Raw genomic sequence first — 121,394 nt, forward strand, 5'->3', positions numbered from 1 at the left:
GCACAAGCTGGGAATAGCAGAGAGAGAGAGAGGCAGGCTTCCTGCAGGGAAGCCTATCATGGGGCTTGATCCCAGGATACTGGGATCAGGACCTGAGCCAAAGGCAGAGGCTTAACCACTGAGCCAGCCAGGCACTCCTCTGGTTTCTTTCCTACAAATATACAATCTCTAGGGCTGCATACAGTTAAATATGTCAAGCCAGAAATTCTTAAAATCACAGTGCATAACGATCATGTAAGCTTCTTGTTCAAAAATAGTACTTCTTAGAACCCCATCTCTTGAGATTCTGATTCAGGAAGTCTAAAAGGATGAAGGGCTGGAATTTGTATTTATGGCAAACACCCCAGGAAATTATGACATGGGCAGACTACAGTTTGAGAAAGTCTGGCGAGGTGATTTTTCTAATGGTGAAACATAGTTTGATTATTGCATATTAGATCATATAATATAAAAATCTTTTTTACTCACAAGCACTCCTTACAGCTGCACATAGGTAAAACCACTGGCATTTGGGAAATATGAATATGAGTTTCAACTGTGAAATAAGTTCTATGCTGGGCGTGATAAGCCACAGTTAAGCAAACAATTTAACGTCTGTCTCTCTTTTCTTAAGCTGTTAGTGGGGAGGAAAGTGGTCCAGTATGCGTTCAGCTCTCTGCCGGTGCCTAGCCCCCCGCAAGTCAGAGCACGCCTTTCCTCCTCACCACTTTTGATTGGCTCAGGAATTTGTAAGTGACCTGAACCCAGCCAATCGGAGTCAGCTCCAGAACTCCTGCTGAAACTTCTGGGGAAAAGACCCGTCTTTTCTGAAGTAGCTAAACCTCCGACTAAACATGATCTAGGGTCATGTTTGCCATCGCCAAAGAAAGCCTGGACAATGCCAATGCAAAACAAAACAACACAACACCGAGTTTAAATAAGAAGGACTTTGACGTTGTCTATTGCCCCACACCTGGACTTTCCAGCGTAAGAGCTTCCCTTTCACTCTCCCCTACCTAGGCAATTATCATGCAGTTGGAGGTTTCCAATAAATGTTGACTAATTTGTTTCCTAATGAAATAAAACTCCTTAGTCACAGACGACAAGGCAAAGAGGTTGTTCAAATTCACTGTTGCAATGCTTTGGCAATCTATTCAAAAATACGTAACGTATGCATGCATATGACTTTTAAAAATTTAATCAACAGAGCAACCAAAAACATCTGTATAGCTACCAGACATGAAAATTAGGCACTCTCCATAAATTATCATTTTTCTTTGTACAGTTTGCCAAACAATTCCCTTACTTGTAACCAAAAACCATTCAGCTTGAAGGATGAGTCACATCCTGATTGTCTGGTTCTAACTTAAAATCTCAGTACTCAGAGCTCTCTGTTTTCTTGCTCCTTGTTGTTTTTGAGATCTGGAAACCACTTCTTACCCTCAGCTCCTGCCTCTGTAAGAATCAGTGAGAATAAGGGGTTCACTAAGTTGGTAGATTTGAAGTTCTCCTTGTTCACACAGAGTTTTAAAGATGAAAAGGCTGGCCTCAAGTGGACAATCTTTATTCTTTTAACATGCTGCCATCATGTGGCTGCTCTGCTCATTCACATTCAAAAGTTTCAAAGATGACAGTGTTTATAGTGACCCCTTACTCAGCAAGGTGCGAAGGAGGAAGGCCCGAAGAAACTGAAAGTGAGTACTCTTGACCTCAGGGTTGTGAGTTTGAGCCCCACGGCAGCTGTAGAGATTACTTAAATAAATGAGTAAATTTTGAAAAAAAAAGAAAGAATTCCTCCAAATTTTTCTTTTTAATTATTTTAAGATTTAAAACCTTCTGTCCTGATTTTTGATCGTTACCTCGCCCTTATTTTACATAATTTTAAAAGCCTGTGTCAAATTTATCTTTAAGACACCTAAATAGCAGCATTAGCGAATGGTAGTAACAGATACCTAACAAAAGTGGAAAGACAAATAGCCCTTAAACACAAGAAAAGATGTTCAACCTCACTTCCAATAAAAAAAAAAAATGCAATTTAAAACAACAGTGAGATACTGTATTTCACCTGTCAAATTGGAAAACCCAAAAAGTTTGATCATACAGTGTGTTGGAATAAGTGTTGAGAACAGGCCTTTCATATTGCTTGTGGGAATATAAGTGGGGACAAGCACTTTTTTGGAGGGAAATTCAGAAGTATCCATCAAGATCACACATCTGCCTTTGAACCCAATAATTCCATCTCTAGGAATTGTCCCTGCAGGTGGATACAGACATAAGCAAAGCTACGAAAGTAAAGGGATATTAACTGCAACTTCAATAGAGAACGAATTGGGTCTATTCGGATACATCCAAACAATGGAATACTACGAAGCTGTTAAAGAAACCAGGCAGGTTTCCAAATGCCACTGTGGCAATCAGGGCCAAACTTACCCGTAAGTGGGAGAAATGCTCTATGACATTAACCCCAAATTTCAGCATAGGCCAGGAGGATTTGACAAAGCAGAAATGGGCTTGTCCAAATGAGGAGAACAAAGACAAAGAAGGCTTCTGCGTATCCAGGGAAGAGAAAAGAGAGGCATACAGGTTAGAGAGGGGAGGAAAGGGTCTTGAATCCACAAACCACGGTTACACACCTGTGATAGTCTTGGCTGTCGCCAGGACTTTGGAAGAAATATCTTCCAGACACAGCAAGCAAAGCAAGGCTGAAGAGGACGGCCACAGGAGACGCCCCAGAGGCACACTGAGGCTGACATCTGAAGCTGAAAGGGACTTAGATATGACACGTAAGCCACCTAACTCTTTAATTTTTACATATAAAGAAAACGGAAGCCTTGGAGGGTTGTGATCAGGCAAAAGTCCCACAAACTGAACGTAGCAGAATTAAGGTAATAATCAATGTCTCCTAACTCCAAGTCCAGTGTTTTTATATATACACATTCATTGCCTTTCTCCCCATAAATGATCCTTTTGCACAGTTGTTTCACCATTTTCAGTACGAGAAAGATACAGTATGGAGGACTATTTTCTTTTTGTTCAGACAGTTGTGTAGTCAAGGCTGCTAGAATTCTTGGTCTTTAGTTTGGGACGACTTCCTAAGCCGGCCTCCAGTCCTACACGCTAAGGGTGAGTAAAGTGAGCCCTAGTTGGGTTAATGCTGTGTTGTGGTCGACGCTGTTTTTTGAGTGCAAAGATCAGAAACCCATTCAAATTAGTTCAAGTACAAGGAGAACCAATACTGGGGTACAGGAGCACTGTTGTTGGATTTTACATAGTGCGAGGACAGGAAAGAAGTTGGGGGGGGGTTCATATGAAATAGAAAGTTTAGAAACAAAAATGTTTTCTACATTCTTTCATTTTTACATCTGACAGGACAAAATTTACAAAACACAATTTTGCAGCTGATTTTTTTTTTTTTAAGAGAACACGCATGAGCAGGAGGAGACACAGAGGGAAAGATTGAAAATCTTTTTTTTTTAAGATTTTGCTTATCTATTTTTTTTTAGCCTTCAGATCTTATTTCTTTTTTTTATTTATTTTAATGTTTTTTTATTATATTATGTTAGTCACCATACAGTACATCCCTGGTTTCTGATGTAAAGTTCAATGATTCATTAGTTGCGTATAACACCCAGTGCACCTTGCAATACGTGCCCTCCTTACTACCCATCACCAGCCTCTCCCATTCCCCCATGCCCCTCCCCTCTGAGGCCCTCTGTTTGTTTCTCAGAGTCCATAGTCTCTCATGCTTCATTCCCCCTTCTGATTACCCCCCCTTTCTTTATCCCTTTCTTCGCCTACCGATCTTCCTACTTCTTATGTTCCATAGATGAGAGAAATCATATGATAATTGTCTTTCTCTGCCTGACTTATTTCACTTTGCTTATCTATTTATTTGAGAAAGAGAGAGAGAGCAAGGGGAGGGGCAGAGAGGGAGGCAGAGAGAGTGAGAGGGAGAGAGAAAATCCCAAGCAGACTCCAGGCTGAGTGTGGGGCTTGATCTCATCACCCTAAGTTCATGACCTGAGCTAAACACCAAGAGTCAGCCGCTTAACCAACTGAGCCACCTAGGCAACCCCAGCTGAATTTTTAAAAGCCACTATCGGAAAATAAAATGGGTAAAATATGGCTCAACCAGCAGCTACTGTAAAAACAGACAAAAAATGAGTCAAGACTTGAGCTAAAACTTTAATATGAACTTAGGACATATTACTAGAAGTACGGGGCCTAGATTAGGAAAAGTCATTTTTTTCTGTATGATTCATACAGTATCTGGACTACTGTGCTCCATTCTAGACACCATAAGAGAAAAAGAAAAACAAAAAATGTCCAATGAGCCATAGTCAGACTGGTAAAAATTCTGAAAACCTAGTCTAGAGGAAAGATCACAGCAAAAGGAATTGGTTGCTCTCAAAATGTTTGAGGAGCATTATCTGAAACTAATATAACCCTGTATGTTAACAATACTGGAATTACAATTAAAAATAAAAATAAATAAAAATTAATTATAATTAATTAATTAAAAATAAATGTTTGAAGATCATTTAGTTAGGGGTATTCTGTGTGGCTGCGGGGAGCTAGGATGGGTTAGTGGGAGTTGTGGAAATGGAATGGTCTGTGGTGGGTGGCATTCGTTGAGACAGAAGGGTCAGGTGCAAGCGAGCTGGGATGGATACTTGTATGTTTGGTTGAGGCCTTTTAGCACATGGCCCAATTCAGGGGAAAAAAAAATTTGTAGAACACATTTTTTCCTTCAGTTTCAAGTGACTTTCTTGAATTCCATTCAGGAAAAGTTTTACAACTTAGGTTATATTCTTTAACAAACAGCAGAATGTGGGGACATTTGGCACTGCTTTGTAGACATGTTTGGAAATATGGACATGTTTGCAAATACCAGCTTTCTAAACTCCTTCTATTTGTACAATGCTTGAGTTCACAAAATGCTTTTACACGAATCCTCTCGTTTCATCTTTGAAACACCTCTACAAAATAAGTATTAGTATCCCCAGGAAACAAGTGCGGAGAGGCAAAACGACTTGTCCAAGATCCTGGCAGATGAGGGTAACGCTGAAGCAATTCTTAGTTTTTCCATTCAACGCAAACTGTAATGATCAAGACGGTTTCCCTGGAGACTTTTTTTTTTAATCACTGCTTAGTATAAAACTGAAAAAGAACCGACCACTCTATTTCAAGCTAGATGTGCCTGTCTTTCCCTTCCCCAGAGAATTTTCAAATGAGAGTATATTTATTGAAATAAATGAAACATATTTTACACAACCAAAGAAGAAGGCTCTGCTTTTTAAAAGTGCACACTCACTTAACATGTTAAACAAAATCTCCGTAGTATTGTGATTATTTTCAATATTTCATGAGAAAATATTTCCTGTATATTTCACCTTTCGCCCCCAAATACATTAATATTGGCACTATGCATTTGGACTGCTGGATAGCAATGTCGTCACCAACTGTTGATTAGTTTTTTACTAACCTGGGTTCCAAGAATATGGGACCTACACGTCCAAAAAATAAAGAGGCATAACGATGGGCTTTAAGATGACTAGGTGCACCCAGCACCGAGCGCAATGCCTAGCAGGTATTAATCACTTTATAAATATCCATTTAGTAAAGAGGCTCCTTCTAAGAAAAAAATCAGACTTGCGCGGGTTCTGTACACCAATATTCAGAGCAGCGTTATTCAAAACAGCCAAAAGGTAGAAATGTCCATCAACAAATGAATGGATAAACAAAATGGAATATACATACAATGAAATATTATTCAACCTTAAAAAATGGAACTCTGACACATATTACGACCTGAATGAACCCTGAAGACATTATGCTAAGTGAAATAAGCTAAACACCAAAGGACAAGTATTCCACTTATATGAGGTCCTACAGTAGTCAAATTCATAGAGAAAGCAGAATAGTGATTGGGAGGGACCGGTGGCAAAGAGGCATGGAGAGCTATTGTTTAACAAGTACAGAGTTTCAGTTTGGGAAGATGAGGAAAGTTCCAGAGATGGATGGCAGTGATGGCCGCACAGCAAAGTGCATATACTTAATGCGTCTAAACTGTACACTAAAAAATGATTAAAATAGTAAATTTTATGCTATATGTACTCTACCACAATTTTTAAAGTTAAAAAACATCAATTATTTATTTAGTATCATCTACTTATAAGTCATACTCCAACTCTATGCTGATATCTTTGAGATTCACTGTAACTTAGACTTTTAAATCATATTTTCTTTAAAAAAAATCATTTGGGCTTAGGTTCCCAGTTCAGCATGTGTGAAACTTAGAAGTCATCACTACGTCCTAACAGGTGCAAAGCTGAACAAACTGGAAAAATCAACAACTCTTCTTAGATCTATTAAAAAACAAATGAGATCACAGCACAAACCTCTGTCCCCAGAACCAGAGAGGTACATTCATGCAAATATAGAGAATCACAACTTACCACAGCAGAAACCTTTGTGGGAACCAGTGCTGGGGTAGGAAAATCTGCACCGTAATTGACTAATTGCTGGAGGTTCAGTGTGGACAATTCTGAGAGTTAAAAACTCCAGGGGGACCCAGTGATAGGGACCCCCCACCCATACACTTTCTGTAAGTTTTCCCTCCAGGAACTTGATCTAGTTCTCACAGTGACTATCAGAGAAAAATCCCCTTGAGTTCCTGTTAGGAGGAAGAGGAAAAAAACCATTTTGAAATATGCCAGAGCACTTTGTTCTTCTTAATATAATCTGCCTTCGGGAGAAACTATTTAACCCTGAGCCTTACCTGTTGGGGTTTTATCAGAGACTAATTGAACTGAGGGAAGGGAAGTACCCAACTCCAGCACACTTTATTCATCCTATCTCACCTAAAAAGGGAGAGAAAAAACCTGAAAATCACTTAAGTTTATGGTACAGACACAGGCTCACTAAAAAGACTAAGATTTAATCACAGGACAACAAAACACTTCCAGAGATGTGTTTCCTATTTATGGCATTTCCTTTTACCCTGTACATTATGTTCAGTGATAAAGAGAAAATTACAAGGCATACTAACTGGCAAAAACATAATTTGAAGAGACAGAGCAAACATCAGAACCAGACAAAGATATGGCAAAGATGTTGGAATTTTCAGATGGGGAGTTAAAAATAACTACAATTAATATGCTGAGGTGCTAATGGAGAAAGTGGACAGCATGCAAAACAGATGGGCAATGTAAGCAAATGAATGGGAATTCAAAGAAAGACCGAAAAAGAAATACTAGAAAGCAAAAACACAAACAGAAATGATGAATGCTTCAAATGGGCAAACTAGTAGACTGGACAAGGCTGAAAAAATATCTGAGCTTGCAGATATCTCAATAGAAAACTCCAAGACTGATGGGGCGTCTGGGTGGCGCAGTCAGTTAAGCATCCGACTCTTGGTTTCCGCTCAGGTCTGATCTCAGGGTCATGAGTTTCTCTCTTCCTCCCCCTCCGCCCTTCCCCTCTGTGTTCGCTCTCTCTCTCCCTCTCTCGCTGAAATAAATAAATAAATCTTTAAAAAAAGAAAGAAAACTCCAAAACTGAAAAGCAAAAAGAAAAAAGACTAGAAAATAAAAGAACAGAATATCCAAGAACTGTGAAACAACTACAAAATGTGTAACATATATGTAATAGGAATACCAGAAAGAGGAGAAAAAGAGAAAGGAATGGAAGAAATGTTTGAAACAACAAGGACTGAAAATTTTCTTAAATTAATGTTCTATGTGAAACCACAGATCCAGGAATCTCAGAGAACACCAAACAGAATAAATGTCCTCCCAAAAATAGCATTTAGGCATATTATCTTCAAACTACAGAAAATGAAAGACAAAGAGAAAATCCTAAAAGAAGTCAGAAAATACAAAAACCACTTACTTATAGAGGAGCAAAGATAGGAATTACATCTGACTTCTCCTCGGAAACCAGGCAAGCAAGAAGAGAGTGGAATGAACTATTTGAAGTACAGAGAAAAAAATTCCACCAACTTAAAATTCTGTACCCTGCAAAATTATTTTTCAAAGTGAAGGAGAAATACTTCCACAGACAAACAAAAATTGAGGGAACTTGTTGCCAATAAACCTGCTTTGCAAGAAATGTTAAAAGAAATTATTTAGAGGGGCACCTGGGTGACTCAGTTGGTTAAGCATCTGTATTCAGCTTAGGTCATGATCCCAGGGTCCTAGGATGGAGCCCCGCATTGAGCTCCCTGCTCAACGAGAAGCCTGCTTCTCCCTTTGCCTCTGCCTGCCACTCCCCCTGCTTGTGCTCCCTCTCTCTGTCAAATAAATAAATAAAATCTTTAAAAAATTATTTAGGGAGAAAGAAAATGATACAAGTCAGGAGCTCTCATCCACAGTAAGAAAGGAAGAGCATCAGAGAAGGAATAAGAGAAGACAAAATAAAAACCTTTATTTTTCTTATTCTTACATGGCCTAACAGATAACAGTTCAAAATAATAACAACATATTTAATTATGTAGACTTGTGTGTGTATATAAGTGACATAACTGACAGTAATGATACAAGAGATGGGAGGGAGGAATTAGAATTATTTTCTATTATAAGCAGTATAGTGGTATTCAAAAGTGAACTTGGATTGGTTGTAAATGTATACTGCAAATTTGAAGATAACCATTTAAAAAAGTTCTAAAAAGTTTAGAAAAGAAGTACAACTTCTTTGCTAAGAAAGGAAAGTGGAATCATTTAAAATACTCAATTCAAACTGCAAAAGACAGAAAAAAAGTAGACATTTTAGACACAACACCAAAGACGTAACCCATTAAAGAAAGAACTGAGAAGGTGGACTTCACTAAAATTAACTTTTTCTGCTTTGTGAAAGAAACTGTCAAGAGAATGAAAAGGCAAGGCACAGACTGGGAGAAATAATTTGCAAAAGACGTATTTGATAAAGGCCTATTATCCAAACATACAAAGAACTCTTAAAACTCAACAATAAGAAAACAACCGATTAGAAACAGGCCAAAGATCTTAACAGACAACTCACCAAAAAAGATATACAGAACCTCAAAAAATATAAGAAAAGATGTTCCACATCATACGTCATCAGGGGAATATAAATTAAAACAAAAATGGGGGTGCCTGGCTGGCTCAGTCCGTAGAGCTTGCAACTTGATCTCAGGGTCATGAGTTCAAGCCCCACATTGGGGGTAGAATTTCATTTAAAAATAAATAAATAAATAAATAAATAAATAAATAAATAAATAAATAGTTTTAAAACAAACAAATAATGAGATACTGTTACATGTGTATTAGAATGGCCAAAACCTAGAACCCTGACAATGCCTAAATGCTGACAAGGATGTGGAGAAACAAGAACTTTCATTCATCCCTGGTAGGAACGCAAAATAGAACAGCCGTGTTGGAAGACAGTTGTCAGTTTCTTACAAAACTTAACAAACTCACCATGTGACTCAGCAATTGCACTTCTTGATATTTACCCAAAGGTTGAAACTTTATATCCACGCAAAAAGCTGCACGCAGAGGTTCATAGCAGCTTTATTCATAATTACCAAAACTTGGAAGCAACCAAGATGTCCTTCAGTAGGTAAATGGATAAATTAACTGTGGTCTATTCAGACAATATTATATTATTCAGTACTAAAAAGAAATGAGCTATCAAGCCATGGAAAGACATGGAGGAAACTCCGATGTACATTACTAAGTGAAAGAAGCCAATCTGAAAAGACTGCATGCAGAATGAGTAGAAGGGAGGGAGGGATGAAAGGTGGAGCCCAGAGGATTTTTAGAGCAGTGAAACTACTCTGCATGACGCTGTATTTCTGGATATATTATATGCATCTCCATGCCCATAATACGCACGATGTCAAGAATGAACCCTAGTGTCAAGTATGGTCTCTGGGCGATCATGATGTGTCCGTGTAGGGTCAGCAGCTCGAACAAATGTGACGTTGTGGTCGGGGGTGTTTATAATGGCAGAGGCTCTGCATCTGTGTGGGCGGAGGGGTATACGGGAAATCTCTGCGCCCTCCTCTCAACTTTGCTGTGAACCGATAATTCTCAAAAAAAAAAAAAAAAGTCTACTTTACAAAGTCCATTGAATTTGAAATAACTTATTACTAAGATAAGAGGTAGAAAGATCTGGCTAGCAAGCATAAAGGAAAGGAGTATCTTTTTCCATAGCTAAAATCAAATTCCCAGTAAGAATAAATGCTTAATTCATTTAACATCTTTATAATTATGAAAGGTTACGTTTTAACATATATAAAGAGATATATTTTAGAAGGTTTTATTTAGCTATTTGAGAAAGAGAGAGAGAGAGATGGAGAGAACGAGTGGGAGGAGCGGCAGAGGGAGAAGCAGATTCAGCGCTGAGCAGGGAGCCCGTGGTGGGACTCGATCCTAGGACCCGCGGATCGCGACCTGAGCCAAAGGCAGACGCTTAACCGACCGAGCCACCCAGGCACCCATATTTTAATATATATTTATGGATGAGAAAGTAAAAGCTATTTACCAGAACTTATGAAGAGATTCGGAAAGCACACTTCACTTTGACAAATTGTTATTTAGTTAACATTTGAAGAATTCTATCTAATAGACATGGCCTATATTTGGTTCAGGGGAAATCATCTGTCCTTCTGACTCCTGAAGAAGAGGAAAGACCTATTTAGAAAGGCAGGACGAATTGTTGGGGGTAGCTTTCACACACGCTAAGGTAACACTGTACTTAATAACCATGTGGATGGTAGAAATATGGGGCATTGTTCGTAGCCTTAAATGGGCTGGTGTAGTTGGGGAAATATGACCAGCAGAAGAAAATTAAGTAGAACAGTGCAGAGACCAGTGCTTCCCAATCGATGCCACCCAAACGCATGCACAGGTGCTCTCCACACAATACGGTGCTTTGCTAACAATTAATCACTAACTGCTCCTCTTAACATTCACGTTCACCGCAAATGACATGTGCGTTTTCTACAGACTCTGCCGGACAACCACCTATTCTCCACCCACGACCTTGCAGTTGGCACTGCAGTTAACAATGGACAGACACTAGGCTGTTGCCATGATCCTTAGCTTTCTTTGTCCAGAAGGTATCTTTGATGTGTCCCTCCCAGCCTAAGCTTGCTGCTAAGGATTATCTTTTGCTAACTACCTTTCCCCCTATTACCTTAGCCACCTGTTGCCATGATATCTCATAGTGTGTCTGTAATATTCTTTGGCTTTGGTGCTCTACCATTGCCATAACACTAAAATATATTTGTTACTTTCATCTTATAATGGAATTTCTAAATTGTGCTTTACTGATATAACAATAAAATATGCACTCAGCATACTATTGTAATTTCAATGCCCTTAAAACTTACTATAAATAATAAATAATTTCAGGGAGAAAAAAGGGGCTGTTCCCATCATGCCAGATCCAGGTTTTTCAATGGGTGAATGAAATGTGCTACAGACCAAGGGTTGGCAAATGTTTTCTATAAAGAGCCAGATAGTACCGTTTAGTACTAGCATGAGAGTAAACAGGTAGTATAGACAGAAAGTAAATATTTAAGGCCTTATGTGCCATATGGTCTCTTATAACTTCTCAGCTCTGCCTTTGTAGCCTGTCATAGGCTGAGTTACAAAAAACTTCATTTACCAAAACAGATTATGGGTCATAATTTGCCAACCCTGCTGTAGCCAGTAAGAACTAGTATCAATTGGAGAACAAAACCCACACACATAGACTATACCTGAAAGGAGAGACAACAGATAAAAGTGTATCCTAAGCAGGAGAAACTGAATGTGGGACAAGACACAGCCATAGAACTGACCATTAGGAGAACCCCCAAACAGACGGACATGGAGGAAGAATTCATTTAGGCCTGGGGACAGCGAAGTTGAAGGCTGATTGCATGAATGTTATTAAGTCATGGTGAGCCAATTATCAATGGCCCTGAATGTCTATTTGAAGAATCTGGATATTATAGGTTATAAAATTCTCACTTATGCCTTTATTTCATCTTAAGCATTAGCAAAGGCTATGGCATCGATTTGAAATGTCTCACTGGACAACCTTTAAATCATAACCAAAATCTGAAGAATTTCAACAGCTTCAGAGATGGGAAGTAGTAGACGGAAGTGGAAGCATGTGATCGTGACAGTACAGCTTTCACATACATTCTCATTTGGTTTGTACAGACTTTTCTAAGAATTAACTGTATAAAATAGTACATCAGTGCCCCTTTATAAACTATGCAGCATAATAACAAAGATACCTAGTTCTGTAGTATTAAAGTAACCCTATTAAATAAGGGAAGGCCGTGTTGTAACTCCACTTTACAGAACTGGAAGCTGAGATTCAGAGAGACTGTGTTTTCTAAGGTCGCGAGGCCAGTGCAGAGCCAGGACAGGCAGGACAGTGTAGCAGGAAAGGTGTTTACCTGAATGTGATAAGTCAAGAGTCAAGTCAAGAGTGAGGTTCAAAAACAACTAACCATGTGATCTTCGGAAAATAAGTCACTTATCCTTCCGAGTAGTATTCTTTTAATTTACAAATTGCAGTTGGTAGTCATGATATGACACTACCCCGGTAGCTGGGAACGTAAATTAAGATAATTTAAGTGTCTTAGCTCTTCCAGGCTCATTTTCTTTCTCCTCTCTTCTTAACCTTTTCAACTTATTTGTACCCCCATAATGGGAGCAGGAATGTGGTCAGTCACTTTCTAGTGTTATCTCTTGGGATCTCCTGGTGTAGTCTTTCGTTTTCAATTTCCACTTATATTTAAATCAGCTTTATATTTTATATTTTATATTTTATATTTTATAATTCAACATCCCAAGTGATGAAATACTGTTGCTCTAAGTCAGGGGAAAATACACCCAAAGACCTCAGAGCTGTGTCCTTGAGCAACCAGACTGAGGAAATGAACTCTAAGAAAACAAGGGGGAGGGGCACCTGGGTGATGCAGGCGGTTGGTTTCCACTCACGGGTGATCTGGAGGGTGGAAGGTGGAGCCCTGAGTGGGGCTTCACGCTCAGTGTGGAGACTGCTAGGGACTTTTTCTCCCTCTCCCACTGCCCCTCCTTCTCTCCAAAATTAAATAAGTTAATTAATTTTTTTAAAAAGAAAGAAAACAAGGGGGAAATTGTGGTCAGAGGTACAGGTTTTCCCTGCTTTCTGAAAGTAGAGCGTTCCTATGAGATCTTTCACACGCCAAGATGGTGTAAAGTGAAGAAGGAATTACCATTAGTTTATTTGGAAAATTTTTTGAGTATTCCCAGACCCCAAAAATAACCTCTCTTGGGCTTTTCTGATATCTTAGGACACGTCTTGCCAACAGATGCACAAGATAAATTGAGATAAAGCACAGATGTTCGCAAACACAGCTCAAAGTTGGGGTGGCTTGGTGCTGAAATGCTGAGGGTACTTCCCAGAGAAGGAGCTTGGCCAGAACGCTCTCACTGCTCAGGGCGTTCACTCTCACTCCACTCTAATGTCTGCAAAACAACACTGCAAAGCAGACAGACACTGAATGCTATTTTCGTGTTTTGCCTTTTTCTTAAAAGAGAAAATCCTTGGGACGCTTGGGTGACTCAGTCGGTTAAGCGTCTGTCTTCGGCTCAGGTCCTGATCTCAGGGTCCTGGGATCAAGCCCCGCGTGGGGCTCTCTGTTCAGTGGGGAGTCTGCTTCTCCCTCTCCCTCTGTGCTCGTGCACTCTATCTCTCTCTCAAATAAATAAATAAAATCTTTCAAAAAGAGAGAAGGAGAAACTCCTCTTCAGTTATCTTTTGGTTAATGAAAACAGGGACAAATGTAGGTCTTGTGCCAAAAGCAAAGTGGGGTAAAGCAGGCTTTCAAAAAGCAGAGGGTACCTATACTTCTAGTGGGAGCACTATACAAATGAAGTACTTTGTTATTGGTCTGATTCTATAGTCTAGGGTGCCTTCTAATGGTCCACACATTGAGAAAATTAGTTGTAGTGGGAAATTACCTTCTGGGAAACTCCAACAGCTGATTTCTAATGTAAATCTCAAATGGTAAATTAGTTACTTATGGACTTCATACTCCATTATTCAAATTTTCTACCAGTTGAGAGAAAACCACACCTTATTCTTAGACTTGTGTGGGTGTCCAGCGAATGAATATTTCATTTCTAATCAGTCACTTTTGCTCCATTGGGCAATTCCCAATATAAAATATTTTGTTCTTTAATGCCTTACATAAACTTGAAGTTCTTTTTAGGAGATAAAAACACCCTATCTTAATCTGCCGTAAGATATAGAATGTTAGAGTTGACCATCATCTTTGAGTAAATTTAGACCAACTCCCTTATGTCATAGATGAGGAAATGGAAGGTCTTAGGATCTACAGTGACCACCCCAAAGTCTAACAGCTGGCTGGAGGCAATGACAGTGTAAGACCTTGAGTTTGAATTGGCTCTGATACAAGCAGTAGCGCTTAACTTTCCAATAATAAATGAAATGGAGTTCTTCCACATGTAAATTTTCCAGATAACTAAAATTTAAGCACTAAATAATTGTCAGCCATTTTTTGGAAATGTCCTAATGTGTCCTAATTTGAAATGTCCTAATGTACTTTTCTGCCTTTAAAAACAAAGTAAATGGACCTTCACTTCACCTTTTATAGATGACTCATTCAGCTTTATTAACATTAATTGCTGTGTTATTACATAAGGAAATCCTACGAGACTGTTGAAATACGAAAACATTGATCAATAGTGATTCTCTATGTCTTAGTAGAAACTCCATAAATATTTGTGACTGGATTGCTTCTATACTGCTGTCTCATATTCTTTACTTGTTAGTAAACATGACTTTTCAGGGATTCAGCTTTACCTCAGACTCCCTCACACCCCTATTTCATTAGACATGTAGTCTAAGGCTTCCTAAGTCACCAACTTAATTTTACATGAAAAATGTTAGTCCTGTGGCCTTAGGGCAACTTCAATCCTCCTCGTTAGAGCAGAAGATTGGGGTTTATAGAACCTATTTTCCTCAGAGACTTAAAAACAAAAGTTGAAGTCTGGTTCAAGTTGAAGGCTAATTCCAGATTGGCATGTGCTATGTTCTGAATGTTTGTGTCCCTCCCAAATTCATATGTCGAAATCCTAATCCCTAAGATAAATGCTGTTAGGAAGTGCAGACTTTGGGAGATGATTAGGTCATGAAGGCAGAGCCCTGGTAAGTGGGATCAGTGTCCTTATAAAAGAGGCTGCAGAGAGATCCTTCATTCCTTTCTACCACGTGAGGAGAAAGAAGTAAGAAATTGGCAATCCATAGCCCTCAAGAGGGCCTGACCACGTGGGTACCCTGATCTCAGACTTCCAGCCCCCAGCACTGGGAGAAAGAAATGTTTCTTTTTTACAAACCATCTAGTCTGTGGTATTTTGTTGTAACAAGTGAACTAAGACAGCGTGGAGCCATAATGTACATGTATTATTTTCTCTTTATTAAAAAAATGATTACTCAACTTTCTTTTCCCCATCCTCTTCTCTTCACTTGTTCTTTCCCTTCAATTCCCCTTCGTCTTTCTGAACAACTCAGTCTTAAAGACATTAGGTGAACAGACCAAGGCAGAAATCCACACAAACGGGCTGAATTGCATGAAGAGTCAGAGCCCATGAGGAATGAGAAGGGAGGAGATTGTCCAGTTCATGGTGTCAGCGTGTAAGAAGGGTGAGGAGGGCACCAATTCAGCAGAAAGGGCCTGGAGGGAGATGTTAGCTCCCAAGTAGAGTAAGGAAGGCCTCCATACAGGGATGGGACCAAAAGAGTAAGGATGAAATGCTTGAGTGAGAGCAACATGGCAGCAGGTGTCAGAGCCCGAGCTGGATAAGGGGGGCTTTCAAATGGGGTGGGATGGAGGGAGGATATTAGAGCCTGAGAAGGGTAAAGAAGGTGTTACACAGAGGACATGTGTGCGGTGGAGTATCAGAGCCTGAGCAGAGTGAGGAAGACATCAAGGAAGGCAGCCCACGCAGGGAATCAGAGCCTGAGGAGGGTGTCCATCCATGGGGACATCTTGGAATGGGGATTCAGAGGTGGAGTAGATTAAGAGAGCCCACATGGGAGAAAGCCCAGCTTGAGGCGTCAAGCAGAACAAAGAAGTCATCATGCAAGGAAAGGCCCAATGCAGGGTGTTAGAGCCCAAGGTGGGGGGGTGGGGGAGATCACGTATGCAAGCAGGGTGACCTGGATGGTACATAAGAGCCTGAGGGAGGAAGGTGCACACGCAGTAGTCCGGTTCAAGGAATCAAAGCCTGAGCAGGCAGGTGGGATGTGGAAGCTTCCACGCTGGGGAGGGGCTGCAGCAGATTGATCAAACGAACAGAGAAAGGGAGAAAACTATTAATTCACCAAATGTACCCTGTGTATAATGTGTCTTTCAAGTAACATCTTCATTCATTAAGGTTTGTAAACTTATGTGTAGAAGCATGTGGGGAAAAACATAACTCATTGAAAAAAGCTTAACTCATTGAAAAAAAAAGAAGAGACAAAGCTAGAATGAATTCTGTGTTGTTTGGTTGGAATCGAAGGTATTGATTAAACTCATCATTTTCAATACTTCTAGATGGATGTGGAAACGAGTGCAGTTGTAAATATATGTATGTGTGTGCGTGCATATGTGCATACAGTTATGTATTCCTTACCTCTTACCACTAATAAGGCCTTGGAGCAGTAACCACCCCCATCTCCGTCTGTGCCCCCAGTGGCATTGAGCTCATCAAACACCTCGATCACAGCTTATACATTAGTCTCCACTAAAAAGAACAAAGGATCCTTGAAGAAGTGACTGATTTCAGGGGAAGGATCGACGAAACACAAGATGAGCATAGGTTCCAGTTATGAAATTAGTAAATCATGGGAATAAAGGGCACAGCATAAGGAATAGAGTCAGTAATAATAGAATAGCATTGCATCTGACAGATGATAACTACACTCGTGGTGAGCATAGCATAACATATTGAGAAGTTTAATCACTATGTTGTACCCCTGAAACTAATGCAACATTGTGTGTTAACTATACTCAAATTAAAAAAAAAAATTTTAAATGAGGCTGGGTATCTTGTGCCCCAAAACAAGAGAATGTTCCAGAATGAAAGGACATGTCAAAAACACACCAGCTTCAGCTTGAAACGGGTCCTACCAGCCACATCTGGGACCATTGAGAACGGCAGTAAATAATGGTAGTAAAAATTACAATGCACTGATTAAATAGGAAATCACGGATTCAATGATTAGATAGATAGATAGATAAACAAATATAGACAGGCAGACAAATAAATGAATAAATAGAAAGTTTAATGAGAAATAGGATGAGAAATGTTTTGAAGTACCTCTCCACAAAATACGTATTAATTACAAAAAGAAAAGGAATAACTTCACGGAGGAAAACCCGGGCAGATTATACCTTAATCAAGTTATTCAAGTTAATAGCATCAATAATGGGACAAATTAAAATCATGAGCCACTAGATAGAATGTAATGAGAAGGAAAGAGCATTATTTCTATGATATTCTTACCAGAGATGCAAAATCTGAATGTACTCATGAGGAAAGCTCAGACAAATTCAAACTGAGAGGCATTTTATAAAGTAAGTGGTCTATAATATTGAAAACTGTCAGGGTCATAAAATTTCAAAAAAGGTTGGTGGCTTATTCTGGACCCAGGATGAAAAAGACAAGGCAACTCAATGCAACCCATGATTCTGATCTGGATCCTTTTACAATAAAGAACATAATTGGGACAAATGGAGAAGCTTGAATGGGGTCTATGTACTTGATGTGGATTCGATGGTAATAACGTTAAGAATGGTGATTTCTTGATTTTGATGGTTATATAGTGATTATGCAGGAAAATTTCCTTGTTCATAAAGAATATGTCCCAAAGTATTTGGAGGTAATGGGTATCAGGTCAGCTACTTACTGTCCAGTGGTTTAGGGGGAAAAAAAAAGAATTCTTTGTATTGTACTTTTAACTTTTTCGTAAGTTTGAGATTATACTTTTTAAATTGTGTGTGTGTGTTTTAATGCCTCTTTAATGACCTAACCGTCATCTTCTCAGTGAGGCCTTCTTCCATGACAATTCTTTTGAAACTGCAACCTCCAACTAGCACAACTTACTCCCCATTCCGATTTTTCTTCACTGTACGTATTCCTTAAACATCGATAAAATTTATTCGGTTGTTCTCCATTTATGTCCCCAACCCCACTCCATCCCATTAGTAGAACATGAGTTCCCCAAAGGCAGGACTCTGTTTTTGTTCACTGTTGCAAGCCAGTGTCTAGAACAGTGACTTTTATGTTGGGTATTAGATAAATATTCATTAAGTTACTGCATGTGGTTGGTTGTTCAGAGCCAGGTTCTAATTTTACTCTGTACATTGATGGCTCTTTGGTCATCAAAACCCCCAAAGGCATTTTGTTCCATTAAGTTTAGGTCTAGCTATGTTAAATAAGGTAAGTGGTTAAGGATCCTTAGAACTCAATTAATTCCCTCATCCCAACTTCTAATTTAAAAAGAAACTCCGAAAGTAAACATGAAGACGTATCAATAAAGCAATAAAATAGATCTCGTAAGTGTGTAATAAAATATCTCACATATTAACTTGTGGTTCATTTAAAATCATCCATATCTTGCACATGGATGAACAAATGCATAAAGAAAATGTGGTATATGCATACAATAGAATGTTACCCAAGTTGCCTTAAAGAAAGCAAGCCTACTCTTTACAACGACGGGGATGCACCTGGGGATCATTATGGTAAGTGAAACAGGCCGGTCACAGAAGGACAAACACTGCACAATTCCACCTATATGAAGTATCTGAAGTAGTCAAATTCCTAGAAGCAGAAGAGCAGTGATGGCCAGGGGAAGAGGGAAGGAGGAAATGAAGAGTTATTAATCAACAGGTATAAAGCTTCAGATAAGCAAGACGAACCAAGGTCTAGAGAGCTGGTGTACAACATTGTGCTTATTGTTTTGTACTCTTAAAATCAGCTAAGAGGGTAGATCTTATGTTGAGCTCTTACCACAACAAAATAAAACTTAAAAAGTTAAAAAAAAATACATCTTGCTTATATTCATAATTTGCCACATAGTTGTCCACATATATTAATTCCTGGATATTAATTGTTTCTTAATATTCCACAGACCACGCTTCATTAAATCAATATTTTGTCTAATATTTATGACTTTCACTTTTATTGAAAATAGCTGTTGAATATATTATTGAGTCATAGAGATTTGGCACCACTATACGTATTTAAGCCTATCTGCAGTAAAGTTGTTCCAAAAAAATGTCACTTAATTACAAATTAATATCAATAATTTATGGCAACTTAAAACCTTATTGGCGAAGAGATATGTATTTTTAATTCACTGTCTCGAATATCTGTGACATTTTGAAACATCCACATTTCTCCCCTATCATATAACTTAAACTAAAGCTTTGGCTTTGTTTCTTATGCCCCAGAAATATACATCTTTGTTCAGAAATAGAGCTACTTGTAGACAGCATCGCATATCTACAAAGAAATTCTGAAACCAGGCCAATGCAATAATAGTTTCTTGAATAACAAAATATTGTTTCCTGGGAAAGCTTAGTGTCCGCTTTTTTTTTGCTTTTGTGTCTGTGTCCCAGTTGTGGTTCCAGAAATACTCATAAACTAGCATGATAATCACAATTGCACATGGTAGCTGAGAAACTTTTTTCAACATTATATAATGCATACTACAATTGAATGTCAGTCTAAATATAGCACAAGTATGCTAGCAATTCTTCATGTCACTACACAGATTTAGATATTGCTTTAAGAAACAGTATAAATTGCAATATAGGTGATGGCAATGAAATCTTACATATTTTGTAAAATCTTACAGGGTAACAATTATTAACCACTTGTGAATCCATTATAGTGCTTGAAGATGATATGTAAAGTTCACAATTCATTACCAAATCTGAGTATTGCTTTAAAAATTGTATTAAAAATCCAGATGTTTTTGCCTCAGCTGAGTGAAGCTTTGTCCAGTTCAAATTAATTCTAAAAACTATTGAAAAGGGTAGAGGACTTAAGATGGCGGAGGAGTAGGGGACCCCTTTTTCAGCCGGTCCCCTGAGTTGAGTTGTATAGGTACCAGACCAGCCTAAACAACCAGGGAACCAGCCTGAGACACAGGAAGATACATCTGGATCTCTACAAATGAACATCTCCAGCGCTGAGTATTGAGGTACAAAGCGGGGAGCCGTGAAACCGCGCACAGATATCGGAAGATAAACGGAAGGGAGAGGGAGCCGCCGAGTTCAGGTGCCGGGAAGCGGTAGCCACCTGCACGGGGGAGCGGGCGGGGCTCGAGGACGGCACCCGCAAGAGAGCTGACTGAGACCGGTGAGCCGGGAGCGCGCCACCAGGCATCTCACGGAACTCCGGACCCGGTGCGCTCACAGGATCCAGACTGAGACCGGGAGATCTGGGAGCGGTCGCGGGGCGGCTGGCGGCTGGCGGCGTTAGAAACACAAAGGACAGAGACGCGCCGGCCCTGGAAGTGAGGGCTGGGACGCCGGGTGTGGGGCGCACATCCCGGCACGCTGCAGGGTTGAGCAGCACCAACAGTAACAGAGTTAAAGTGGCCAGAACATTAGTAGAGAACGGGCCGCAATCCCTCTGTTCTGTGACAGAGGCTGAAACTCGGCCGCTGCTGCTCTGACTCTCAGAAGAGGCACAGCAAACCGCCAGGGAAAGCCGCCAGAGAACAAAAGCCTGGAAATACCGGCTCAGGGAGTGCCCATCCCCATCCCCCCTCGCAGGGAACACGGAGACTCTACCCAAACATGGCTGCCTGAGTATCGGCGCGGCGGGCCCCTCCCCCAGAACACAGAAGGCAGGCTGAAAAATCAAGAAGCCCACAAGCCGGGCGCCTGGGTGGCGCAGTCATTGAGCGCCTGTCTTCGGCTTAGGGCGTGATCCCAGCGTTCCGGAAAGGAGTCCCTCATCGGGCTCCTCCGCTGGGAGCCTGCTTCTTCCTCTCCCACTCCCCTGCTTCTGTTCCCGTTCTTGCTGACTGTCTCTCTCTGATAAATAAATAAATAAGATCTTTAAAGAAGAAGCCCAAATCCGTAAGATTCCTATAAAACAAGGGGCACGGCCTGGGACCCAGTGCATAATTTGGGCTCTGGACAACCCCGCAACCTCTCCTCATCAGAATGACAAGAAGGAGAAGCCCCCCCCCCAGCAAAGAAAAGACAGTGAGTCTGTGGCCTCTGCCACAGAAATAATGGATATGGTTGTAACCAAATTATCAGAAATGGAATTCAGAGTAACGATGGTCAAAATGATGAGTAGAATTGAAAAAACTATTAACGAAAAGGTTACTGAGAATATAGAATTCCTAAGGACAGAAGTGAGAGCGAATCTGACAGAAATTAAAAATTCTATGAGCCAAATGCAGGCAAAACTAGAGGCTCTGACGGCCAGGGTCGCAGAAGCAGAGGAATGGGTTAGTGAATTGGAGGATGGATTAATAGAGGAAAAAATGAAAATAGAAGATGGTCTTAAAAAAATCCACGCCCACGAATGTAGGTTACGGGCTTATGGTAAGTGAAACAATCCAATGTTAGAATCATCAGCATCCCCAAGGGGGTGGAGAAAAACAAAGGTCTAGAAGAGATATTTGAACAAATTGTAGCTGAAAACTTCCCTAATCTAGCGAGGGAAACAAACATTCATGTCCAAGAGGCAGAGAGGACCCCTCCCAAGCTCAACCATGACAGACCTACACCACGTCACGTCATAGTGCAATTCGCAAATATTAGATCCAAGGATACAGTATTGAAAGCGGCCAGGGCAAAGAAATTTCTCACGTACCAAGGCAAAGGCATCAGAATTACGTCAGACCTGTCTACACAGACCTGGAATGAGAGAAAGGGTTGGGGGAGCATATTTAAAGCTTTTTCAGAGAAAAACATGCAGCCAAGGATCCTTTATCCAGCAAGGCTGTCATTCAGAATTGATGGAGAAATAACGACATTTCAGAATCGCCAGTCACTAACCAATTTCGTAACCATGAAACCAGCCCTACAGGAGATAGTACGGGGGGTTCTATAAAAGTAAAAAGGCCCCAAGAGTGATACAGAACAGAAAGTCACAGCCAATACAAACAAAGACTTTACTGGCAACATGGCATCATTAAAATCATATCTCTCAGTACTCAGTCTTAATGTTAATGGCTTAAATTCTCCCATAAAACGCCACAGGGTTGCAGATTGGATAAAAAGAAATGACCCATCCATTTGCTGTCTACAAGAGACTCATTTCGAACCCAAAGATGCATTCAGACTGAGAGTAAGGGGATGGAGTACCATCTTTCACGCAAATGGACCTCAAAAGAAAGCTGGGGTAGCAATTCTCATATCAGATAAATTGGATTTTAAACTACAGACTATAGTTAGAGATGCAGAAGGGCACTATATTATTCTTAAAGGAAGTATTCAACAGGCGGATACGACAATTATAAATATATGTGCCCCCAACAGGGGAGCAGCAAGATACACAAGCCAACTCTTAACCAGAATAAAGAGACATATAGACAAAAATACATTAATAGTAGGGGACCTCAACACTCCACTATCAGAAATAGACAGAACACCCTGGCAAAAACTAAGCAAAGAATCAAAGGCTTTGAATGCCATACTCGACAATTTGGACCTCATAGATATATATAGAACACTACACCCCAGAACCAAAGAATACTCATTCTATTCTAATGCCCATGAAACATTCTCAAGAATAGACCATGTTCTGGGACACAAAACAGGTCTCAACTGATACCAAAAGATTGAAATTATCCCCTGCATATTCTCAGACCACAATGCTCTGAAATTGGAACTCAACCACAAGGAAAAATTTGGAAGAAACTCAAACACTTGGAGACTAAGAACCATCCTGCTCAGGAATGACTCGATAAACCAGGAAATCAAAAATCAAATTAAACAATTTATGGAGACCAATGAGAATGAAAATACAACAGTCCAAAACCTATGGGATACTGCAAAGGCAGTCCTAAGGGGGAAATACATAGCCATCCAAGCCTCACTCAAAAGAACAGAAAAATATAAAATGCAGTTTTTATATTCTCACCTCAAAAAGCTGGAACAGCAACAGAGTGACAGGCCTAATCCACGCACGAGGAAGCAGTTGACCAAAATTAGAGCTGAAATCAATCAAGCAGAAACCAGAAGTACAGTAGAGCAGATCAACAGGACTAGAAGCTGGTTCTTTGAGAGAATCAATAAAATTGACAGACCATTGGCAACACTTATTCAAAAGAAAAGAGAAAGGACCCAGATCATTAAAATTATGAATGAAAAAGTAGAGGTCACGACAAACACCATTGAAATCGGAAGGATTATTAGAAATTTTTATCAACAGCTATATGCCAATAAACTAAGCAATCTGGAAGAGATGGAATCCTTCCTGGAAACCTATAAACTACCACGATTGAAACAGGAAGAAATTGGGGCGCCTGGGTGGCACAGCGGTTAAGCGTCTGCCTTCGGCTCAGGGCGTGATCCCGGCGTTATGGGATCGAGCCCCACATCGGGCTCCTCCGCTGGGAGCCTGCTTCTTCCTCTCCCACTCCCCTGCTGTGTTCCCTCTCTCGCTGGCTGTCTCTATCTCTGTCAAATAAATAAATAAAATCTTTAAAAAAAAAAAAAAAAAGAAACAGGAAGAAATTGATTTCTTAAACAGGCCAATTAATTATGAAGAAATTGAGTCAGTGATAAACAACCTTCCAAATAACAAAACTCCAGGCCCGGATGGTTTTCCTGGGGAATTCTACCATACATTCAAGGAAGAAATAATACCTATTCTTCTAAAGCTATTTCAAAAAATAGAAACAGAAGGAAAGCTACCAAACTCATTCTATGAGGCCAATATTACCTTGATCCCCAAACCAGGCAAAGACCCCCTCAAAAAGGAGAATTACAGACCGATTTCCCTAATGAATATGGACGCCAAAATCCTCAACAAGATACTTGCTAATAGAATCCAACAGTTCATTAAAAGGATTATCCACCACGATCAAGTGGGATTCATACCTGGGATGCAAGCGTGGTTCAATATTCGCAAATCAATCAGCGTGATACATCATATCAACAAGAAAAGACTCAGGAACCATATGATCCTCTCAATCGATGCCGAAAAAGCATTTGACAAAATACAGCATCCTTTCCTGATTAAAACCCTTCAGAGTGTAGGAATAGAAGGTACATTTCTCAATCTCATAAAAGCCATCTATGAAAAGCCTACTGCAAATATTATTCTCAATGGGGAAAAGCTGGAAGTCTTTCCCTTAAGATCAAGAACTCGACAAGGATGCCCACTCTCGCCACTATTATTCAACATAGTACTAGAAGTCCTTGCAACAGCAATCAGACGACAAAAAGGGATCAAAGGTATTCAAATCAGCAAAGAAGAAGTCAAAATGTCTCTCTTCGCAGATGACATGATACTCTATATGGAAAACCCAAAAGAAGCCACTCCCAAACTATTAGAAGTTATAGAGCAATTCAGTAACGTGGCGGGATACAAAATCAATGCTCAGAAATCAGTTGCATTTCTGTACACGAATAACGAGACCGAAGAAAGAGAAATTAGGAAATCCATCCCATTTACAATAGCACCAAAAACCATATGTTACCTTGGAATTAACTTAACCAGAGACATAAAGGACCTATATTCTAGAAACTATAAATCACTCTTGAAAGACATTGAGGAAGACATAAAAAGATGGAAAGATATTCCATGCTCATGGATCAGAAGAATTAACATAGTTAAAATGTCCATGCTACCCAGAGCAATCTACACTTTCAATGCTCTCCCGATCAAAATACCGATGACATTTTTCAAAGAACTGGAACAAATAGTCCTTAAATTTGTATGGAAACAGAAAAGACCCCGAATCTCCAAGGAACTGTTGAAAAGGAAAAACAAAGCTGGGGGCATCACAATGCCGGATTTCGAGCCGTACTACAAAGTTGTGATCACAAAGACAGCATGGTACTAGCACAAAAACAGACACATAGACCAATGGAACAGAATAGAGAGCCCAGAAATGGACCCTCGGCTCTTTGGGCAACTAATCTTTGATAAAGCAGGAAAAAACATCCAGTGGGAAAAAGACAGTCTCTTCAATAAATGGTGCTGGGAAAATTGGACAGCTACATGGAAAAGAATGAAACTTGACCACTCTCTCACACCATATACAAAAATAAACTCCAAATGGATGAAAGACCTCGATGTGAGACAGGAATCCATCAAAATTCTAGAGGAGAACATAGGCAGCAACCTCTACGACATCGGCCAAAGCAACCTTTTTCATGACACATCCCCAAAGGCAAGAGAAACAAAAGATAAAATGAATTTATGGGACTTCATCAAGATTAAAAGTTTCTGCACAGCCAAGGAAACAGTCAGAAAAACTAAGAGGCAGCCCACGGAATGGGAGAATATATTTGCAAATGACACTACAGATAAAGGACTGGTATCCAAGATCTACAAAGAACTTCTCAAACTCAATACACGAGAAACAAATAAACAAATCAAAAAATGGGCAGAAGATATGAACAGACACTTTTCCAATGAAGACATACAAATGACTAATAGACACATGAAAAAATGTTCAAAATCATTAGCCATCAAGGAAATTCAAATCAAAACCACACTGAGATACCACCTTACGCCAGTTAGAATGGCAAAAATAGACAAGGCAAGAAACAACAATTGTTGGAGAGGATGTGGAGAAAGGGGATCCCTCCTACATTGTTGGTGGGAATGCAAGTTGGTATAGCCACTCTGGAAAACAGTGTGGAGGTCCCTTAAAAAGTTAAAAATTGAGCTACCCTATGATCCAGCCATTGCACTACTGGGTGTTTACCCCAAAGATACAGACGTAGTGAAGAGAAGGGCCATATGCACCCCAATGTTTATAGCAGCAATGTCCACAATAGCTAAATCGTGGAAGGAGCCGAGATGCCCTTCAACAGATGACTGGATTAAGAAGTTGTGGCCCATATATACAATGGAATATTACTCAGCCATCAGAAAGAATGAGTTCTCAACATTTGCTACAACATGGACGGCACTGGAGGAGATAATGCTAAGTGAAATAAGTCAAGCAGAGAAAGACAACTATCATATGATTTCTCTCATCTATGAAGCATAAGAACTAGGATGATCGGTAGAGGAAGAAAGGGATAAAGAAAGGGGCGGTAATCAGAAGGGGGAATGAAACATGAGAGACTATGGACTATGAGAAACAAACTGAGGGCCTCAGAGGGGAGGGGGGTGGGGGAATGGGATAGGCCGGTGATGGGTAGTAAGGAGGGCACGTATTGCATGGTGCACTGGGTGTTATACACAACTAATGAATCATCGAGCCTTACATCGGAAACCGGGGATGTACTGTATGGTGACTAACATAATATAATAAAAAATCATTATAAAAAAAAAAAGGAGAAAAAAAAACTATTGAAAAGTTTTAATGAATCAAAAAATGTCTAATTTAGCATAATGTCAACACCTAGTAAATGAGAATCTTTATCATAACCTAATGATTTTTCTAAAATGAAAGCAAGAAAAACAATTCTTTCAGAATAAGTATACAATAATTTCTTAATTCCATTTACCTTTACTTTATACTATCCAAACATCCCTGGGCCATCAACAGGCCAGACATGACAACTAGAATTAAAATCAGTCATCCTTTACATTTGCTAACTTGACGTTACATAAAAATAACATAACTCTTCACATTTAAAAATTTTTGTCACTATAAATGTAATTTTGTCATGTAGGCGGATAAAACATTTTATTTAACAATGCTAGCTTAATTTTTGACATGTAAATATTCGGGAATGTAGCATATGAGCCTCCACAAATGCTAGGGCTGATGTATTGAAAAATCATTATATTTAAATGAATAAAGAAACAGTGTATTTGTTGGAGCTTTATTGTAATCTGATAAATATAACCAATAGATACTAATAGAATTATTAAATATGTCAGACCTTTATTATGATTTTAAAAATTTTTAAAAACTATTAGAAAATAGATTTGTTATATCAGCACTACTCAATTAAAATCTTAGAGATGCAGATTTAATAATTAGAGTTATATATTGACAATGCTTCATCCCATTAAATAAATAAGTTAGTGATAAACATGAAAGCTTTGATCCCGGCACAGGTACTTTTGTTCCTAAAGTATAGCAACGTTCCGAAATGTGAATTACTACTTAGGTAGTAAAAACAGATGTGAGACAGCCTTTATGCCTTTATTCAATAATCTCTTTCTTCCCAGAATGTCTCTTCCATATCAAGCAAATTTTCCATGGCTTCCTTGTAATGTACACATGCTCTATTTTGAAGACTTCCCTTTTAGGTGAACCCTAACTTTTCATAAAAGAAGCAGGTTCGATTCCCCAGTATACGGAAGCTCAGCAAGATGTGTTTCTGCTGAAGACGAGAGGGGAGGGGAGAAAGGAGACCGGGAGCTAGAGTATATGCTTAGGGAAAAGGCTTTAAAGGAAAGGGGAGACCTAGCAGTGGATGGAGGATTTTGGAGAGAGCAAAGGCAGCTGTAACCTGGAGAAGACACTCAGGGAAAGAAAGAAGAGATGTATAAAGAACGTTTTATGAAGTTGACCATATAATTTGCTATTTAAACTCATCCTCCTTCAGTTTATAGTGTTAAAGTGAGTTTGATTTGTAAGTGTAGTCTTTTCTAATAGCACTAAAAAGAAATACTTATCTGTTAAGTATTTACTATCTGAAATCATCTCTAGGCACAAGTAGTACATGGAAGTGTGTGGAGACAACAGAGGGCTTAGGATCAAGCGCTGGGAAACTGCCATCCTGAAGTCAGGTAGAGAAGAGGCAATAGAAGGAAAGCAACCATGTGGCATCCTGCAAATCAAGAAAAGACAAGTATTTCCAACAAAGGGATCCTGCTGCTAAGAAGTGAGAAGGCCAAAAACTGACCCTTGGGTTTGGCAACATGACACGTAAGACCAACAAGACCACTTTGCACGCCTGGTGGGAATGAAAGACAGATATAAGTGAGTTGAAGAGTGACTTGGAGTTAAAAAAAAAACAAATGACAACCATATGCACAGCAAACCCTTATGAGAAGATTTTCAGTGAAGGAGAACAAAGAAAATATGGCTGCTGGAAGGAAGCTTGTGGGAGGAAGAGGAACTCCTTCTTACACCCAACAGAAGCAAAGCAGAAATGGATATGAATGCAAGAAGGGGGCACATTTGACCTTGGTAGCAAAGGCACGTTTTCATGAGATGTGGTCATAGTCTGAGATCGAGGGCATGGAGGTGGGCTAGGTTACTGATTCTTAAATTTAGCCGCAAGTTGGAGTTATCTGGTCAGTTTTAAATAGTGCTTATGCTTAGATCCCACCCCCAGAGATTCTTACTTCATTGGTATAGGGTGAAGCCAGGACATTAAGAGTTTCCAAACCTCTCCAGGTGATTCTTATAGCAACAAATTTTAAGAATTACCCGGTAAGGTTTTTGAAGATAGAGAGGGTATTTGGCATCAACTATTTGCAAGAGTCCAGACTACCTGCCATATGGAAAACAAAAGAAACAGGAGTCATTTCTTGCTTTTAAGGAAACTACAAATCTGTTAGCTGTTCAGAAATCCTGAATCTGGAGCAACTGGGTGGCTCAGTCGGTTAAGTGGTTGCCTTCAGCTCAGGTCATAATCTCCAGGTAATGTGATCAAGCCCAGAATCCGGCTTCCTGCTTAGCAGGGAGTCTGCTTTTCTCTCTCTCTCTCTCTCTCTCTCTCTCTCTTTCTCTCTCTCTCTCCCCCCTCCCCTCTAGCTCCTCCCCACTGTCCATTCTCTCTTTCTCTCAAAGAAAGAAAGAAATCTCAAATCTGCTCAGGAAATATGAAAATAATTTAGGAACATTATTAATTTTAAGCATTTAAAAAAATTTTTAAGCTTATTTTTTTAAAAATTAGGGTAAAAGCTATATTCAATTGTGCAGAATCAGAAAAATAAGGGATCAGTTTTAGAGGTGATGGTTCAGGGAAAGCTCCTTAAAGGAAAGTATTGAACTACATTTTGAAGAAATGAAGAACAAAAATTGAAAGATATTTGAAGGACATTTCAGATAGGGGAAGTAATGTGAATAAAAGCAGGTGATCAAGGAAATTTGGAGAACATATTTCTGGACAACTGAGGGACGGGGCGGGAGAGAGAATTTTCATTACATAACTTATTTTTGTTATCTTTCAAATGTTGAAACATGTAAAAGTTTAACTTTTTCAAAAATAAGTAAAGAAATATTTTAGTGGAAAAACAATTAATCTGGGTTGAAAGACAGTTAAGACTAGGGAAAAGCAGGGGCGCCTGGGTGGCGCAGTCGTTAAGCATCTGCCTTCGGCTCAGGGCGTGATCCCGGCGTTCTGGGATCGAGCCCCACATCGGGCTCCTCTGCTGGGAGCCTGCTTCTTCCTCTCCCACTCCCCCTGCTTGCGTTCTCTCTCGCTGGCTGTCTCTCTCTCTGTCAAATAAATAAAATCTTTAAAAAAAAAAAAAAAAGACCAGGGAAACGTGAGGGTGAGGAAATGTGGAAAAGCGAGTTGATTACAGTTCTGCAAGTGCTAACAGTATCCACAGGAATATGTGTTTTCTCTATCATTTCACCCACAGAGGTGGAATAACAGCTTAACCGAAGAAGCTCTAACGTCACTATAATGAAATGAGGCTTCGCAGGAAAAAAGGAAAAAGCCAATGTGGAACTCCGTGTGTGTTAGGCTGACCTAATCCCTCTACTGAGAGGAACCCGTAGAGTTGAATGAAATGTGTTTCTTATTGCTGTGTATTAGGAAAAAGATCACTTTTGTTATTCATTTTTAAGTACTTTGAAGCCCTTAAGCCATTAATTATTTAAAGAGATATTCATGTTCTTTCACGTGGCCTCTTTTTCTGAAGAGAGGATAGGGGAAAAGCACATTTTCTCCAGCTCTCTTTTCAGGACCCAAAATTACGTCATATGATTTCATTAATGCAGGATGTTTACGTGCCTTGAACAGTTTAGAGAAAAGCTGTGTTCTAGGGCTTAGCAACACTGAGTATTGACTGCAAATTGAAATTATAAATTACTGAAAACAATCTAAGTTGCCCTTAATGCCGTCTGTTGCTCCTCTGTCTGGTACTAAATTTACCTTTAAGTTTTTTAAGAGTTACAACTGTCTTAGGTGCTGAAATAAAACAAACACACACAAAAAACTCAATCTATTAAAGATAAGGCCTGAAACAGTAAAATTGAGGTGATGATCTGCATTGTGAAATTAGTTTCTTTACCCTGGTATTTTTAATGGAAATTTTCAGTTTGTTTATTTGTTTTTAAAAATCGATATGATTATTTTGGGGTGCCTCAGTGGAACAGTCAGTTCGGCCTCCGACTTTTGGTTTCGGCTCAGGTCATGGTCTCAGGTGGTGAGATCCAGTCTGGTTGGGCTCCATGCTCAGTGTGGAGTCTGCTTGAGGTTCTCTCTCCCTCTCCCTCTGCCCCTCCCGCTGGTCCTCTCTCTCTCACTCACTGTTTCTCTCTCTAAAATAAATAAATAAATCCTTAATTTTTTTTTAATCCATATAATATTTCTGTTTTGTAAAGTGACAGTGGTCATATGAAATACTGCCGGGATTCATTCTCCGTGCTGGTAATGTTTTATCTTGGCAGGACGCTCTGGAGTTGAAAAAGTACCTCACATACAGGGCACCTGGGTGGCTCAGTTGTTAAACGTCTGCACAGGTCATGATCCCAGGGTCCTGGGATTGAGCCCCTCATGGGGCTCCCTGCTCAGCAGTGACCCTGTTTCTCTCTCTCCTCCTAGCTTGTGCTCTGTCGCTATCTCTGTCTCTCTGAAACAAATAAATAAAATCTTTTTTAAAAAAGTACCTTTACAATTGCCCTGTTACCATTCTCATTTTGCCCAACAGAAGTGGGAATACTCAGAGCGGGATTTGACAAAAAAGTCTCTTAGCCGGGAGGTATCAGTGTCAAATCCATGTTGTCTGAATTCAATTTTCCTCTTTTTTTCCCCCACTACTGCCTCGTTGCTTCTTCCTTTGTTTGGCCCACACTGGTACCCTGTGAACTCTTGCACAAGGTGCCTGCGTGTTATTTTAGCAGAGCCAGGGCAAAACAAAATTAGCAACAAAAATATTCATGGAGATGAGCTTATCTGTTCCATACAGCTAAGTGCAACCTCAAACAAGAAAATACCCTTTCCATGGTAAAACCAGAGTGAATGAGAAGCCAGCCTGGTTTGTTGAAATCAGATATTGGGGTTGCCCTTTATTAAAAAAAAATTTTTAAAGGGCAAAGCTATGACGCAAAACATAGTTGGGGCCCGAAGCAAGGAGCAAACTGTGTGGATACAAAGCGAGGCTTCCCTTGCTGTTTTCGTCTTCTACACAAAGATACCCTTTGTAGCAGTTTCATCACCTTTTAAAGAAATTTTTCGAACTTCTCCTGAAATTTTCAAAATGTACTCAGTTTTAACAATCACCCATATTTTGCTGTATTGTTTCTCTCTTCTACGCTTTAAATAATCATTTTTTGGTTGGAACATTTGAAAGTAAATTCCGGAAATCGTTTCATCTGTCTCTTCAGCATTCGTGTGCATCCTTTAAAATAATAACATAGGGGGCATTTTCTTACATAACCAAATGCCATTATTTTATCTAATGACATAATAGTAATTCCTAAATATTACTTAATGTTAAATGCATATTCAAATTTCCCCCACTAGCTAAAAGCTTAAAAAAAAAAAGTTAAAAGACATCAGCTTCCAAACAAGTTTCCACACATTTTATTGGTTTATTCTGTCTCTTAATTCTTTTCAAAAGAATTTAAAAATTCTTATGCTTTTTAAGATTGTATTTATTTATTTGTCACAGAGAGAGAGAGCCCAAGCAGGGAGGCAGCAGGCAGAAGGAGAAGCAGACTCCCTGATGAGCGAGGAGCTGAATTCAGGACTCCATCCCAGGACCCTGGCATCATGACCTGAGCCAAAAGCAGATGCTTAACTGACTGAGCCCCCCAGGCATCCCTAAAAGTTCTTTTTAAAGAATTTAAAATCTCTTAGTCTAAAACAGCTTTCTTCTCTCTCTCAACCTCTCTCTTCTCCTCCCTCTGAGATCAATGCTATTTTCTTATCAAGGAAACCAGGTCAATTTCCCACATCCTACATGTGGCTAATGCTCCCTTTCATTGTCTGTCTGCTGTCCTTTGATTTCCAATGGCCTAAACACTTGAATAGATATGAAGTGAATTACACGGTCCCATCTATAAAGTATTCTTTTAAAAGAATATTCCAGGTAAACTTTGAAATAGTATGACTCTCAATCTTCAGTGGAATATACTATAAAGGCAAGATGGTTTTACCATAGATTGATGATCTTTGAAGAATTGATGCAAAGGTTGCAAACGGGATTTTATTTCTGATTCTATTATTTCTTCTGTGTTTATTGGCTTGAATTCTTCTATTTAGAAGAATTTTGTCCCCAGGGGCCCCTGGGTGGCTCAGTTGGTTAAGTGTCTGCCTTTGGCTCAGGTCAGGATCCCGGAGTCCCAGACTGAGTCCCACGTCAGGCTCCCTGCTCAGCTGGGACTCTGCTTCTCCCTCCGCCCCTCACCTCACTTGTGCTCGCTCTCTCTCTCTCTCAAATAAATAAATAAAGTCCTTAAAAAAAAAAAGAATTTTGTCCTCATCAACTAGTTCTGTATAAAGTGAAATATAATATAGCAGAGCAAAAGATAAATGCTCTCTTCTTCACCTTTAATTATCAAATTAGAGTAATGAGTTGGTGCTGTGGACACTTCCAGCGGCATCAAGTGAATTTTCTTTTCTCTTTCTCTCTCCTTCCCTCCTCCTACCCTTCCTTTCTTTTTCACCTTCTCCTCTCTCTGTCCTCTCTCCTCCCTCTTTTCTTTTGTCTTTAATTTGAACTCATTTCTTTTTCTAAATTTAATGTGTTTGACTTAAATTTATGGTCATTATTCTTTTGATGTTCAGATTACTCCATTTCGGCCAATGGGAGATTTTTCTAACTTTTTCCAGTGTTCTTTTTGCAGGGATCTACAGTCTTTGATGGTGCCCTTACTTTCTGGGACAATATAATGTCACAAGTTCATCATGTACATTTTCTGTCCCAGCTATGGAGTCAGCCATTTCTCCAAAGATTCCTTTAAGCGGAAAATGGTATTTAGAAACCAGGATCTTGGCACTAGAGATACTTACTGCAATTGGCTTGTCATTCCTTCTAAGGCTTTTTCTTGAACAGAGCTAAGATACCTTTTTTAAGAGGAGAGGAAAAATCATATGTTCTCACTGATATTCCTATTCGAATATAAGATTACAGGGTCTTAATTTTATTGGTTCTATATCTCTTTTTTTCCTTATGCTAAATTATTGATTCTTAAGAAAATTAACATACCTAATAATTTGCTTTATCCTGTAATATACATATAATTTTTTTTAAAACAACAATACTAATATTATTTCCAATATTAACTACCAAATAAAGTATAAGACTTCTTGGTAGTTCTTTGGTCCTGATTGTATATCCCACTAAAGATTAAGAGTAATATTATTTCTAAATTTACTTAGACTAATTCTTTTCTGTTAGAATACGGAATCAACTTGGAGCACCTAGGTAGCTCAATCGGTTAAGTGGCCAACTCTTGGTTTCGGTTCAAGTCATAATCTCGGGGTCCTGGGATTGAGACCCTCATCGGGCTCCGCACTCAGCCTGGAGTCGGCTTGTCCCTCTCCCTCTGCTCCTCCTTTCTCTCTCTCTCTCCCTCATAAATAAAGAAAATTAAAAAAAAAAAGAATATGGTATCAACTTAATATCCCATTAGGTTTATTTAATTCAGTTTGTTTCAATATTTACAGATTGCTTATTAGAGTTTTTTTAAATTATATAAAAATATTTTTAACATCTCAAAGTAAAAATTGTGAGACCAGCTTTGCTTCCATCCCCATCTTTTCTTCCCTCCTTCTCATATAATAATTTTTATTAATTTGTAGTCTATTCATCCACTATTGTTTCTTTTTTGCACATATGAGCAAATATGCAAACTTTTACACAAAACATAACATACAAGATAACGTATTCTGCCCTTTATTTCTTTCCCTTAATCATATATTTGGAAGATCACTATATCTCAGTGTATAGAGATTTTCCTCTTTCTTTTTACAGCTCCATCTTACTTCATTATGCCGAGGTATCAGTTTACTGATATGGTCTCTGTTAATGATAGCCTGGGTTATTTCCAGTCTCTTGCTATGACAAACACTGCCACAATAAAGGACCTGTGCATATGTTATTTTGTATTTTTCAATGCACAATCTTTTTTAAAAGTAGGGAGTAATGGAAAAAAGAATTCTTTAGTAGGGAATGTTTGCCAAAACTCTTTCTGTTGTATAGTTTTAAGAAATGAGAGGCTCATTCTAATAACAATGGACCACACAGGTATAGGTCTCTCAAAAACACGTTGTTTACAATGGATTGTTTCGTGGCTGTAAACTAGGTGTATTAGGTAAAGAAGGCTAACTGCTGTATAAACAACAAAACTGTGGGGGCAACACAATAAAAGTGTTGGTCTGGTGTTTCTAGTTGGCAGGTCGTCTTTCGTATGATCAATCTTGAGAATCTAAAATCCCCTCATTCTTTGGAGTCTCCTGCTTTGCGTACAATCCTCAAATACAGAAAAGGAGAGGGGAGAAGGCACACTCACTTTTTAAAAGACTTGATGTAGAAATGACACATTCCATTTCCACACACCTTGACAAGAATCCGTCACATGACCACCCCCTCCTGGCAAGGGAGCAGGAGTTCTAGTGGAATGCTCAGGAGGAAGAAATGGGTTTGGTGACCAATGAGCCAGTCTCTGCCATTCTGGGCTCTGATTACTTACTTCATATTCTTCAGTGTATTTACTCAAATGTCTATATACAAATCTAAAACTCATATAAAGATCATGTCAGTGAAAAGGCGCTGTGTCCTTTCAAGACAGCCTTTTGAAGTGCATGCAGCAAATGGAACGAGGGAGCTTATGACAGGTCCAATCTTACAAATGTCTATATTTTTACACGAGGTATCATTCAAGGGAAGATTTCGGTACCTAGAGGTGACATGGAGAGATTTGGCCACCTCCAAAATATGCAGTCTGAATAAAAATGTGTTGCTTTGTAGAAGCCGTTTCAAGTTATGTACCCCAGTCTTTGAGGCCAATCAGATTACCACTGGCAAACAACCAAGAGTAGAGCCTCAATATTTTAGATCCTGTTCGTCTGAAATTTTCGGTATATCATTGGAAATTGAATTATAGTTTGACTATCCATAAAGAATGTTCATAAACCAACATAATAGAGAACATAAGATACAGAAATTTTCAAATACATATCTTAAAAGTTCTTGAACTTTGATACATTTACAAATAATTAATGTTATTATAGAAATCTTTTTTCAAAAGCAAATCTACTGGTATTTTTCCTAGGCAATATGTTTAGCAACCACCTGGAGTGTTATGTATTTTCATATGTGAAAGTATTATTAATTTGTTATATGTTTATATTTACCCATATCATGTAAGTACTAAATTTCAAGATATTGTGTTTATCTTCAAGTGCTGTGTAATTCATAATATTCTTTAGTTGGAACAAACTACAGATTAAAAGTTTTACTACATTACAAAATCAGTGATGTGACACAAGTACTTCTACGTTATGATAATATATAATAACACTGATTTGCCAGACTTTTCCCTCTCCTTACATATTTTGTAAAATTCCTGAATTGTCAGCTTATTTTGCAGAAAAAGTGACTTGTTTCATTTTTGAGAATTAAGATGAGTACACTGTTTTAATTTTAAAACAGGAAATAAAAATCTAAACAAAGAGCCAGCATGTAAATTTCCATATCCTGTGGTGAAATATGATACATGACCTGGACAGCTCTCGCCTAGAGTTGTTGGATTGATCTATTAATGGAGGAAGAGATTGTCTCAGACTGTTTCCTGCTGAGATTCTGAGCAGTAGAGAAGGCTTATTGAAGAAATAAATGACTATTTCACGGAACATCAGGACACTAGAAAACAATGAAAACAGTATTCATCCAGAAAGAAAAACGCTGATGTCTTAAACACTGTTGTTTAGTTAAAGAGTTTACATATTTCATTTAAGACAGAGAAAGTCACAAGTATGTGTGGTCAAAGGCACTGATTAAATTCTCTCCTGAGATGTTGTTCATTCAGAAATCTCCTTAAAGCAATTGCACTAGCTAACAAGATGATTCTCAGATAGTTAGCTGTATTCATTAGCTTTCCCTAGGTCGTTCTGTGCTAATAAACAGTTTCAAACTGTTCCAATAACCCCCCCCCCCAACACCACACAAAACAAAGCTGGGAAAATCTGAGGGTCTGGAAAAGCCTTTAGATGTTTCTCTTGAACCATTTCCATCCAACTTAGAAGACCATGGGCTCACACTTATCTCTACAAAGTTTTAACAATAGATGTGATGGCCACCCCTTTTCTTATGGTTTTTGCCCTGGGGTTGAGTCTGTGAAGGGGTATGAAGTATAAATTTCTTGGTTTTAGGCTCTTATCTTTTTGGTTTTTTTGCAGTGTTTCCCTTTCCTCCTCAGGATGAAGAGGCACTTGGGTTCCCTCTCATATTAAGATAACTATGTGGAATTTCAAACTTAGAGAATTCAGCCAATGGGTTTTTCTTAGTAATCGGTGCCTTGTTACACGGGGCATAAGAAATTTACATAACAACCAAGATAAAACCAGATTTAGTCTCAGAATTTCTGGCAACATCATCATCTTTGGTAATCAGAATAGTAAGGCTCAAACACTGATCAACATTCATTTCCCAGAGCTAGCAATACACTTGTGGAAATGTTTTGAACATCATCTTGTTAGATATTGTAACTACGGGGAATTTTCTAGTTTAGTATGGAATCATTATGCCCAGTGAGACACCACACATACTTCACTACTTTGGGTCTTTTCCTTTGGCTGCTCTTTAGCTCTCAATTGTATTCACGGTTTTCCATGGTGTTGTCATCTGGGGGGTTCAATTAACTAAACAAGGAGGCCATTACACTGAGGTGGCTCTAATGTCAGGGCAGCCTAAAATCTGAGCCTGTAAATGCCTCCAGGTTATGAAATAGAAACTTAAGACAACCAATGACAAATAGTCAACTAAGCTTTAAGCTATAGCCAATCAAATAACTTCCTTTCCTTGCTTCCACACCTTCTCTATGTAAGTCTTGTTCCCCAGCTCCTGTCAGTGGAGGGCCCCTAACTATTTCTGGTTTGGCGTTGCCCAATTCCAGTCAAATTTTGCTCCAATAAACTCTTACACTTTTTAATATGCCTCAGTTTATCTTTTAACGGTTCTGACATCACTATCGACCTTTTTTTTAGGTATACTCCTTGGGATATATTTCCTTTTCAAAAGCTCCTGGCTTTATTTCCAAGAAACCCACTTGAAAATTCCACTTGAATTCCCCTAATGTCAACTTAAATATTTTATAACTTACCTAACTTAGTTCTTCTCCCCTCTGTCCATTCACACCTACATTCTTGGCTTCCCCATTTCTTTATTTTTTTTAATTGTATTTTTAAAATTTTTTATTTTAAGTAGGCTCCACACCCAATGGCGGGACTCAAATCCATGGCCCCAAGACCAAGAGTTGCCGGCTCCAGTGACTGAGCCAGCCAGATTCCCCTACCCATTTCTTTAGATGCTACTTTATATTCCAGACCACCAATCTAAAAATCTAGGTGTCTTCTGTTATGCCCTTTCATTTATTTGTGTTCACTTCCCACACCTTCCTAAATGTCATACCCAGTCAGTTACTAAATCTTATTGATTCTTCTTTCAAGATGTTTTACATCCTTCTCTTGGTTACAGTGTTAGACTGGTTTTGGGCTTTATACCTAAGTGACATACGTCATCTTCACTAGGCTTCTAATAAAAATGTTCCCTGTTAGGATTCGCCTTATGCCTCATGCTAGGTTAGTATCCTAAAATCGATGAACACTGTCTTTTCCCTTCTCAGAAGTATTAATTGGTTTCTCAGCTCCTCAGGGCAAAGTCTGCTTCTTTCTCCAAGATTTAGGATGTTGACTTACTGTAATGGTTAAGGTCAGGTTCACCTGCAAGGGACAGACAATCCAAAACAAAAGTGACTCAAGCAAAATAGCTGGTAGAGTTCAGAGAGATCCAGGGCAAGTTTGATACTCCATAGTATCACTTGCTTTTTCGATCTCGTTATTCCATCATGTGTGACCTATACTCCCAAGCTCATTTCATGGTCCACAATGGCTTTCCAACTCTGTTTTCATTCCAGTCTGCAAGAAGAACAAAAGGGCTTGTCTTTTTTAAGGAAATTTCCTGGATGTTGTGCCTACTGCTGCTTACACCCTTTGGGGGAAATTTATTTTTCTGGACAAATATACTTATATTCTGATGAGCAAGTGTCCCACTAAAAATTGAAAGTGCTATTCCTCAAGAAGTTGGGAAAATAGATATAAGGATATGACCAGGAGTCTCTCTCTTTTTTTTAAAAGATTTTATTTATTTATTCGACAGAGATAGCCAGAGAGAGAGAGGGAACACAAGCAGGGGGAGTGGGAGAGAAAGAAGCAGGCTCATAGCAGAAGAGCCTGATGTGGGGCTCGATCCCATAACGCCAGGATCACGCCCTGAGCTGAAGGCAGACGCTTAACTGCTGTGCCACCCAGGCACCCTGACCAGGAGTCTCTTCGACACCTACCTTCTAGCTGCTCTTCCTTACACCAGCCTGCCAGTCTAGTTAAACTCTCGCTGGGTCCATTTAAACATAAACTCTTCAAAACACTCCAGCCCGCAGTTGTCTCTGTCCTTTAGAGAAACTGTTGATTTGGCAGCCAATCAGGAACTTATTTTTGTAACAGCCTTATTAATAGGGTCTTAATGATTAGAGCATTGTTTAAATTTTCCTCCTTGTCTAACCCTTTCAGCTAGATCGAGGAAGAACCTAAGCTCTACATATCCTGTCTCCCAACTGCGATCGCTTGGCATGTTGCCTGGCACGTAGTACAACTTACTGACTGTGCTCCAGTTTACCTAACAGGCTGGCAGTACCAGCCTGGCATATATCACATCTAGTCCTTTATTAGGGAGGGATTACGCATCATGCGTTATCATGCACAGTATTTACAGTTTAGCTGGTTGTATAAGTTATAAACTACTAATATAGGTGAAATCTTATTTGGGAAAACAAGATGAACACATTGACTCCCTTCCTCTACTCGGTAAATCTTAAAGACCAACAACAGATAATGAAAGGATATGAGGGGAAAAAAAGACCCTCGATTTTGTATTTTAAAAAAGCAAATTTCCAAACATTCTGAGGACTGTTAGGTATAGAAAAAATAAGTTTAGAACTGTATTAAAAGATATATTGGGCCCCATGAGCTTTGAATTGTTTTTCCTGAAATGGCCGTGGACTGGGGTAGAGTACATTCAAGCTGATCTTCTTTGTAAACTACGCCCTGTATTTATGAATAAAGTGTATGAAATCTGTGGTCATGGGAAGTACATACTGGGCAATTGGGAATTTAAATCTATGGCTTGGTTTCATCAACACTGTAAACACAAAGGTTTTTATTACTGTAATCATCCTTATATGATGAATTCGGGGAGAACTACAGCCTTTGCCCCACAAATATTAACGCATTATTCCATATATTCCTTTTTAAGATGTATTTATTTGAGAGAGAGAGAGAGAGAGAGAGAGAGAGAGAGAGAGAACACTCAAGCAAGGAGAGGGGCAGAAGGAGAGGGAGATAGAGAATCCACAAGCAGACTCCGCAGCTGAGGGCAGAGCCTGACGCAGGGCCAGATCCCAGGACCCGGAGATTACTACCTGAGCTGAAACCAAGAGTTGGCCACTCAACCAACTGAGCCTCTCAGGTGCTCAGGTGCTTTATACTTCATGAAATCCTTTCACAATTCTATGAGAGGTTGGTTTATCTGATGCTATGAATCCCTATACGAAGAAACTGTGGCTTAGAGTTTAAGTGACTTCAGGCTGTACAACAAGTGAGTGTTACCCAAACACATATTATTCTTCCTGTTTTTGTTTTTGTTTAATTCTAGGTCAGTATGTCGCATTATATCACACAGGAACTCAGAGTCCTTGAAGGCACATTCTTTCCTGGATGCACTAGGCAGTGAGAACTAGGATTAAATGTGGATTTCCTGAAAAGAAGAATTCTGCTATTATCTATCTAGGCTGATGCCTTTTGAAATAACTTGTTTGTATTTGCTTAAAAACAGGTGTTTAAACCAAGATGTTTTTCAGAAATTTGAGATTCCCAAATGTGACAGTCTCAAATTCTCACCAGAAAAAGTTAAAAACGACAGTAGCTAACATACAGGCTAGTGTTTGAGAGGTGATAATAACTGGTCATAGAAAGTTTGGTTCAGTTAGGATACGGCCATTAAAGAGAGAATCAATAATAGTGGGGTCATCTACTTCATATTTAGATTTTTACGGCAAAAGAGGACTTAAATAGCTATCGGATATGGCATTGAATACAATAATTATACAGCTTTGGCTGTATATATTATCTACGTGTATTTGTATACACACAAGTACAGGAGAGATAATCCAAGAATATTAACATATTTGTACCACGCATTTTCCAGAGAAGCAAAAAGAGTAGGCAATCACAAAACTGCTGTGAAAGTGAGGAAACTGATGTCCTCTTGTTATCCAAAGGAAGAGGAAAACCATGGAATGTATTAAACCAATTTAGGATTTTAGTTTGGAGGATGGATGCCTTGGTTGTGCATACTTGGGCAGGTTTCAGGCTTGCTACTTTCATGTCAAAGGAAGACAATGTTCTAGACAGGAAAAAAAAATGTTTAGGAATCAAAGATACTTTATTTCACCCTTCCCCAGCCTCAAGGGTAGAAGATAATCATAGTTATGACTGAGTGCTTACTGTGTGACAAACGCATGCTAGAGGGTACATCGCATACCCTCTCCTTTACTGTTTCAACAACCACGTGAAAATAGGTGATACTATACCCTTTTCATAGAAGAACTGGAAGTTCCAAAAAGTTAGTGAGAAAGAAGAGCAGAATCTATTTCTACCTGTTCCTGAGCTCATTTTATTAAACTCTATTCAGTGAGGCAACAATGAATTCCTTTAGTTGGGCCTCATAACAAAGAACACATAGTCTCTAAACTGGAAAAAGTATTAATGTTGGCTTGTGAGTTGTTTATCAGAAAGGTCCAGTGGAGCCTAGGTTAACTATTACACCAGGCTTCACAGCTTTTTACTGTCATTGTATCAATTCGGTGGGGGAACTGATTAATTCTTCTATTGATGACATCATGAACAATTCCTCAGTTCCAAGGGGAGGAAATAAAAAACCTTAGTATCAAAATTATTGGGGATCTCTTCTCTAGAATTTACCTCCCAGAAATAGGAAAGTCCTCTAATTTGATAAAATCTTTCAAACTGAAACCCAATCTAAAGTACTTAATACGTATTTCAAAATTACTTCATGTCAGAAATACTGTTAAAGTGTAATGACTATAATTATGAAAGATTTACATCACCACAAGCATCTGGAGATGCACACAGGTGTTATTAATCTATTAGTTGGAAGTAGCTGGCATTATGACAGTACTCTGTGTACAGGACTATTTTTTAAGCCCACCATTTGCAATTGATTACATGGACCATCTGTAACTGTCTGTGAATCATGTTAGGAGTTACCCCACTGACATTTATCGAACATTTGTCATGTAGCAAAATGTTTTGTATAGAAAAGTTGACACATAATGGCTTTCAGGTTTCACGAGTAAATCAAGTTTAGATACCAGGCTTTAAGTACAACCCATTGATACGTAGTCTCCAGAAAAATACGGCTTATGATTTGGTTCAAGAATACGGCGTCACCCCAAGCCCTCCGTGCATAGACCAAAAGGTCTTTTGTGACCAGCGAGGTGACTGCTCCACCGTTTGTTCCCGTGGAACTCTCTCTCGGGTAGCTTCAAAAGTGGTGAGGAAAGAAAATGTGGGAGATACAGCTAAAGATGACGTGGGAGCAGCGGATCGCGATCAGTCCAAGGCTGGGGATTTGCCTTCGGGGAAGAAACGCGAAATCTCTGTTAAGCTTGTGGTTAACTGAGGAGTGGGGGCTATTCTCTCTCGACGCGTACGCGCCACCTGTCAGACCAGAGGAGACGCTGGGGATGGAGAGGGGGGCGGGTAAGAGGGTGCTCCGGGTCCCGGAAAAAAAAAAAAGGCTGTGGGCCAACGGATCTTGGCCTTCGAAGCGCTTTGGTCGGGGTGATAGGGTGGTGGGGTGGGGGGAAGGAGGGCTAGCTAGATCCGGAGGCCACAAAACGTAGCCTCCGGGATTAGGCTGGGAGACCGGGGGCACCACCGTGTGCCCCTCCCCTGAGCCAGCCTCTCAGCTCCTCCTCCCAGACACGTGACCACAGCCGGCGGGTCTCCTCGCTCCCGCAGCGTAGCTCGCTCTGTTTCTTCCCTCCCGCCGCCGTGCCCTTCTTCTCCTCGGTTCCCATCCCTCCGCCCTCCCCCCACCTTCTTCCCCACGCCCCAATAGAGGCTCGAGCTGCGGAGTGCCCGCCCCTCCGCCCTATTCTTCGTTTGTTCATTGGCTGAGGCCTCAAGGACGCGTCCCGAGGGCGGGTGGCAGCCATTGGTGGGATGAGCAATCCGAGTTCCCGGATGAGGGAACATTCAGCAGTATAAAGGGAGCGGGGAAGGCGGGAGACAGCGCAGTTTGAATCGCGGTGCGACGAAGGAGTAGGCGGTGGGATCTCGCTGGCTGTCTGACTAGTCCTTTTTCTGCCTTGCTTGTTTGAGCTTCAGCAGAATTCGAAATGGTAAACTTCGCGGAGGCGCTCGAAGACTCCGCGGGTTTTTGCCGATGGGAGAAAAACCCGTTACACACAGGAGATGGGGGTGAAGTGGCGACGGTTGGAAACGCGCGGAGACAGGATTTGGAAGAGCGGGGGGAGGTGTTTTGTCGGCGGCGAGCGGAGCAGCCTCCGATCTCGCGGCGGGCGGCGACGGTTGGGTGGCGCGCGCAGCGCCGCTGGGGGCCGGCGGGCGGACGGAGGCGCGCGGCCGCGGCGGGCGCGCAGCGGGGGGCGGGCGGGCGGGGTCGCCCTTGCGGCGCGCGGCTGGCCGGAGACCCCGGCTGGGCACGGGGCCGCGCTCGCGCCTGGGCCGCGCCGCGGTGGGGGAGGGGCACGCCGCCCTGGTAATCCTATATTCCCCGTTCCTCCTTCGCTCGCGGGCGTGTGCGCGCCGCAGGCTGGCGGTAAGGCTGGGAAGGACTCCGGAAAGGCCAAGACAAAGGCGGTTTCCCGCTCACAGAGAGCCGGCTTGCAGGTCAGTGGTTGTTCGTGCAGTCTGGGAATTGTGGCGTTTTTCTTTCCACCTCTTTTCTTGTTTATCATCGCTCTAGATGGGCGTTTCGTCTTTGCGTGGGTGATGCGGTGTCGCGACTTGGTTTGCCGATACGATAAATACCGAAGGGGGGGCGATCACGTGTGTCGATGCTGGGGCGCGTTGCTGCACCAGCGTCCGTGCCCCTTGATTTGGCGCGCGTGTAATATTACCATCTTTGACTCTAACATCTTTGTGCATTTATGTTTGTGTGCTTAAAATTAAGTTCCCGGTGGGCCGTATTCATCGACACCTGAAATCTAGGACGACCAGTCATGGACGTGTGGGCGCGACTGCCGCTGTGTACAGCGCAGCCATCCTGGAGTACCTCACCGCAGAGGTAAATGGGTGTACGCCTATAATCTGGAAAAGGTTTGGGGGGGTTGGGGGGAGGCGGTGAGAGGGAAGGAGGAAAGTGATGCAAGAAAAACTCCCAGGCCCTAAACGCGGCTAGAAGCTTCTGAGAACGCTAGAGGGGGCTGGTTTTCATTAAGGAATCCTACTGAGCTTGGTTGAGTTTGCTGCTCTTGGAAATAAAATTGCGTGCCCCCTTTTGCATGTGTTGCCATTCAGGTAGTAGGGGAAGACGTCATTTGGTAGATTTACCTTCATGAAGATTGATTCTACTGCCTGGGCTTTGGTTTTAAGGAAAGTTGGAAGGAGATTGATTAGAATCTGCCTTGTAGGTACTTGAATTGGCAGGAAATGCATCAAAAGACTTGAAGGTAAAGCGTATTACCCCTCGTCACTTGCAACTTGCTATTCGTGGAGATGAAGAATTGGACTCTCTCATCAAGGCTACAATTGCTGGTGGTGGTACGTAAATACTAAAATTTTATTCCTTTGTAGAAAAAATCCTCCTGTAGCTCTTGTTATTAATTTTCAGTACAGAAGAAAACCTGTTTTCGTTGCAGTGTGGTTGCATTATGAAATTTTATTTATGTTATAACTTAATGAATTTTTACATATTTGAGCTTTGCATTTAAAGACATTTTCCAAGTTGACATTAAACTGTCTTGGTTTTAAGTGTTGTGTGATTTTTAAAATATGTATATTAAAAAGTAGAATTAATCCCTGTTCCTCTCCTAGGTGTCATTCCACACATCCACAAATCTCTGATTGGGAAGAAAGGACAACAGAAGACTGTTTAAAGGATGCCTGGATTCCTTATTATCTCAGGACTCTAAATACTCTTAACAGCTGTCCAGTGTTGGTGATTCCAGTGGACTGTATCTCTGTGAAAAACACAATTTTGCCTTTTTGTAATTCTATTTGAGCAAGTTGGAAGTTTAATTAGCTTTCCAACCAACCAAATTTCTGCATTCGAGTCTTAACCATATTTAAGTGTTACTGTGGCTTCAAAGAAGCTATTGATTCTGAAGTAGTGGGTTTTGATTGAGTTGACTGTTTTTAAAAAACTGTTTGGATTTTAATTGTGATGCAGAAGTTATAGTAACAAACATTTGGTTTTGTACAGAATTATTTCCACTCCAGTGGATAAGCTCAATAAAGGTCATATCCCAAACTCGTTGTGTTTTAAATTTGCTTGATTGTAATGGGAATTCCTTTCTTTTGAGTAGGTATGTCATACAGCAGTAACATAAGCATATTTCTTTTCTTGAAATTGAACTTGGTAGGTCAAGTAAGCAGACCCAAGTGTAATCTTTTTTTAATGTTCTGTAATGAGCTATTAAAAATTTTAAAATGTTGACTGGAGCTGCAATGGGGCAAGTTGCTGTTTCTTAGGGTAAGCTTGACCATCTCAGTTTGTTGGCTGTTCCTGCTCTCTGTGATGGCATCACGCTGGTGGGCTATTGCTGTGGTGGATTTGGGGAGGGAGAGGGCATTATAGCTACCTCCACAGAGGGAACTTTCAGTTCAGACTTTGGAGATAGTGGTTTATCATGTGCTATAGTGTTTTGAAGTCTACTTGAATTAAATTTTTCAGTAGTTATTAACGTCTTGGGGGGGAGGGCATGCTTTTCCCATTTTCCAGAAGAGTGTCAGCATTTCTTTGCAAGTCCTGAGTTACATATTTGCATGCTAACAGCTTGATTTGAACGTTGTGAAAAAATGAGTATTTTTTGGTTGGGTTGAGCGAACCATTTTGACACTTGTTTTGTGGGAAGTTCCTCTCATTTTAAAAATTTGGATGACATTACCAAGCAGTAAGTGGTCCCTTCCCCACCAAGGAGACCCAACATGACATAGTTCAGCATTTCCCGAGGAAATGCCATGAAAATGGGAGAAGGAAGAAAATCCAACAAGTTGTCATTTCTGTGATAGTAATGCATTAGGAAAAGGTGGTTCCTTCCTTCATTTGCATAAAGGATTAGGGCTTTTCACCAGAATAATTTGCAAACTGCAAATAAAGTGTTCATACCTTCTGGATGTACCAAGAGACAATTTAATGGAATATGGGTCAGGAAAATGGTGTGCAACTGAAATAAAAAGGAAATAAAACAGCGCCGTAGTTAGGGTACAAAACAATACCGTGGTTAAGGTCAAACGACGCTCTAATGTGCTTCTGAACACCTGTGCCGGAAGCGCTTCATAGGGACTGACAGCGCGATATTTCACCTGACTGAAACCTCCCAAGGCTGAGGGGGCCCAGAGGCGGGCCCTTCGATCCCTGGGATTGCTCCTGTAAAGAAGCGTCCCCAGCCCCACCCGTCGCCCAGGCGGCCCGGAAGGCGGGCTCCTGCCTGCGTTGGCCGCGCTGGGAGGTCAGGGGGGCACGGCGCAGCTAAGGCGGGAGGCCGGGTCCCCACCTCGGCGGAATCCCCCGGCGGGCAGCCGGGCTGGTATCGCCCGCCTACCCCCCCCCCCCCCCACCAACGTTGGTCGGCTCCGAGCGTGTCGGCGCCGCGCACGGACAGCCGAGTAGTCTCCGACTTCCAGGCCCGGGAGCTCGGTCCGGGGGCCCGGAGGGATGCGGCTCGCGCCGTAGGGGCCCGCGGGGGGCGGGGAGGCCGCCGTGAGGAGGCGGAGCTGTGAGCCCGCCAGTCCGCCCGGGCCGCCGCCGCCGCCACGATCCCCTGCTCTCCTCCCCGCTCGCCACCGCACGCCCCCACCCCGGGCCGGCTAGCCTCCGCCGCGGCCGCGGCGTCCGTCCCCCCGTAGCTGCGCTACTGGAGGAAGCGGAAGAAAGCGCAAGCCATGGAGGGGAACCGGGATGAGGCGGAGAAATGTGTCGAGATCGCCCGGGAGGCCCTGAACGCCGGCAACCGTGAGAAGGCCCAGCGCTTCCTGCAGAAGGCGGAGAAGCTCTACCCACTACCCTCGGCCCGCGGTGAGGCCCTCCGTGTCCCTTCCTTCCCTACTTGCCGGGTCCCCAAGACCGCGGCGTAGCCCGCCCCCGCCCCCACCATCGCCCCTCCGGGAACCGGCGGGGGCCCCGGCCTGCCAGATGCAGCCGCAGGGCCCCGGGAGGAGCGTCCCGACACACCCCCGCCCCGGCCCCCACTGTCCCAGGCCGGGCCTGGGATGGGCTGCCCGAGATTCCCTCTGCACTAGCCTGCCTTCGAGATGCCGGCGCTCAGCTGACAGACGAGTGTTGCCGCTTCCCCGGTCCGTTTTGTAGAGGTCTAGCTGTCATTCTCCTAGATTTGTCTGGCCCCGTCTTACCTGAGTGGGGCTTTATATATGGCTGTTTGGTTGTGTGGCCCCCTCGCACCGCATCTTCACCCTCAAATAAGGCCTAGGCCCCTAATGAAGTGAGAGGAATGGGGAACTCTAGTGGCTACTGTACAGGTCTCCGTTCCACCGCCTCTGGGTAGAACACTGTTCCCAAAGCAAACATTTCGAATACCTGAGATGACATTGCTTTTCCCTGGGAGAGGTTTTTTTGGAAGAGAGGAGCACAAATTTGGCAAGAATGATATAGTCAGCAATGATTTCCTAAACAGTATCTGATTTGATAACATCATAATTATCAATAAATTAGGCACATCACTAAGGAATAGCGTACGGGACTGACTTAAGTTGAATTCGCCCTGTTCAGGTCCTGCTTTGTAGGCTTTAAAGTAATAATAATAGCCAACATTTACTGAGCACTTAAAGTGCCAGGCCTTGTGCCTAGTGTTTTATACGTTTTATTTCATTTACTCCTCAGAATAGCCCTATGTAGAGATGGAATTCGTTTAACTGGGTTTACCCATGTGTTAACAGACCTTTTTGATGAATGAATGAATGAATGAATGAATGAATGAATGAATGAAAGAAAATATTTTACCGAAGGTCACAGAGTAGTTAGTAGCAAAGTCAGAATAGTAATTGAGCTTTCCAGCTCCAAAAAGCCTTTAACCACTGTGCTCTAGTGTCTTGCTAATAAATACTGATTCACTCGAGGTTCAGGGTATCTCTAGGTTAAGAAAATTAAAGATAAGTTAATATGAATGTGAGGCTGTTTATTGTTCTCTCAAAATTTTTTTTATATTGTTGAAGCCCTTGTATTCTTTGCTTTTCTCTATCATTTTCATTACACTGCTGTTGAATACTCTACCAGAGAGGACAGGAAAAGGAAGTGAAAGAAAAGAAAGGAGTTAATATTTTCTAACATTTTTTAACATTTTTTTAAAATGTCACATAAATACGTAGCAAAGTTTACGTATTCATTTTTAAGCATATGGTTCAGTAGTAGTAACCATTTTCATACCGTTATGTAATAGATCTCTGGAATTTTTTCATCTTACAGAACTGAAATTCTGTACCAATGAAACAATTTCCCATTTTCCCTGCCTGCCAGCCCTTGGCAACACCGTTCTTTATTTTAAAAATTCTAGTACTTTAAATACCTTATGTAAGTGAAATCATACAGTATCTGTGTTTTTCGACTGGCTTATTTCACTTAGCATAATGTCCTTTAAGTACATGATTGATATGATTTTCTTTTTTAAGGCTGTATAATATTTCATTTACACCCCCCCACACACCCATATTTCCGGTTTTCATTCATCTGCCACTAGACATTTAGGTTGTTTTTATATCTCGGCTATTGTAAATAATGTTGCTATGAACGTGGGTGTGCAAGTATCACATTGTAAGTTTCTCCTGCTTTCAGTTCTTTCAGATACAAACCCAGAAACAGGATTGCTGGATCACATTGGCAGTTTTGTTTTTAATTTTTTGAGAAACTACTGTACTGTTTTCCATAGCAGTTGCACCATTTCACATTCCCACCAACAGTGTGTAAGAGTTACAGTTTTTCCACATCCTCACCAAAACTTTTTTTCTGTTTGTTTTTGATAGTAGCCGTCTTAAAAAGTATGAGGTGATACCCCGTTGTGGTTTTGATTTGCATTTCTTTAATGATTAGAGTGATGTTGAGCATGTTTTTATATGCTTGTTGGCTTGTTTATATCATCTTTGGGGAAATGTCTATTCAGGTCCTTTGCCCATTTTTTAAAAATAATTATTATTAAGGTGTTGAGAGTAGAACTCAGGTGATTGACAGAAAGTAGGTTTTTTTTTTTAAGATTTTCTTTACTTATGGGGGGCATGTGCATGCAAGTGGGGGGAAGGGCAGAGGGAGAGAGAGAGAGAGTGGGAGAATCTCCAGCAGACTCTATGCTGAACGCAGAGCCTGAGCGGGGCTCTATCCCATGGCCCTTAGATCATGACCTGAGCTGAAGTTAAGAGTTGGATGCTTAACAGACTGAGCCACCCAGGCACCCTTGCCCATTTTTTAATTGGATTATTTGTTTTGTGGTTGAGTTGTCAGAGTCCTTTATATGTTTTGGATCTAAACCCCTTATTACATACATGATTTGCACATTTTTTTCGCCAATTTCATTCTTTTGATTGTGTCCTTTGATGTACAGAAGTTAAGCTTCATGTAGTCTCATTTGTCTGTTATTGCTTTTATCGCCTGTGCTTTTGGTGTCATATTCAAGAAATTGTTGCCCAGAGTTAAAATTTGCATACTCTAAAAAAAAAAGAAAGAAAGAAAAAAATTTGCACACTGTATGAATGCATGATTTTATTTTAGCCATTATCTAGTACTAGAGGGACAGTTTTAACATTAAGCAAGTAACCACTCAAGACAGAATACCTTGGCTTTTGAAGCCTATCTTCTCCACTTAAGAGCTGTAACCTTAATCTTGGGCAAGTAGCATAACCTCTCTAGCCTTTGGCTCTTTCATCTGCAAAATGGGACAATAATGTACCAATTTCATGGGGCTGTTGTGAGGATTAAAGGAATTAATACATGGCATTTAACAGTAAGCACTCAATATTTTGGGTATCATTTCTATTTAACAAGTGTGAGCCTCTGAGAGGCTTTAAACTTGTGGCTTATCATTCTTATATAAACACTTTGTTGTTCTGGTTGTTTGTTTAATGCTTCCTTGAGAAACTTTCTTCTTTCAGTGTTTTTTTCCCTTAACTAAGCTCTATGCCCAACATAGCTTGAACTCACAACCCTGAGATCAGGAGTCATGTGCTTTACAGACTGTATCAGCTAGGCACCCCTATCATATAAGCAATTTGAATCAGTCTGCTAAAGGATACTGTAAGATATCAAAGCACAACACAGTTGTTGCTCTTAAAGACATGAACATAGAAAAAATTAAGAAAAATAGCAGTGAATATTAATAGTACAATGTCTTGTAAAGGCAGTCTGTGTTTACCAAGTAAAGTGATAGTTACAGTTGTGGAGTGGTCAAAAAATCTTGGTTCAGATGCAGACTTTGCCTCTGACAGTTTTGTAACCAGGAAGAAGTTACTTAGCATCTCTGTCTTCTTTAGTTATGTGCCAAACGAAGATTTCATCACAGGGCTGAGGTGAGCATTAGCTGAAATAAAGTTATGATCAAATACTTAGCAAAGTGTGTTTTACATAGAATCTTCTCAGAAGATGTTTAATGGAATAATTTAAGAACTTAGGGGAGGGAAAGGTCTAGAACATTTGTGTAAGTCCTGAGAAAATATTTAGTATAGAAAGAAATCGAAGCTACCGGTTAAAATGAAATTTTATCCCTGCATTTCTCCTATTCTAGATTACTACCAAATTCTTATAACTCTGAAGTTTCCTCTGGATGTGTTTTCATACTAAGAGGGGCAAAAGAAAACATTGCATATTGACTTTCATTATTCTTATACAGTGAATGGGAAAATGTGAGAGTAAATTCTAACTAAACTCGAGAATTTTTATCCTCTTCACATTTTATTTTTGCCAGGTGAGCAGTTTGATTGATAAAACACTTAAAAAAGTTGGCAAGAGTTTTCCTTGAAGAAAAGCTTGATTTTCAAATGGATCTAGGACATTATTGCTTTCTATGTTTTTAGTTGAGAATATTATTTTATGGATCATTTATTGCAGTGGACTTCTAAGTGAATTGAATTTTACAAATATTCAAATATTTTCATACAACGAGTTTGGTTTATGTTCAAAAGGTTTGATATATATGACTAGCTACTACATATTCTGGAAAAATAATGTCAGCAGGAAGAAAAGTAAATTACTTTTTAGTTTCTTAAACTGTATATTTATTGAATTATTGATATGTTTTGTACTTTCACAGAGGGATACAATCTCACTGTTTTAATGCTTTACATTGCTATTTACTTAGTATCAACTTTAGTGTTTCATACTAATTTGGGGCAGTTAGTATAGATTTGGGTTGTTTTTTTTTTTTCCGAAGAAAAGCATTTTGATTGTTTTCAGAATTTCTCAGTAACTTGAACCAGATTGTGGCCTACAACTTCAAAAAAGGCCATCCTGTGTCTGCTTTAATGAATGGTTAACTCATGTGTAATTTGCAGCATCTTTCTGTGCGATAGCGATTAAAATAGTCCTCTATTTTTTCCCTCATGTGAGAGATATATGTATGGCATTTTCCTTTTTTTCTTACTACATTATTTTAAAATTTAAATCTAATTAAAAATTCAAAGTTCTGTCCCTCTTTTGCCTCACTTAAAATAGTAAAATAAAGCTTTTCAAACTGTCGTTACACATCTGGATTAGTAGCCAACCTATTCCTTTTAAGGCAGTTCCATTTTCTTTCTCTTTCTGACTTAATTAAAATTTAGTGATGAGTACAGATTATACATTTGGAACAGTTATTTTGATAACATCGAGTTAAGTGTTATAAAATGATCTCCAAATTTCAGCCAATAGCCAAAGTGTTTCAGACATTATAGTTAAAGAAAGAATACTGAATTTGGTTTTGAACCTTAATTTAATAGTTGTATGACCTTGCATATGTGACTGTTTTTTGGAGCCTCAATTTTCTCATCTCTAAAATGGGGATACATTTATTCAACACACATTTATTGAATCCACACTTCTTTGTGGCTGGGGAGTCAGTGAACAATAAGATAAAGTCCTTGTCCTCTTAGAGCTTACATTCTACAGGAATGGAGTATAATGTATCTGCTGGACATAATAATGGCTCGATTCCTGTCATTCTTCTTTCCTTCTTGAAACTTAGTTATCTCATCTGTAATTTTCACAGGATTATTATAAGGATATTTTATTAAGTGCTTTAAGAATGTCATGTATTATTACTAAGCTGGAAGTATTTGGATACTGCCTTGGAGTCAACAGTATAATATTTGTCTCTTTCTTTTCTGTCATTTGTAGTTACCTGTTTGAACGCAAAACAATTGCTTTTAGTTAGGATTGCTCTCCATTTAGATTCAACTACTCATTCCATGCTTCGTTAACATGTGGTTCCCCCTATTTGGCTGCATTCATTCCTTGTGCTATGCTGTCTGTGTATATAGCCATCCCTCCCCTAGATTAAAAAGTTCTTTGCCATCAAGAACCATTTTAATCTTAATTATTCTTTTTACTTCCCTGGTACTTGACAGTATTTGCTTTGATACGTATAAGCCTGTATTGTTTGGAACAATACCTGTTTATATAACATTATTCCCTTCAATAAAGATGATTTGCTAAATAATTAAATGAAAATCTTATAGCTATCTGGCTTAATATGCTAATATATTCATAAATGAAGCTTTTCAGTAATCAGATAAGTATGCAAAAATGTATATATAAAAATTGTCACTAGCAAAATTTGGAAAGTATAAATGTTCATTAGTGGGAATCGATTAAATAAATTACATTGCATTCAGATACTATGCACCTATTAAAAATAATAACGTGCCTCAATAATTTTCCATCCGCTGATCCCTTCACCCTGCTCATTGGCTGTAAATCCCCAGCTGTCTGTGCCGAATTTAGAGTTAAGCTTGATTACTCCCCTATTGCAGTAGTCCTGAATAAGATAGATAGATAGATAGATAGATAGATAGATAGATAGATAGATAGATAGATAAAGTGGACGGATATTTATTGATATAAAATGAAATACACGATGTATAATGAATTGAAGGTAATCTGTCAACATATGTAGATTATTCTTTTTTTTTTTTAAATTTATTTGACAGATAGCGAGAGAGGGAACACAAACCGAGGGAGTGGGAGAGGAAGAAGCAGGCTCCCAGTGGAGCAGGGAGCCCGATGCGGGCTCGATCCCAGGACCCTGGGATCACGCCCTGGGCCGAAGGCAAATGCTTAAGGACTGAGCCACTCAGGCGCCCCTATATGTAAATTATTCTCATTTTGTTTAAGCATACATAAAAAAACTTGACAGCTAACTAGAGTAACTAGAGTCAAATATACCAAAATGGTTGGGTGATTTTCTTTTGTGAGATTTATAAGTGATTTTTAGTTTGTTATGGCTCTTTTAATGAGCTAAGAAACATTACTTTTACAATCACACAAATAAAAGCTGTTTCTGGTTTGTGAAGAGGAGGAAAACATCCATTTGTATTTCAGATTATGTATTCTTACTTTAGATTTAGCTAATAGTGGACATTCTATATAACAAGTGTGCAGTAGAAGCTTATGAAATAAAAACATCTTGGTTCTTCACTTTTGGATGATTCACATAAACATTTTTAATACCATATTTACTCTTTCACTAGTCTTTAACATGGAGTATTCTTAAATTAAATGCAGATTCTGTCAAAACCCCAAAAGCAAAGCAATAGGTGTGGAAAGCGAAGGCATAAAATGATGTTGTATAATTGTGAAAACCAAAAGTAAATGCGGTCTGGTTTATAAGTACTGTTTTTGCCCAACTAATGTTTGTAATAATGCACATTATTGCAAATGAGATCTCATGTGATAACTAAGACAGAAAAATCCAATGTGTTCTGAATTCTGGCAGTGTTTGAACCATACCAGTGTTGAATCATACTACCTTCTCGGGCATTAGTTCCAGAAATTGTTAATATGGAAAGCCTTGCTGATTCTATTTTTAAGATGACAGAACTGGATATTGAGACACAGAGGTAATGGAACTTGTCCAAATTTTCACTCTTTGGAGTCAAAGAGTGTTTGGTGTGAGTGCATGTATACACATAGCCATTGTTAAGCAGAGCCCCTGTACATGAAATTGTAGAAAAATTTTTAGTATCATAAACATGTTGAAAATATAGAACGACAGTATGATCCTGCTTCACCAGTATTCAGCATCTGGCTATTAACCTGGAAGATGTCCAGAAAAACACTGGAAGATTATTTTTGTACTAACATTGAAAGGGAATGTACAGATAACTTCTAATTAGTGTGCATAGGGACTTTGTGTCCACCTGTAAATACTAAACACAAAAAACTATTTTCATATCTGACTCCACAAGTTCTAAAAAATTTTTCATTTATTAGCTGAACTACTTCTATAAAGAGATATTTCCCCTTTCCTGTCTTACGGTTACATAGTGGTACAGTTCATACAGGAAAGACAAGTGCTTGATTGCTTTTATCAGTTTTCAAGAAAAGGATTTGGTTCCCTTTTATTTCTCCAAAAGCAGCTAATGAGTATAGTTGACCCTTGAACGACATGGGTTTGAACTGTGTGGATCCACTAATCAAAATTTTTTTTGGCTAAATACAGTACTATAAATGTATTTTCTCTTCCTTATTATTTTCTTAGTAACATTTTTTTCTCCAGCTTATTTTATTGTAAGAATACAGTATATAAGGGGCGCCTGGGTGGTGCAGTCGTTAAGCGTCTGCCTTTGGCTCAGGGCGTGGTCCCGGCGTTATGGGATCGAGCCCCACATCAGGCTCCTCCACTATGAGCCTGCTTCTTCCTCTCCCACTCCCCCTGCTTGTGTTCCCTGTCTCACTGGCTGTCTCTCTCTCTGTCAAATAAATGAATAAAATCTTTAAAAAAGAAAAATACAGTATATAATACATATAACATACAACATATATGTGTTAATCAAGTATTTATGTCATTGGTAAGGCTTCCTTCCTGTCAGTAGTAGGCTATTAGTAGTTAGGTTTTTAGTGAGCCAGAAGTTATATGGGTATTTTTTAACTGCGTGTGGATTGGTGCCCCTAACTGCTGGGTTGTTCAGGGTCAACTGTATTATTTTTTAGGTCCTTGGCCAGTGGGGAACCCTTTAACATTTAGCTTCTGAGTATAGACAGATTCCCAATAGTCTTTAATAGTTAGCTTGCTGTTTGGTGTAACAATGTTTCAGGCTCCTCTTGCACATTTTCTGGGATAGATCTGGAATCAATCATATCTTCAGTAAGTTTCTTTTAGTGGAAAATGATGTTTCAACATCACAGTCTGGCACTAAGGATGCTGTAGTTACCAGATTGTTCATTATTTCTGGTTTTTTTCAGTGTACAGACTAGGAAATAACTTCTTTTTTTTTCTAAAGCTAAAATAGCTTATGAGTTTATACTTTTACTTCTCATTCAAATTAAGCACTTTGGGGTGTTAAATTTCTCTAGTTTATATTTCTTTTTTTTTTTTTTTCTTTTCCCCTAGCTTATATTTCTGTTTCCTTCCTTCCACAGTAGTAATGCTGGTTCTCAAGACCATGGTAAATGATAGAATATGTCATGATCTTTTTTTGCTTTCTGCCTCATCATAAACTTGCATCATAGTTTCAGAGTAGTATTACCAATAATATTCCCCTAATACAGTTATTGAAAAGTTAAAAATTTTAGCATATGCTCTCCCCATTTTCCCTCCCCATTTCAAGTTTTTTCAAATTTTGAAATAATTTAAATTTCTAGAAAAGTCACAAGAATAATATAGACTTCCCTTGTGTATTTCACTCAGGCTTCCTATTTTGATAAAATTTTACTACATTTGCTTTATCATGCCCTTCTTCTGTCCTTCCCCTGCCGTCTCCCCCATCCCACGCATACATGTACAATTTGTTCTTACTGTATTTTTTCCTGAGCCAGTTAAGAGTAAGTTGTAGACAGGATGTCCCGTTACCCCTCAATAATTCAGTGTATATTTTCTAAGATAGGGACACCCTTATATAACCACAGTATAACCATTAAATTAATGAAATTAATGCATGTACCTCATTCAAATTCTGCTCATCTTCCCAATTATGTCCTTGGTAGCAAAAAAGACATATGTTGCCTTTATTTGACATGTTTTATTCTCCAGATACCATCTTTTCTCTTTTCTCCCTTGACCTTGACATTTTTTATGAGCATAGGCCAGTTATTTTATAGAATTTCCCTCAATTTGGGTTTGACATTGCCTTGTATGAATTTTTGGCAGGAATACATAGCAGTGATGTTGTTTTCTTAGTGTAACATACCAGGAGTACGGTCTTAATTGATTGATGCTAATTTTGATCACTTGTTTGAGTTGCTGATTGTCAGGTTTCTCCATTCTAAACTTACTTTGTTTCCCCTTTGTAATTAATAAATATTTTGTGGGAAAATACTTGCAACTGTGTAAATGTCCTGTTCCCCAACAAACTTTACACAACTCCTTTTAGCGTCCATCGATGATTCTTTCCTGAATAAATTTCTAATGGCTGTCAAATGGTGGTTTTTAATTCTGTCATTCCTTCTATAATTTATTAGTTGGCATTCAACTTTATTTATTAGTTTTGATTCATGGATTCCTATTTAATCCATTACTATCATTTTTTTAAAAAAGATTTATTTATTTGAGAGACAGTGCATGGGTGAGTGGGGGGGGAGGGATAGTGGGAGAGGGAGAGAATCTCAAGTAGACTCCCCACTAAACGTGGAGCCAGAGGTGGGGCTCAGTTTCATGACCCATGAGATCATGATCTGAGCCAAAACCAAGAGTCAGACACTCAACCAGCTGAGCCACCCAGGCACCCCCATTGCTATCATTTTTAATTTTGATGCTCAGATTGCCTCAGATTTAGTCAGGAGTCCCTTCAGGCTGATTCCTGTGTCTTTTTGACATGTCTTCATCACTCTTTGAGCTTCCTTACTTTTTGGCACAAAAAAATTTTCAGGTTCACTTTTTATTTTATTGTCCTGGGAATCAGCTATTTCTCCAAGGAGCTCTTATTCTTTTCAGTGGTCAATGGTACTTGGAAACTAAGATATACACGTTCGATAGGCTTCTTGCTACAGGGTTGTCATTGCCTTTGGGTCCTCTCAACAAAACTAAGAAATATACGTATGTGTGAATGTATGTATGTATATGTATGTGTATGTGTATCTGTGTGTTATATGTGTTTGTATATGGGCATATACACATTTATAGTCATTTAATCTTAATTTTGATATCTGTGGAACACTCGCAGACTTCCCTTTCAGTCCACCAGCGTTCATTCTAGTCTTCTCTGTTTCCATATTTGTAATGCCATTCTCAGCCCTGTTTTTGGCTATAACTGCCCTCTTGGTTCCAATAAGCTTCCTTCATCCAAGTGTCAGCTGCCAAAAGGTAGAGAAAGAAAGGGAAGAGAAGACCAATAATTTTTTTCAAGTAAAAGACAAGCCAGAGGAAGCCCAACATTTTAAAAATATTTGAATCTGTCTACAGTGTCAGAGCTTATTATTATTATATACTATATGCTCTTTCTTTTAATTGTCATTAGTCTTATTTCTGTACGTCACTATACATTTAGTTCTCACCATCAGTCCTTATATCAATGTATTTATAATTATTTTGGATTCCTGAAGCTTGTTCTCTAGTAGATTTCTAGGAAGGGCTTGTGGGAACTATGCTCCTAAGTTCTGGAACATTGAAAACCATTCATTTGGGGCCTCAGTGCTTGAAGTTAGTTGGTGCATACAAAATACTTGGCTGAAATTTTCTTTCTTTGGATACCCTAAATATGTTACTCCATTGTTTTCCGCAAATACTACTGATAAGTAAAGTTTGATGACACTCTAATTTTCTTTCATTTATAAGTTATTTTATCTTTTTGTCTAGTTGCTTGGTTAATTTTACTAGAATATATTTTGGTGGTGGTTATTTTGGGTCAGTATTCTTAAGTATGTGATTTGCCGTTTTGTTATGTGATTTTAAATGTTTTTATCAGAAAAGTTTTCTCCAATTATTGTTATATTGATTTGATTCCCTTGCTTTATTTTTCTTTTTTAGGACTCCTATTATATGAATGTTGGGTAATGTTTAACTGTTTTCAGTATTTGCCATTTTTTTCTAATTTTTTGTCTTTTCATTTTTTTAAATTTAAAAATTTCTCCTCCTTTTAATATTCTCTTTTGCTCACACAAAATTGTCTGTAGTTTATTAATTCCTTATTTCTTCTAGTTTAGTCTTCTTTTTTTGAATTGGTTTTTTTTTCTTTTATTTCTTATTGTTTCCTGAGTTTTTTAACTCATTCTTTTTTACATACTCTTCTCAGTTTTGCCTGCTGTGTTGTAATATAGAAAGTCCTCGTGGTTATTTTAGAGATCTTTTGTTCTGTGGACTGACAAATGCCCTGTTACTGTGCTCCACTTCTTCCCACACAGATGGTAAAACCCACATAGATCTTATAGCTATTGGTGGTTCATCCCCACCTTCTGGTATTTTGGGATTTTGTGCATGAGGCTTTGATTTTGCTATCTAATTGCTCATATTTTATAAGGGACTTGGCAGAGATTTAAAATTTTAGCTGTGGTCACATCCTTCTTCCCAGAATTCTTACAAAATTTTTGAGAATTTTTGTGAACCACTAACCTCTAGACCATGCTGGCTTCTGCTCTCAAGGTTAACATTATGATTACATTAAGTACAAACTAAACTGTAGTTAAAAATTAACTGTATAACATATTATACTTATCTTGTTAATAACTAATAGGTTGCTGTCTAAGAGCCTTTCTGTGTCATCTACAACTAGATATCATAAAAACAATCTCTTACGTCTTTGGTGACCTCTTGAATGCATTAGGTAGGAAAAGATATGGTAGAAGTGCACACACACACACATATGTATATGATATAAATAATAAAACAACTATATGCTTACAAATTTGCCAACACTGCTAGTTGATCTTTAAAAATATACATGTAACAGCCCTATTGAGATATAATTCACATAAGTATAATTCATTCATTTGAAGTGTACCATTCAGTGCGTTTTAGTACATTCACAGTTGTGCAACTATTGCAGCAAACAATTTTAGAACATTTTCTTCACCTCAAAAAGAAACCCTATACTCATTAGCAGTTAATCTTCATTTGTCCTCAGTTCCACCCTTTCCTCCCCACGAGCCTTGGCAATGACTAATATACCTTCTTCTCTGTACATTTGCGTATTTTATACATTTCATATAAATAGAATCATACAATATTTGTGACTTTTTTTTTTACTGAGCATGTTTTCAAATTCATCTATGTTGTAGCATATATCAGTACTTCGTTTTTCCCCAAATTTTTTTCAAAGACTTTATTTATTTATTTATTTATTTATTTATTTATTTATTTATTTATTTCAGAGAGAGAGAGAAAGAGCGCACGTGCGTGCACACACGAGTGGGGGCAGGGGCACAGGGAGAAGCAGACTCCCTGCTGAGCAGGGAGTCCATTGCGGGGCTCAATCCCAGGGATCATGACCTGAGCTGAAGGCAGATGCTTAACTGACTGAGCCACCCAGGCACCCCCTTTTCCCCAAATTTTTATTTAAATTCTAGTTAGTTAATATACAGTACAATATTGGTTTTAAGGATGGAATTCAGTGGTTCATCACTTACATATAATACCCGGTGTTCATCCTAACAAGTGCCCTCCTACTAGCCATCACCCATCTAGCCCATCCCCCACCCACCTGCCTCCATCAACCCTCAGTTTGTTCTCTATCATTAAGAGTCTTTTATGGTTTGTTTCCCTCTCTCTTTTTTTTCCTCCCCCTCCCATATGTTTTCCTGTTTTGTTTCTTAAATTCTACATATAAGTGAAACCATATGGTATTTGTCTTTTCTCTGACTGACTTCTTTCACTTAGCATAATACGCTCTAGCTCCATGTTGCACCGTGTTGTTGCAAATGGCAAGATTTCATTCTTTTTGATGGCTGAGTAATATTCCATTATATATGTGTGTGTGTATATATATATATATATACACACATACACACACACACACACATACACATATACATACATGCATACACATATACACACACACACCCCACATTTTCTTTATCTTTCCTCAGTCAATGGACATTTGGGCTCTTTCCATTCTTCTTTATCCTTCATCAGTCAATGGACATTTGGGCTCTTTCCATACTTTGGCTGTTGTTGATAATGCTTTTATAAATGTCGGAGTGCATGTACCCCTTTGATTCTGTATTTTTGTATCCTTTGGGTAAATACCTAATAATGCACTGGATCATAGAGTAGTTCTATTTTTAACTTTTTAAGGAACCTCCATACTGTTTTCCAGAGTGGCTGCACCAGTTTGCATTCGGATCAAGAATGCAAGAGGGTTCCCCTTTCTCTGCATCCTCACCAACACCTGTTGTTTCTTGTGTTGTTAATTTTAGCCATTCTGACAGGTGTGAGGTGGTATCTCATCATGGTTTCGATTTGTATTTCCCTGATGATGAGTGATGTTGAGCATCTTTTCATGTGTTTGTTAGCCATTTGTATATCTTCTTTGGAAAACATGTCTTCTGTGGAAGATTTCTTTGGATAAATGTCTATTCACGTCTTCTGCCCATTTCTTAATTGGATTATCTGTCTTTTGGGTGTTGAGTTTGATAAATTCTTTATAGATTTTGGATACTAACCCTTTATCAAATATATGTCATTTGTAAATATCTTATCCCATTCCATAAACTGCCTTTTAGTTTTGTTGATTGTTTCCTTAGTACTACATTTCTTTTTATTGGTGAATAATATTCCATTGTATGGACATATCACATTTTATTATCCATTCATCAATTAATGAACATTTGGATTGTTTCCAATGTTTTTTCTATTGTGAGCAATGCTGTTATGAACATTTGTGAACCAGTTTTTGTGTAGATGTGTGTTTTTATTTCTCTTGGGTATTTGTCTTTTTCAGATGTATGATTTCTTAAATATGTTCTCCCTTTCTGTGGATTGTCTTTCTACTTTATTGATAATATTCTTTGAAGGGACAAAGTTTTTAATTTTGATGAAGTCTAGTTTCCCTATTTTTCTTTGTCACTTGTACTTTTATCTAAAAATGTTTTGCCTGACTCAAGGTCACAAAGATGTATTCCTATATTTTCTTCTAGGAAGAAATTTTTCTTTACTTCTGTATTTTCTTCACACACACATTTAGGTGTGTGATCTGTTTTAAGCTAATTTTTGTGTATGGGGTGACAAAGGGATCCAAATTCATTTTTTTGCGTGTTGATATTCACTTGTCCCAGCACCATTTGTTGACCCACATGTTCTGATATGTAGTATGTTCGTTTTTGTTCAATTCTGTCTTTTCATTTTTATTATGATTATTTCTTTGGTATGAGTTGTCTCATTTTTTTTCTAACCCATTTGTGATCTTTCTACTTAAATTTTTTAAATTGATTTCTTACTTAAATGCATTGTGCTCATTTGATTGTAGAATATATGACTACTTCTTAGAAATTCAAAGAGAATAACATTATGGTTTAGCTATAATGTAGTCAGTGTTTTTATTCCTTGTGTGCCTGTAAAGAATGAATATTCACCAGTTGTGGGGCATAATGTTATATCTCTTAGATCAAGCTTCATAAATTAGACTTTTATATCATTTGTATCCTGGTGATTTTTTTCATCTTCCCAATGTTAGTTAATAACATAAATAACTGTTAAATTGAAATGTGTTAAAATCTTCTACCACCATGGTGGATTTCTCTGTTTCTTCCTTTTAGTTCTTTTTTTTTATGTTTAGTTTTTTTTTTTTTTACACATTTTTAGAAAGATTTTATTTATTTATTTGAGAGAGAGAGGGTGTGAGAGTGGAGGGAGAGAGAGAGTGGGAGAGGGAGAAGCAGACTCTCTGCTAAGCAGGGAGCCTGATGTGGGGCTTGATCCCAAGACCCTGAGATCATGACCTGAGTTGAAGGCAGACACTTAACTGACTGAGCCACCCAGGCCCCCCTTATGTTTAGTTTTAACTTATGGAAAGTTTATAGCATACACAAAAGGAAGGGGAATAGTGTAATCAATCCCTGTTGCCCTCTTGTCTTTAACCTTTATGAATATATGGCCAATCTTATTTCATATATATTTTCTCTACCCTTTCTTTTATGCTCCTGCAGTATTTTAAAGCAAATCCTAGACATAACTATATTATTGTTTTATAGACTCAATGTTTTGATTTACTCATACATTTACCACAGTATTTGTTCACCATCCCTTTTATGTATTTCATCTATCTGGAAGCATTTTCCTTCTGCCCAAACATACATATGTATATGTATGTATATGTGTGTGTGTGTGTGTGTGTGTGTGTGTGTGTGTGTGTGTGTGTGTATATAGTATCCTCTTGTGAAATCTTAGTGGTAAATTTTATCCATTTTTGTTTCTTTGAAATGTTTTTAATTTTGAGCATTTTCTAGAAAATAAGTGCAGAATTAAAGTTGACAGTTATTCTTTCTGAGCATTTTGAAGGTATTATTTCCATGCCTTTTAAAGCTGCCATTGTTATTGTTGAGAAATAAATAGAAAGTCTAATTTCTGTTTCTTTGTAGATAATCTCATTGGCTTCTTTAACAACTATCTCTTTTTCTTGGGTATTCTGTAGTTTCACCATGATATGACAAATGAAAGTGTGTCATAAGGAATTAAATGATTGTGATTTTGAGTTATTATGTTTAATTTCTTCGTATTCTACTTCGAAGTGATGATTATTGGTCTGTAAACAGGGATATAAGGGAATATATTTTATTTAAAAAAACCCTACGGTGAATACTTTTGGAGTACATGATTCTTAATTTTTCAGCTTTTAACTTTCTCCTCAAGATCATGTGTATGTACATGATGTAACATGGCATAGTATGCTTTCTGTATTTTCCTACAGCACTATTGGAGATAATTATGAAAAATGGAAGCACTGCTGGAAATAGCCCTCATTGCCGAAAACCATCAGGTTGCGGTGACCAAAACAAACCTAATTGCACAAAGGATAGCACATCTGGTAGCAGCGAAAGTGGAAAAGGCTACACCAAAGACCAAGTAGATGGAGTTCTCAGGTAGGGATAAGTATGACTTATATCTCAACTATAATTGATACTAATGTAATTTTTAAATATTATAACGCCTAAAAAAATGTGTGAACTGTAATTCAGTGGAAGAACAAACATGGAAGAATTGAACTCTAGGTGTTTTATGCTTTATGTTATTTATCAAATCAGTCTGTAAAGTACCAACTCTATGGAAGGTCCCATCTTTTAAAGTAACTGTAAGGCAAAAGTTGCTTCCGAATATTTTTTCTTGGGGAATAGTATTTCAAATTTTTGACGCAGTATGGTATTTAGATAACTGTATTAAAAGGATAAAAGAGGGGAAAGAATTGTTTTGTCTTTGTGTGCAGGAAAGTAGGAGGATTTCATATGAGAGGAAAATTGAGGGCAATAGCGACAGCATTTTCCAATTCCTGCTTGTATTAATGTAGCACAATTTTTTCGTATTTCTTTAAGGCAATCTTTATATATATATATATATATATATATACACACACACACACACACATATATATATATGAACATAATAATGTCCTCTTCTTTTAATATTTTTCTTACTCTAATTATTCTGCCTCTGTGTTTTTAGTTTTACCTCATGTTACACTTCTACTTAAAGTAGAAGAATTAGGTAGAGTTGGAAGATTGTGAACTGAGTTTGGGGATCTGACATAACTGATTTTATAATTAAGAAAAGATTTTCTGGAAATAAAATGAACCTTTGCGTATGAAACACTACAGAAAATGCTGTTTTGTTTTCTGCTACAGCTTAGGGAAGCTGTACTGATATTGTACTGATGTTGCTCTCTAGGGAAACTAAAGTGTAAGCATGAAGGACTCTAAACAGAGATTGATCAGATAATTCACTCTCCATCTTGAGAATTATAGTACAGTGAACTAGCACAAGTGAAGAGTAGATAAAACTAGATTGTCTTTATGTTTTCTGATCTTATTTCCTTTTTTTCTTCACCCTTTTTTCTCCATTGCTTTTTAGTTCATTCTTTTTTTTTTCTTACCATAATTTAGAATTGAAGTCATTTTAAATCAAATATCAATGTATTTACATTTTTTCGTTTTTCCCTGTATATTTAGATGCTAAAGGTTGATTGTAACATTTTATCTGAGTGTGGCCACAGATGTTGGTGTTTGGTGGAAAAAAAGTAAAGAAAAAAGACTCCCTAATCATGGTGAAGCCATGCTAAAGGGTATTTGATTAGCATGAATGGTAGTGAAGCACTTTTGGGATATAAGCAATTTTGCTAACTACTTTTATAACTAATACTGTGTGAGAATGGGCTGAATATGTGAGATAAGTGAATGAATAAATGAGAGACTTCCTTTTGAATTTCTTCAATAAAAAGCTTTAATTAAATGGTGTGCTGAAATGTGTTCCAGGAAACCACATCTATTTGAAAACAAATTGTATTTTCTTGTAGAATTTACTCTCTATTGGGAGAGTATGTTCTTAATGAAAGACCTAAATAAAGTTTATATTATTGTATGTGATTTCTGTTTAGAATCATTTTGTGATTAAAGAAAAGACTGTAGAACTACTTACATGTTTTGAAATATCACCAAAGAATAGAGTTGAAATGGAGAATAGGTATCCCCTAAATCGGTGCTGTTTTTTAAAAATCTTTTTTTCTTTGTTTCCTCTACCCTCACCTTAAAAGGAAAAAGAGGATAGCACAAGGTATGGTAGAAATAAGGAAGGAAGAGCAGTGCTTTGCTTTACTGTCTCTTGCAGTATTTCGGCAGGATATCTTGAGAATTTTAGAATGAAAGATGATGGTGTATGGCCAGATTTGGAAAGATGGAAACAGAAGATTGAGGGAGTTTCTGTCTGTTGGCTTCTATATTATATTCTCTGTGAAATTGCAGATGAGGTTATCCTCTGAGAGTTAGAAGAAAAGAGATGAGATTGGAAGCTTGAGGAGAGTTGTAGAAGTATGGAAAATTTACAGAGGCGAAAGGCAAAGGGAATGGAAGGATTGCTGGTTAGCATTGAGGATCCAGCCAAGTTTGAGACAATGAATTCTTACTGGGTATGAGTATTAGCTTAGTAGTACAGCTGTATTAGAAATAGTTTCTCTGGTCAATAATTTTCTTATCCCTTTTTTATTAAATGCAGTTTTTTTTCCTTTGAGGACTAAATGTGATTGGAACATTCTTTAATAGAATCCCTAAGTTATTCAGACTACTTTATTTTATTTTTATTTTTTTTTTAAAGATTTTATTTATTTGACAGAGAGAGACACAGCAAGAGAGGGAACACAAGCAGGGGGAGTGGGAGAGGGAGAAGCAGGCTTCCTGCTGGGCAGGGAGCCCAATGCGGGGCTCATCCCAGGACCCTGGGATCATGACCTGAGCCGAAGGCAGATGCTTAATGACGGAGCCGGCCAGGCGCCCCTATTCAGAGTACTTTAGTTGATAACTTACATGAGTTGCTTAGCTGAATTATGTAACACTTACTCATTATATTAGCCTTCATAAGTGTTGCTTTAGTGAGGTAACAGATCACCAGCAAACACTTAGGTGCTGTATGTTTTTGTTTTTTGTTTTACCTATACACAGGGGATTTTTTCTGAAGAAAGCCACGTTATCTTGTGTTAGCAGGATTATGCAAACAAGTTGCTCAGTGACAGTTTGGCTCAATGGGAGAAGCCATGCAATAATACTGCATCCATTGCATAAGTAAGAGCTAGCTTATAATAAGACTGAAGAAAAAGTATATAACTTTGTAAAGCTAATATTCTGTGTAACTGAACACTGTTGTCTTTGAGTTGAAATATACTGAAAAATTATTGAGAAGAAGTATCCTGGATCTAATTTGAAGTTTTTAATTTCTCATTGAAAAAAAGCCCATCTTTTATTTTAAAAATTTACAAGATCATTGTTAAAGCATTAACAGGGTCATCATTCTATTTATCAATTAGGAACACTTCCATACAATTGTTAAGTCACTTGAATTATAGGGATTTGATTAGAATTTGATTTAAGCTGTAGTTCTTGAAGTGAAACCATTTTGCTAAACTTATAAAGTTTAGCAAGTAATCCTCTGCCTCAGGAATAAATAAGTATTTCCCTAAACACCGATTAAATTTGGAGTCTACTTAAATGATCAGCTATAACATGCAAAAAAGAATTGAAAGAGAACCTTCCTGCCCTACCCACTATGGTTTCATGCACATCAAGGAAGACATAGGGGCTGAAGTAGATGGACTTTCCATTGTTGAGCTGCCTGTCAGTCTTTCTGGGCTGATTATACAATATTTCCTTCCAGAGTAGGTAATAGGTTACCTCTTTTTAATTTATTTTCTTTTTTATCTCTTTTTAAAAAATTCTTTGGTGAAGATGGAGAAGGTTTGAATCTTTCAGTAAGGAGTGAACTGTAGAAAGTATGACAAATTCATTTTGTCATGATGAATGATGAAAAAAATATGAATTAAAATAAATATATGAATGGTAATTTTTCATTCAAGTGTGAAAAATTAGGTAAAAGTGTATTTGGAGGATTACTTGAACTATATATTGGTGTGTTGAGCCAGGTGCATTGGTGATGTCAACTTTGTACCTCTCTTCTGGCTTCTTAAAAAATTTCTCCTCTAATATATGATGAAATGCTCAGTGCAGGGAGGATATGATAAAACTAGCTACACTTAAGAATTAGTGAAATAATTGTTTTTCTACTTTTTTTCTCTTCGTGACAATTCTTTTCCTTTTTTAAAGATTTTATTTATTTGAGAAAGAGAGCATGGGGGGTGGCGGGCAGAGGGAGAGGGAGAAGCAAGCTCCCTGTCTTTGTGACAATTCTTAGCTTTATGAGCCATCTCTAGAGGATTATGAATTCCAACCTAATTTCCCTACACTATCCAGCAGTCCTCTCTTGGGCTGCCTTTTTCTATTGCCTAGCCTCTTATGCTCAGGAAATCTCAACAAACAATTTTGGAGGGTTAATCTGGTATATAATTAATCATTTTATGCATACAAACCAAGTAATAATGACTTTAGGATTGTTTAGTGTTTTGTTTGTTACTGCTTTGGTTTCCTGCATTCAGATACTATGTGTCATATTCATAGCTCTATTCCTTGTCCTACAGTCTATTCTCCTCTATTCCAAATTGACTTCTGGTGCCAGCTACATTTTTATTATAGTACTTACCACCTGTGACTTTTAGATCTGAACCATTTCTGCCCTTACATTGGACCCAGTCATCCATATGTCCATTCATCATCCATCCGTTCAACACATGGTGAACAAGACATAATCCTTGCCTTCAAGAGGCCTGTAGTCTGAGTAGTCAGGCAAGGTAGCTGCAGTACACTGTGGTAATTGCTGGGAGAGGGCTCATGTCCAGAGGGCTGTAGGGGATATAAGAGGAACACCAAACCTAGTCTTGAGGAATTTGAGTTCTTGAGAAAAGGAAAAGGTAAGTTGAGGTCTGAAGAAATTGTAGAAACTAGCTAAGCAAGAAGAGAGGCAGAGAAGACATGTTTTGGGCACCAAAACCAATATTTGAGGAAAATACCTACAAGGGAAGAGACTATTTAAACACTGATTGGAAAAGCAAACAGAAAGGAAGAGGTGGGTTACTCTGGTGTCCGAAGGACTCCTTTTCCTTGTTCTGATTCTGAGATAGCAGGATTTTTAAATCAGACAGACTGAGGTTTGAATCCTTACTTGTGAGGCCTTTTCTTTTTCTTTTTTTGAAAAAATTTATTTATTTATTTGAGAGAGAGAGAGACAGCCAGAGAGAGAAGGAACACAAGCAGGGGGAGTGGGAAAGGAAGAAGCAGGCTCCCAGCGGAGGAGCCTGATGCAGGAACTCTGGGGTCACGCTCTGAGCTGAAGGCAGACGCTTAACAACTGAGCCACCCAAGCACCCCTTGTGAAGCCTTTTCTAATCATCCTATTTAGAATAGCTGGCCTCCCCGTCCATTCTCTCGTCTCCTTTGTCACTTTAGTTTTCTCTAAATATTTATCATCATATGATGTACTTCATATTTTACTTGTTGTTCTTTGCTCATCCCTCTCACAATTGTAAATTTAGTGTGAACAGGGATTTTTTTGGACTGTTTTATTCACCACTAGCATCTGAAACAGTGTCTAGCAGAAAGTAGATGATCTGTAAATTTTTGTTGAAGAAATAAATTTCCGTTTCCACCTATTACTTACTTGGTTACAGGACTTTTGGCAGCTTACTTAACGATTTCCAGCCTCGATTTTCTCATTGGTTAGAGAGGAAAAACATCTACCGAATGAGGAGTAAATGAGACAGTTTGTATAAAATAGCCAACATAATAAGATTCTACAACTCTCTGTGTGAAATCTTTATAGACCAGATGTAGTTTGGAATTCAGAATTGTTCATATTTTAGAAAGGTAATAAGGAGCATATATTATACATTACATAATAACACTTAACATCTGGTGAGCAGCCCATTACTTAATAGTAACATTTCTGCAGCAACATGTAGAAATACTCACACTTGAATGGGATAAATGAAAACTTTATAGCAGCTTCACATCCATTCAGGTCAAATTTTGCCTCTAAAAGAATTCAAGTCAGGTTTTTGCAGTCAAATTATAGAATAACTTTCATTTTTCAGAGCTTTATGGATATTGGAACATGGATATGTGATTGTGGACCTGGGCCTGACACACAGTAGGTGTTCTATAAATGTCCCCTTTCCCTTTTTCTCTATCACATAGTTTCTAAACATATCTGAGAGAATGATTCTTACAAAAGCAGGAATCGTTCTGTTTTGTTCACTAATGTATCTCAAGTGCCCAGAGCACTGCTTGTGACATAACTGGTGCTCCATAAATATTGTTGATTAAATAAAGGAAATAACACGTTTATGAAATAAAGTTAACTATTAATATTTATTAAGTATCTAAAGTAGAAAAATCCAATTTTAATTATTATTACCATAAAGAAGACTGTATAACGGATTTTTGTTGATATGTGATTATAAAAAAATTTCTTTAATCTTAAACATGTCTTTTTTTTTTTTAACTGTTCATTTAACAAATGTTGAATGCTTTCATTATGAAAGGAGAGCTAAGGCTCATTTATTCTAGAAATATTTACTGAGAACCTATCCTGTACCAAGCACTATCATGACTTATAGTTTCAGTAGTAAGATAAGATCAATCTTGCTCTTTCCTTTGAGAACTTTGAGTCACTCTGCAATTCTCTAGCTACTGGTGGACAGTTATGCCTTAGATCTTTTCACCTGTTACTGCCTCAAGCAATCACATATGGAACACATCTAAAGTCATAAAGTACTCCACAGAAAATGTTTAAAATGTTACTATAGTGAAGGAAAATTGTTAGATTTTTAGTGAAGGAAAATTGTTAGATTTTAGGAGAATATTAGCATTTAATAGTATTAACGTTCTCTGCTCCGTTCAGAGTATTTTTTTTTTCTTAATATACTTCAAAGACTCTGGGCTTAAATCTCTTAACATCTTTAATTAGCTATGTAAGTAATCTTTAAAAGTATGCTAATCATAATGAAAATTGAGTCTAACAAGCATTTTGAGTCCTGTGATATATGTTATTATGAGATCTTATTTTTCTTAGACAGATGAGTTCTCTTTAGTATAGTGGAGCTGAGTTAACTTGCCTTGACATTTAACCCATAGGGTACTTGTAATTGTTTTACATGCACTAAAGTGTTACTTTGATATTTGGTAGGTCTACATTATGTGACAACAAAAATCTTGGAATTCAATGCGTATTAATTAATTTTTAGCTATGACGTACTTGTGAAGAGTTCTGGAATTTCTTTGTGCACTTAAGAGTACTGTAAAATTGTTCTTGTTCGCTCCTTCTAGTTTCAGTGTGTGCTGTCCTTCATCCATGATTGTTATGGGCTTTGCTTTACTTCTCTAGTTGTGATAAAAAGCACCAAGGACATTCTCATGGCCAACTCTCCTTAGACTGGAAAGAGGTTAAAGGAATGGTCTGTGGTCAAGAAGGAGAATGAAGCAATAACCTTTAATGGGATAAGCTATCATTTGATGGAAAACAATCCACAGACAGTTCTTTCCACTATTCTAATAAATCAAAAATTAGAGATACTACATGAAGTTCTTCCTTGAAATTTACATTATAACACACTGTTTTGTTCACAGCATAAACAAGTGTAAAAATTACTATGAAGTACTTGGAGTTACCAAAGATGCTGGTGATGAAGATTTGAAAAAAGCTTACAGAAAGCTTGCTTTGAAGTTTCATCCAGACAAAAACCACGCACCTGGAGCAACAGATGCTTTTAAAAGTAAAGTAAACCTTTTAAAGCAATTTTACTAAACTCTTTTTAGAATCCACTTTACAATGTCTTAGAATATTAAATTCTACCTATATGGTACATTTAGAAGCCAGCATAAGCAAAGTCCTCAAAACCCTTTAAATCTCTACTATTAATTTGTTATGCCAAGAGCCAAACAAATACACTGTGGCTTCATGAAAGCAAAATGCCAGTTTTGGCGAAGTTCTAAGTAACTTTTCTAGATAATCATGCATACTTTCTAGTTTACCACACACTAGTAGTGTGGTGATTATACACAAGCTTCTAGTGTATTACCATCTGCTTCCAAAGGGAACTAAAATAAAACATAGCTTTTGCAAGTTCTTAGGATAGTAGAGACTGTCTAGAATTGGGAAATTGCTTGGATTTTTCTGCCCAGTGTTCTTATATTCCTGCTAACTGGCCAATTTTTTTTTCATTTTCTTATATGTGGTTCTAAATAATGTGATTTTTTTTTCTTTTTAAGAATTAGTTTCTTCAGGTGCCTGGCTGGCATAGTCAGTGGAGCATGCAGCTCTTGATCTCAGGGTCATGAGTTTGAGCCCTACGCTGGGTGCAGAGCTTAAAAAAAAAAATTAGTTTTTTCCCTTTTGCCTACTATTCATTTTTCTTCATTTTCTTAATACTATTTCAGGGTTGGTTTTTTTTCTCTTTCTTTTTTTGCCAATTTAGTAAATAAATGTCAGAGAGTTGATTTTTATAATTTTGTATTTTATATACAATTTATTCATAATAGTTAACTTCTAATTCATAGGAAAAATTTTATATTTGTGATTGTTTCTCCTTTTGAATTTGGCATTTATAGAGCCAACAGTTAAAAAAAAATTTTTCACATTATGAATTAAAATAATTTAATTTAAAATAGTTGGTAAAGAACATTTAGGCAGTGAATTTTTGTATGTTTGTGATCTGCTAAGTGATTTTGATATTAATTCTCCATTAATGTTAAAAATGTTAAACTGCTTTCTCTCACTTCTGTATTGAAGTCATTTATTAGTCTTGGAATAACAGTAAGTGGATCTCCCAATATTTTACATCCTATGCATTTTGAAGAGGTGAGCAGCTAAATGCCACCCCAGCTAGACATTCAGAAGGGGCTTTACAAGGGTGATGACACTTGGATGTGGTACATTTCAGAGTCTAATGCTCTACTTGGCACACTAGACACTGAATATTCATCATCATCCTGGGAGGTGGTTCATCTCTAGAGAAGAGGCTCACATTATTCAATACACAGGAGGTTATCTGTAAATCAGAATGCCAATTTATTAATCCCAAAGAGGATCAGAATAGGGAGTTGGTTGATGAGCCCATTTTTCATTGAATGGAAACTACATAGAAAACTAGATTGTAATCCACAGATGCTTGGTGAGCAAAAGTAGTTAATTAGAAAATATTACAGTTAGTGTCATCATTCAGAAATGGCAGCTTTCATTTATTCTCAGCACACAGGGTCTTCTCTTTATCTTCTGAATCATCTTATTTTATTTTATTTTATTTATTTATTTATTTTTTTAATTTCATTTATTTATTTGACAGAGATAGAGACAGCCAGCGAGAGAGGGAACACAAGCAGGGGGAGTGGGAGAGGAAGAAGCAGGCTCATAGCGGAGGAGCCTGATGTGGGGCTCGATCCCAGAACGCCGGGATCACGCCCTGAGCTGAAGGCAGACGCTTAACCGCTGTGCCACCCAGGTGCCCCCATCTTATTTTATTTTAAACCCATTGATCCAAACTTCTATTTTTGGGATACCAAGCTGCTTATTTTAAGCAAATACTATAGTCTTTTTCTTTTGTATGAAAACTAAGTATAGATTGATTGCTCTACCAAAACACTTTTTACAGAAGATGGAAACCATTTGCTTTTTATTTCCTCCAAGAATAGAAAAAGAGGAGATAATTGGTTTAGGGAATTAAATTAGATAGAAGAGATACTTTCATTTGTGTGTGTTTTTGTTTTGTTTTGTTTTTTAAGTAAGCTCAGTGCCCAATGTGGAGCTCGAACTCCCAATCAAGAGTCACATGAAAAAAAAAAAAAAATGCTGAGCCAGCCAGGTGTCCCTTCATTTGTGTGTTTTGTAAAGCTTTAAAAATAAGAGGTTGCTATCAAGGAGGGTAGACTAAATGAACTCTTAAGTTCATGCGGCCGTGTGTTCTTTACAGTTAAGATTGTAACTCAAGTTTCTCAAAGAAGGGAATATTTTATTAACATCTAGAGAATGACTTGCACAGTACATATGAACATACTTTTAAAAAACATTTGAATAAATTGAAATGGATCCCTTTCCTTCTGTCTGACGTGGATGTCTTCAAAATATACCTGGTCTACTTTATCTTCAAAGACAAATACTTCAAAGTATTTCAGAGACCATTTGAATACTACCTGTGCCTGTTGACATACACATGAGGGTAATAACAAGGGGTGTGGTTTGGCTCTTTATGTGTTTATTTGATAAATAATAATGGATCAGATGCTGTTACCTGTGTTAGGCCTGGTAGTTCAATATTCTTAATATTTGGGCTAGTTTTGTAGAGAAATACAACAGGAGAATACGAGATATTCTCTTGCTCAAAGAATTTGTAATTCATTAAGGAGAGAAAAGTATCACACAGAATATTTGGAATAATGCTAAGAGCTAACATTTTATAGTTTTTCATTCCTATTTTTTCATTTAATGCTTATTAAAAATCTTATGAAGTAGTCAGGGAACTAGTGTCACCCTCCTTTCCCCAGTAAGAAAATTGAGGCTCAGAGAGATTAACCGATTTACCCAGGATCTCCCAGAAGACTGAATATAATTAAATACCAAAACATTCAATAAAAATGTTTGAAGAAAAGCCAGAAAGATAGATTATAATCAGAGTAATTAGAGAATATAAATAGTAATTAGAGAATATGCTAGATGAGAATTAAGAGTTTTCTAGACATGAGTATGATTAGAGAAGAGAGAAAATGGCAGAAATTTGGGTATGAGAATGAGGCAAGTGATTTAAAAATCAATGACGACTTCCACTTTCAGGAAGATGGAATAAATATACTTCCCCCTATTTCTTGCACAAAGTATAATTGAATATTATATAAAAAACAAAGCAAACATTAAAAAAAAAAAACTTTGAAAGGTGGAAAGAAGAAGGTAGATGAACTAGGGACCTTGGGATCCAAAGAACTACATGGCAGTAAGTTGCTTGGGTTTTCATTTTGCCTTTTGTATCTTAGACTAGGTGCTGGAGAAGCAGACAACCCAGAAATACCAATAATCACAGATAAAAAATCCCCAAGAAAAGCCTACTTTCTCTAGCTAAAGAACCAGAAGGGGGCAACCTAGTAAGACAGAAAATTTTTAAGCAATAACCATCCAATACAGCCAAATATCAAAGAAAAAACTGTGGTCCCACCTACAGCCCCATCAGCAAAGGCTGAATAAAGAACCTAGCCTGTCACCCTCTCTGGGCTGTAATAAGATGCCTTGACATGCCTACCCTCTTTACTTGGGGGGTAACAGAGATGATTGAGTAGGGAACTGGTCCTTCTGCTTGACAGTAACAAGGTATGCCTTTCCATCCCCAGTGGTGTAGTGTCATAAGTGGCCTAGTAGAGAATCAGGACTTTTACCAGAGGTAAACAAAACAATATCCTTTTCATGTCAGTGAAGCTACCTGGGGGGCAGTAATGCAGCAGCCCTACCTACTCTTTCCAGCCACAGAGATGTCATTGAAGGCTTTATGGGAGACTAGAAATCTCATTCCTGCTCGGCAGTAACAAGGAGCTCCACCTTTCAGATGTCATCAGAGGCCAAGGGGGAAACCTGAACTTTTATTCCCATCTGGAAGTAATAAGGTGGTATTTCCACTTCCTGTACCAGAATAATGTCCGAGGAGGACAGTTAAAAACAGGAGTTTTAGACAGGTCCAGAGTCTCATAAGATAATACCTCAAATGACCACATTTCAGTAGAAAATCATTTGTCATACTAAGAACGAGGAAAGCCTCAAATTTAACAAGTCATAGATGTCCACATGGAGATGACAGAGAAGTTAGAAGTGCCTAACAAAGATTTTATTTTTTAAATTTTTTTGAAAAGATTTTATTTATTTATTTGAGAGAGAGAGAAAGAGCACAGAGAGACAGAGGGAGAAGCAGACCCCCACTGGGCAGGGAGCCCGACGTGAGGCTCGATCCCAGGACCCTGAGATTGTGACCTGAGCCGAAGGCAGACGCTTAACTGACTGAGCCACCCAGGTGCCCCCCTAACAAAGATTTTAAAGCATCCATCATAAAAATGCTTCAGTGAACAATTACAAATATGCTTTAAATAAGTTTTGAAAAATAGTTTCAGCAAAGAAGTAGAAAATCTGAGCAAATAAACAAAAGGTATAAAGAATCAAATGGAAATTTTACAACTTAAAAATATAAAAACTGAGGGACTCCTTGGTGGCTCAGTTGGTTAAGCATCTGCCTTGGGCTCAGGTCATGATTCCAGGGTGCTGGGATCGAGTCCCATGTGGGGCTCCTTGCTCAGCGGTTAGCCTGCTTCTCCCTCTGCCTGATGCTCCCTTTGCTGATGTATGTGTGCTTGCTCATGCTTTCTCTCTCTCTGACAAATAAATAAAATCTTTAAAATAAAATAAAATCGAGCAATAAATGGGATAAACAATAAAATAACAGAGGAAAGAATCAGTGAACTGGAAAATAGAAAAATAGACATTATCTAGAATCTGAGCAGCTCCAGGGACAAGTGGGACTATAACAAGATTTAACGTTTATATCATTGAGGTCTTAGAAGGAGAGGAAGAAGAGAGTATAGCTGAAAAAGTACTCTAAAATAAATAAATAAATAAATAAATAAATAAATATTGAATACTTCCTATACTTGGTAAAAGATATAAGCTTACATAATTCAAGAAGTTGAATGAACCCCAAATAGTTAACCCCCCCCAAAATCCATACCAAGACACATCATAGTCAAACTTCTGAAAGCTAAAGACAGAAAGAAAATTTTGAAAGAAGCAGAAGAGAAATGACACCTTATCTGCTGGGGAAAAACAATTCAAATGACAGTGAATTTCACATTAGAAACTATGCAGGCCAGGAGGCAATGGCCCATTTTTCAAGTACCTTTTGAAAGAAAAGAACTTTTGCCCAGAATTGTATACCCAGCAAAAACATCCTTCAAGAATGAAGGGAAAATCCGGACATTTTCAGATGAAGGAAAAAAGAGAATTTGTCATTCGCACACATACCCTAAAAGAGTAGCTAAAGAAAATTCTGTAACCAAAATAAAACAGTAAAAGAAGAAAGCTTGAAATAGGAAAAAAGAAAGAACGTGGTAAGCAAAAATATGAGTAAATGTAATATACTTTATTTCTCCTCTTGGATTTCTAGATTATTTGACATTTGAAGCAAAAATTTTAACATTATCTGATATGGTTCTAAATGTATGCCAAGAAAATATATAAGACAATTATGTTATAAATGGGCAAGGATAAAAGAAAGTAAAAGTAAGAGTTTCACAGTACACTTGAACTAGTAAAATGATGACAGCAGTAGGCTGTGATAAGTTATGTATGTATAATATAATACCTAGAGCAACCACTGAAAAGTTATACAAACAAATACACTCAGAAAACACTAGATAAATCAAAATGGAATTCTAAAAAAGAAATGTTTAACTCACAGGAAGTCAGGAAAAAGTACAGAAAACAAAAAATAAAATGGCAGAAATAAACCCTAACTTATCAGTAGCTACATTAAATGTAAATGATCTAAATATGCCAATTAAAGACAGATTGGCAGAGTGAATTAAAAGACATGACTGTGTGTTATCGACAAGACACTCCATTTATAACAATATAGACAGGCTGAAGGTAAAGAGATGGAAAAATATGTATCATGAAAACGTTAATCCAAAGAAAGCAAGAGTGGCTATATTAATATTAGATAAAGCAGACAAAAAAAGTTACCAGAGAAAGAATTATATGATAAAAGGGTCAATCCTTCAAGAAGACATAGCAATATATATGTGTTCACATCAAAAAACAGATGCAAAATACGTAAATCAAAAACTGAAGGAGATATAGACAAATTCATAATTATAGTTAGAAACTTCAACACCTCTCTGTCAACAACTGATAGAACAGCTTGACAGAAAATCAGCAAGAATATGGAAGAATTAAACATCGTTACCCAACAAGATCTATTCAATGTTTATAGAACACTCTATCCAACACCAGGAGACTATAAATTGCTTTTCAAGTGCTCACAGAACATACACCCAGATAGAGCATATCCTGGGTCATAAAATAAACCTCCACCAAGTTAAAAGACTGAAGTCATACAGAGTGTGTTCTTTGACCACAACGAAATCAAAGTAAAAATTAACGACAGAAAGATAATTGGAATATGGCTAATCACTTGGAAACTGGACAGCACACTTCTAAATAATTTATGGGTCAAAGAAGTCTCAAGAAATTTTTTAAATAATACATTAATCTGAATAAAAATGCAGCATATCAAAATTTGAGGGGACCAGCAAAAGCAGTGTTGAGAGGATTCATGATACAAGCAAATAGGAAAAAAAAAAAAAGCCTGAAAATGAGTAGAAATAGAAAGGAATTGCCTCAAAATGATAAAGGAGCAACTACAGAAAACACTGTGCTTAATGGTAAGAGACTGAACGCTTTCCCCCTAAGATTGAGAACAAAGCCAGAATGTTTCCTTTCATCACATTTATTCAGTATAGTGTTGGCAATTCTAGTCAGTGCATTAAGGTGAGAAAAAGAAGACCCAAGGACTAGAAAGGAAGAGATAAAACTGTCCCTATTTACAAATGATGTAATTATGTATAAATCCCAAGGAAAGCACCTTCCCCCCTCCCCAAATTTTAGAATCAATAAATATATTCTGTAAGATTTTCGGATACAAGATAAACATACAAAAACTAATTTTTATATTTAGAAATATTTAGTTCATTTCTGTACACTAGCAGTGAATATATAGACACAAACTAAAAATACATTACCATTTATAATCACACATAGACACACAAGAAATACTTAGGTGTAAATTTAACAAACCTCGTACAGGATTTTTATGCTGAATGCTATAGAACCACTAGGAAAGAAGTCAGAGAAGATCTAAATGAATGGAACGTTATATCATGTTCATGGATTGGAAGACTCAGCATAGTAAAGATGTCAAGTGTCCTCAAATTGGTCTGCATATTTAACACAATGCCTGTCAAAATCCTAGGAAGACTTTTTTTGTAGATAACAGCAAGTTTATTCTAGAACTCATATGGAAAGATAAAGAACCTGAATAAACAAAAACAATTTATTAAAAGAATGGAGTAGGAGTCATCAGTTTACCTGATTTCAGGACTGACTTTATAGCCACAGTTATCAAAACAGTACAGTATTGGCAGAGGGATAGACAAATACATCAATTGAACAGGATAGGGAACCCAGATATGGACCCATACAAATATACCCAAGAGATTTTTGACATAGGTGCAAAAGCAATTTAATAGAGGAAAGACAGACTTTTCAACAAATGGTTTTGGAACAATTAGATATTCATAAGCAAAAAAAGTTAACCTTGACCTGAATCTTATGCTCGTTACAAGAATGAACTTGAAATGAATCATGAAATATAAAACACTTTTTAACTCTTAGCAAAAATCATGGAAGCAAATCTTTAGGCTCTTAAGCTGGACAGTTATTTCTTATACTTAACACCAAAAGCATGGTTCATAAAAGTTAAGAAGTTGGGTTTCATCAAAATTTTTGAAGTTTGCTCTTCAGAGACCTTACAGAGAGGATGAAAAGATAAGTAACAGAGTGGAGAGAATATCTGCCAAACACATATCTGAAAAGGACTAGTATCTAGAATATATAAAGAACTCGCCAAATTGAAAATTTAAAAAACAGACAATTCAGTTAGGAAATGAGTAAAAGACATTCCACTGAAGATGACATACAAATGCAAAATAAGCAATGGAAAGATTTTTAACATCATTCATTAGCCATTAGAGATAATGTAAAGTAAAACCCAATGAGATACCACTACGCACCTATCAAAATGGCTAAAATAATAAATAGCAACAACACCAGATAACCGGTATGGATGCAGAGAAACGGGATCACTCGTACATTGTTGATGGGATGTAAAATGACACAGTCACTCTGTAAAACAGTTTGGCAGTTTCTCAAAAAACTGCTACCATACCACTACCATACAACTTAGCAATTACATTCCTTAGCATTTATCCTAGAGGTAAAAGTTGATGTTTATACATAAATCTGTACATGAATGTAAATAGCAGTTTTACTCATGATACCAAAACCTAGAAACAACCCAGATATTGTTCGTTGGATGAATGGTGAAACAAACAGGGATGCATCCATACCATGGAATACTACCCAGCAATAAAAAGGAATGAACTACAGTAGTGCCCCCTCCCCCCGCCTTACTTGCAGAGGAAATGTTCCAAGACTCGCAGTGGATTCCTGAAAGTACAGATAGTACTAAACCCTGTATATACTGTGTTTTTTTCCTATACGTATCCACTTATGATGAAGGGTAATTTTTAAATTAGGCACAGTAAGATATTAACAATAATAACTAACAATAAAACACAACACAATAATAATATACTATAATAAAAGTTATGTAAAAGGTCTGTCTCTCTCTCAAGGTGTCTTTTTGTACTTCATTCACCCTTGTTGTGATGATGCGAGATGATAAAATGTCTCCATGATGAGATGAAGTGAGGTGAATGATGCAGGTGCTGTCATGCAGCATTAGGCTACTATTGACCTATGGATGATAGGTTAGGAGGAGGGCCATCTGCTTCCAGACCATGGTTGATTGAGGGTAACCGAAACCATGGATTGGGAGTGAAGCCGGGGACTACTGTTTTGGCTTACATAGCAACCTGGATTGATCACCAAAGAATTATGCTGATTGAAAAAGCCCTATCCCAGATGGTTTCATTCCATTTATATGTTGTATTATTTTATTTATATAATATTCTTGAAATGCCAATAACATAGAAATAGATATTAGATTAGTGGTTGTCAGGGGTTAACGAGGGGATGAAGGAGAAGGAAGTGGGTGTAGTTATACAAGAGCAACAAGAGGATGGTAGTGGAAATGTCCTATATCCTGATTATATCAATGTCAATATCCCAGTTGTGAGAGTACTTTAATTTTACAAGATATTGCCATTGGAGAAATTAGGTAACAAGTACAGAGGATCTCTCTGTATTATTTCTTACAACTTGGTGGAAGGTACTTTTGGTGAAATAAGTGAGACTGAGGTAGAAATGTGCTTTGTAAAGCTTTTGGACACCAACATAAATTTTGGGTTTAATATTTTGCTAATAAGAAACTGAAAAAGGTTTTGATTATGAGTGTAGCACAAAGTAAATGGATAGACAGTTACTCTAGTCACAGTAGATGAAATAAATTGTCTTGCATATACAATTATGGATTATAGCCATATTTTATACAGATTTTCTAAAATATCTTAATGTTTGGAAATTATTTTTTTAAATAGCAAAACCTTAAAATAAAACCTTAAAACCAATATATTAATAGTTTAAAAAGTAACAGCATTGTGAAATTACAGGGATACTCTATTTAGTATATAGAGGTAAAACCTAGAATTGATATTATTGGAAGTACAACGCTGGCAGATATTGATAGATATGCTGTTTTTTTGGGGTATCAGTTAATATCTTGGTGTTGTTTGTAAATACATTGTTTGGCTCTCTGATCATGCTTTCCCATTAGAGCAACATTATAAATGATGGCTGTATTTCTGAGTCATAGATCTATTTGAGAATCTAAAGAAAGTTTTTGACAATCTCCTTCGATAGATGGACCATCCAACTAATTTTTCATACATTGGGGTTCACAAACCACCTGAAAGCTATCTCTGAATCCCAGGTTTTAGAATCACCATCAGAAGAAAAATTCCAAAGTATATGGGTATAATTAATTTAAGTGTGATATGTAATCATCTAAAAACAACTAACTAATGAGCATCTATTTGCTTGTACAGTACCTATGGCAGCTACCACATGGGTTCCAAAAACTATCTTTAAAATATCCCATATTGCAAAAGGCTTACAATCTACTTTAAGAAGTAAGCTATATCTATGAAATGATTATTAGAAGTGTCAGAATGAGAATAGGGTATTTCTGCTTTTAGATCAAAGCATTACAGCTTTTGTAAATTACCTCAAGAAGGCATTTTAGTAACCAATGTACCATTGCCTCTTTTGGACACAGGAGTATGAGATGGGAAATAGAATTCTTTAGAAATAAATATCTCAAAACTAGCAAAGTGAGGAATACTAGATACTATCTGGATCAATTCAAAAGCAAATTCTACTGGATCATGGGGATATTGCAGTGAAAACATAGACCCCCTACCTACCCTCGTGGAGTTTAAGAGGAATAAATTGTTAATGAATAAAATGAAAAATAGCTCGCTCTGGGCTGGAGTGTACAAAAACAGGTTTACAGTGTAGGTTGAATAGAATATACTTACTATGCTAAAAAAATTTTTGACCTTGAACAAGTATCCTAACCATTTTGAACCTCAGGAGGCTCATCTGTAAAGTAGGAATAATAATGAATAATGTAATAGCATATTGGGTTCAGAGCCTGGCAGTTGGTAGCTACTGCTGTTATTATTGGTCTGAATAGCACTAATGAATGACTAGATTAGGATATGCAAAAGAAGTAGGATATTAGAGGATGGAGCACAATAGTAAGAAAGCAAGATGAACATTCTTTTATGTTCAAGATAGTAGGGAGACTTATTAGTCTCATATAAAAAATTTGTATTGGGAGGTAATAATATGTGTAACTGCAAGCAATGTATAAATTTAATGTATAAACCTTTTTTATGGGGGGAAGAGGCAGAGGGAGAGAATCTTAAGCAGGCGCCACACCTAGCACGGAGCCCTCCACAAGGCTCGATCTCACGACCCTGAGATCCTGACCTGAGTGGAAATCTAGAGTCTGATACTTAACCGACTGAGTCACCCAGGCACTTTCTTTAAAAGAAATTGTTACTGTTTTACTATTTTCTTGATTTGCCTGAAGTAGGATTTGTTTTGTTTTGTGTTTTGTTTTTTTGGGTTTTTTTGGTTAATATGACAGTAGCTTTTATATGGGCAAGTCTTTTTATAATATAAAAACTTTGCATACCAACTTTTACTGTTTACCTTTTCAGAGATTGGAAATGCTTATGCTGTTTTAAGCAATCCAGAAAAACGAAAACAATATGACCTCACAGGCAATGAAGAACAAGCATGTAATCACCAAAACAATGGTAGATTTAATTTCCATCGAGGTTGTGAAGCTGATATAACTCCAGAAGACTTATTTAATATATTCTTTGGTGGTGGATTTCCTTCAGGTATTTTAATGTTAGTTGTAAATATTATATTTATGAAGCTAGAGATTCTCACCTCCAGTTAGGTTATTTAGAGATTTATCTACTTTCTCCACTACATTCCTTATAGTATTATGATCCTCTGATGATTTTTCAGGAAGGTAGAAAAAAGCGTTAGACTTATTACCTTTACTGTAAGTTTGCCTTTTTTCTTGAACATGTTTTAATTTAAAAAAAAGAAATGAGTACAGATATTCTCTATTTTATATAAAGCTGAACAAAGGATGTATGAGTAGGAAATCCAGGAGCAATGTCTTAGTTAAGTGCTATTACAATTACAAGAGGTATCCTATCCCCTGGACGACAATTTGAAACTGGTTCTCTGAAGATCTTTGTAGGTATTTCATTCATAACATTATAAATTGCTAATTTGGATATATATGGAGGTACCTTCCTTTGAAATATTAAAATGTCTGATTCATAGGTTATATATAAAGTAAATGGGTTTTTTAAATTATAGTAAGACAAATATTTAGTTGAACTAGGCTATCAAAGTAAAATACCGCAGAGGTACTACTAAATGAATTGATTTTATAGTACCAGCATAAGTTGTATTGAACTCTACTTATATTTACTACGAGTTGTGTGAAAATTAATTTTCTTTGAGAATAGCTCCTATAAAGTAGTTAAAATTATAGCTCCGGTCATGTTTCCAACATGTATTTAAGTGCTAAGTTAAACATTCAATTCAAAATTAGGAGAATCTTTATGAATGTAGCAATGTACTTTGGTCTGATGGCCCTGTCTGGATATTATTGAGAAAGATTATGGTCATTAATAGTCAATAATAATTTTGTAAAGCATCCTTGAAGGAAAGAGAATGTGTAAATACAAATTAATGACTGAAAATATAGCATGTATTTTGACATATTAGGATATATAATTACTTCTCACAGAAAAATTATTCAGACTAGTAATTTTGATGAAAATATGCTAAAAACAATCAGAAATCTTTCAAGTAGTAGTGAATTTTGAGTTACAGTTCTTTTGCTTGTTATAACGTAATTTACTTTGTGTCAGTATTTCTGATTGCTCACCTTATTTGAAAACAACCTAAAAGTCTATCAGCAGTAGAATGTTTGAATAAATTGTGGTCCATCTCTACCATAGTATATTATACTCATTTTTTTAAAAAAAATGAGTTAGAGCACTGTCTTGATTTCTAGAGGTGTTTGCAATTCATTGATAAATGAGGAAAGCAGAGTTTCAGAGTGGTGACCTGAGGTTTGTAAAAACAACCAACCACAGCAAAAGTCCTCTATGGATGCAGTATTAGGCAGGAACTCTTATTCATGTTTTCATGAAGAAAGAACTTCTACTTTTTAATTGTTTTAATTTTTTTTTTTTAAGATTGTATTTATTTATTTGCTTGCTTGCTTGTTTGTTTACTTGTTTGTCAGAGAGAGAGAGAGAGCACAAGCAGGGGGAGCGGCAGGCAGAGGGAGATGCCAACTCCCCACTGAGCAAGGAGCCCGATGCAGAACTCAGTCCCAGGACCCTGGGATCATGACCTGAGCTAAAGGCAAAGGCTTAACCGACTGAGCCACCCAGGTGTCCCAGAGCTTCTACTTTTAAAAAAATTTTTGTTTAAATCCTGGTTTGTTAACATGCAGTGCAATATTGGTTTTAGGAGTAGAAGTCAGTGATTCATCACTTAATATACAACACCCAGTGCTCATCACAACAAGTGCCCTCCCTAATACCCATCACCCCCCCACCTCTCTCCATCAATCCTCAGTTTGTTCTCTGTCATTAAGAGTGTCTCGTGGTTTGTTTCCCTCTCTCCTTCCCCTCCTTCCCATATGTTCCTCTATTTTGTTTCTTAAATTCCACATATGAGAACTTCTGCTTTAAAGGAAGCAAAGTCTGGGAGGAATCATTTCTGTTTCCATCCACGCTTTACTCACAGGAGGAAAGGGCAATAACCATTTACTACTCAAACATGCATTATTTTAGTAGTTTAAAAAAATTAAATAAAAATGTAAAAGAAGGGGCACCTGGGTGGCTCAGTCAGTTAAGCATCTGCCTTCAGCTCAGGTCATGATCCCAGGGTTCTGGGACTGATCTGCATCAGGCTCCCTGCACAGCAGGGAGTCTTGCTTCTCCCTCTGCCCCTTCCCCTGCTCCTGTTCTCTCTCTTGCTCACTCTTTCTCAAATAAATAAATAAAATCTTTTAAAAAATGTAAAAGAAAATACGATTTTTCTGATGACAGCTGCTCTCAATTTAACCTTGCTTTTAATTTTTTAGGTAGTGTACATTCATTTTCAAATGGGCGAGCTGGTTATAGCCATCAACATCAACATCGACATAGTGGACATGAAAGAGAAGAGGAAAGAGGAGACGTATGTTTATGATATGATTAGAAATCTCAAAATGGCAAATTTCAGCTCAGGAAAAGCAATTAGAGTTGTCTGAAAATAGGGCAAGTTGTTTTAAAAGGAAATAATGACTGTTCTCGTACCAAATGTATTCAGTAGAGACTAGACAGTGTTTAGGAATATTAAGGGAGCAGGGGTAGAAGTCAGGGTGGAGGGTGGTGGGCAAAATGATACCTCTGGTTTGGTGTTCTGTGATTCTGATGAAGATACCCCTGCAGTATGCATGCTTTGAAGTTCTCATTGTTGGTCCTAAAACATCTCGAATCAATACTGAAGAACTTAAGTCGGAAGTTACTTTCCTTGTTCTAGTGCAGTTATACCCAATTGCATATAGCACTTAAATTACGTGGAGTAGAAAGGTAAATGGAAAGAACACTGGAATAGAAATTGAAAGGCCTGGCCCCGGCTCTGACACTCATCTGCTTCCACATACCACCCTCAAAGTCAAGGGAAAGGTAGTTTTGCAAGAGAGACAGAGAACTTCCTCATCTGTAACATGAGATCAGTTTATATCAGTCTTTTCCAAATCAGGATCTCTACTTAAAGCACCTGGAAAGTAGTATTTTTAAGAATCACTCCAGGAAGCTGGTATGATCAGGCAGATTTGAAAGCACTGAACCAGATGATCTCAAATGTCCTTTCTGTCTCTAAAAATATATGACAACTGTTGGATTATTAACAACTACAATTACATTACAATTTATTATTTTTTGATGGTTTTTTGTAGGGAGGTTTTTCTGTGTTTATCCAGCTGATGCCCATTATTGTATTGATCCTCGTGTCATTATTAAGCCAATTGATGGTCTCTAATCCTCCTTATTCCTTATATCCCAGATCGTAAGTAGCTAAGTGAAGTTTTAAAAAAAATTTGTTTTTTCTTATCTAGCTTCCTTTAAAGGGCGTTGTGCTCTCTTCAACTTTTACGTTATCTTATATTACTACAAGTGTACCACATTTTGAAATTTCTAATTTAAAAAATCATTACTCAAGTGATAAATTTGTATTATCTTGTTAGTTACATTTCTGTTCCATTGTGGATAAAGACAGAAGTACTATTTTTGAATCTGATAGCAATGTAATGTGATAGGTAATATGTTGAAATCAAAAGCAAAAAATAGTTTAAAAGATAAAAATATTTCAAAGACAAAAGTAGAATTGTAATTGATGTTATGTAGATTTATATCATTGAGGGGTAAATGACTTCATTCTTTTGTTTGTAAAATATTGGTTAAATAAAAGCAAATATTACTTTTTTGTTATATGAAGTATTTTTCCATAATATACTTATATATATGAGATTAGGACAAAAAGGAAATTTAACACAGTATGCATTCTAGAAAACTTTAGTGTTATACAGTGAACATAAAGGAAACTTGGTAAAATCATATTGCCAGTGATTTACGGTATTAAAAACAGTTTGGTCTAAAAATAAGAAGTAACTTTTTATTTCTAAATAAGATTTTTATTAAATAAAAATTGAAAGAACTTACAAGAACATACTATATTAAAATATGATTACTTTTTATGACATGGATGGTGGTTTAAGGCAATTTGAAATAATGTAAATAAATGATTACCAGTATTAACTTTTTAATTATTTTTAATTGTTTTTGTTAGCTTGGCTTGTAGTAGCAGGGTCAAAATGTACAATTTTAATTAAGAAATAATGATCAAGCATTTCTTTTACAGTGGATCAGGGCAAACTATTAAAATGCAAACAGAAAACTTGGGTGTTGTTTATTATGTCAACAAGGACTTTAAAAATGAATATAAAGGAATGTTACTACAAAAAGTGGAAAAGAGTGTGGAAGAAGATTATGTGACTAATATTCGAAATAATTGCTGGAAAGAAAGACAACAAAGTAAGTTTATGAAATGTTTAACATTTAAAAACTTAGAATCTTTGGAATTGATTATTATAGATTTCCCTACTCAAGAAATGTTTAGAATTGCCTGGCACATAATTGGAGCTCAATACTTAAGACAGTGTGTTTTATGTGGCCTTATAACAGTATTTGGCACATAGCAAGCACTTAGTCAATGGTATTTGTCGTTTGAATAAGTGAATAATACCAAATTACATTGTATTTAAAATGTTGTCAGTTGTAACATGCATCATTATTTTATGTACCAGTGAGAAAAAAAAATTCTGGCACGTTAGCTATGTCATCAATTTTAACATGCATCCTGTTTCAGAGTGAAGTTTGAAACTCTTCATTAATTTAGCTTAAACATTTAACGCTTAATGTGTAATGAGTTCTGTTGACATTCCATTTTCCTTTATTTATTCTGTACATAACCGGAAACACTTAAGCAATGTGTTTAGCCTTTTCCAGCCTCAGCTTCCGTAACTTAATAAGCAGTTCCACCTATAAAAGCTTCATCATAAGAATTTACGGAGATGCTGCATGTAAAGCTTGTGTTGTTAGGGTTATTGTTTTCCTGACTGTTACAAATAATGATGTAGACAATATAGTGTAGACTTTGGAATTAAACAATCTGAAGTTTAATCCTAACTCTGAAATTTTTATCTGAGTGATTAGGGCCAAATATTCTAATGACGATGATGAGTGGGAGGAGGAAATAACTGTCATTTATATAGTATTTATTGTTTCAGTCACTGTCCCAAGCAATTTACATATATTAACTCATTTAATCTCCACAACAACACTGTGAAATTATACCCATTTTATATATAAGGAAACTGAGGCAAAGAGAACTTAGTAACTTGCCCAAGGCCATAGAGGTAGTCCATGATTCAAACAGTTCATTTGTCTCCAGAATCCAGGCACTTGTGCTCCACAGTCTTCTCAGTAATACCCAACTTTGCAGGTTTGTTGTGAAAATTAAATCAGACAATAAAGTATTTCACGTGTAGTAAAATGCCCAGAAAATGGTAGCGGTTATCATCATCTCTCATCCACTGGGGAAAATCCGATAAAACATAATCTTTGTATGCTTCCAAGAAAATTCCTGTCTCTGGTCTGGGTTTCCTCATCTATATTCTATATAGTGGCAGTTAGAAGAGCTACATCTTCCTTGGTGTCTCAGTCTCTGAGTCTGTGAAATCAGTCTGTTCTCAGTGTGGAGGTTACATTGGACTAGTGGTTTTCAACTGGAAATGATTTGCCTCTGCTTCACATTACATCTGGTAATGTTTGGAAACTTTGTGTGTGTCACCACAGGGTGGGGGTGGAAGAGATTGTTGCTGGCATCTAAGGGATTGAGGCCAAGGTGCTGCTAAACATCCCACAATGCACAGGACAGCCCCACAACAAAGATTTATCTGGCCCAAAATGCCGACATTACTGAGGCTGAGAAACTGTTAGCAGAAGGGCTTAAAGGCAGTGAACGCCAAATTTTACTTATTTCATTTCACTTTTTGAGGTCTAATGCCTTTTACAATCCTTGGCACATCATAGGCATATGGTAAACTTTTGATGGATATATGAATAATTGGGTAAAGGATTAATGAATGCATAAGAATGAACGTATGAAAGACCTGCTTATTTTGTGTTAAAAGAATGACTAACACATTAGATATATCACCTTTCAAATACAAATTCTAATCTTCAGCCAAATAGGGGCGATTTTTGGATTATGCATGCTTAAATTCTGTTACCTTGAATAATTGGGAAATTGACTATATAAATAGAAGAAAGGAAAAGATTTTCATATTTATGGAAGATAGTATAATGTTATGGCTAACATGCTGGCTCTGAGGCTGCCTTGCAAGATAAGATCCTGGCTTGACCAGCAGGTTACCTAGGCCAAGTTAGTTAACCTCTCTAAATCTCACTTATGTCATCTTTAAAATGTGGACCATAACAGATAATACATGTTAACACTTAGAATAAGATCTTGCTTCAGTAAGTGTTCAATATTACTACTTACTATAATTATTTTTTTTCTATCCATATTATAAGCCAAGTGTTTTTGCTTGGCATACTTCAATCTTTTAATCATCTGTCATGATTGGTGTTAATATCTCACAGACTGTCAGTCTGTGCTCTGTTTACTATACCAAGTTGTCTACAGCTATATTGTATGTAGTTATTTGTGTGTCTTTTAAAGTTACTATCAGAAGTTTTAACTAAATCTGATTTTAATAAGTCATTATTTATAAAACAACTTGCTGGGACACCTGGGTGGCTCAGTCGCTTAAGTGTCTGCCTTCAGCTCAGGTCATGACCTGAGATCGACCCCTGCATAAGACTCCCTGCTCCATGGGGAGCCTGCTTTTCCCTCTCCCTCTGCCTGCTGCTCCCCCTGCTTGTGCTCTCTCTCTGTCAAATAAATAAATAAAATCTTTTAAAAAATAATAAAACAGCTTGCTTGTGTTCAACAGTGTCAATGGAACAAGACAAAACTCTTAAAGACTAAGGAGAAATGACAACTAAGTACAACGTATGATCCTGAATTGGATCATGGATGGGGAGGGGAGGAAATGGCTATAAAGGACATCATTGGGGCCACTGGCGAAATGTGAATATGAACTATATATTAGATAATAGGATTATAGTATTAAATTTCTAAATTTGAAAATTGTGTTGTGGTTATATAAGACAATGCCCCTTGTTCTTAGGAGAAACATGCTGAAGTAATTAGGAATGAAAGGTCATGATGTCTGTACCTTATTCTCAAAAGGTTTTGCAATATAATAATAACCACCACAACAATAACAGCTTTATTATAGAGAGAGCCAAAGCAAATTGGACAAAATGTGAAGAATTGGTCAATCAAGGTGTAAAGGGTTTTAAAGTGTTCATTGTAATACTCCTAACTTCTATGTAGGTTTGAAATATTTTTTTAAGATTTTATTTATTTATTTGAGAGAAAGAGAAATGGAGCACAAATGGGGGGAGGGGGAGAGGAACAAGCTGATTCCCCGCTGAGCACGGGGCGCCATCCCACCCGGGCTCCATCCCAGCACCCTGAGATCATGACCTGAGCTGAAGTCAGAATCTTAACCAACTGAGCCAACCAGGCGCCCCTTGAAATTTTCAAAATAAAACGTAACAAATTCAGCACATCTTGAGGTTAGGGGTTTTATTATTTATTTAATTTTTAAAAAGATTTTATTTATTTGAGAGAGAGATAGTGACAGCACAAGCGGAGAGGAGCGGGAGAAGCAGGCTCCCCACTGAGCAGGGAGCCCACTGCGGGCGATCTCAAGACCCTGGGATCTTGACCTGAGCCGAAGGCAGCCGGTTAACTGACTGAGCCACCCAGGTGCCCCTAGAGGTTAGGGGTTTTAAATGAAGATAGAAGTGGAAGGAGCTCAGTATAACACTAATTAATCCACTGATTGAATGTTTTACTTGTTGATTAGGGTGAACTCATCTTGTTTTATAAATTAACGTCATCTAAAAAGGTGGTTAGCCAATAGATTTTTTTTTAACCAGGGTTTTTCTGTTTTGCAGTCATTTCTAACACTTTCTAATGTCTAGATTGATAAATAGGTGTTTTATAAAATACAAGAAGTAATTTGAAGTAATGGAAAGAATATCAGGCTAGGAGTTGGAAGTTTAGCTTAGAATCTAGACTGTCATTGACTGGCTCTGTGAACTTGGGTTTCTCTATCTCGCCTGGGAAGACACATCTGCAAAAGGATTTTACAAGTGCCTCATTTGTAAATAAAGGGGATGGAGCAATTGCGATTGAGTTGTTAAATCCTAGCTGGATTGACTGAATAAAAGGTCATTTCTGAAGATCTTTAAAAAGAGGATATACTTTTGCTGTGAGTATATTTTGAATGTGGTCCTGACTGATGTCCTTTACCTTGGCCTTTGTTTTCCAGAAAGTAGCTGACTTTTTTTTCTGGGTCTTGTTACATCTTTTCTAAGTGCCCCCACCCTTTGGAAGTGTTAATAAACAGTGAAATGACTGAGAGTAACAGGAATATTGCAAGGAACAGTTCTCTGAAGATTTATAGTCCATTTATTTTTCTTTAGTAATGCTACCCACATACTGAAGGAAGTCTCAGAAGTACTTATTTGCTAAGTAACACTACTGTGATTCTATAGCAAGCTGTTTCCCTTTTGTGTTCCTTCAGTAAGATTTTCTTTTTTAACTCAAGCAAACTCAGGACAAGATTTCAAATTTTGTACTCATGTCTTGGCGTAATCAATTACTCTGAAACCTTAACGAGGTCACAGCAGAAACAACCACTAGCAGGATTGAATAGCATATAATTTATCTTTAGTATGAAGGGTCAAGATGATGCTTTTTAGAGCAGTAGTTTTTAAACTCTTGGGGACAGGAGTGAGAGAAAGGGTTGATAGGATTTGTTTGGTAGGTTTGTTTGACATGCTAGGCTTCCAAAAGCTTTTAGGAGTAATACTTGGATTTTTTTCTTTTTTAAAAAAAGTCAGTTAATAGTAATAATATCGAAGGGCTGCTATTAAACATCATTTCAGCTTAAATAACTAGGTGACCTAAATTATTATCTACTTAGTAAAATGTTTTTGTTTGTTAACAGAAACAGATATGCAGTATGCAGCGAAAGTATACCGTGACGATCGGCTCCGAAGGAAGGCAGACGCCTTGAGCATGGACAACTGTAAAGAGCTGGAGCGGCTGACCAGTATTTATAAAGGAGGATGAACTGGGATTGTCTTTATACCTTTTAGCGTACTCTTTATTTTTTCTGTAAGTAAGTTCAGTTTCATCATGAGAGCTAAAGAAAAAGATTGGCTGTTAAAAACTACACTGAATAGTTGGTCCCTGAAATCTTGGACTGTTGATGACCTACTGGCTACTTTAAATAGTAGGGAACTGAAAACTAAAATTAATATTTTAGTTATGCTTCTGGTAATTGTTTTCACTTTAAAAGCTTATATTATTCCTAACTAAAAAATGTCTTGAGAAAGGATTATCACACCTGTAGCAGTTTCCAGTTTTAGTGATTCTCCATGTTTCCTTTGGTCATGTAAATATTTATGGAATGATCATTTTGTGTACATATGGGTTACTGCATTTTTATTTAAATTCTTTTAGCATTTAACTCCATGAGACACTTCAGTTTAAACTGATAGAATACATGTTCTGTGACAAAATTATGTTTTTCTTGTCAGATGTCGAATGTTTGTGGAGTTTAAGAAATGAAACTTTTTCGAAAAGAAAAGAAAAAGCAAAAAGCTGTTTAACTGTGTAAATCTTGTAGCATTATCAGCTTAGAGGGAATCGATATTTTTAATATTGCCATTATATTCCAGAATATATATTGAGATAAATGAACTGGTGTAGAGTATCAGTTTGCTATTTAGTTTTATGAATTGCTAAGCCATGCGTAGAAATGAAATGCTATACTGATAGATTTTAAAGAAAATATGAGGAAATGGCTATGTAGATATTAAACAAAAAGGGTCTTCAACAGTAAATTGCAGTTATGTCATTTGCAATTCCAGTAATTCAAAGGCCCCCATGTGTTTATATATCTGTCTTTGAAGGCTGCTAAGATTTATGAAGAAGAGGACCCACCTGTTTTGCCCACCATGGAAATTTTAGTTTCTTCTTAGTGATCATTTGAGCAGGATCCAAAGTAAATGGGTTCTTCGACAAATGAGTAATAAGAGAAAAATACTACAAAAATGAAGCTTTGTGCCTTTTAACCTGATTGCCAACTCTTAAACATATAAGTAGATTACAGCACCCTTACTTGATCAGAGCACGATCTATTTGGCCACATGCAACAGTGAGCAGAAATATAGCCGCAGGTAGAATAGTGTCTTATAGCAGGTTATCCTTACAAAATTCTGAGCTAAAAACTATTCGCCGTTGAGTAGTTCAATTGATCTTTTAGGAATAAGCTCTCTGTAATTCAATCCATAATATAAATTAGAAAAATAAGCTGGAAATTGAAGTTTTTGGTGCCTGTATATTGAGTATGAAACATTTGATTTCTAGTCGTCTATGTTTAACAGTTGTAATATTTTAATGATTTTGCTTCATACTCAGTTAATGGAACACAAATGCATCTTTGGTAGTTTTTTGTGTGTGAGAGCATGCTAGTTCTAGTGGCAGCGTTCTTGTGTTTAAAGATTTTTTTTCTGACTGTAGTTGATTTTATTACATCGGTTGAATAAAACTGCTAAAATGACCATTCTTTTTAAAATGTTCTCTTGTATCCCCTTTTCCAGGTGAATCAGTAGAAATACCCGAATGAATTAGTGAGTTAAACTAAACAACATACCGCCCTAGGAAAACTGGACAGCTTCACCAGTTTTCTTTTAGAAATGCAACTTTTAAATAAAAAAAAAAAAAAATAGCAGTGCTTAAAAGAAAATACAAATTTAAATATGTTCTTGAGCCTGCAGAATGAATTTTTAGAAAAGGTCATAGCATTCTAATTAACTTTGAAAGTTCATATACATCCAAAAACATAGAAAACTTTTTTTTTTTTAATAATGATTTTTTATTATATTATGTTAGTCACCATACAGTACATCCCCGGTTTTCGATGTAAGGCTCGATGATTCATTAGTTGTGTATAACACCCAGTGCACCATGCAATATGTGCCCTCCTTACTACCCATCACCGGTCTATCCCATTCCCCACCCCCTCCCCTCTGTAGCCCTCAGTTTGTTTCTCATAGTCCATAGTCTCTCATGTTTCATTCCCCCTTCTGATTACCCCCCCTTTCTTTATCTCTTTCTTCCCCTACTGATCATTCTAGTTCTTATGTTCCATAGATGAGAGAAATCATATGATAGTTGTCTTCAAAAACATAGAAAACTTTAAATGAAAAAAATTCATCCATTCATTTTTCCAGTTTTAATGGGAAATTTACTACTGTGATTAACACTAATGTGAATTGAACTCTTGTTGAGTGATTCTTTTTCCCTTAATCTTGGCTTTATGAGGATAGATGAAGTTATCAAGTTAAGTGAAGTTATATATTATGAAGTCATATATGGCTTTTGGACAGTATTATATTTCAGTTGCATTGCTGCATTCCATCACATTTTGTAAAATATTTGGGGAAATGTGTTTGATAAAATAAAATTTTCAAACAGCTGTGTGAAATAACTGATCGAGTGCCTGATAATTTAAGCCACAGATAAAGTATGCAAGGAAAGATTAAGTCCTTAATGTCATCTGTATTTTGGTGTAAAGGTCCAACCAAGTGTCTTAGAATTTTGGGTTAGTTTTACAAAGTAAGAAGACTAGAGCTATCTTGAGATGTAAGATTTTCATGTTTGCTATTCTTACAATAAAAATCCCAACATTTTTGCCATCTTAGTTTTACTACACAAGCTTTGCAATCTCATTTGATAGCTTGTACTGTTCATTTTAACCATTGCTTGAAAGCTCTCAATCTTTGAATACTGCTTTACTAGCTTTTCTAACTGGTATTTTAGAAGTTTGGCAGCAACTATATTTATTAATGCTTAACATTTTTATCTCTTTTTACACATACATACAAACGTTGTCCTTATGAGGATTTGGGGGAAAGTAAATAGTACCTTTTCTCCTCCTTTTTTGATTCCTTAGTTCCGAAGTAGACTGGTGCTAGTCGCTTATAAGCTTCAGAATTTATTTTGATGAAATCTGAGAATTTCGTTCTCAATGAGAAAATTCAAGTTTTAATCCATCTAATAAATAAAAACAATATATTTTGGGAACAGATTTCATTTGAATGCTTAAATAAGTATTTGTTTCATAATCACTGCATTTTTCTTTGTAATTTACAGACTCGGTAGAGAAGAGTAAGTCCTTAAGGCATATATATGCCAGTACATTAAGCCCCTCTGCTTTTGTGTCAGCTCAGGTGTTCACAGGAACAGGAATGAGGAGTTCTAGCCCTTTACTGTGATTGCACTTTTATGCTTAAGTTTTCTTCCTGTTAAATCTTCAGTTCCACTAGTATGTAAAATAGTGTATAGTGAGAGAAATGATGACCCTCTTCAATTTTTCTTTGTTAATCTGTAATAGTTTTAAATGCAGCTGTTATTTAATAACTGTGACATATTATTAATAATGTATTCCCATATTTCCTTTAAAAAAATATCTCCCACCTGTGTTAAGGCAGTGAAATATTTTTTGATGTTGACCTGAGAACCAAATGAGCCATCTTTCCAGTTAAGTAAGTGTTATGTCAAAGGACCATATGGTTCAGAAGGAGAATTTGCGTTTATTCAGCTTCCAAAATGAAGCTTAGGTTCGTATTACCATCTGTCTTCATCCTGAGTGAAGCAAACTGAAAGGGCATTCATAATCTTTTTTCTTATCTGAAGAGGAAAACTTCTGAAAATGAACAATAAACCTGAATTTTAATCTTTACTAAATAGCTAAAAAACTGTGTCTGTTGGCCACATTGGACTATTGTCTAGTGAAAATCCATAAAATTCGCTATAAACCAATGAAAAAGGAAAGAGTAGTATAACAATAACTCACGAAACTTTTTAAATTCTAATTTGTAATTACAAAGGAAAAGTGAGCAGAATGAGGATCTTCAAGGAATTCTTGCCCGTCCCTTTAATAATCTGACAGGCAACACAGTCCTAGAATTCAGCCTTCCTTCTTGGTTTCCATTACTATTACATAGACACTTTCATATAAATGGAAACATTTTCCCTCAAAACATTAATTCAAAACATACTCCTTATATTAAGGATTATATAACCACGTTTTTTGTAAGTTCCCTGTGTGTAACTTTTTCCTGTTGGTATGTGGTTCGTTCTCATTTAATTTTCTTATCTGCTGGTTTTGGGGCCAATGGACTTGTGAATATTCTGTGGCTGTGTCCATGTATAGGTGTATATATATATATATTTTTCCAGCTAATACCTCAAATGTGTGATTGTTTAGTATATACCACACTATGTTTGCACAGAGCAGGGCTTCCATTAGCAGTGGATATTCTTCTTTCTAACTTTGAAAATCATTCCACAGAATTTCATTGGTGTGAATTCTTTCCATTGATCCTTTCCAAATTTTAAAACAGAGATTCCTATTAGAAGGCCCATACTCCAAATATAACTGTATGTTTTTTGTCTCTAGCAATGGAACTATGTAGGGGTAAGAAGTGTTTCTCGAAGTGTCTCATCTAGTAAATTATAATGAACTATTGGGATTACTGGTTGCCGAGCTGTCTGGTACTTGCACAGCGATGACACCCGGCATGAATTTGAGCAAGTCTCATTCACTGTGGCACAGGAGTTGGGACATTCCAGTCTGATTCTACTTCGCCATTTAAGAGTACCACTAAAATAATAGAGGTTTTCCGGTGACACTGGAGTATTTTACACATTGATTTCAAAAGGAATTGTTTTTGAGTTGGCTGACTATACCAATGAGAAGAAAGAAACTCACACGTAAATGATATTTTGTAATTTATTTATATTAAGAAATACTTCCTACCTTTTGTTTTGTTTTGTTTTCATTTTTTGGATGGCTATGTAAGACTTTTCTTCCATTTAAGGTTCAAATCATGTGTTTTTTAAAAGCTGCAGGTAATTTTCAAGGCGTGATGGAATTTTAATGGAAGTCTTGTATAAGTTAAATGAAGTGAAACTGGTAAAGGAGATCTTACTTTATTTGTCTATAGTGCATTCAAGATTATACAATTAGATTTAAAAATGTCTGATTTGTAAAATACTTAATGTGATATCAGACTTATAAAATAAAATTTTCTGTGTGAGAACTCTGTTACAGAAAATGCATTTGATTTTTAATGAATGTTCTGCTGAATGATTTGTGATGAATTTTTGTCTTTCAGTCTCTGCAGTTTATCTCAATATATGAATAAAAAGAAGATCTGTTCTCACTGTAAAGGATGTGTTTTTATCATGTTTTATATTGTTAATATGCACTTTCTTTCATTCATTCAACCATTCAACAAATGTATGAATGCCTGTTTTATCCCAGGCAGTGAGCTGAGTGCTGGGAATTAATCACTGAACAAGACAGAAATCCTTATGGAGATTACATCTAGCCAGGAAAGTAAATGTCAAGTAAATGACTAATTATAATTATGGTGAATGCCACAAAGAAAATTACCAGGTACAATGAGAGCACATATCTAGAAGACGTAACCTACTGTGGGAGGGTCAGGGAAAGTTTCTCTGAGAAAGTGAGCTTAAGCTGAAACCCAAAAGACAAGACAAGTAGGAGTGAGGTGAATGCTAGAGATACATTTCAGGCAGAGTGTGCAAAGTTGGTAAAGCCGTAGAAACTTTGTGGACGTGAAAACAAACTTGCATGAGAACAAACTCGTATGATTATAGCGTAGGAAAGGCAGGGTAAGTTAGAGAATTAAAATAAGATAGGGGCCAAGTTCCATAAGACCGTATATAAATTATGATGATATAAATAAAATCTTTAAAAAAAAAAAAAAGGGGGCGCCTGGGTGGCACAGCGGTTAAGCGTCTGCCTTCGGCTCAGGGCGTGATCCTGGCGTTATGGGATCGAGCCCCACATCAGGCTCTTCCGCTATGAGCCTGCTTCTTCCTCTCCCACTCCCCCTGCTTGTGTTCCCTCTCTCGCTGGCTGTCTCTATCTCTGTTGAATAAATAAAATCTTTAAAATAAAAAAAAAAAAAATTATGATGATGATAGTTGGACTTTATCTTAAGCCAGTAGAAAACCTTTGAGATTTTTGAGGAGGGAGTGTTACATAATGAGATTTGAGATTTTAAGTATCGTTTTAGTTATTGTGCAGAGAAGACTGGAGGGCAAACATGAATGTAGGAAGGATAAGAAGTTATTGGCAAAGGAGAGATGATCATTGCTTGGAATAGAGTAGGAATACTGGTGAGTGATTTTGAGAGATATTCAGGAAGTAGAGTCAAGAAACTTATTTGATTGGATTTGGGATAAATAGAGGCAGCAATTAAGAACTTTACAAAAATTTGGCTGTGAAAGGGAGTAGAGAAGGATGTTAGCTGAAAGAGGATGTAGTTTCTAAAGAAGGCTTTTATTTTTTCAATTATTAATTACATGAGATCTTATTTATTGCATGAGAGATCTGTTTTATTCTGTTGTTTTTCATTCTGATGTAAAGGGTCAGGTAGAAAGTGAAAGAGCAAAGATAGAGAAAAAGAGGGATAGTAGCAGTAAGTGCCTGATACGTCCAGGAGGATATTATGTCCATTGGACAGATGGAGGAATTATTGTAGCTAAGCGACCACCAGCATTCTTTCAGAAAGGAATGCATGGAGGATGGGTGCAAAGGCAGGTGGATTTGTGGTGCTGGTGGTAAGATGTCATGGCTTTCATTGGCTTGATGAATAAGCAGTTTATCTGTATAAAGTGGGGGAGAGGAAAAGAAAAATAAACACTTAGAAAGAAGACAGTTTGAAGGATTTTTTTTTCGCTGAGTCAGCTGACGAGTGAAAAAGTCGGATTTTTACAAGTCCCAGATTGGTGACAGAATTTACAGTCTGTTTAGTTGTGTGTGTTTTCTCCAGCCTAACCCATCAGCCTGGGCATAGGCAGTGGAATACAACTCATTGAACTCATCCAAAGTTCGGGTTCTGTCAGGCAGGAAAGAAGGTAGGGGAGTTTATGTTGTTGACATGTAAGTGATTCATGGATTGTCTATTGTATGCAAGCCAGAGATCAGAGGAGTTAGTGATTTCTCAGGTGACTGCCTAAATCCAGGGTGTGATGACAATGAGTGGTAGAGTAAAAGAGAAAGTTACTGCATATAAGCTTATAATTGTATTCGCAATGGGCCAAATCCCAAACCATAGCCAGAATCAATATTAGCAAGACATTTTCCAACTTGGCCAATCTAAGTGATAAAATTTCATTTTTGTATGTTGGAAAATCAGCAAGACTCTCTTCCCCACAAGTTTGAATACCAACTAGAATTTTCACACAAATAGTGGAGCCAACCTAAACCGAGATAATTAGTAATTTTTCATGGAAAAGAAGAATAAAAAAGTTGAGGTATCTCTGGCATACACAAAAGCTAAGAGAAACTTGAGCTAAAAATAAGCAGAAACAAAGGCTTTTGATACAACCAATAAAGTTAGAACTTTAACCACATGTGCATGTTTAACTGTTTCATGTATTATATATACTAGTATACTATTTCTCTGGTATGCTGTGTACTAGAAAATTTGAAAGGTGAGATAAAAACTCTGTGCATATGTATACAGTTTCTACTAGTTTCTTCCTGAACCTCAGGAATCATATGGTACACCCCACTTTGGAGAACTGGTACATAGTGCTGATAATCTTTTAGGCCAGTACATATTTCCCCTACACCTATACCAGTGGCAGTGAGTGAATTCAAACAGATCAATCTCCTATTGACTGCCATAATTCAGAAGCCACCACACTCGGAGATTAGAAATCTTTGTTCTTTCAATTTGAGGACATTGTGGTATTTGGAGAGCTTGGAAAGCTGTGCCCTCCCTTTTTTGCCACCCAAGAAGAAGAAAAAAATCAGTATTTTCCAGGTCAACTATCATTTATTGAGGTCAGTAGGATGGAATGTGTTCAAATGAAAAATAGCACTTCCAGAAATTAAAAGAACTTGCTAGAGTTCATATTTTCACTTGCCTCTAAACTTGGGGGCAAATGGTGAGGGTCAGGGGTGGATAAGAAGTTGTAGTCAGGGCCAGGATTAATAGTTTCTTTTAATCACTTTTTTTCTACAAATGCTGAATGAGTTGCCTAAGGAGTGCAAGACATTGAGGCATTGTAGGGAACTGGAAAAAAAATCCAAAACATGACCCAGCCTTCTAGGCGTTATGGTCTCATTGGAAAAACAAAACGATGACACATAATTATACACAAATATCAGTTATTCTTGGTAACATATAGTAGTATTCAAGAGAATGTGATGTGTGAGAAGATGTTATCAGAAACCAAGATTTAAGTATCTCAGGTAGAGGGGCACCTGGGTGGCTTAGTTGGTTAAACATCTGACTCTTGATTTCATCCCAGGTCTCAGGGTCATGAGATTTAGCCCCTTCATTGGGCTCTGCTCTGGGCATGGAACCCGCTTAAGATTCTCTCTCCCTCTCCCTCTGCTCCCCCACCCCCGTGCCTGCACACCCACATGCATGCACACTCTTTCCCTCTCTCAAAAAAAGAAAAATTCATATCTAAGAAAGTGCAAGGGTTCAGAACATGTCACCTCAAAATATGCCACTTAGACCTATTTTTTTTAAGATTCTATTTGAGAGTGAGAAAGAGCATGAGCTGGGGGAGAGGCAGAGGGAGAGGCAGACTCCCTGTTGAGCAGGGAGCTCCATGAGGACCTTGATCCCAGGACCCCGGGATCATGACCTGAGCTGAAGGCAGACGCTTAACTGACTGAGCCAACCAGGCGCCCCACCACTTACACATATTGATTATTTTGAGCTGATGGCACTAAGAAAACAGATGCAGGAAGGATTTTTTGACCTCCCCTTTTACCAAAATACAGGTCATAAAATTTCCTGTGAGAAAGGTGCGCTCCTGTACCAGGAAGAGAACATTCTTATCACCAGACGCAAGACTGACGCCAAAATGGACCTGTACAAACAAGCCTACTAAAATAATCCTTATCTTCCATTGGCTTCACCCATATGTTTCATAATCACTGTCCCACAATTCATTGTCCCTTACCCAAGCCCCTTTTCTTATCACATCCCCACAACTTGTTGTCTTTGTATAAAAAGGTATATAACTTTTGGGCCTAATGACTTCTTTGGACCTTATTTCCTTCTGCACACTCCCATATACACATAAAAATATTAAATAAATGTGTATGTTTTTCACCAGATAATCTGTCAATTAACTTTTAGGCCCAGCCATGGAATCTAAGAGGGTAGAAGGGTGTAAGTATGTTTTTCCTCCCCTACAAGAGAAATAAACACTTCAGTTTAAAGAATCCTCCAGAACCAGTGTGGAGAAATAATAACCACTGAAGGAAGGGTGAAGTAATCAGCTTGGCTGGAATATAGGATTCACATTAGAATGTGTTCAGAAGTAAAATAGAATATGTTTGTGCCAGATTAAAGACTGTCAACTTTATCAGTCTGCAATGGTACATCAGTAAAGATTTCTTTTGAGCAGCAGTAATATGCATTGCTTTGGGAAGGTTTATCTGGCCATTACTAAGTGACTATTAATATCATCTTGCTAAATAATGGTTTGAATGAAGAAATGAAAAAAACATGTAGATGAAAAAATCATTGTTAGGGAAGAAAAGTGGACATGGTGAACAAAAGGTAGCGGTCAAACATGACACCTGACTAGTAGAATCATGGAAATAATAAAGACACACATTAGGAAAAAGGTTCATTGGAGAAGTTTTTGGAGCTTCTGAGTCAGAGCTGACTCCAAGACATGTATGTAGAAATACCCAACAACTGACAAGCAGCCGAAAATGTGAACCTAGAACTCTGAGGAAAGGTGCAGACTTAGGACTAACATTCTCAGGAAAATATGGAAAGAGAAAAACGGAAACCAAAGAAAAGCTTTAAAAAGAAGTTGTAGTCAGGGCCAGGATTAATAGTTTCTTTTAATCACTTTTATTCTACAAATGCTGAATGAGTTGCCTATGGACTGCAAGACATTGAGGCATTGTAGGAAACTGGAAAAAAATCCAAAACATGACCCGTCTTCTAGGTGTTACGGTCTCATTGGGAAAACAAACGAAATGATGACACATACTTAAGCACAAATATCAGTTATTCTTGGTAACATATAGTAGTAGTCAAGGGAATGTGATGTGTGAGAAGATGCTCCCTAAAGAAGTAGGAAACTGGAATCGGTGAGGACCTAAAATAAGTAATGCAGTATCCCAGAAGCTAAGAAATCAAGGGTTTAAGGAAAAGGAAGTGAACTTCAATGATGTGAGTTGCTATGAATTGTCAAGTTCACTTGTAATAATTAGGAGGTCATTCGTAACAGTTGGGAGAGCTGTACTTTACCATTTCATCTCAAGGATAACTAGATTAGTATCCCAGCTCTTCACCATGTCCTGAGCTAGAGTTAATTCCTTTTGCACTCCTATTTTTAGGGACTGGGAGTTGAAGATGAGTCATTAACAAGTTCCCATAGTCTTCGTTTTCTTACCAGCTATTGTAGGTTTTTGTTACATGTGCAAACGAGCAAGACACCAAACAAAAAATAATATGGTTACAACTTAGAAGGCACAGCCTTCTAATCACAAGCCAATGAAAGAAGGTGTCCATTATCTGCACGTGTTGAGTTACACAACCGTGAAAACTCCAGAAAGCCCATGGCTCCTCTATTCCATCTAGTCAAGACCCTGAGTAAGAACACGTGGGTGGCATCCTTGGAAAGGCAAGGCAGTGTAGGGCATGGGGGTCAGAAACTTATGAACCTGGGGCTTTTTTTTTTTTTTTTTAAGATTTTATTTTTAAGTAATCTCTTCACCCAGCAGGGCTGGAACTCACCACCCCGAGATCAAGTCATAAGCTTCACTGACTCAGCCAGCCAGGCGCCCCATGAACCTGGGACTTATAGGCACAGGCAATCCTGCTTGCAGTTCAGCTTGTAAACAACTATCTACAAGAAAAGGTCTTAAGATAACACGCCTTGAAAAACAAATGAAATTTATGCACCCTCCCCACACAACGTCTTCTTGCATACATTTTCCGCGGATCTTTTAGTGCCCCACGATCTCCAAGAACCCTCCAGCCACCGGCCTGTGTCCCCAAGTCCCTCGGTCTGCGCAGGCGCAGGGAGCAGCCCGCAGAAGGGCGGGGAGAGGCGGGGTGCGTCCCACGCCAAAGGCCCGGGCTCCTCCCCGGAAACCTGTCATCGGGCCTCGGAGGCGGAGGAAGTGCTTCCTGGAGCGCGGAGGGGGTCACAAATCATGTGACGACGGCTTTCAAAGGAGACTGTCTTTGAAGCTGTCCCCGAATTTGCAGCGGAGGGAGCACCGCCTCCCGGAAAGCCAGGTAACTCGAGCCGCTTTGCGCCGTATTCGTCCCGGGCCCGCAGGCGGCGCGGGCGGTGAGATGCAAGGGAGGGAGAGGACTCCCATTCCCCTCTCCTTTGGGCCTAGATCTTCGCGGGTGGAGGGTGCAGTGGACTGAGGGAGGGCATCCCAGCTACCGTGTGGGTGTTTGGGAACTCCCGCCTCACTGCGGCTTCCCTGGTGCGAGTCCCCGAGCCGCGGCTTCTTGCCTGGCCCGGGTGAGAGCGGACCCCGCTTACCAGGTTGGAGGTGGGAGGAAGTCTGGAGGGGAGAATCACCAGGAGTTTCTCTTCCAGGAGTGGAGATTGATCCTGCGGGAGAAAGGGGTTCGTCATGGCGGATGTGAGTTAACACCCCCACACAAGAGGAAGGGGAGGGGTGGGGAGTTTGGTGGAGGCCCGCGGGGCGGGGAGAGCTAGAGCTTCCCAAGGAGAAATTGGCTTCCTTTTTAGCCCGCCCCCCCGCGTCGTAGTTTCTGTGGACTCTGGAGTGACTAATACGAAGAGGTTTGCGGGGTCCTGAGTGCCCACAGTGGGACTGGAAGACGCTAAGGTGTCTGAGTTGAGAGAACTGTGTTCTTCCCAGTCCCCAGTCCAGCGGGCCTAAGAGAGGCTCTGAATACCGTTTGAATTTCTAAATGTTTTGCTGCTTGTGAATCTACTTGTTTCCAGTAAGTGGTCCTGATGTCACTCCAGATTTCATTGGAGCAAATTGAGATGATTTTTAACGGATACCTCTTTAGCACAGCAATAAAACGCAAACTGTAAGTTTAGGAAACTTAATGGTACTAGTTACTAGAAACAACAGGGAATTAATAGTACTACTGTTTGTGTCAATATTTTACATCCTGTTGTTATTTTACTTACATGCTGGGCATTCTTCTAAACATTGAACATATACTCATTTAATTCTTACAACTTTAATGAAGTGGGCACTGTTACTGCCCTTGTGTTCTAGGGAGGAGGCTAAGGCATAGAAAGATCACCTAACTTGCCTCAGGTTACACAGCTGGTAAGTTGTAGAGTCAAGATACCAACCCAGGCTGTCCTCAGTCCAGAGTTTATGCTCTTAACCACTAGACTAAATGATCGTTCAACATTAATATGAGCGTGATTTTTCTTTTTAGGTTGTAAGATTATGTGTTTGAGTGTTTAGGCACTTTGCATGCCTTTATCACTCCTTTTTGGAGTGTCTCCCATTATGTTCTTGAGACCTTATTTTCCAGGCATAGTCAAATCACTGCATATCTGTTGAGCATTGCCTTGCAGAGGTTGTTGTAATAAGGGCTGTGGGTGAAATAAAGATGATTAAGGTATAATTCCTCTTCGTAAGGTTTGTTTTGTTTTTTAAGATTTTATTTATTTATTTATTTATTTATCAGAGAGAGAGAGAGAGAGCGCACAAGCAGGGGGAGCAGGCAGGCAAAGGGAGAAGCAGACTACCTGCTGAGCAAGGAGCCTGATGTGGGGCTTGATTCCAGGACCCTGGAATCACGACCTGAGCCAAAGGCAGATACTTAACCAACTGAGCCATCCAGGCATCCCTCCATAAGGGTTTTAAAATTTTTTTTTAATTATAGTAGGCAGGTGATCATAAATGTATGTACATTATTGGATGAAAATTCAAAAGAGAGAGGGATTACATCTGGTGTTTATCAGGAAAGCCTGTTTGGAGTATTTGGTGGTTCAAATTAGCGCTAAATAATGAGTAGCAGTTTTTCTTAAAGTAAGATTGATAGAGAATTACTATTAAAATGAATAGTGTAAGCAAAGTTTGAGAGGTAGGAAAGGAAAAGATGTGTGTGGAGGAGCTGTGAGTAACCCACTTCTGCTTGGGCTGAGAGTATGTATGAGGGAGTGGTAGGAAGCAGGACTGTAAAAGTAGGTGTAGACCATATTGTAGAGAAGCTCAAATGTTAAAAGAAGTTGTAGAGAAATTATTAAACAGTGGAGAGCTGTTCAGACGTTGGTTCTCAACCTTGGCTGCACAGGGAATCATCTGGGAAGCATCTCTAACCCAGGTAGAGAAGGAGAATAATATGGCCATTGGCACTGTGTAGAACTGTATGGGATAGAAGTGGGAGACCAGCATACCAGTTAGGAAGCACAAGTCATAAGTAATAACGTGAACCTAAATTGTAATGTCAGTTGAAAAGGAGAGGAAGAGGGGCGCCTGGGTGAATTAGTCAGTTAAGCACCTGCCTTTGGCTCAGGTCATGATCCCAGGGTCCGGGGATCAAGCCTCGCATTGGGGATCAAGCCTCGCATCGGGCTCCCTACTCAGCCTGCTTCCTGCTCAGCAGGGAGCCTGCTTCTCCTCCCTCTGCCTGCTGCTCCCCCTGATTGTACTCTGTCTCTCTCTGTGAAATAAATAAATACAATCTTTAAAAAGAAAAGGAGAGGAAGAGATCATTTTAAAAACATTTGACTTCACAAATCATTTAGCAGTGATAAAGGTGAGGTTAGGGTTAAATGTTACTCTGTGTTTCAGACCTGAATAATGGGTAGTGCCAATAGTGGAGACAGGAAGAGATAGAGGAAATCTGGATTTCACGTGAAACAATGAGTTGAGTTTTAATGTGTGTATTTAAGATAAGAGCAGAGGTAAGATGGTGGTGATAACATGAAATAAAATGAACATTCAGGTTTGGCGAATAGTGGGGATTAGAGGTTCAAAACAACAGATTCCCGATCTACCTGTGTAGACCTCCTAATTGATAGCTGGATTGTCTGTGATATTCCCCAGGTGAGAGAGTGCAGTGAGAAGAATTAAAATAGTCTTTTATTTCTTTAATCCTAATTCTGTTTCATGCTTAACACTTGACACATGTTGTCATTTATCTTTAGTCGTGAAAAGAAACAGAGTTTCAAAGAAGTTCGTTTACCCAGGATTGTTAAGGTGATGTGGGGACGTGGAAAGAGGTTTATAATATATTCTCAAGTGAACAGGACAGTAGCAACAGGATGTAAAATAGTATGAAAAATATGCACTAATTTTACAGCTAGTATGTATTTGTCCAGATATGCTAATCAGTTTACATACATTTTCTCAATAAGTGTTAACAGTCTTATGACGTAGGTTCTGTGATTATCCCTTCTCACAAGTAATGAAACTGGGACTTAGAGAAAAAGGTTAAGTAACTTGGTCCAAGTCACACAACTAGTATCAAAATCAAAAAGAAAAAAACACACAGGCAAGGAAAATTATGAATGACGATTTAAAGTACATGAAATGTGGACAGGACAGTATCTAGGGAACCTGTACAAGGCATATTGTTATAATATGATTTTTTATGTTCTCTTTCAGGACCTAAAGCGATTCCTGTATAAAAAATTACCAAGGTAAAAAATTACTAATTTGTTATTAAATAAATTCTGCATTATATACGTTGATTTTATGTAGCATTTTGTTTCTATTTATTTTAGACTAAGTATGTATATATCATATTGTTATTTAGCATTTTCAAATACTTAACACTAGGTAGCACAAGAAATGTCCTTTGACATTTGAGCTGACATTTGAGCTTGACAGCTGAGATTAAACAGCTTGTGAATGCCAAAGGGCTAGAACTCAGATTTCTTGCCATGTTAGAGTTTTTCAAATGTACTATCATAGCAGTTTACTGGATTATGCTTTGAAGTAGTGAGAGCAATTTTAAGGGGAAAAACCCTAGAACTTGCCTTTCCTTTAGTATAACTTTTTTTTTTCTTTCTAAAGATTGTATTTATTTATTTGACAGAGAGAGAGAGACAGACAGCGAGAGAGGGAACACAAGCAGGGGGAGTGGGAGAGGAAGAAGCAGGCTCCCAGCGGAGGAGCCTGATGTGGGGCTCGATCCCAGAACGCCGGGATCACGCCCTGAGCCGAAGGCAGACGCTTAACGACTGAGCCACCCAGGCGCCCCTCCTTTAGTATAACTTTTAAGACCTAATTGCCGAGTCTGTATAACCTAAAAATGCTAGATGTAGACAGCAGTTCATACTTGGAAAATCACAAGGCTTGCTTGTGCCTGCACCCAGTCCATTTGATGCGCCATTTTCAATTAGGCTCTGTGTGAAGGACCGCAGACTTCCTTTTAGATGTTTTTGTGGTTCAGAGGACTTTGTCACTTTCGTTGTATTAAAATTCACATTTAGTTTAGTGCAAAATAATACCTTAGAGTTACGGATGTGAGAGAGAGGAATAGGACTTGAGACCTCCATTTTCACATTCCAGCATGATCGAATAACCTTTGAGGTGTAATGTTGCACAATATGTGGTGAGATTCTTTTTTTCCTTCTTTTTTTATTCTCCAAGTGTGTAAATTTAAAAAGGTTTTGGATGTCAGTTTACTTCTGTAGGTAGGTTAAAAAAAAAAATTCTCATGTTTGGATTTTTGCCTGAACTGTTTGGTGTGGTTTGCCTGTTGACTTGTGCCTTTACCCTGACTACAAACCAGTAGAAATTAATACTATCTCCTGGGTTTCATTTACGTATGTTTGTATTCAAGAAGAAAATACTGTTATATTCAGGAGGGAAATATTACGGAAGCATGAAGTAGTTGATTCTGTTGCCAGCCTAACGATGGGAAGGCAGTCCTGGCTTTGCACAGTAGTGCAGGGCCGCAAAGATGACTGCGCTGGAACCGTCCGGAGCGGTCTTAGTAATCCCTGCGGAAAGGACCGTTGGTCTGTGATGTTTAGAAAATTTTGTCAAAACCGTAAAACCTCTTTTGTTGGTTCTATTTGAGGGAATGGAAACAAATGCTAAAACCAGTATTTGTTTAATACACAGCAATTTAAAAACAGTGGAATTATTGAGTAATAGAGTGTTTATTTCTTTGGAGAAAACGCCTCAAGTGTAGTTTGAACGGTTCCTACTTCTTTGCACACACGGTAAAATATAGGAAACGGACAACCTTAAGGTAAGGAGCAGGCGTCTTCTCTGTGCCTTCGAATTGCCGTACTCCTTTCTCAGACTGGATCAGCCCCCACCATTTTGTCCTTTGTACTGTCGATGCCGTGCGAGGTTTTTTGCCAGCGTCCCTTCCTCTAGGATAGCGTCGTCCTTTTCCTCGCCACCCGTGCCCCCTTCCTGTCGGTGAGCGCGCTTGGACGGGGTTCCTCTGGCTGCACGTCTTGTGCACACAGCGAAAGGGTGGGCGTCCTTTCGGCTGTTATGCCTTCTCCGAGTGTTTACTTTCTATTTGCATTTCACTTCTAGCATTGTCACCTTTCCTTCCTTTGCTGTATGTCATCGTGATTAGCCAGTTCCCGATTTCAGTTCTGTTTTTCTTTTTTTCTTTTTTTTTTTTTTAAAGATTTTTTATTTATTTTATATGACAGAGAGACAGCCAGCGAGAGAGGGAACACAAGCAGGGGGAGTGGGAGAGGAAGAAGCAGGCTCCCAGCGGAGGAGCCCGATGTGGGACTCGATCCCAGCACGCCGGGATCACGCCCTGAGCCGAAGGCAGACGCTTTAACGACTGCGCTACCCAGGCGCCCCTGTTTTTCTTTTTAATACCATATGCTTTATCATTGGGCGACAAGGAGATAGCGCTCCGTGTTTTACCGTCCCTGCCTGCACGGAGGAACCAGCCACCAGCACGCTTTGAAAGCAGTGACGGGACTGGTTCTTGACACGGTGCGCATCTGTCATTGACAAAGTTATTCACGTGGTGATTTGTATGAAGAGTTAGTGGGGTTTGTACTGTATGCAGTTACTCACGTAATATGCCCTCTGTCCTGAAGTTTGAGCCATGCTGTCAGGGGAGTGGTGTTATTTAATTCAGCTCTGGGAACTAAAATGTGTCCATATTGGAACTGTACAAAACGAAGGATTTCTGTGTTGGTATCTGCCTGATTGGAAGTTTAGCAATATTTAAAGGGTGGTAAAACTGACCAGTAGGATTCGAGGGAAATACTGCACTGGCAACAAAATATAGGAGCAGAAGCATAGTTGGTATTTGTAAAAAGTGTATTTGTAAAAGTGTGATGAAAATCTTTGTATAGTGGAAGAAAGGGGTTAGGATCATGTGTTTCGGTTTAGTTTGGGTTTTTTTCCCCCATAATGACCAAGGCTGCTTTGGTTCGTATTCATTCATGACTTTTTCTTGAAAGTAGGCTTATTGTATCCCAAAAGCTAGAGAAATGAAGAAATAATATTGAACACTTACAAAGAAACGTAGTAAAACGTACATTTTGATTTGTTGCTAAATGTATGTAAAATGAAGGGGTTTGGACGAAGGCAGCTCGGCTTCAGAGCTGTGGGTTCATGCTTTTAATTGTACCGCCATACCTCTCAACAACAAGTCAGTTAATAGAATACGGTTTTGTTCATTTTTAAATTCCCTGCTAAATACAGTCCTTGAATTTGTATTTTTCAGTCTAGTTGTGACCCAAAGCAGGCTCAGGCTTTAACAGTCACAACTTTTTGTGTTTTAAAATAACCAAATGTTACATTATTATATATATAAAACGAAGTATGATGTCTGATTACAAATGCAACATTTGTTTTTTTGGAATAGAAGTGTTTGTTTTATTGAGCTTTAGGTTTAGGTGTCTGCAGAATATTTCATAACATTTAATTCCTTCTGGAAGTGCATACAGTATACCTATTAACGCAGCATACTTATTTTCAACTATTAGTAAAATCTACTCATGTTATTTTTTGTTCACCATGTGTAGAATTGGAAACATCTTTTATATTTGTGACCTGATTTCTTTAAGTGGGTATTTTAAGTATGTGAGTAATTTTTCTACTTTGTTGGGCATTTATCTCTGTGAATTTAAAATCTGTTAAAAAGAAAGTCTTTATTTCTGCCTCCTCTTTTGGTGCATTAGTTGGCATTTAAGTTAATTAACTGAAACTAAGAGAAAAGAAACTATGGTGACAGAGATATTTCTAAACATTTTTTGTAGTACTCTTTACCTGCTTTTTAATTTGCTTATCTTTTGAGGAGGCAGTACATTCATAAAGTTCAAGATTCAGAAGTTAACTGAAGGACATAGTGAGAAGTTTCCTAGCCCTGCCCCCCAGCCACACAGTTCCCCTCTCAGAGACACCCAGTACATTCAAAGATGTTTGACGCACCTGTAAACAGGCATGTCTATAAACACACATATTTACACATTTACACTTGGATCTTAGTTGAGGATATTATAACAAAATACCATAGATTGGATTTCCTATAAATAACCAAAATTTATTTTCCACAGTTCTGGAAGCTGGGAGTCCAAGATCAAGGTGCCAGCATGGTTCAGTTCTGGTCGAGCCCCTTTCCGAGTTGCAGATTGCAGACTCCCCATATCTTTATATGGTAGAAAGAGGGCTAGCTAGCTCTCTAGCCTTAAGTAAGGGCACTCTTCTGATATCTGAGGGCTCCCCCCCCCATTTCCTGATTACCTCCCAAAGGCCCCACCTCCAAATACATTGGGATTAGGGTTTCAACATAACGAATTTTGGGGGTGACACAAACATTCAGTCCATCACAACATATACATACACATGCCTACACTTGTTTTTATAAAAGTTCTACTTCCTGTACACACTATTCAAAACTGTTTTTTCACTTAACAATATACCTTTTAGGTCAGTCCTTCCCAGTACATGCAAAGAGCTGTTTCTTTGTTTTTAATGGCTGCAGGGTGTTCTGTTGTGTGTGTGTCGTGATTTTTTGGACTTGTCCTTCTTGATAGACAGGTTTCCAGTTTTCTTTCCTATTTCAGGTGATGTTGCTGTTGATAACGGGACAAAGTAGTTTCTATGTGTGCAAGTATCAGTAGGATATACTTTTATATAACCTAGTTAGAAGAATTTGTTTTATACATTAACCTTACAGAGCACATTTTAATCTGTAGATAATTCCAGGTTAGAATGATAATAAAAAATAATACCAGTAAATATTTATACACGGTTATTTCATCATTCTTACGTTATTTTATTTTTTTATTTTTCATTATGTTCAGTTAGCCAACATATAGTACAAGTTTTTGTCGTAGTGTTCAACGATTCATTAGTTGTGTATAACACCCGGTGCTCATCCCAACACATGCCCTCCTAATACCCATCACCCGGTCACCCCCTCCCCCCACCCCCCTCCTTTCTGTAACCCTCAGCTTGGCTTCTGGAGTCCAGAGTCTCTCGTGGTTTGTCTCCCTCTCTGATTTCTTTCCATTCGGTTTTCCCTCCCTTCCCCTGCGGTCCTCTGCGCTGTTACGTCCCACATATGAGTGAAACAATAGAATTGTCTTTCTCTGCTTGACTTATTTCACTTAGCATAATCCCCTCCAGTTCCATCCATGTCGATACAAACGGTGGGTATTCATCCTTTCCGGTGGCTGAGTAATACTCCATTGTATATATGGGCCACATCGTCTTTATCAATTCATCTGTTGAAAGACATCTCGGTTCCTTCCACAGTTTGGCTCTTACGGACATTGCTGCTATGAACATCATTCTTACTTTTAACGTGAGGTTCGTAAATGGTAGTGTTTATAACATTTCCTCAAAATTTAATAACACTTCTCTGACTTAAAAGTTTTTGCCACTGGTTCTTTAAAATTTAATTTCAGTATCTTAAGATGACTATTCCTCATTTCTAACTTAAAACATTAAGGTTAACACAATAAGGAATGGATAATCTGGGTTACAGTAAGAACGTTGAACATATTTCTGAGTAGCAGTCTTGGATATTATGAGATTATGGGGCTGGAAGTTTGAGAATGTTTTCCCATTCTAATTTTTAACACTGTAATTTTGTACTCTAGGAATTCTGTAATGAGTTAATACTTAAACTGCACTAATAAATTGTCAGTGTGCTCAGATGACAGTCTGATGCTAATTAGTAATAATTAATATTTTTGAATTTTAACTATGTACCAGCCTCTACTTTACATGCATTACTTTATTAAATTTTGCAATAGCTACATAAGTACAGTTGTCCCCTTTCCGTATTGGTAACAGAGGCTTACAGAGGTTTCATAACTGGCCCGGGGTAGCATAAATAGTAAATGTAGGAGAGCCTAGACTGGACCAAATGGTTATAGTCCTGACCATTCTGCTTACTGCTTCTTATGTAGGCATAGCTGAAAAGATTGCAACATGACCTTCATTCTTTCCATTCTGTTCCTTCAGCCTAGAACAATCTTTCTGCCCCTCTTCTCTGGACCAGTGCCATAACATCTCAGCTTAGCTATCACTGTCTCAGGGAAGCCTTCCCTGACCCACTTGTCTAAATCAGCCCCCCTTTTATAGGCTCTCCTAACCCACAGATATCTTGACGGCACTTGATACCATTGTCACTATAGCTACTGCTGATAACCTGTCATACTTTCATAAATAATGGAAAGATAAGTAGCAATTATAATGGAGAAGTATCTGTGTTTTAGATCTTATCAATAAATTGCATAAATTTGTTAAGATTTTAATAATACACATGTTTATTTAATTTCTGGAAGTTTTGGCAGACATCTGGAAACTTATGAGGTCAGTAACTGAGTTGACATAGATTTTCAGAAATATACATGAAAATCCCTATAATGACTTTGAGGTGCATATTTTGAGAAAATGAAATGTTTCATAATATTTTAACTTCTTTTTTTCTTTCTAGTGTTGAAGGGCTCCATGCTATTGTTGTGTCAGATAGAGATGGAGTCCCCGTTATTAAAGGTAAGACTGAGCGCCTGCATGCCAGTATCATGTTTGCTTTTGAATAAAAACGTATTTAGGTCTGAGTAATGTGGAAAGCAAGCATATAAAAGCTATTTCAATAAATCCAGGAGAAGGTCTTAGTTTGGCGGGAGATGTTTGCTTTTGGATGTTGAAGGCTGGATCACCTGCTACATGTTGAATGGATTGTGTCACCATCGAGAGTTTAAGCATGGATTTATCACAAGCCTAGTTTTTCTTGAAAGACATTAGTGGTACAAGGTAAACATTAGTAAATGTCAGTGCTGAGACTGGGCCTGTATGCAGCTACATGTGTTATACACACAGCCTTCCCCCAATGTATATATATTTTTTTAAAGATTTTATTTATTTATTCGACAGAGATAGAGACAGCCAGCGAGAGAGGGAACACAAGCAGGGGGAGTGGGAGAGGAAGAAGCAGGCTCACAGCGGAAGAGCCTGATGTGGGGCTCGATCCCATAACGCCAGGATCACGCCCTGAGCCGAAGGCAGACGCTTAACCGCTGTGCCACCCAGGCGCCCCCCAATGTATATTTTTTAATCAGTTACTGCTAGTGGTTTTGGGATAAACCTCCTTACGTTTGAATTAACATATGTTCATTGTTTTGTTGAAACTTTGTTGCTTTTCTCCTTCTTTACTGGAAATAAGATATTTTTTCAACTTTTAATTTCACAATTTACTTTCGTTAACGAGGCTCTAACAAGACTTTCTCACCTGAAGAAAAGCTTGTTAGCCTGGAAAATGAAATTTTTTTTTGCCTGATTTTCAGCTTTTTTTTTTTTTTTTTTAGAGTTTATTTATTTGAGAGAGAGAGAGAGTGTATGTGCAGGCAAGCAGGGGGAGGGGTATGTGCAGGCAAGCAGGGGGAGGGGTAGAGGGGGAAGGAGAGGAACTCGCAGACTGGCTGGAGCCAGAGCCCGGATCCCAACGTAGGGCTCGATCTCAGGGCCCTGAGATCATGGTGTGAGCCAAATCAAGAGTCAGTTGCTTAGCTGACTGAGCCACCCAGGCACCCCTCAGCTTTTGTCTTCAAGTATATATGATGTCACTGAATCAGTGTGTATTAAGAGCATTTTTACTATTTGTGTCTTAAGGTATCATCACACGGATGTTCGTAGTTCTGTAGGGACGCCGTAATAGCTTTCCCAAGGAAAGATTAAATGAGTTTCTTGACATTTTGTTTACAATTTCTTTTCCACCTGAGGTTATCATATATGTCAGATAATTTTAGACCTTAGAATTGAAAGGAAGTGTAGAAATCACTTAATTTAGTTCTTTCATTTTGTAAACAAAGATGGTCAAGTGCAAAGAGTACATTGTTAGTGCAAAGTTGCACATGAGTCAGTGACAAGATAATAATAGAACCCATTATCTTCTGATGTGTGGTTCAGTGTGCGTTCTAGCCCACCATAAAACATAGGTGGCCGTGGGCAAGTAAGTCGCCTGCCTTTTTGCCTTTACTCAATTCTGTGATGAGGGCTTTGAACAAAATTAACATAATCTCCAGCTCTAATGTTCTTTCTTAGGATCTCTGTGTTAAAGCTACAACTAATTCCATTCAGGTCTTTTAATGAGTGAAAGAAACTTAAAACAGATGGCCAGCTGCAAAATTATTAATGTCTATAAGTGAGACTGCTATAGGTTTATGAGAGCAAATGTTTTCTGGAAGCTTCTTTCACTATTCTAGCTTGGCTCTCGGTTGAGCAGAATATTCAGTTTATTAAACATACTGATTAATTTGTGTTTTAAAGTAGATATTAAGAAAATATAAACAATATTCTTCAAAAAAAAATTGTGACAATCAGTATTTCTTCCCTTGGTTATGATCACTCGATTTCTGACTGAGCAGTTTTTCTCACCTAAATTGGTGAGGCCCAATTCGTGATACAATTTTCAGTATTGTGAAGCATAGTAGCCCTTGAGCTCAATATTTTCACTGATTTATGTTAAAAAACAGAAAGGGTGCTGTAAAGTTCTATCACACGCACTGCATGATTTTTATTTAAACCGTTTGTATTTCCAGTGGCCAATGATAGTGCCCCAGAGCATGCGTTGCGACCTGGCTTCTTATCTACTTTCGCCCTTGCAACAGACCAAGGGAGCAAACTTGGACTTTCAAAAAATAAAAGTATCATCTGTTACTATAACACCTACCAGGTAGGTTCATAATTATTGACTGGTTTGCTACCTTCAACTGTTGTCGTGTCTTCTCTATGAAAAAGCTTACGTTGTTACTCTAAATTCTAGTTTTGAAGTGTGGGTGGCGTTTTGAAACCCTAGCCTTCAAATTGGTTATGTTGAATTGTAGTAACCGTCTTCACATTTTATAGCAGGCATTAATTAATGCGGAAAAGTAATTAAGAGGTATATTAATAAAGTACATTATCCTAAAAAGGGAAGTCAGGTCACCGTCACCTCCAGTAGATGGTGCCCTTAGCTTAACAAATGTGATTTCTCAAATAACATACTTTTTTTGTGGTATAAAAAAATTTCCCTTGATGGCTAAGTAGTGTTATTGAAATTTGTTATTGCTGCGAATGCCTTCATTTGGTTTGGAAGATCTATATAATGAGTGAGGTTGCTGTGAAGGGATTTCATTGCTACACACCTCTTCATCTCTAGCTGCGTCTTCTTGTTTAGAGTAAGTTGATGGCGTCTGCCTTAGAGCGGTTTCGCAGAGTTTGATTCATGTACTGCTGGTGCTGCACAAGTGATGTTTTTATTTTAAAAGTTCATATTTTCATGTGTATTAGGCAGAAGATAACCAACGCTTTTGACCTTTAATTTCATCGGTAAGGGTCAGCTCGAAGCTAAGTTTTTTTAAACGATAGTTGATTTGAAGTAAACTCAAATTTAAAGTAATAGTGGTACTCAGGAAGCAGGAAAATCATGAAGGTAGATCTGCTTGGATGAGAAATACTGATTCAGCCATTTAATTATCAAGTGTTTCTGGAGCCCTGCCATGTACTCATGGGCACACTGCTGGGCCTTGGGAGCTAAAGTGACGATAATGACGTAGTCCCGCCTTCCCATCTCTGAAGGCTGAGGAATGGTAATGTCTCTAAGAGAGACTCAGTGAGTTTGTTGTTCTTTCATATTACATGATGGTAGGTAGCATCTTACACATTGGCCATTTAAATAAAACTTTTGAAAGATTAAGGTATTTCATTTGAATAACATATTATTTAGATCTTACTTTCTTTTTAGGTGGTTCAATTCAATCGTTTACCTTTGGTGGTGAGTTTCATAGCCAGCAGCAATGCCAATACAGGTGTGTTTTAACTACCTTAAATACAGCTTTTAATTTCTTGTAACACCATATCTGAGCAGTCTAATATGACAGGAACAGTAGATTTAGAGTCAGAAAAGCTGACTTCATGGCCCAGCTCCACCATCTATTTCTTGGTCTCCAGAAAAGTTTAACTTCTGTGAATTCTGTTTTCCCTAGCTGTAATGTAGCTAAAATCTGCTTTCTCTGTTTCATGGGGTTATTTTCTAGTTCAAGTGAGACATTATATGGGTAGGTGATCCTTTACGATAAAAAGGAGAATATAAATTATCTTCACCCCTTGAATGCTACATCTTGCTCACACTAAAACAGCTTAAGAAAACACAAAAGAGTGGAGAAGATAACCAGACACTTAAAATGGTCAAGGATGAGTTCAAGTCTATGTAGACCCATCTATTAGAGTTTGTAAAACCTTGAATGATAGTGGGCAAGATTAATGTGATTGAGAATTCTGAGAGTGTGACTAGAATGAACTTACATGTGTTCTTCCTGAGGGTCGAAGAATCTGAGAACAAACACCAGGAAGCTGTACTTTCTATAGCAGATCGTAAGATCCCATTATATCCAGTAGCCTTCGCTGGATATTTATGTTTAAAATAATGCCTGTATCCTGTAATTTACATACTCCCTTCTGGATGAAGTGGGATTATTTTTTTTTAAGTATTGACTCCTTTAGATTTGGCTGCTGTTTAGAACTGTTACGCATTCTTTTTCTGTTTTTTTCTTTCCAAGTTGTTTGAGCAAGTCTGTGTCCCGCTATGTCACTGAAACCTGTCTTTAGATTCCTTGTCTTTAAAATGAGGAGTATAGATTTGATGTAGAAGATCTCTTCCGTTTCTAAATATTTTGAAACTGTAAAATGCTCTATGTGAAAACACTTTGTAAATTATATAGGATAGTAGTGGTGTTGATGTTTAAAGTATATTAAACCTCAGTTGTGATGAATCACCATCATGTACTAAATCATCAGTTGTTACCAATGTTGATAATGTACAGAATTATATTTTAGTATCTAGAACAGTTTTTTTTTTTGAGAATCCCCGATGCTTTTAATATTCTGTGAAATAGAGGAAGATCTTTGAGCGTAAGACAAACAGTGTCTGAGATATATAAGACATAGAGCTTTTCACTCTGGTAAACCAAGGAGAAGCTAGATATGCTCATTTCTAGACTACTTTGCCTCCCAGATTCAGCGCCGAATTTTAAACATGGAAGTGTATGTTTTATACTCCTACCGTTCATCTTTAAACTTAATTTTTTCACTTGAAATACTCATTTATGCTTCAGCTTTCCTGAATTTATAAAATAAATTTCTAGTATTTCTTTTCTCAAGGTTGAAGCAGGCTGTCTCCCTCTGTTTTGATAAAGTCCATTAAAATTTGTTCAGGAAAAAAGTGCACCTTTTTAAGTAAAAATATTAGACCATTTCTGAATCAGTACAGATTTTGAAACAATAAAGTATAAATTAAAGTTTTCTTTTCAAAACTCTAACAATATTTCAGTGCATGTAATTCATTTTATATCTTCTAATACATATAAATATTTTTCATTTATTTACTTTAATAATAGACGAAAATAAACTTCATAATGAAAAGGGGTTTTGATTAGTTAGAATTACAGTATTTTGCTTTACTTATGGGGAATAAGCTAGATCTTGTTTGCTTTTTAGTAACTAAATTTTGACAGGAGGAAATCGAAGTCAAAGACTTTTTCAGGAACATTTTTCTAATGTTCTCATTTTCTTAATCTCTGTTTTAGGACTCATTGTCAGCCTAGAAAAGGAACTTGCTCCGTTATTCGAAGAATTGAGACAAGTTGTGGAAGTTTCTTAATCCGGCAGTGGTTTTGATGTACCCCTTATTTTCATTATAACAGACACAATATCAATCCAGCAATCTTTAGACCACAACAGTGCTTGTATCCATGTACTCAAGAAAGGGCCCCTTTTCCCACCTGACACTAAAGAAAGAGCCCATAGATATAATTTATGGATAGATTGATACCTTTTCTTGTGCAGGGTCTTTTTCTGATGTAGTGAGATCTGGGGATACCACGGAGATGGTTCAGTACATCACAGCTCCCATGGAGTTAATCCAGGCACAAATATGCATGAGATTCTATTCAGTGGGTCAGAATCAAAATGGTACTCGGATCCACTTGAGCCATTAAGTGCTCCCTATTATATAGTATGCCCAGGCCTGCAGAGTGAAGCAGACCCTTTTAATTGTGAATAATAATGAGGACATATTTTTCTTTATATTGTTTTATTTCTTAGCATGGAGTGTGAGGAAGATAAAATGGCTTAGTAAAAGTAATAAAATCAGTACAATCACTAACTTTTCTACATATATATTATTTTCCAACCTAGATGAATATTACTGATTTGATTCTTCTCAGAGGGTGCTGCTCTTTAATGAAAATTGAAGATGATAGCTAACGGTTTATTTGCTCCACTCTGCTTTCTATAACCAATCGGTGCTGTAATGTTTGTGTGTTCTTTGTAAAATTTAGAAGTGATTCATGATTGAATTCTGCTTCCAATATTGGTATGTACGTAAACATGGTAGTACAGCCTTTTTTTTCATACGTGAGTGTAAATAAAATAGTATTTTTTAAAGTATAGTTTGAGCACTAAATAGGTTTCTTTTCCGGCTTCTTTTAAAAGTTTAAAGAATATAATTAACTGAATTCACTCTCACAACTACATGAAAAAGCAGCGAGTGTTGCTAATAGATACTGGTTTGGAGACTGTTTCACCTAGTGTCAGTTGGAAAGCAAACCGTATCCATGAGCCTCATTCAATCTCTACAAAAGAAGTATCTTTGTTCTAGAATATGCCCTTTACGTTCAGGAAGGCAGTCCATCATTCAGAGTTGCTAGTTTCCTCCTAGGTTCTTTGACAATCAGAGTTTGTCACTGGTGGAGTTCAGTGCACGTGCATCGAGCACCTGCTGTGTGCCATGTCCCAGAGCTGCCCCATTGCAGAATTCTAAGGAGGACAGTTCCCATCCTATTTCTGTGCTCCAGGGGAGCCTCTCGTGTGCAGTGTGTGAACGCTGTCCCTGGAGTTGTGCAGTGAGGAGTCAGCCAGCCTGGTGCCTGCCTGCCTGCCTGCCTGCCTGCTTGCTTGCTCCCTCCCTCCCTCTCTCCCCCTCTCCCCCTCTCCCTGCTTCTTCTTTCTATACAGATAGGAAACTAAATTGTGGTACCTTCCTTTAAAGAACTTAGAGCTCAGTAAATAAAAACAGGTATAGGAAGTGCTGTGATAAAAAGCCCTCCAGCTGCCAAGCTATTGAAACCCGGAAGGGGGGCATTTAAATTGGGCAAGTCTTTATGTGGACATAGAGGCAAGAGGGCATGTGTGCCCGTCAGGGAGCTAGAAATAGTTCGTAATAATGCACGAGCTGTGCCTTTTACAATCTAGAATTCCCATTGTCTGGATTTTTCTTGAATAGTGTCTGGGAGATTGTTGCTAATGTGTACTGTAGAACATTAATTTCAGGTAATGATTATTGTATACCTAAAAATCCCGGGAAAGGAAACTGTCATAAATGGAGATACTTTTAACCTTTGCATGGTGAACACTACTTTTGCATGGTGAATACAGCTACTATTAAAATTTCTGTTTGAAGGCGATAGATAAATTGCTCTACAGTTTATCTGGAAAAGTAAGTAGGTGAAAATCATTAAGAAATGTTCACAAAGCTAATACAAAACTAGATGAACTACTTTTTAAAAATTTTTTTAAAAAAATATTTTATTTATTTATTTGTCAGAGAGAGAGAGCACAAGCAGGGGGTGCGGCAGGCAGAGGGAGAAGCAGGCTCCCGGGATCCTGGGATCATGACCGGAGCCAAAAGCAGATGCTTACCAACCGAGCCAGCCAGGCCCGATGGACTACTTTTGAAAGATGGTATACATTTGATGAGGTGCACAATTAGAACAGTATAACAGACTAACCCACAGACAGACTTTCGTAGGTACATGAGGACTTAAAACATTTTGAGGAGGACATAAGTCAGGGGGAAAAGGATTAGTCCATAAGTAGGACAGGCGATTTTTATGCCTTGCTGGTAGAAGCGTATATTGTTATATACCCTTTATATATAAAGGCCTGTTTGGCAATCTCTGTGAAACTTCCAAATGCACGTGGGAAAAAGAATGGAGAAGTGCTTTAGTTACTGAATAGAAATCCAAGACGTGATGTTCTCTGAGAAAAGAAGGATGTGAAATTGCATGGTAGCTGCAGTTTATATATAAGAAGAAAAAATGCACGTTCACGTTTGACTGTATGTGGTAGAGAAGGACCTGGTAACACTGGTAGCCTCCAAGGAGTGGAACTAGGTGCCTGGGGGACAGGGATCCCAGAAATGAGCCTTTTCACTGTAAACTGCATTGGTGGTTTTTGAATTTTTCACTTCAAAAATCATGAAACATTCCAGCAAACAAAACTTACAGTAACATGACGATGGGGTATTTGGAGAGGAAAATTGTATCAGTCAGGGATTGCCACAGAAACAGAAGCAGAAGGATGAAGATGTATTAAGTGTATTTCAGGGAACTGGTTTATGTGATTGTGGGGCGTGGCTGGTCCAAAGTCTGTGGGGCAGGCCAGCAGGAGCCGAGGCAGAAGACTTCCTCGTGGAAACCTCAGTGTTGCTCTTCAGGCCGGCCTTTCAGCTGACTGGGTGAGGCCTGCTCGCGTTATGGAGGGTAATCTCGTGCTTAAATTCAGTGGGTTGAAGATGGACGTTAAGCGCATCTCCAGACTACACGACAACATGGAGTTTCACCGTCTGTTGAAAAACCGGGTACTGCAGCCTTGCTAAGGGGACACCTAGAACCACCCTTCAGTTTACCCTTGTCAGCCTGGCATCATAGACAGCTTCTGAAAGCACACTTAACCTCCAAATAAAGTCAGTAACCAAGTTGTATTTCTGTGTTCAAACATGAAACAACTAACCCAGATACAGAGAACATGTTCGCTCTCCCCGGAAGAGGATGCAGAGTTCTTGGGCGACGTTCACTTTTCTCCTCCGTATATTACAGTTTAGATGCTGTGATGGAAGATTAACCATTTTTTAATACATCTTATGTTTGATGATAAGAGGATACAAGAGGGAAGAAAAAATGTGCTTAATATGTATGTATGTATAATACATATTTGTTTATGTACACACAAACATTCATAGCAAAACAAGGAAGAAATGTAATAATCACTGTCCTTGTTTGTCTGAGTATGAAGTTGTAGCTGGTGTTTCTAACCGCCTTCATTACCCATTCCATACTCGCTCTGATAGGGAGCACCTCGGCTGCTCACGGCTCTGCCTAGAGGGTGACCCAGACCTTTATTCCTGAAGAATCCAAGCCATTGGTTGTCCTGCCTGAATTGAATTGTACTTTTCCACTGACTTTAGTCACAGGACTCTGTGGCACTGAGATCCCCTAGAGGATGTCCTGTGTCGTGAACATACTCTTTCCTCCATGGTGCAGTCGCAGCCCGGTTTCCCCCTGGTCATCAAGATCAGTCACCCCGCCAGGACCGTCATTCCCTTCCTTATCTGTGGAATCAGAGGTGGGAGCCCAAAGTAGCTGGTAACGGTCTTAGTGTCCAGTTGAATAGCTCATTGATGTGTCTCCTGGTGGAAGCATTCCTCTCTCTGGAACAAGAGCCTCGAGACCAGCACAGCCTAAGAACTTGGGGACACTGCCTCAGCCCAGCGAGGTGTTGCCGCCCAGGGAGTGCTGTAACTGAGTCCTCAAAAGGCCATTCCCCCATTCTGTCGGGTCTGCTGCTTCAGGACGATGGGGAACACGGTAAAACCAACAAATTCCATGAGCAATATGAGAAATCTCTTGCCTCCAACATCCAAAGAGGCCCATTAGGTATTGTGCCTCTTTTTTGGTTGTGAAAGGGGCCAGATGCAACAAGTTATTTTTTACTTGAGAAAGGCTCTCTTGACCTGTCCCATACCACCAGACCCCAGACCCCTAGAATTTCAGTGAGGTGGAATGCTCCTGAGTTTTTGCTGAATTTATTTCCCATCCTCAAACAAGTGTCTTACCACTAAGTCTAGAATACTTGCTACTTCTTGCTCCTTAGGCCCAATCCGCATAATGTCATCAATGCAGTGGACCCATGCAATGTCTTATGAGAAGTGCGATCAAGGTCAGTGTGGACTAAATTATGGCACAGGGCTGAGCTGAAGTAGGATAGACCTCCGAGGTAGGATAGTGAAAAGTGGATCACTGGCCAGATAAAGCCAGCCGCTTCTGGTCAGCTTTACTAATAGCAAAAAACATTTGCCAGGTCAATAGCTGCATGTCAGGGACGAGGGATGTGTTAACCTCCTCAAGCAACGGGACCACATCTAGAACCGTAGCTGCTGTCCTAGTCAGCA

At 38.1% G+C, this 121,394-nt stretch overlaps 3 protein-coding genes across 7 annotated transcripts; all 3 read left to right on the forward strand.

The window, feature by feature from the left end:
- The first annotated feature begins 42,845 nt into the window (after positions 1-42,845).
- H2AZ1 (H2A.Z variant histone 1) lies at positions 42,846-45,098 on the forward strand. Its single transcript, XM_045792462.2, has 5 exons — positions 42,846-43,005; positions 43,439-43,516; positions 43,800-43,913; positions 44,260-44,389; positions 44,663-45,098. Exons 1-5 carry the CDS (start codon positions 43,003-43,005, stop codon positions 44,722-44,724), a joined length of 387 nt encoding a protein of 128 aa, XP_045648418.1. The 5' UTR covers positions 42,846-43,002; the 3' UTR covers positions 44,725-45,098.
- A 1,326-nt stretch (positions 45,099-46,424) lies between these two features.
- On the forward strand, positions 46,425-95,919 carry DNAJB14 (DnaJ heat shock protein family (Hsp40) member B14). Its single transcript, XM_045792442.2, has 8 exons — positions 46,425-46,865; positions 62,816-62,987; positions 70,119-70,264; positions 81,540-81,725; positions 84,011-84,105; positions 84,869-84,978; positions 85,831-86,003; positions 90,623-95,919. The coding sequence occupies exons 1-8, from the start codon at positions 46,733-46,735 to the stop codon at positions 90,745-90,747; spliced, it is 1,140 nt and encodes a 379-aa protein (XP_045648398.1). The 5' UTR covers positions 46,425-46,732; the 3' UTR covers positions 90,748-95,919.
- Positions 95,920-101,857: 5,938 nt separating this feature from the next.
- On the forward strand, positions 101,858-119,927 carry LAMTOR3 (late endosomal/lysosomal adaptor, MAPK and MTOR activator 3). Of its 5 annotated transcripts, none has more exons than XM_087863961.1 (8): positions 101,859-102,014; positions 102,331-102,376; positions 105,341-105,375; positions 110,435-110,488; positions 111,624-111,682; positions 113,728-113,861; positions 114,912-114,975; positions 116,752-117,613. In XM_087863961.1, exons 2-8 carry the CDS (start codon positions 102,368-102,370, stop codon positions 116,823-116,825), a joined length of 429 nt encoding a protein of 142 aa, XP_087720087.1. In that variant the 5' UTR covers positions 101,859-102,014; positions 102,331-102,367; the 3' UTR covers positions 116,826-117,613. The 5 variants fall into 5 exon arrangements, with proteins under 5 accessions (XP_087720090.1, XP_087720087.1, XP_045648386.1 ...); XM_087863962.1 differs by lacking the exon at positions 101,859-102,014 and adding an exon at positions 102,050-102,069; XM_087863964.1 differs by lacking the exon at positions 114,912-114,975 and having other exon boundaries at positions 101,858-102,014; positions 116,752-119,927.
- The last annotated feature ends 1,467 nt before the right edge of the window (positions 119,928-121,394 follow it).

This window comes from Ursus americanus, chromosome 8 (genome assembly GCF_024610735.1).
Source record: "Ursus americanus isolate L20-20 chromosome 8, mUrsAme1.1.p, whole genome shotgun sequence".
Taxonomy (NCBI): Eukaryota; Metazoa; Chordata; class Mammalia; order Carnivora; family Ursidae; genus Ursus; species Ursus americanus.

Coding starts and splice junctions, on each gene's coding strand:
- DNAJB14 (XM_045792442.2), top strand. CDS start 46,733: ATGGAGGGGAACCGGGATGAGGCGGAGAAATGTGTCGAGATCGCCCGG. Junction 62,988..70,118: donor CAAGTAGATGGAGTTCTCAG/GTAGGGATAAGT, acceptor TTTTGTTCACAG/CATAAACAAGTGTAAAAATT. Junction 81,726..84,010: donor TGGTGGTGGATTTCCTTCAG/GTATTTTAATGT, acceptor TTAATTTTTTAG/GTAGTGTACATTCATTTTCA.
- LAMTOR3 (XM_087863961.1), top strand. Junction 110,489..111,623: donor ATTCTTACTTTTAACGTGAG/GTTCGTAAATGG, acceptor TTTTCTTTCTAG/TGTTGAAGGGCTCCATGCTA. Junction 113,862..114,911: donor GTTACTATAACACCTACCAG/GTAGGTTCATAA, acceptor CTTTCTTTTTAG/GTGGTTCAATTCAATCGTTT.
- H2AZ1 (XM_045792462.2), top strand. Junction 43,517..43,799: donor CACAGAGAGCCGGCTTGCAG/GTCAGTGGTTGT, acceptor CTTAAAATTAAG/TTCCCGGTGGGCCGTATTCA. Junction 43,914..44,259: donor TGGAGTACCTCACCGCAGAG/GTAAATGGGTGT, acceptor TCTGCCTTGTAG/GTACTTGAATTGGCAGGAAA.